Raw genomic sequence first — 144,179 nt, 5'->3', positions numbered from 1 at the left:
AATGCAGAGAAAGCTAGCTATTAGTAGCTAACATACATTAGCGCTGAGAGTTTATGATTAGACATCACATGAATGCAGAGAAAGCTAGCTATTAGTAGCTAACATACATTAGCGCTGAGAGTTTATGATTAGACATCACAAGCAGTGCACAGACGCATCCAGTCTGTTAGTCCCTAAGACCTGCAATAAGCACTGCGCTCGCAGACCCACCACAGCTGACAAGGTGAGGCATCATATGGGCCTAAGGTCTTCTCCTCCTGCCTTACCTTGTAAGCATATCCCCGGGCAAGTTTCTCACCAAGAACGCTTCCACTGCAAAAATGCCGGCGGCTCTAAATGAAGCTACGGTTTAAAGGAACACTTCCTGTGAAGAGCGACCTTAATCAGCGCACGTGCTTGTCTTCTCTGTAAAAGCCTGCACTTTATCGCTCACTGTACTGTATGCTGGCTTTTAGAGAGAGGATAAGGCAGATGTGTTGCCCCTCCAAAATCTTCCTCCCTAGGCACTGGCCTTGTTGGCCTAGGCCATAATACGCCACTGGCATACGTCCATATGGGTAAAGGGGTTAAAGGGATATGAAACCCATTTTTTTTTATGATTCAGATAGAACATACATTTTTTTAACAACTTTCCAATTTACTTCTACTATCATTTTGCTTCATTCTTTTAGTGTCCTTTATTGAAGGATCAGGAATGCACTACTGGGAGCTAGCTGAACACTTTGGTAAGTTGATGACAAGAGGTTTATATGTGCACCCACCAATCAGTAGTTAGCTCCCAGCTCCTGAACCTACCTAGGTATTATTTCAACAAAGTTTACCAAGAGAACTAAACAAATTAGAAAATAGTTCATTGGAAAGTTGTTTAAAATTGTATGCTCTTTCGGAATCATGAAATAAAAATTTGGGGTTTCAACATATCCAAAAACAAAGGAGAAGTCCTAGTCGAAGGAATTAAAAAGCAAACATCTTTATTCCAGTATTGATAAAACAGCAACAGTTCACAGACGTATTTCAAGATATACCATATAAGTCAATATCACCAGACCGACCACCGGCACAAAGAAGGTGGGGGAGGGGCCAAAAAATATAATGTTGAAATATAAATGTATTTATATAGATAAAAACAAAACATTTATTGCTGTATCACCCACCCCACATTTTATCTTAAAAGCAAGTAATTATAGATATAAATGCCTGGGGTAATGATAGACATCATTTTGAATAGAAGAGACTGTTCTTTATAACAGAAGGTTTGAATTGTACATTGACTCTTTTTTTAAATACATTTTTTTATTAATTTTGATAGAGAGGATGGTGTAGTTTTTGTTGGCCAACCCATTTGATTTTTTAGAACTTAGTGTCCAGCTGAGTAAATATTCACCCTTTTTTTAACGACCATAAAATATCCATAGGGTGATGTTTCCCCTATTTTAAAAAAAGAATTATCTTCCTTTTGCTTTCTCTCTCTACTACAATTATTGTGAGCTTAAGAAACCATACCGTCACAACCATTTTCTATTACTTAGTGACCACACGTACTGTAAGTTTCCACTCCTCGGGTGATGCGGAAAAAAAGCAAACCCACTTTGTAACACTTTTTTAATATATACGAATGCACACCAGTATGCTACTCAATATCGGGGAGTGGTAAATCATGGTATAGTTTTTAAAATGTCAAGCGGTGAAAAGTCAGTACAGATATGTCAAATGTGGTCAACACCTTCAGAGAAAAAAAATTACATTAATAGTAAAATTCTAAATATTACATTTACAAGCTCATTATTTGGCTAATGCAGAGCATTCTATTGTCCCTCATTTTGTATGACAATCCTAGTTTGGGAGATCTGTCCCCCTCACAAATCTGCCAATATATGATTAAAAAAATCCAGGGAAACTTTACAGCAGAGAAATGAAATAAACAGGTATTGGCTACACCCACTGACTGTTTCAACAGCTCCACCCCTTCTAAACCAACCAGAAACACACCATGTAAATGACTTTATTATTCAATAGACTGCAAGAGATTCACAGATGTAAGCTCACTAAATTATAGATATTATGTTATGAGTCACTGAGTGACATTTTACCACTCATAAGTCCCTCACCAACTCCTTTCCTTATCTACTGATGGTGAGATAGCTATGAGCTAGATTACGAGTGAATCGCAATTTATTGCTCCCGCTCGAGCAGAAAACTATGCTAGATGGAAGCATTTTGCGCACGTCCGGTTTCCCTCATATTTCGTCGTGCTAAAAAATACGTACTGATCATGTTAACTTATTCTTCCAAAGACTTCAATTGAGCTCAAAAACTGCAAAAAAAAAATAGCAACTAACACCCTTACTCACATGCTAACTGACTTTATTTAAGTGTACTCAACCGGACATGAATTATGAATATTTCATATTCCAATCTACATATCTAGGTTTCCTGCCTGCTATTGCAGAGTTACCTGTCTATTGCATATCTACTTTTCCTGCCTGCTACTGCAGAGTTACCTGTCTACAGCATATCTACGTACCCTGCCTGCTACAACAAAGTTACCTGAATACAGTATATATTCATATCCAGTCTGCTTTTGTACAGTTTCCTGTCTACAGCATAACTACGTATCTTGCCTGCTCTTGCTGTGTCTACAACCTGCCTGTACTGTGCCTATTTCATTTCTGTCAAATTATCTTGTCACTCTGTTCCAGTTTAGTAAACATCCTGCAGATTTTGAACATATCCTGATTGTCTTGGTTCTATCTCCTTTTGTGTAGTACTATGCCTAAAAAGGGTAAATCACAGAAGACCTGAACCTGGTACCTCAGTGCAACAGCTCCCTACTTCATAGCCCACTCACAGGAATATGACAGGAGGCTCCAGAATCTTATTATGGGGGGGGGGCACTCTTGGGTGAAGTCACAGGCTTTCCACAGTTAGGGACAGGGTAAGTTGAGGTGTAGTTAGGGGAGTACCATGGGCAGGGTTAGGTTAGGGAAGTCACAGGTGTTCGGAGGGCAGAGCCAGGTGGTCTGTGGGTGTGGTTAGACAGTTTTGGAACATGAGCTGCATAAAAGGACAGAGACAAGGAAGAAGTAACCTTTTTACCTCCTTCTGCGTTCAATGGGCTGTAAAATAGAAGATTGGGGTTGCTTATTTCCCCCTAGATCATCCTGGCCTTAGTTTTATGAAAGTTAAAAATATCACTTAGTTCACACTTTCAAACAGGTAAAATATGATCATTGAAATTATTTTACGCAATAGAAGTTAGACATGTGAAAGTTTCCAAAATGTAAATTAAAAATGTCCATAAAATGATATAAAAGTGTTTGTTGCATGAAATTGTTATTGTTAGTTAATTTAAAAAACAGTAATCTTCAATACTAAATCAATTAATGGGTATGCAACTGACAAAAGGGGGTTGGTTTAAAGATGCATGGGGAGCATGAATATGTAGCAAGACCTCATGTGGGCATACAGTTTGCATAAGATCTGTTGCCGTAGACCTGGTGTGAGGTTTATCTAGAGTTTGCTTGGAAATTGCTCAGAAAGAAAGCACATAGGGCTGCAAGGACCATGTATCTGGCTTGAGTATATAGCTGGTGATAATGTAGAAAAAAATAGCAGCATAGAAGATAAATAGGTGCAAATCTGTCAGAGACTCCACACTTAGTCCCATGTCAGACTGACATGACTAAGGACTAAGGTCCGAAACGTTTTCTCTCTTTTGTGCACCTTGGTGTCTAATACATTTCTGATTATCCATGAACTTTTTGAAGTGTTGAGTGCTTCTGTCTCCTTGGACTGTGTATATAGCTGGTGATGTAAGAGGTAGTGGCAGTACAAGTAATTAAGTCACTTTCGCTCACTTAGAGTACGGGTATTCTGAGGATAGAGTGGCAGGTGATCCAAAAGTAGAGCCAAAGCTCCTCTTCAGCGCAATAGAGGTGCACCCATATAGACTGGGGTTCGTTTTCACCCCTTTCCTAGAGTTGCCACTGGTAAAAAGCTATTGGAATGATATATAATCACCTTGTCTAGGATTTCACAGGCTAGAGCTGGTATAAAGAGCTATGTGGAGCAAAGGCTGCTGATATTGGTAAATGTTACATATATTGTTTTACTAGCAAGATATTTTATTTCATGCTAAAATGCCACAATTCCTGCCAAATCCGATATTGATTTTTAAATTTGCATTTCCTGTTTCATTTTTCAACTTTGCCTAGTCCTCAAAATCTCTAAATAAGCAGTAGTAGATGTATTTTGTTTCTGGTCTGTCTGGCAAAAGAAGGGTTTCAGAAATAAAACCACAAGACGCCGTATACATTTTCCGAGTATCAAGTGAATTTCCAGCAAAATAGTGTTAATTCACCCAAGAATCAAAACCGAGAAACACCACAAACGCAGAAATCTGGAATAGAAATGCAGAATCTGTGGGCAGATGCAAACTGCATGGTTGATTATATTGCTAATTGTTTGATGTGCTTTAAAAACTCACACTGTATTCAATGTTTACTTATATTATCAAATGTACTTCTAGCGCTTGATCTCTTTTGTAGAAATGTACAGTATCTCCTTCCCATGATGGCATTTCAAGGTAGGATGAGGATTTAGCATATGTCTTGAGCACTACATGTATAACATTATTGCAAACACTGCAACCATACAGATATGAGATAGACACTGCTCCATGGATTAAAATGAAGAGTTAATTGGTGGGAGGGTCGGGTACAAATCTCTGAATTGCTTAGTTTTCAAGTTGTGAGGTTGCAGCATGTTCCACTCCCTTGAAAAATATGTTTAACAAATGGGTTTTATTGATGCAAGGCCATTGCAGAGTTCTCCGGTTATTTGGAAGAAAAGGGGCGTGGTCGCTGTGGCCAGGAATGGGGCCATTTTGCCCAGGGGTGAAGTTATCGCAGGTCATGGGGAGGTCAGGGAGGTGACATGCTCTTAGAATGTGGTTGGAAGATCTAGGGGAATGGGCTGGCACATTTATAAGGGTTTATGTAATTGTTGACAGCACTTTGTGAAACAGAGATATATATTGGTATAAGGTTGCCTTGAATAGTGGAAGGAGCTAATAGTGCAGGAGGTATACTACATGCTAGAAACAAGAGAAAGTTGTATTTTTTATTTAGCAAGAACACTGGAACAAGTAGTCGGGTTTATTCAGCAACACAGGAGACTAGTCAGAGTACACAGCAGAGCTAGGATGATTGAATAGAAGCCTAACGGCAAAGGTGAGGGGATGGGCAAAATGATACCCTAGAAGAAAGTCCCAAGAATCAGCAACAAGTATATCAGGTCAAGATAGGTGACAAAGCAGAGAGGCAGGCAGATAACACAGAGTCTAGGAGGTAGCAGGCCGGGTTCAAAGCAAGAACAGAAACGCCAGGAACATAATCACTGTAGCACATAATCACACATTCAAATGCCTTTTAAAACTTACTGTGCCACTTTTGGCGCTAACAAACAGTGCTAGCCTTAGTTCAGGTCACACAGCCATAATGAATGCCATCATGAACATCTATCTTGCTAACTGCAGCACACCCAGGGGCCGATTTATCAAGCCCCGTATTGGCCCCAATGCAGCTGTAACCGCTGCTCCTTTACTTGTCTGCCACCTCTGAGGCAGCAGACAGCAATTAGCACGATCGGATACTGTCACGGATACCGGGCTGCAAGGGTTAAACCTCTACCCACTACTACCTCACCCCCCTCTTGTTTCTTGATGGGTTTTGGGCTCCTCAGAGCAACCACGATCTCCCCCACCTTTCCTTTCTGGGAGATTTTGTGTGTGAACTTGTCCTTAGAAGAGCTGGTCTCTGACCAATCTATCCCTGTCTGACCGACCGGGCCCCTAGAACTACCAGCCAGCCCCGCATCCAGAACCCACCAGAACACTTTACCTCTGGCCGCTTTGAAGGCCCCTTGCCCAGAGCTCTGCTCTCTTGGGGATTGGAACCCCTTAGGGATGGCAAGAGTTGGGACAGTTACCGAAGGTGAGCTTCAGTGAAAACCAGGGTTTCTGAGCCCTATTCAGCAGACCGCCCTTCGGCTGGCCGGCCCCATGGAACCGCTGGCTGGCCGCATCAGCTCGGATTCCCAGTCTCCTTTTACCCAGGTCGCTCCAATGGTCCTTTGCCCCAGAGCTCCGCTCTTATGGGAATTGGTTCCCCATGGGAAGGGCAAGAGGCCAGGTGATTGACGGAAAGGAGCTCCCTTGGGAACCGGGGGTCCTGGACCCCCTTCAAAACCCCTTTTCCAGTGGCCTTCCCGGTGTACATTTGGTCGCCCCTAACTTTCAAGCTTTTTGGAATGTAACAGCTCAAGACCTAGGGCTTTCCAACGACACCCTGGAAGTGCCACCGCTCCCCCGGGATCACCTCGGATACACCATCCTTGTACCGCTGGACACTGGGGAACAATGGACACAATGAAGGCGTCAGCCTGTCTAGAGGGGCAGGAATGGCAGAAGATGCGAGGGGCTGATAAGGCCCTTATCAAGATCAGTTTCTGTATAAATGTTGTGTTTATTTCCCAATAAAATGTTCTTGTTTGTTCACCTGAATGCTGGTATGTCTAGTTATTTGGGTGGGCTCCTGCTGAGGATCGTTGTGTCCGCTACATAGCGTCTGGTTCCAGTGGTGGGAAGGACATGTTGGCGAAGCTACCCAGTCGGGGTAACCAGAGATTCGTCACAGATACGGTCGGGTTGATTGACACCCCCTGCTAGTGGCCGCAAATCTGCAGGGGGTGGCATTGCACAATAATTTCACAAGAAATACTTGTGCAATGATAAATGCTGACAGCATATGCTGTCGGCATTTATCGATGTCCGCTCGCACATTAATAAATCGGCCCCCAGCCTCCACAGTAGTGCTCACCACAGCCTTCTTTCTAGACACCAGAGAAACAATAGCGCACCCTACAGCATTGACCGCACTAACCGTGCACCACTTTTAAAGGGATATGAAATACCAATAAATTTATTTTGTGTTTCAGACAGAATAAACCATTTAAAAAAAAAAGTTTCCAATTTACTTCTATTATCAAATTTGCTTTGTTCCCATTATATTCTTTGTTGAAGAGATACCTAAGTAGGCATCTGGAGTACTAAATGGCAGGCAATAGTGCTGACATCTAGTGCTCTTGGAAATAGATAACATTCTTACAAAACTGCTGCCATATAGCGCTCCAGAAATGGGCCGGCTCCTAAGCATATGTCCCTGCTTTTCAACAAAAGATACCAAGCAAACAAATAAAAAATGATAAAAGAAGTAGATTAGGAAGTTGTTTAAAATCACATGCCCTATCTGAATGATGGAAACAATATTATGGGTTTCATGTGCCTTTCTGCAAGGCTCGTTGCACGCCAAGGTAAGTTCTTTGGATCCTGAAAACTGGGTAGGAAGAGGGAGAGGAGGGACAGAGCACAAGCACCAGGACTGCCCCAACAAATGTAGTATGGTTGGAACCTCTATAGTTGAAGTGCTCTGTGCTTGTGTAGTGGAGTTTTACCGACTCTCTAGGCAATAAACAGCCGAGGAGCACAGCTCTATAGCAGGAACAGACTCCAGCAATACAGTTTCTGGTGTTTACAGATTACATATCAGGGAACGTAAATGATTCAGTCAATACATCATCATTATTGGTCTAACATCTATAAATAAAGACACAGGAGATAAGAAGCAAGTGGGTGAAAATATGGGGAGAAGATGAGAAACAAGAGATTGAAAAACAGCTTTAAATGTGTTAATAAATGAAGATAGTAGGTGAGTCAGTTATTTTGGAAAGAGTAGGAAGTGTAGATTTGTTAATCATTTCTGCAGCTGTCATTTAATGGCACAAATATGATAACTGTAAATTCAGCTTAAAGGTGCATGAATATAATTTTATGGTTCAGATATAGCATGAACTTATATTATCAAATATACCTTGAGCTTTTGGTATCCTTTTTTGAAAAGCAGGAGCAGCAGTGCACTTCTCTGAGCTAGCTGGTTACTGAGCACATATGCCTCTTGTCATTTGCTAGCAGATGTATTCAGCTAGCTCCCAGTAGAGCATTGCTGCTCTAGAGCTGTGTGTTTAACCCCATTTGCAGTAAACACATAAAATAATCTATCAATTTAGAGTATTTTAATTTTGAACTTTGATTCATTTTTACAAATTATGGGCCAGATAATGAGTGGAGCACTAACAGTTACGCACAAGCAGAAAGAGGTTTACTGCAGGTGTTTGCACGCATCAGGTTTTTTGCTTATATTACAAGCTGAAGAAAACGTGATCGCAATTGAAGTTAACGCTTGTCGGGATATCGCGTCCTCGGAGCTCTGGCTAACTGTTTTGCTAAAAAATATTTTTTAAAAATTGCACAAAAAAGTTGTAAGGGTTAAACGATATGAGGTCTCAGGTGTTAGGGAAAAAAAGGTAGGCAAAGTGCTTTAACATAGAAATAGGTACATATACATGTCTAAATATGTCTATGTATGTATATACATATATTTATCCTATAACATAAAAGGCCAAGTGTGTTTGTCCGAAGCTAACGTTAACAGACAGAGAAAGAGCGCCCTGGACAATAAGGGACCTAGCTAACACTAAAATATCCCCTCCAGGATAAAATGAATGAACAACTACAATAGTAAAAAGAGAAGTGTCAGCGCTAATCAGCTAGGGTGAGATGTGAATAAAAATGTATATATACTAGAGATTTACAATTGAGTGAGTGGTGAATAATCAATGTGGCAAACGCAGCTAATGAAGCAAATAATAAAATGTGTTTCCAAAATGGACTAAGTATATTTAGACAGAACAAATACAGATCACTAACAAAATGTGAGGAATGATAAATCAATACTTGTATAGAAATAGCTATACAGTGATACATATGTAAGACACGGCTATATAATAAACACAGTTTATTACACAAAAATAAAAACAATTATAAAACAGGGGACATCTCCCCAAAATAAGCTAAATGATAATGGCCAATTGTCTAACAGAAAAAATGACTTGAGGAAATGTTTGGAGAATAAATGATCAGAGGAAAATATATCTCAATAGTAGGCAATAAGTTAAAAGTACCTTGTGAGGATAGGAGAATGGCAAAAACAACACTCCTGGGTGTCCCTCGGTTTATTCAAGGGCAAAACTTGCGATGCGGATTTGAGATACTTTCCCTTTGGGAGATGTAAGTAGCGTGATGATAATAACAATGTTGCTTGTCGTTCGCAGTGTGGCTTTAATCAGCCTTTCAAGTGGATTCAGTTATAATTTAGCAGGGATCGACTGGCGTGTAATACTCACAGGAGCAGCTGCCAGCTGCTTTTCCCAGCTGAATCTGACTAACGGCTCTGAGAATCTGCCGTTAAGTGTTTGGAGTATAAAGGACATCAAAGGGTAAAAGTGAAGACGGTAGCAAATACCTCCATTTGAAGGTGTGAGTAAAGATGATTACCACTAGTAGTGGCTCCAAGTGGCTTAAACAAACAAGCCTGATGTCCAGAAACAGAGTTGGATATAATGTCCGTTTTTGTCCTTATACACCTCCCTTCGTTCAATGTTTTAATTTTTTTTGGGCTAGGTATATTTGGGGACAACAAATCAAAAGCAGCAAAGCAGGTAGTGGTCCTGGTCAACGCGTTTCGCCCATGTTAGGGGTTTTATCAAGACTTATAGTTTGTTACTCTTGCTTTGCTCTTTAAAAAGACCTCCTTAATGACGCATTGGTTGAAATTTTCAGCACTTGTTTCCAATTAACTAAAGGTGGATTTTCTTAACCTTTAGTTTGATATGTTATGGTGGTATTACATAGTAAACTAAAAACATCAATTTGTAAAACAAATAATTTAATATGCCTTAATATAAGTTTAGCAATTACTATTATAAATTAAAATAAAATTGAAAAAGAAAAATGTATAAATAATAAAAATACTTTGTCTTATGTTTATTGTGTATTACATAAAAAATAGTTTATAAAAAAGGAGATGTCTATTTCTGAATTTAAACCTGAGGGGTTCAGAGTATCCATTTTGTAAATTAATTCTGCTTCTAGTTTGAGCAATTTTTGCTCTAAATTGCCTCCTCTCCAGTCTGGCTTTGCTTTCATAATTCCCCAATATTGGAAGTGTTGAAGGTTATTGTTATGAACCTCCCTAAAGTGGCTATATAAATAAGTGTCAAAATTGCCTCTATCTATGCAGGAAATATGTTCCCTTATGCGTTCCCTAAGTGTTCTTGTAACAAGCCTTGTAGGGGAGCTCCACTTAGATTTTGCTGATATCCTTTATGTTTATTTTGTGTAAGGTCACTGGGAGCTAGCAGACTTTTAAAATTTTGGGCTTTTTTATATATGAATCTAGGTCGTTCCTTCACTTTGTCGCCGATCAGTGGATCAGTGCGAATAAGGTGCCAATGTTTATTTAAATTGTTTGTGATTATTTTATTATCACAGTTATAATCAGTAATGAAGGGTACATCAATCTGTGTTTGGTCTGTTAGAGGGTTATTAATTACATATTTCTTTTCTTTTTTTCTTTAGTATACTGTATCTATCTCTCTTATTTACTTCCATCTTTGCTTTTTCTGAGTTTGAACACTGCTGATTTGCATTCTCAATTCCTTGGAAATCTTTTTATATCCCTTTCTTGTTTTATACAGTTCAACTACCTTTTCCTGCAGATCCTTTGACAGTTATTTTGCTTTCCCCATGACTCAGAATCCAGAAACATCAGTGCAGCACTGGATGAAAGATGCAAGGGTCTGTCAGGAGTCCAGAAACTCATTGACCTTTTATACACACACACTAATTACAAGAAAACAGATCACAGGTGAGGATGGTTACCTTTAATAGCCATTCAAACCCCTTTGTGTCTTGTGTGCATGTTATCAGGCCAAAATCACCAGGGGACGTAAACTTGTGTGCATGTTATCAGGCCAAAATCACCAGGGGACGTAAACTTGTGTGCATGTTATCAGGCCAAAATCACCAGGGGATGTAAACTTTTGATTAGGGTAATTTGGGTAGTTTCTGTTGTCATTATGATTTAAAAAGAGTAAACATAGTTAATTGATAATAAATGGCATCAGTCAAACACTAACCATGAGTGAAAGAAAAGTTTTTGTGTTATCATTCATATTCTCTGAAAAATGGCCAAGAGATCATAAGTTCTGCCAGGGTATGTAAACTTATGAGCACAACTGTATATGTATATATGTGTTTACAGATGAATTTATGTATTTATATGTGCATATATATATATATATATATATATATATATATATGTATTTAAAGACATACAGTATATACACATATAAACACATAAATACATATGTACACACTTATATACATATAAATAAGTGCATTGGAGCCCTTTGCACTTAAGTAGATAAAAATATTTAAAAGCATATTTATGGAAAAAAAGTGCATTTATTTCTGTACAGCACAAAGGGTCTTGTCTAATCTATATTATAACCCCCAAAAGCAAATATGGCCCCCTATTTCACATGATGCTACCCTAGTCACCTGGCCATTTTTAATATTATTTACTAAAATATATTCAAAAATATATTCTTTTTTTTTCTTGTTGCAGCTATCTCATGTCATGAAATATAAATAAAATAATGGTATATTCTGAATCTGCTGGGCCTGCTGAAAAAACCCAATATATCATTTGTGTAGGTCATGCACTGAAATTTGACTTACAATAGTGTTTAAATGTAAGTAGCAACAAAAGCTCAAAACTGGCTTAGCATTGGGGTGTGAAAATGGCTTAGTAGCGAAAGGGTTAAATCAGACATCATAAATGACCATATTAAAACTGTTAGAAGATGATTTGTTTACCTTCTCTTAATTGTTCATATTCTGTTGGTGTTGTTTATACCTTAGGGAATGTCATGAGATACTGAATCCATCTGCTGTTAATACAAAGAGAAAATGGTCGTCACAAATAAAGAAATTGAAATATAAAATAATCACTAAACCACTATAGTCAATCCTTATTCTGATCTTCAAACAATAAGACTTATGGGGCATAAACTAAGATGGAAGTTACTAATTTAAAGGGACAGTAAAGTCCAAATGAAACTTAAATTGTCTGGAAAGAGTATTAATTTTTAAACAGCTTTTATATTTGCTTCCATTATCAATTTTGCTTAGTTCTCTTAAAATACTTTGTTAAAGAGTAATCCTAGGTGAGACCAGGAGAGGGCAAATGTCTTTATCTGGGAGATGTGTTTGCACCATTGTTACTGTAGAGTTATACAATGTTGCAAATACTGTTGCCATAGAATCCTAACATGTGCAAGCTTCAAAGCTCCTATCAACCTACCTATGATTATGCTTCAACAAAGGATAAGAGAACAAAGCAAATTTAATAATAAAAGTAAATTGGAAAGTTGTTTAAAATGGCATTATCTATTTGAATTATGAATGTTTAATTTTGTCTTTACTGTCCATTTAATATCCTGTAACTTTTAATAGTAACTGACAACACTTTTGTAGTAGGGCTATTCATCTTATCTGCTACTATATTTAAAGGGACAGCCTTATGTAATAATAACACACTCAATTCATTAGAACATTTTATTATTACATAAATGTTCATTACTAGCTATGTATTTAACCCCTGTAAAAATGCATGGTTAATCAACACTCCAGAAGTGAAAACAAAAAGACAAAAGGGTTAACTGCGCAAAAAAGGGAAACTATTAAACCTGTGATGATAAAGAGGAAACTCCCAACCTCAAATAGTAAAGTGATTTAGAAAGAATATGTATGGACTCTGGAAGGAGACCATAAAATTCAAAAACACAGGCGCTAAACAGCTTAAAATAGAAAATGTATATAAAAAAGTGATTTTCGAGCATATAACGTTATCTATATATGCAGATAGTGACACCCAGTGCGGATTGATTCAACAAAAGAAGTGTAAACAATAGAAATATATAAAAAATATATTTAATTACATAAGTGAAAAAATAAAATAAAATGATTTACACACATAAAAAAGCGCTGGTCAGGCGCAAGATTGAAGTGTAGTATACATATTGGCAACAATGTAATACAAAGAATAAAACAATGTGAAAAGTTTAATTAATTTCCAGTTGAGATTCGATGTGATGATATTTCCAAATGGCCCAAATTTCGAAGAAGGATTTAAATCTTCAATAGGAGCTGGAACGAGATGAGGAAGACCAATAAACGACAGAAAAGGCAACAAAATATGGTTTTCACTTTTACTTACACCGGAGATCGGTGGTTGAATCCTGTATGTTCCTTTCAGTGGCGTAAAACTCCAAGCCGTAGTGGGCAGCGAAAATCAATCCAGCAGAGAATATGCAAACACCTTTGCACAGGTAACTGGAAAACTGCACCTACGGAGGCCGGAGAGGGACAAGAGAAGAACAGAAAAGAGCAACGCGTTTCAATCCGTAAACCGGGTCTTTTACGGGTTGAAACGCGTTGCTCTTTTCTGTTCTTCTCTTGTCCCTCTCCGGCCTCCATAGGTGCAGTTTTCCAGTTACCTGTGCAAAGGTGTTTTCATATTCTCTGCTGGATTGATTTTCGCTGCCCACTGCGGCTTGGAGTTTTACGCCACTGAAAGGAACATACAGGATTCAACCACCGATCTCCGGTGTAAGTAAAAGTGAAAAACATATTTTGTTGCCTTTTCTGTCGTTTATTGGTCTTCCTCATCTCGTTCCAGCTCCTATTGAAGATTTAAATCCTTCTTCGAAATTTGGGCCATTTGGAAATATCATCACATCGAATCTCAACTGGAAATTAATTAAACTTTTCACATTGTTTTATTCTTTGTATTACATTGTTGCCAATATGTATACTACACTTCAATCTTGCGCCTGATCAGCGCTTTTTTATGTGTGTAAATCATTTTATTTTATTTTTTCACTTATGTAATTAAATATATTTTTTATATATTTCTATTGTTTACACTTCTTTTGTTGAATCAATCCACACTGGGTGTCACTATCTGCATATATAGATAACGTTATATGCTCGAAAATCACTTTTTTATATACATTTTCTATTTTAAGCTGTTTAGCGCCTGTGTTTTTGAATTTTATGGTCTCCTTCCAGAGTCCATACATATTCTTTCTAAATCACTAATCAACACTCCAGACACACTGTTCTGGTAGTCCAAAGCATGCCAAGGTTAGTGACTTGCAGCTACATGAATATGCCACCCCTGATTGGCTAACAGACATGCCCTGCTTAGCAGCAACATCACATATTAAATTATTATTTAACTCCTATACCCAATATACACATATTATTATTTAACTCTTATACCCAATCTGGTCCTCATTTTTAATACTTATGTTCAACTTTTGGAAGATATATCAGATATCAGAAACATCAATAACATGTCTTAAAGGGACAGTAAGGTTAAACTTTCATAATTCAGACACCACATGAAATTTTAAACAAGTTTCCAAATTACTTCTATTATCTAATTTGCTTCATTCTCTTGATGTCCTTTTATTGGCAAACATACACAGGAGCAGCAAAGCACTACTGGTAGCTAGCTGCTGATTGGTGGCTGCACACATATGCCTCTTGTCATTGGCTCACCTGATATCCACTGCTACCTCCAGCTGGTCCATTGCTGCTCCTTAATGGGACATGAAACACCACATTTTTCTTTCATGATTCAGATAGAGCATTTAATTTTAAACAACTTTCTAATTTACTTCTATTATCAATTTGTCTTTGTTCTGTTTGTATCTTTTGTTGAAAGGCAGGGACTTATGCTAAGGAGCTGGCCCATGTCTGGAGCACTATATGGGCAGCAGTTTTGCAAGAATGTTATCCATTTGCAAGAACACTAGAGGGCAGCACTATTTCCTGCTATGTAGTGCACCACATGCCTACCTAGGTATCTCTTCAACACAGAATATCATGGGAACTAAGCAAATTTGATAACGGAAGTAAATTAGAAACTTTTTGAACATGTTATGCTCTGTCTAAATCACAAAAGACACAGTTTGGGCTTCATACCCCATTAAACAAGAGATATCTATATAATAAAGCACATGTGATTAAAGGGACACTGAACACAAATTATTTCTTTTGTGATTCAGATAGAGCATGCAATTTTTTTCTTTTACTTTCTAATTTACTCCTATTATCAATTTTTATTCGTTCTCTTGCTATCTTTATTTGAAAAAGAAAGCAACTAAGCTTTTTTACTAGTTCAGAACTCTGGACAGCACCTTTTCATTGGTGGATGAATTTATCCACCAATCAGCAAGAACAACCCAGGTTGTTCACCAAAAATGGGCCGGCATCTAAACTTACATTCTTGCATTTCAAATAAAGATACCAAGAGAATGAAGAAAATTTGATAATAGGAGTAAATTAGAAAGTTGCTTAAAATGTCATGCTCTATCTGAATCACAAAAGAAAAAATTTAGGTTCAGTGTCCCTTTAAAGTAAAGTGAGAAGTGATTAAAGTAAAGTGAGAAGTGATTAAAGTAAAGTGAGAAGTGTATCATGAAAGAAAATGTCTTTTAACCAGCATAACCTCTTATAACAGAATCCTTTTAAAAAAAACAAAACATAATACAGCGACTGCCTAATCTCTTATGTCCATTTCTTTTCTATTTAAAACCATCATACTTTGTTATGTTTTGTCCTTGTTAATAGATCAAGGTAACCCTGTATCTACCTCCAGAATACATCAAATTGTGCTGGTCATTAAATCCCCATATCTACTACTTTTTTTTAAAAAAAAATACTTTGCCCTTTTTTTTCTATCTCACAAGTATTGAAATATTGCTAACATTACTCTCTTCTCATAAAAGATTTTTATATCATATAGAGAAAAAACCTCAGACTTACATCTTCCTGCAGAAGAGTGAATGAATGAATACAGGGGGTTGACTGTAGACATTTTATGTTAAATTATACCTTTGAGGATGTGGTGTTGGGGGTAGAGGAGAGAAAATTGCACCTACTTTATTTGTGCCTAGGCAAATGAGCTTGAGAAAAAGGTGGGTGAGTTTAAAAGGAAGACATTTAAGTCTGCAGTATGTGTAATATTTGAGATTAAGCTTTATAAAAATGATACAGATATATTTTTACAAACTGATGTTCAAAAAGAATGACTCTATTATTAGTGAAATTGTATCTCCAAAATCCCCATTAAAGCCCTGGGGATTTTTTTTATTTTTTTTTTTGCATCTCTGGAGATTATATTTGAGAAGCAAAGGGACATGAAACCCAGAATTTTCTTTGATGATTCAGATACCAGGATACAATTTTTACAAACATTCCATTTTACTTGTTCTTATGGTATTATACATTGACAACCATACTTAGGTTGAACACACATGTCTGGATCTGGAGCACTGGTGGGGGGGGGGGTTGCGTTGTGCTTGGCTGTAACTAGGATGGCCCTGAGCAATACATATATATTACATATTTTCTGCCCCCCCGCAATCTTTAGTTGGGGGCCTCCACTCCCAGATCCCCTTTTCTGTAGTGTAGCTGCCCCATCCCTCCCTGTCCCTTTGCTTTTTTATTTTCCGTAGCGTAGGGCCCTCCCACTTGCTTCCGCTTTTCCCACCTCTCCTGCTGGGCTTCCCACCCGCCTCCTGCCCACACCTCCCATCGGCACCAACAGAAGATCGTCACACTGTGAAACATGGACCATTTCTACCATTGAAACTAATGAGCCGAAAACTGTAATTTCTAACTGTACAGACTGGGATTGCAGAAAACTTGTCTGTACAGTGAGAAATTATAAAAGAAAGATAGATCAATATACATCCAAGGCAAGGGTATCAAATGCATTACCACTGTGGCAAAAATATCGCTAGTGTAGGAATACCACTCCAACAATCTGCATCAATAGTACCACCCATGTCAATGTTCTGTGTCAATTTGGAAGAGAAGAAGTTTATACTTTGTGTTCTTCTTAACACCCAAGAGGATAACATTATTTTCCTTCACTGCTGCATATAATATAATTGTGATATATACAAGAAAGGATTACTTAAAGGTGTTATATTGCTACTTTAAAATCAGATCGTCCTCTACCCCAATCCTATAAATAAAACTTAGAAAAAACTATAAAAAGTGCGCTAAAAAAAATCACACCAAACAATATGTTAATATTTAATTTTCTAAAAAATGGACACACTATTTATTAAAACTATACAATACAATAAGTGCAGTCATACAATAATAAAATAATATGATAAAATAGATAACCACCGGTGGTTAAAAAAGGTTGGTCCACAACCTGCTATCTAGCAGTAAACCAAGCTAAAAAATAAAGTCCACAGCTATGCTGTTAAATCAATATGGATGACTGATTCAGTGTGATATTATTATTTAGACCACGCTACCACTCCACCAATATATTTAGAGCCTTTAGATACATTCCACTTTCAGAATCCTTACACGGTTACAGTCACTCTGAGCTCACCCGGTACAACAGTCACTCAAGACTTTGTGCATGTACTTGTTGCGTGTTGTTGTCCTTATGTGACATACAGAAGGCTTAAAGGGACATTATACACTCATTTTTTCTTTACATAAATGTTTTGTAGATCTATTTATATAGCCCATAAAGTTTTTTTTTAAAAATAAATGTATAGTTTTGCTTATTTTTAAATAACATTGCTCTGATTTTCAGACTCCTAACCAAGCCCCAAAGTTTTATGTGAATACCGTCAGCTACCTTCTCCAGCTTGCTGCTGTTTGTGTAAAGGGTCTTTTCATATGCAAAAGAAGGGGGAGGGGGGAGTGTCTTATTTGCCACTTGCAGTGGGCTTTCCAGCTACCTTTTCAACAGAGCCAAACTGACAGCTTATAAGTAAGTTTTTAAACAGTTTTATACTGGATTTTTATATCAGTATCTGTGTATCTTATTCTTTATAGTAGTGTCTATTACATGCAGTTATATGAAAATGAGTGTATACTGTCCCTAAACCCATGCAGCCGCATCAACCGAGGATCTCCTTGCACTTCTCAGATGCGCAAGTGAATTAACAGCATAGCTGTAGACTTTATTTTTTAGCTAGGTTTACTGCTAGATAGCAGGTTGTGGACCAACCTTTTTTAACCACCGGTGGTATCTATTTTATCATATTATTTTATTATTGTATGACTGCACTTATTGTATTGTATAGTTTTAATAAATAGTGTGTCCATTTTTTAATAAATGCGATATTAACATATTGTTTGGTGCGATATTTTGTTTAGCACACTTTTTATAGTTTTTTCTTAGTATTATTGGGATATATACCAATAAGCAGCAGCACTCAAAATTACATGATTAAGGGATAACTCCCTAAACGTTATCTGTTTATTCTATGGAGCTTGAGTAAAAATACAAATATCTGGATAATTTCGAGTGCTGCTGAATATTGGTATATATCCTTGGAGGTACATTGGGCTACCGTGCAGAGCGCTTGGTAGCGTTGCACCCATTATTTGTTTGCTGTTACACAGATGCCGGATATTCATGTTTAATTATAATATTGTGAGCCTGGGGCAGATGTAAAAAATATCATCTGCGACAATGTCATAATGAAAACACTTTTGTGGTGATATTGTAGCCAAATTGTCATTGTAATAGTTTTGCCACTAAGTAAATGTGAGCTAGATACACCTTAAAGGTATGCTTAGTTATTCATAGTTATTTATTTTTAATGTAGCCCCTTCTTAAAATCTTTGGAGAATCAGAGGCCAAAAGCCGACCCTAAATATGTCCAAATATATTTCTTCAGTAGTGATTGTGACTCCTATCTACAAACTGATTGGTTTCTGCAAGCTACAGATATCGACTGAAAGGTCTGGTGACTCAGTCAATGTCAGATGCTATTTATAAAACTATTCAGCTGTAGGTGAATAAAGTAATTAGCTTTTGCAGCTATAGATGAAGTCCGAAACAACCTATGATGTAATCAGTGATAGAACTGATGATGTCATTAAGTCTTAGGACCCGATCATCAACACTTTAACAGATGTGCAAATTGCCAGATGCCTCCCTTAGAAAGTAATGGAACTCACTTGAAAGGAAAACTTCACTGTGTGTGTGTGTGTGTGTGTGTGTGTATGTGTATGTTTATGTGTGTGTGTGTTTATGTGTGTTTATGTGTGTGTGTGTGTGTATGTGCGTGAGTGTGTCTATGTGTGTGTGTGTGTGTGTTTATGTGTGTGTGCGTGTTTATGTGTGTGTGTGTGTGTGTGTATGTGTGTGTGTGTGTGTGTTTATGTGTGTGTGTGTGTGTTTATGTGTGTGTGTATGTGTGTGTGTGTTTATGTGTATGTGTGTATGTGTGTGTGTTTATGTGTGTGTGTATGTGTGTGTGTGTGTTTATGTGTGTGTGCGTGTTTATGTGCGTGTGTGTGTGTGTTTATGTGTGTGTGTATGTGTGTGTGTGTTTATGTGTGTGTGTGTTTATATGTGTGTGTTTATGTGTGTGTGTATGTGTGTGTGTGTTTATGTGTGTGTGTGTTTATGTGTGTGTTTATGTGTGTGTGTGTGGGGGGGGGGGTCAGGGAGCAACAGGGGCACTTTGAAAATGAAAGGGATATGAAACCTATACATTTTCTTTTGTGTTTCAGACAGAGCATATCATTTAAAAAAAGTTTCCAATTTACTTCTATTATCAAATTTGCTTTGTTCCCATGGTATTCTTTGTTAAAGAGCTACCTAGGTAGGCATCTGGAGCACTACATGGGAGGAAAAAGTGCTGTCATTTAGTTGCAAATGGATAACATTTTTGCAAAACTGCTGCCATATAGTGCTCAAGAGACATCCACGCTCTTGAGCTTACATCCCTGTTTTTTATCCAAAGATACCAAGAGCACAAATACAATTTTATAATATAAGTTAATTAGAAAGTTGTTTAAAAGCGCATACTCTATATGAATCATGAAAGAAACATTTTGGGTTCCATGTCCCTTTAAATACTGCAGCCAATACAAATCAGATCACTCTGTTTTCAGTGTATATGCAGTGTAAATTATTCTATATTCACATCTATTGTAGTATACATTGGTAAATTTCTATTAGGGTAATAAGTATTTTTACGAGAAAAAACAACGAGATCTGCAGTAAGAAAATTCAAGACCTGGCAAAGATATTTCATCTACTACCATGGAATATCCCTGCTCAGCCCACTAGCAGAGGAGGGAAAATTAATTTTACAATAAGAAAGACAAAATGCTTTGATTTCCGTATTATAAAGACAAATGTCTCAGAGTGTTTTGCACGTGTATTGTAGATTTATTATGATGTCTACTGTATGTCTTGAATAGTTTTTTCCTACGTAATTTTAAATGAAATGTAATTTTTCCATAAAATACTATTTTTGCACAACAATGTTGTTAAGATTTATAAAGCGAATAAACAATACATTTTTTTACTGTGAATTTTTCCATATTTCAATATTTAATATATTAGTTTAATACAATTTTTATATTGCTATTTTTTGTGAGCCCTAGCACTGTCTAGCTGTAAAAAAACCTTTCAGAATGCACTTAGATAAGAGGCGGCCTTCAAGGGCTTAGCAATTAGGAGCTTTCAACAAATAATACCAAGAGAACAAAGCAAATTCAATGATAAAATTCAATTGGAAAGTTGTTTAAAATTGAATGCCCTATCTGAATCATGAAAGTTTAATTTTGTCTGACTGTTCCTATAAGCATCAGTGTCTTCAAAAAGCATATTTCAAAAATCACTTTATAAGTCCATGATAATTGTATCAAAAATCTGTCCTATTTTGAAATAAATGGTTTTAAAATATTCTGGAAGCTTTTTGTGGTTTTGAAGTGTAGTGAATATGTTTCCTTTAAATAGATCATGTACTGTAACACAGTATAAGCTTTACCACTTAATGCTAAAAACATAACAAGTAATGTCTGCTATGTGCTAACATTAACTTAATCATACATGGTCATGTTTAAATTGGTTCATGGCTATAAAGTAAGATAACTGTGTCAACTCTGTAGTTTAATAAAAATAATATCACAATTTGTGCTCAAAACTAAACAAAAAGGTACAGGAATATAAAGTATAGTGCAGGAAGTAAAAAGGAAATACAACTGAACATTACTTCAGTATTGGACAACCAATATCATGGGAAAAGTCATGTGACTCCGGGATATGATAAAAACCCTTTATTGACCCAGCGCATAAGAGTTAAAAACAACTGTCTATGACCAACACTGTACAAGTTATGCATTCATTGTTTACCTTTGCTTATAATGTAGACAATTAAAATGTAGTCTTGTGTTTCATTCAAATAGAAATAAAGATGATTGTGCCAACAAATACAACACAAACAGTATGTCATATTGCAGTTTAAGTATTAATCTTTATCTATCTATCTATCTATCTATCTATCTATCTATCTAATCTGTCTATCTATCATCTATCTATCTATCTATCTATCTATCTATCTATCTATCTATCAATCTATCTATTTTGTCTATCAATCATCTATCTATCTATCTATCTATCTATCTATCTATCTATCTATCTAATCTGTCTGTCTATCTATCATCTATCTATCTATCTATCTATCTATCTCTATCTATCTATCTATCTATTTATCTATCTATCTATCTAGCTATCTAATCTGTCTATCTATCTATCTATCTATCTATCTATATCTATCTATCTATCTATCTATTTATCTATCTATCTATCTAGCTATCTAATCTGTCTATCTATCTATTATCTATCCATCTATCAATCTATCTATCTAATCTGTCTATCTATCATCTATCTGCCTATCTATCTATCTATCTATCTATCTATCTATATATCTATCTATCTATCATCTATTTATTCCTCTATCTTTCTATCTAATTTGTCTGTCTAACTATCTAATTATCTATCATCTATCTTTTTATCTCTCTATCTTTCTATCTAATATGTCTGTCTATCTATCTATCTATCTATCTATCTATCTATCTATCTATCTATCTATCTATCTATCTATCTATCTATCTATCTATCTATCTATCTATCTATCTATCTATTTATTTTTCTGTCTGTCTGACTATCTGTCTATCCATCCATTTCATCTTTCTTTCTGTCCAGCTATCCATAATCTTCAGATTTAGCTATATATCTTTCTATCTGTCTAGCTAGCAATCTATTGATCTATTTTTCGGTTTCAGTTATCTATCTATCTATCTATCTATCTATCTATCTATCTATCTATCTATCTATCTATCTATCTATCTGTCTGTCTGTCTGTCTGTTCCTCTATCCATCTATTTCATCTTTCATTCTCTCCAACTATCCATTACCTTTAAATCTATCTATACATCTGTCTTTCTAAGTTTCTATCTACCTGTCTGCCTTTATAATACCCCCTATTTTTTATCATTCTTTATATATGCAATTTAATGAACAGATTTTTACATTTTACCGCCACTGTAACGCTTGTTTTGATACTTGTTTAGTAGTACATTTAAAGTCCTCGGCTACAAATACAATAGAGGAATTAATGTTTCATTATTATTTAGACTTACCCATCTCAGACATGCTTCAGTGCAAAGTGGAAAGTCCTGACAGCTGCAAATAAAAAAGGTTCTTTTTGAGATCATTAGTTTACTGACACACAGCAGAAGTGTAAAAGGAGAATTAACTTTACTGGTAGAGTTATCTTTCCAGCATCATACTCGCCCCTCCTCAAACAAATCACTTTCATTTTTACAGGGAAACATATAAATACATTTGACTAAAAATTTAACTAAAACCAATTATCTCAATTTGAGCAAATATAGTGGCCGATCATAGTCTTGTAGATAAACTTATCTAATGGTTTTAACAGAAAATCACCATTAATTAAAGTCCATGGGGATTTTTGTAGATAAATCTGTTGATACGTTTTTCTAAAGAATTATGATCAACCTATATTGTTTTACATTGATAAACCTGAGAGTTATACATTATTATTTATGTGGCACTCAATTCTATAAACATAAAAATGTGCTTCTATCTGTTGATGTTAAAAATACATACAGAAAGAGAAACAATCTGCCAGGAATGAACACCGGCTAAAGTGGCTTGTTCTATGGTCCTGGGAGCAGCTTCTTTTAGCCCAATTGTGCATTTCACAGATGAGAACTTTCCTATAGTATATCAGTCTGATCCTGCCTAACAAGGTCAGTCCAGCCCAAAATACCAGGCAATCAGAGGTGGGATTCTGAAATTTTAAGAACAGGTTCTTTACACTTTCTAAATTGTAGGAACAAGTGCTTAAAGTGAATGTACATTTTGATGCTAAAGTGCCTGTTTTTTAAAAATTCGATTAAAAACAGGGGCACTTTAATTCATCAAAATTTACATTTCACTCCTGTTGTGAAAAAAAAACTTACCTTTTAAACTTGACAGCAGCTCCAGCTTCCTCCGGTCCTTGCAAGCCATTTCTGACATCAGAAATAATGGAATCATTTCCATCCATGTCTGATTCAATGCCGTGATTGGAGGAAGCCGGATTCCTCATTTTAGACCCAGGAAGAGGCTTTGCGATGGGTGGAGGAAGCTGGAGCTGCTGTCAAGTTTAAAAGGTAAGTATTTTTTAACAACAGGAGTGAAATGTAAATTTTGATTAATTAAAGTGCCCCTATTTTTAATTGAAATTTTAAAAACTGGGCACTTTAGCATCAAAATTTACATTCACTTTAAGAACTGCTGAATCCCACCACTGTAGGCACTTCTCCTCCAAACAAAGCAAATGGCAACCTCAGATGATCGTTTCAGCCTCCTTTGAGCCTCATCAGTCAGGTGCAGCCATATCCCTCTAAGCACATTGGGCAAGGAGTCCATGTCTGGTTTTCCCCCTCACACTTAGGGAGACTTTCCCCAGGGTCATAATACAAATACATACAGAAAGAGAAGCAATCTGCCAGGAAGGAATAACAGCTCAGAGGCTTGTTTTATGGCCCGGTTACCACCTGGAAGTAGCTTCTTTTTGCCCATTTGTGCTTTTTACAGAGGAGAACTTTCCTAAAGCTGTAGAACAAGCTACTAAGTTTTTGTTTGTTCCTGAGAGAGCGCTTCTGGGGGAAACCAGACGTGGATGCCTTACCCAATGTGCGTAGAGGAATATGGCTGCATCTCACTGACGAGGCCCAAAATATCATCTGTGAAGTGTTACATTGCAGGATCCACCCCTCAGTCTAGTCACCTTCCTGTTATGGTGCTGTTATTGGGGGGAGCATCACAACCTGATGAAGAGGCACACATAGCTCTGGTTTTTTTTTTTGCAATGGCGGAAGATTTGACCAAGACAAAACTTTCCTAAGATGTTTTTTGTGGATGCTGTACAACAAAAAGATTTTGAATTGTTAAGTGTGCAATCAATGATTATTGAGAAGATGTTGGGGATGCCTCACAAGGAGATATTTTGTATCAAGCTGTTTTCCAACTGTGGTACGTTTGATGTTTCCTTTATGCCTGAAGACTTTGCATCACTATGTTATAAGAATGCTGTGTCCTTGAAGGATCACACTGATTTGAAGGGTTTTCAATTTTCTCATAGTATGGTGAAACTAAAGAGAGTGGCCGTGCTGGTTCATGTGTATAATCCATTTCTTAATGACTCCTTAATAGTGAACCTACAAAGCTTATGGAACATTTACTGGGAAAAGGAGGTTTTATGCTGAGTTATTTTTGGAAAAGGCAGGATATATGAGACAGCATCCTCCTCAAACATTTTCCATCAATGGGGATTGGGGCTAACTTCTGTATCCATCAGTCTGTGGAAGCAGAGGCTCCCAAGGGGGATACTGTAGAAAAATCTACTGACCCTGTGGAGGGTTTGCCCCCTCGAGCAGCATAGATCCTAGCCCATCTTCTATGGAGGATATACAGAGCAGCCTGAAGTCCCTAAAAACTTGCAAGGTGAAGGTGAGATGGAGATTGATCCTACAACTGGTCAGCTAAAGAGACGTCTTGAGGTGGATGAGGTTGAAGATGTGTCTGATGTTTACTCTTTTTCTTCTGATGCCGAGTCGTCACCTGGAACAGCTGTACCTACTTGGATGTGTCTCAGGTTGTCTCCTTCGCTAAAGGTGTGGAGTTTAAGAATGTACCGTTTGCTAAAAAGAAGTTTGGGAAAAAAAGATTCTGCTTCTAAAACTTTAGTACCTCAGAATACGTCTGTTGAAGGACCTGATGGAAAATAGACCTGATTTTGCTCCTAAGTCTGCTGAAGTGTTACAGAAAACCCTAAGAAAGCCATGGATGTGAGGAGACCACCTTAAGTCATTGTTACTTTGTATATAATGTGTTTTTGATTTAATTAATTAACCATATCTATTCGTATAGCCTCTCTTAATGGCAGTAAGATATAGATGGAAGCTAGATGTGCTGCCATTTTTTATGTGCTGTCTAATATTAATGCTGATATCTTCTGTTTGTTGGAATTTAATTTAGACTCTCAATTTAAAGAGGCATTATGGTCACTGAGAGGATCTGTATAGACTTATTCTGCAGAACGTTATGGGGGTATTGGAATTTTGTTTAGGGGTATGATTATAAAGTGTTACGGGTAGAACATATTATTGTGGGAAGGGTTCTTATGGTTTTGTTTCTTTATCATGGGGTTGTTTAGTTTATTGTTTATTTAGTTGAAATAGTTTTTTATTAACTCCTCTCCTCCTTCATAAGTAACAGAAGATACAGAAACAGTTCACCTTATGGTAGCAATATACAGCTCAACATAGGGATCTAACAAAATAAGCGTGCCCACTTCAGTAAAGTTCTCTTTAGTTAAGTCTTTTAACAGTCCATATGTGGTATCACTCCGTTTGTAACATGAAAACTTCAGCAATGGGGTTTATTTTCCCCCTTCAACTCATATCTTGTATTAAGGAACCAGTTTTCTCCGTAATGAAATGAGGAGTAACCTTTTTTCAATAGTGTTTCCCTCCTTTATACTCCATGTCTTGCACAGTTAGGCTAATGTCTGTCTTAGGGAGTAAATTGATGTGGGGGGTAATATCCCAGTACATCTTCAACCTTAATTGTCAACGTAACAATTGTAAACAAATTAAACCAACAAAACCAATAAACAAGAACATCTATTGTTTATTGTTTATTTAAAGGGATATGAAACCCAAATTTTTCTTTCATGATTCAAATAGAGCATGACATTTTAAGCAACTTTCTAATTTACTCCTATTAACAATTATGCTTTGTTCAATGAGCAGCAATGCCCTTCTGGTTGCTGACTGAACACATGCTTGAGCCAATAACAATTGGGATATATATGCATCCACCAATCAGCAACTAGAACCTAGGTTCTTTGCTGCTCCTTGGCTTTCCTAGATAAACCCTTCAGCCAAGGATAACAATAGAAGGAAGCAAATTAAATAATAGACGTAAATTGGAATGTTGTTTAAAATTGTATGCTCTGTCTACATAATGAAAGAAAGAAATTGGGTTTCATGTCCCTTTAATGTATATGCTCCTGCAGATAAAGGGCACATCATATTTTTCTCCCTAAGTTGGGTATGTTTCTGGGTGGGAGCATTTTTACTTTTTTGGTTGGGGATTTTAATTGTGTCTGAAGAGTTGGGGATAGGAAAAGTGTTGTAGAGGGCTTTTTGGGTGATCAAAGATTTATGTGATTAAGTTAGTATTTTTGGTCTGAAGGATGTCTTCAGAGCTACAAACACACCAGGTGAGGGTTTTACTTTTTTTAGTGTAAAGTGTATTCTCCTATTAATTTTTGCTTTTACTTTCAGGAATGTGAATATCAAAAAGTACAGTACAAAAATCCTATCCAAATGTATAAAGCGAGTCCGGATACAAAAGTAGTAAGAGCTCCGAAAATCCACCTCTTTCTTCAATGTGCCTTCCGATGTTCTTCATGCTGTGCGTCACTTCTGCTTGCCCAGTGTCACAATCCTGAAGTCTCTCCAGGAACGTGAATACACCAAAAACCGGTGCAAAAGGGAAAAGAAAGAAGCCTCACCTCCACCTCCCAGTTATCGATACTCCAAAATCACAATAATCCCAGCACATTGTTAATGACGATTTTCACACAGGATACTTAAGTAAGATCAAACATTCTTTATTCCAACAATAAAAACATTAGACAGATGAGGAGTAGTAGCCAAAATGGTCAAACATGTTTCATCAGCAAAAGACGTAACTTCCTCAAGTTACGTCTTTTGCTGCCGAAAAATGTTTGACCATTTTTGCCACTACTCCTCATCTGTCTGATGTTGTAATTGTTGGAATAAAGAACGTTTGATCTTACTTAACTATCCTGTGTGGAAATCATCATTATTGATGTGCTGGGATTATTGTGATTTTGGATTAGCAAATGTATAAACACTGTCCTACAAGATCTGATACATATCAAAGGAGTCCCAGTTGGTCCTCACGAATTTAAGATAGCCCTATATGGCGATGATATACATTTTCCAGTCGTATCCCCTGAAAACCTAGTCCCAGAGATTCTTAGAGAACTCAATACATTCAGTACATTCTCAATTTTTTAATTAATATTCACTTCCTAACATAAAAGACTTCCATTTAGCAGTTACTCTACAAAGAGTTCTTGATTGGCATGGATCAAAAGATACAAAGGCATGGGTATCCATGGACTCTCATTTATTACAAGCGCACAATGTAGGAGCCCTGTGATTGGTCCCAAACAACCTCAGACCTCCCCAATGCTCTCATCTATACATACATAAGCACCTCTTTCACACGTGGGATCAAATAGTGTCCTCTAGGAGCAACATCACATCCAAACGCTAGCTGCTTTACCCCATACCTTTAAACGCAGAGTTGGTGGAAGTATTGGATAAAGGAAATCGCAGACGCTGGGAATGGGATCATACTCTCCCATTAGTCAAGTTTGTAGATGGAGGGAAACTAATAGATAGCATTAGATTCATAGATCTTAGTGGAGGGAAATTCAAGAGCTGGATTAAACACGCCCAACTAACACATTACATCACTACATGTCCACTTAAATTAGATTTACTCTGACCCCCAACCCCCTTCGAGACACTATGCCTAAACAATATAACAGTCAAAAACCCATTATCATTATCTTGATCAGATTATGCCAAAAGATGGCAACATGACCTAAACACTAACATGAGTAAACCAGAATGGGACTGAATATTTTGAAATACCCACAAATCCTCTACCTCACCACAACTATTAGAACTTAACTATAAAGTGCTCCTATGGTGGTACCTGACCCCCACTCGTCTAATCTCTATTTATCCAAGTTCCTCTAAACACTGCTGGAGCGAATGCAGGGAATGCGACTTTCTACTTCATATTTGGTGGCAGTGCACCAAAATAATTCCACTATGGCAGACCATAAAGACCCATTTTCATGTCATACTCACTAATGACCTTGTCCTAACTCCAATAATTAACTTACTTAATTATCTTCACAATTTCCGCTGCAAGTTAAGATTACGCCTGTTACAGATTGGGCTCATTGCAGCCAACTCACTAATAACCCGACGCTGGAAAACGACCTTGACCCCCACTGAGAACATGTGGAGAGATAGAATTCATGAATTCTTATAACTTGAAGAATATTGCATCCTAACATATAACAAAAATACTCCCATCCTGGAAGTAAAGTTCCTTTGGGAAGAGTCCCTCCACTCCTCCAGAAACCAAATTACCACTCAAACAGGCTCCTCATCACATGACCCTTAAACACCCTGACATCTACGTTAAAACATACACCAAAAGGGACGTGGATCACTGGTCTCACCGTCTCCCTCTCCCTCCCCCTCCTCCCCATCTCTCTCTCTCCCCTATATCTTTCACTCAAACCCCTTCCCCTTCATCCTTCTTTTCTATCCCCCTTCACTCCCTCCACTTATCTCCTCCATCCTTTCTACCTTCAGTATAATTCATCTCACCATCATCTGACGACTCAGCATATGAGCCCAGTTAAGGAAGTGGATTGTTGAGTCCTGACCGGGCCCACCTACCACGATATAGAGAGATGAGTGGACTGTCTCAACGGTATTTAAAAAATTATACACCACCTAGTAAATATTATCATAACTGTTATTTTAACTTCCACATTAAGGGGGCAATTTATCAATGTCTGTCCAACATGATACGCTGCAGCCTATCATGTCCTGCCGCCCCCTGCAGATTCCTGGCCAATCGGACGCTAGCAGGGGGTGACAATCAACCCGATCGTACAGGATCGAGCGGATTGATGTCCGCAGCCTCAGAGGCAGCGGACCAGTTAAGGAGCAGTGGTCTTAAGACTGCTGCTTCATAACTGCTGTTTCCGGTGAGCCTGAAGGCTCGCACAGAAACAGGGGCATCAGGGGCCATTTGGCCCATGATAAATTGGCCCCTAAGTCTAAAAAAAAAAAAAGTTCAAAAAAATGGGGAAATTACTGTATTCACAGTTGCTAATGTACATATTAAAAAAAAAAAAGTACAGTACAGAGCAAATGTTTTTCATGAATCATAAATATGTATGTGAAGTGAGTACTAAGGTGAGATTTGAGTATGGAAGGAGTGTGTGGAAGTTAAATATTAGTTTCTTGGACTATGAATGGATAGTTGAGCATTTTGTGAAGAAGTATAAATAGATGCAGAGGAGAAAGTGGGCTTTTGATTGTGAGAGTGATTGATGGGAATGGGTAAAAAGTGACTGTAAGCTTTTCTTTATTAGGAGTGGAAGGATGGAAACTAAAAGGAGGAGAATGGAATATGCAAGATGGCAGAGGCATTTAGAGTATTTGAAAGAATTAAGGAGACTGGATGAGTATGTTAAAGATAATTTAGAGGATGGTAATCGTGTGATTCAGAAATGTATGGATGAAAAAAGTTAAAAGTATTTTGATGAAGTAGAGAATGGAAGTGTGGTAATTCACCAATGTGTCCAAAATCAGCCATCTTTTCAGGAACAGGATAAGAAAGATAAAAATATAGAGAGTGTTTCCCAATTTTATTCTCATTTCAAAGGGGTTTGGCCTAGCACATGCCAGTCAAGGCTAATGGGAGTGTCTTTAATTAAACACCTAGGGCTGGATCCAATATGCAGCGTCGCCCCCAAAAGCCGGCGATTCTGGTTTTTGCGCTGTTTTGGTATCACATATATGGCGTAACATACAAGTTACGCGCGTATATTTCACTCGTCGCACGCAATTTTTAATCCCATAAGCTAACATGGGACCGCGTCGTAAATCAGTATCCAATATCCAGCGCAAGGACTTACGTGGCGAAAATGGAGAAATCTTACTCCATTTTTACCTCGCCATAAAAGGCAGCCATAACAAGCCTTGGGCTGAGTATGGGAGCACCGTAACTCTCGAAAATGCCTGCAAAAATAAACTAACACCTAACGCATGCGCAATGTCTATCTACCTGTCAACCGCAATCCCCCACCGCAATAACTAATAAAGTCTATTAACCCCTATATCCACCATCAAACCCACACCACAAGTAATAACTCAATTAACCCCTAAATCCGCCAACCCCAACATCGCAAACTACCTATTAAAACTATTAACCCTTAATCCGCCATTAACCCACAACGCAATACACCTATTAAAGTATTAACTCCTAAACCGCCATAGCCCACAATGCAATAAACCTATCCAAGTATTAACCCTTAAACCGCCATAGCCCATTTAGATAGGGTGGGCAGCAATAGAGCTGAATGCCATTTTAAGGGCAATGCCCAACAAATGCCCTTTTCAGGGCAATGGGTAGTTTAGGGTTTTTAGTGTTAGGTTTTTTTTGGGGGCGTTTGGTGGGTGCGGGGTTTTTACTGTTAGGGGGGGCTTTGTGTATTTGCTTGACAAAAGAGCTGATTATCTTGGGGCAATGCCCTGCAAAAAGCCCTTTTAAGGGCTACTGGTAGTTTATTAGATTAGGGGGTGTTTTTATTTTGGGGGGGGGGGGTATTTTCATAGGGATTAGGTGTAATTTTTTTTAAATTTTTTTAATTTCCTTTATTATTTTCTGTAATCTTAGATTTTATTATTTTCTGTAATTCTAGCTTAAAGGGACAGTCTACTCCAGATTTTTGATTAGACTGCCCCTTTAATTTATACTTAGTTTATTTTTATTTTTAAAGTAGTGTTAGTTTTTTGTAATTTAAGAGTAACTTTAGTATTTTGTAAATTAGGTAATTTTGGTTAATTTAGGGGGGGTTAGGTTTATTGTGTTGTGGGCTATGGCGGTTTAAGGGTTAATACTTGGATAGGTTTATTCCATTGTGGGCTCTGGTGGTTTAAGGGTTAATACTTGGATAGGTTTATTGCGTTGTGGGCTATGGCGGTTTAAGGGTTAATACTTGGATAGGTTTATTGCGTTGTGGGCTATGGCGGTTTAGGGGTTAATACTTTAATAGGTGTGTTGTGGGTTAATGGTGGATTATGGGCTAATAGTTTTAATAGGTAGTTTGCGATGTTGGGGTTGGTGGATTTAGGGGTTAATAATTGAGTTATTACTTGCGGTGTGGGTTTGATGGCGGATATAGGGGTTAATAGTTTAAATAGGCATATTGCGTTGTGGGGGGTTGTCGGTCTAGGGGTTAATACATTTATTATTAGTAGTGAGAGGGGGGGTTGCGGATATAGGGGTTTTACGTGTCAGGCTTATTTTTGGGAGGCGTGTTAGACTTTTACGGGAGATTTGTTATTTTCTTTACTTTTCTTAGGCGCCGGCAGTTTCTAAAGCTCCGTAAGTCACTGGCGACTCCAGAAATTTCTATTTACGCTCATTTATGGACATCGCTAGTGTATCCGACTTACAGCACTTAGGAAATGCCGGCGCCGTATATGTAATACCCTTATGTGCAAGGTGAAATTACGGGCGGCGCGGGTTTCTGCACTTACACTGAAACCTGCGCCGTATATTGGATCGGGCTCCTGGTTCAGAGAGAAAGGTGTATCTGGGTGGAAGGGATTTCAATAACAGCTAGGTCAGTAAGCTATGTCACCACAGGAAGTATGCAAGAAAGATGAAAAATGTACAAGATTTTTGTTTAAGAAAGTGTTTAGTGGTAAGGAAGGTATGGTTAGTGTGTTATATGAATCTGGGCTTCAGAAAGAAAGGAAGGATGAGATTATAAGTGAAGTGTTTTTATTATATGAGAATTTGTATGGATATAAGGATTTGGGTGACCGTTTGTGTAATAAGATTTTGAATGATGCAAAAGTGAAAATTGAGAATGAGGATTTTTATTGAAAGACAAGTTTGGAGGAATTAGATGGTATTGTGAGAGGTATGAAAAAGTGTAAGATGCCTGGAAGTGAGCGGTTGCAGTGGATTTTTGAGTCTGTGTTGGATATTTGTAAGTGGGTTTTAAGTGAGAATAATTTTACTAAATTAGTGAAAGAAAGTGTAATACTTTCATTACTGTATATATAAAAAAAGATGAAAATAATTTTAAAAATTGAAGACCTATTTCATTGTTGAATGTTGATTACAAAATTGTTGCAAAGTTGTTGGCTGAAAGGTTAAAGTGTGTGGTTGGAAAGATTGTGGGTGAGGAAAAAGTTTGTGCAGTGCCTGGTAATCAGATTGCTGAGAGTTTGGTGGGTTTGCATGATTATATGGTATTGTAACGAATGTAAACATCCAGTGGAGGTTGTGAAGTTAGATTTTAAGAAAGATTATGACAGAGTTTCATATAAATTTATGGTTAAAGGAACAGTCTAGTCAAAATTAAACTTTCATGATTCTGATAGAGCATGCAATTTTAAGCAACTTTCTAATTTATTCCTATTATCAATTTTCTTTCTTCTCTTGGTATCTTTATTTGAATGTAAACTTAGGAGCCGGTCCATTTTTGGTTAAGCACCTGGGTAGCGCTTGCCGATTGGTGGCTACATTTAGGGGTCGATTTATGAAGCAGCGGACGCTGCTTCCGACCCACTCCACTTCAGTTCCGCCTGAATCATAAGTTAAGAAGCAGCGGTTCTAAGACCGCTGCTTCTTAACTCGTCCGCCACCTTTGAGGTGGCGGACAACAATCAGTCCGATCGAATACGATCGGGTTGATTGACAACCCCTGCTATTGGCCGCGAATCTGCAGGGGGCGGTATTGCGCCAGCAGTTCACAAGAACTGCTGGTGCAATGATAAATGCCGACAGAACTGCTGGTGCAATGATAAATGCAGACAGCACGCCTTTAGGATTATTGGCTGGTGCTTGAAACAGATGTAAATCTCAGGTTAGTTTGAGAAGGGCAAGACTGCGTGTGGATTGTTTTTGTAGAGTAAAGTAGACTTGTGCAGCTTCGAAAAATTCGGTTCGGATCGATTAGGTGTAATTAGTTTAAAATACTTTTAATATTTTTTTATTTTCTGTAATTTAGTGTTTGTTTGTTTTTGTAATTTAGTTTAGTTTATTTAATTGTATTTAATTGTAGGTATTGGCTAGTAATTTATTTAATTAATTTAATGATAGTGTAGTGTTAGGTTTGATTGTAACTTAGGTTAGCATTTATTTTACAGGTAATTTTGTATTTCTTTTAGCTAGGTAGTTATTAAATAGTTAATAACTATTTAATAACTATTGTACCTAGTTAAAATAAATACAAAGTTACCTGTAAAATAAATATAAATCCTAAAAAAGCTACAATGTAATTATTAAGAGTAATATTTAATTAGATTTATTTAATTAATATTTAAGTTAGGGGGGGTGTTAGGGTTAGTGTTAGACTTAGGTTTAGGGGTTAATAATTTGATTATAGGTTGCGGCGGTATAGGGGGGCAGGATAGGGGTTAATAAATTTATTATAGGTGGCGACGGTGTAGGGGGGGCAGATTAGGGGTTAATAAGTTTAATATAGGTGGTGGCGTGGTCCAGGAGCAGCAGTTTAGGGGTTAAACTATTTATTTAGTTGCGGCGGGATAGGGATCCGCAGGATAGGGGTTAATAAATTTATTATAGGTGGTGGCGGTATAGGGGGGGCAGGATAGGGGTTAATAGGTATTATGTAGGTGGTGGCGGGGTCCGGGAGCGGCGGTTTAGGGGTTAATAAATTTATTAGAGTGGCGTTGGGCTCAGGGAGCGGCAGATTAGGGGTTAATAAGTTTATTAGAGTGGTGGTGGGCTCCGGGAGCAGCGGTTTCGGGGTTAATAAGTTTATTAGAGTGGCGGTGTGCTCCGGGAGCGGTGGTTTAGGGGTTAACATGTTTAATATAGGTGGCGGCGGTGTAGGGGGGCAGATTAGGGGTGTTTAGACTGGGGGTACATGTTAGGGTGTTAGGTGCAGACATCTCCCATAGGAATCAATGGGATGTCGGGCAGCAGTAAACATGAACTTTCGCTATGGTCAGACTCCCATTGATTCCTATGGGATCCGCCGCCTCCAGGGCGGCGGATTGAAAACCAGGTACGCTGGGCCGGAAAAGTGAAGAGCGTACCTGCTAGTCATTTGATAACTAGCAAAAGTAGTCAGATTGTGCCGAACTTGCGTTCGGAACATCTGGAATGACGTAAGAATCGATCTGTGTCGGACTGAGTCCGGCGGATCTTAGCTTACGTCACAAAATTCTACTTTTGCCGGTGTGTAGGGCTTGATAACTAAGGCGAATCAGCCTCGCCACAAATACGCTGCGGAATTCCAGCGTATTTAAGTTTGACGGCTTGATAACTAGAGGCCTTTATCTTTAGAGGGTAAGGTGTTAGTTATTAAGGCAGTGATTGTTCCTATTTAAAAGTATATAAGTTATGTGTTTCCAGTGCCTTATCAATGTTTGAGAAAAATTGTGTGCACTGTGATTTTTTTTAATGTTTAAAAAGATAGATAACACCTTTACTACACATTACCCAGCTTTACACAACCAACATTGTTATATGAATATTCTTTATAACCTCTAAATCTCTGCCTGTTTTTATGCCTCTGCAGGCTGCGTCTTGTCTCAGTGCATTTTATCAGCTTTTCACAGCTAGAAAGTGTTAATTCATGTGTGCCATATAGATACCATTGTGCTGAATCACATGGAGTTTTTATTAAGCAGCACTGATTGGCTAAAATACATGTTTGTAAATAGAACTGAGATAAGGGGGCAGTCTGCAGAGGATTAGATACAAGGTAATCAAAGAGGTAAAAAAAGTATATTTATATAACAGCGTTGGTTCTGCAAAACTGGGGAATGGGTAATAAAGAGATTATCTATCTTTTTATACAAAAAGAAACAAAAAGAGGAAATATGAATGCAGGTAACAACTTATACCATGCAAACTGTCCATTTTACTTTCTGCTTTAAAACCTTAAATGTAATTCTTCTTTTGATTAAATACAGCGCAGCCAGACTTATGTCCATGCAGTGGATGTTTGCATTTAATTGCTCTTATAATTACAAATAATTCTGTGAAGAGTTTAATATCAGTCATCTATCTACCCTTTGAATAAAATAGAATCTTCAGTATGGCACTAGCGCCCTGATGATCGAAAGAGCTGCGATGTGGCAATATATTCAAAAGGGATCCAATGCAATGTCAAGAAAGCTGGTGAAATATTCAAAAGTACCAACATTACTGTTTAAAGGCAACATCGCTGAGGGGCGTTTTACTATACATCGCAAAGGATGGCGATGTTGGTGAAATATTCCAAGCAGCATTGGCACCGACATTGGCGATGTAAAGTAAATAATCCCTTTTAAATATATAGCAGCAAGCCTAATAAATATACCTATGTATCCCTAAACCAACATAACTCACTAACTAACCCTACACTACTTAATCCCTAAAGCGCCAATAGCCCACTGCAATAAACTTCCTAACCTATTAAACCCTAAAGCACCAATAGCCCACTGCAATAAACTTCCTAACCTATTAACCCCTAAAGCGCCAATAGCCCACTCCAATAAACTTCCTAACCTATTAACCCCTAAAGCGCCAATAGCCCACTGAAATAAACTTTCTAACCTGTTAACCCCAAAACCACCAATAACTCATTACAATAAATAAGTTATTAACCCCTAAACTGACACAACCCCACAACACAAGAACCCCCCTAACCCAGTGGTTCCTAAACTTTTTAATGTCACTGCCCCATAGATTCTATAAACACACCATTGGAGCCCACCTAATATAACCCATAAAAATAATATTCAGACCAGTAGTGAACAACCCCTAATAAGGATAATGACACAATGCAATCTAAAGGAGTAACAGGTAAACATATTCAAATTTTATTAAAACTGTATTATCTGTATCTTCTGATACCAGCTTTTTAAAGTTGATAGTCACTGTGCAAGGGTCTGATAAACCACATTGAGTAATTACCTCACTGTTCAAAACTGTTAATTTGATGGATGGAATAGATGAAGCAATACCAATTTCCCAATCACTGGTTTCACGTCACTTTACTTGGAAAGAAAAACCTATTTTAAAACCAAAAAACCAAAGCAAACCCCCACCTCCCAAATAAAAAGCCTATCTAAAAAACTAAACTAAAAATTGCCCTGATAAGAACATTTGGTAGGGTGTTGTGTGATCTCTCATTTACATTTAAAAATAAAAATCTATTCTAAAAAAAAAACTACCCTAAAAAATCCCTATCCTACAAAAAAAGATTGCCCTGATAAATGCATTTGGCAGGGCAGTGCCCTAAAGGGATTATAGCTCTTTTGCCCTGAAAAGAAAAAAGCCCTAGGAACCTATCTATCAAGCTCTGAAAGGAGCTTGACGGCCCGTGTTTCTGGTGAGTCTTCAGACTCGCCAGAAACAGCAGTTATGAAGCAGCGGCCACAAAGACCGCTGCTCCATTACCTGTCCACCTGCTCTGAGCAGGAGGACAGACATCGCCAGAAATCAACCCGATCGAGTACGATCGGGTTGATTGACACCTCCCTGCTGGCGTCCCATTGGCCACGAGTCTGCAGGGGGCGGCATTGCACCAGCAGCTCTTGTGAGCTGCTGGTGCAATGCTGAATACGGAGACCGTATTGCTCTCCGCATTCAGCGAGGTCTGGCGGACCTGATCCGCACTGTCGGATCAGGTCCACCAGACCTTAATAAATAGAGGCCCTATTCTAAAATAAAAGGTGTCCTAAAAAAAAAAACCTATCTTAAAAAAAAAGTTTCCCTAAAAAGTGCATTTGGTAGGGCTCTTTTGTTATATAAAAAACAAACAAACAAACCCTAAAAAAACCCTAACCTAAAAATAGGTAAGGGAAAAAACTCAATCCAAAATAAAAAATATTGCCCTAAGAGGTTATTGCAGCTCCTTTTCCCTGAACAAAAACCCTATTCTAAGAAATAGTTGCCCTGAGATAGGCATTTGGTAGGGCATTGCCCTAAAGTGATTATAGCCCTTTTTTTAATAAAAAAAATATACTTTCTAAAAAAATTAAACCTAAGTACAAAAAAACAAACTCTATCCTAAAAAAGCACCCACTACAAAGAAAAAACTAAACCCTAAAGATTGTACTCACTCAACTTAAAGGGATATGGAACCCAATTTTTTTCTTTCATGATTCTGATAGCGCATGCAATTTTAAGCAGCTTTCTAATTTACTCCTATTATCAATTTCTCTTTGTTCTCTTTAAATCTTTATTTAAAAAGTAGGAATTTAAGCTTAGGAGTCGGACCCTTTTTAGTTCAGCACCTGGGTAGTGCTTGCTAATTGGAGGCTAAATGTAGCCACTAGTCAGCAAGCGCTACCCAGTGTACTGAACCAAAAATTGTCTGGCTCCTAAGCTTGCATTCCTGTTTCTCAAAGATAACAGTCTTTACAGTCCCTTTAATAGGCTTAATGTTAATAATAGTTTTATAAAAGATTCAGGTATCAGAACTGATCACAAACTAATCAGCACATATTCATCTAAGGAAGAGCCTTATGCACATTTGACCTTCTGGGAAGCACATGCATAATTGGAGCTCAGCTCACTGACAAACATAAAAATGAAATCGCAGTTCCTAGTATCACCTTTGGACTAGATAGTGCAATTATGCAATATAGGGCTTTTCTAGTTCTTGATTAAAGGGATAGTAAGCTCCGAAATTTACGCTTCAATTTTACATTAGCAGGATGTATTCAATATAAATTTAATTCAGCAAATTTAATTTTTTTCGCTATTAATTTGTTCTCAAATATTAGCCCCCTTGTATATTAACTGGCCGCCTACCGCTCCACTGCTTTTTTTTTTTTTTTCTATTTCAAAGTCATAGCAATCTATCTATTGTAAAAATATCTGTCACTCTATGGACAACATTTGTGAATGCGCGTCCGATGACATCAGAAATTCTTGGCTTAGCCTTTTAACAGGTTTGCGCATGCGTATCTGACTTTCCCGTGAAGCGATCAATGCCGATCTGAAGAGACATGAGCGCGAGCGAGCTTTAGTGGGAGGAAATGTAGGCTTGCAAATATTTGCATGTGGGAAGAACAAAATGCTCTATACCACCCATATAAGATATGTCATCGTGGGGTTGGAGAAGGAACGGCCATTAACGGTTCAAGTCAAAAAAGTAAGATTAAATTAAACATATAAATATGATTATTTTTACATAATAAAATATGCGGTTAAAATGTAATGATAAAAATTAACTTGGACGGAGATTTTGATAACTGTAAATGTACTGACCCTTTTAAACTCGTACCTTTATGCAATGCATACTATTATATAGGTCTGCTGCTTTTATGTTGTTAATTCTCTGTATTTGTGTCTTACTAGAGTTTTTATTTTTAATTCCTTTTTTTGCATGAGGTTTAGATAAAGATTGGAAAGTTTTGGACTGAACAAATGCAGAATCCCTTTGTACTAACTATTTCAAGTTCTCTTTTTTTCTATTCTACCATATAAACACATCAATGGCAAATGGAAAGGACTAAAAGTGGGAAATCATGAGTTTCACTTTTTTTTATACGACCATAAATAGTTTGACATTTTAGAAAAAGGAACAAAAGTATTCTATTATGTAAAAACATTGTTTTGATTTTTTTTGTATTTTTTTTTATGCAACTGGGGTTGTTGTCTCAGTAATATACACAGATAAGCTCCAGTTTGTGTTCATCCATTTGTCCCTTGAAAAGTTAGGTTAAAGGGATTTTAAACCACATTCCAATTAATTTTTATTATCAAATTTGCCTAATTCTCTTGGTATCCTTTGTTGAAAAGCATACCTAGGTAGGCTCAGGAGCAGCAATGCGTTCATGTGCCTCTTGTCATTGGCTCACCCAATGTGTTCAGATAGCTCTCTGTAGAGCACTGCTGTTCCTTCAACAAAGGATACCAAGAGAATGTAGCAAATTTGATAATAAAAATTTATTGGAATGTGGTTTAAAGGGACACTGTACCCGATTTTTTTATTTTGTAATTCAGAAAGAGCATGCAATTTTAAGCAACTTTCTAATTTACTCCTATTATCAATTTTTCTTCGTTCTCTTGCTATCTTAATTTGAAAAAGAAGGCATCTAAGCTTTTTTTGTTTCAGTACTCTGGACAGCACTTTTTTATTGGTGGATGAATTTATCCACCAATCAGCAAAGACAACCCAGGTTGTTCACCAAAAATGGGCCGGCATCTAAACTTACATTCTTGCATTTCAAATAAAGATACCAAGAGAATGAAGAAAATTTGATAATAGGAGTAAATTAGAAAGTTGCCTAAAATTTCATGCTCAATCTGAATTACAAAAGAAAATGTTTGGGTACAGTGTCCCTTTAAAAGTACATGCTGTTTCTGATTCATAGCAGAAAAAAATGGGTTTCATGTCCCTTTAATGTATGTGTTTGCAGATGATTGTTTATAAACTCAGGCAATATTCAGACTCTTTAAAGGGTCACTGAACCCAAATTTTTTCTTTTGTGATTCAGATAGAGCATGAAATTTTAAGCAACAAATTTCTAATTTTGAAAATTTTCTTTATTTGAAATGCAAGAATGTGAGTTTAGATGCCGGACCATTTTTGGTGAACAACCCAGGTTGTTCTTGCTGATTGGTGGATAAATTAATCCACCAATAAAAAAGTGCTGTCCAGAGTCTGAACTAATAAAAAAGCTTAGATGCCTTCTTTTTCAAATAAAGATAGCAAGAGAACGAAGAAAAATTGATAATTGGAGTAAATTATAAAGTTACTTAAAATTGCATGCTCTATCTGAATCAAGAAAGAAAAAATTTGGGTTCAGTGTCCCTTTAAATAAAAAATATTTTGGTATCAATAAAAAAAATGTATTCTATGTTAATTCTGATTTTCAATTGCCTAGAGGTTTTGATTGGATACACAACTTTGGCTGCAGTTTGTCACAGTAGAAGACCTTTCAACCACCTGAATCTTGTGTGTTGTTATCGGTTGTGAGGCCAGGCCTACTTCCCACCCACGGCTTCTCGAGTAAACTCGATCGATGTTGAAAATATACTTGAAAAATCACTAATTTTAAATGTTACTTTCATTAATCAATTACTTTGAAATATACTAATTAAACTTTGTTGCCTATATTTGCTCTATATTTTTGATACCGTTTCTCCACCTAGCGCTGATGTCCTCTTTTCATTATGTTTATTCAAGTAGCCATTTGAGTTGCAGGCCAGTAGGCACCCAGCTCCAAAGAGCAAACACCCTTTCATGCATTGCGCACGTACTTATTTTTGTGTGCATTCATGGTGAACGCTTGCGCAGAAGGAACATCAAGGAATACCGGGTGACATCAGTGACTTACCAGACAGAAGCACAGGCTTAAATTGCTCGTTTGGCCAAGGTAGATCATGACCGCATCAAAAGAGTACTGCTACAAAGCTCTCTTCTCCAGCAGTAAACAATTAATCTCATGATTCATTGTTATACCAGAGCAGATAGCGGTGAATTAAGCATGCGCACCATTGGGGTTCTCGGGCGCACATCTGCATGTCTACGTAGAGAGCGGGTGGGACCGATCTCTACATCACTGGAGGTCTGCCAGGGTTTTTCCCTGCTTTGTTTGCCATGTGCTGCTGGCAGCCATTTTGCTTACCTTTTCTTGCTGAATCTGGTGCAGAGTGTGTGATGCTGCTCATTTCCTGCACGCCCTCTTATGGCCAGACTGTTGTACATCATCTGTGTGAGACAGGTTTCAGTCTCAGAATTGTGATGTCATCACTTATTATTTAAAGGGTCTCTGTTCAGTATGCTTTGCCCTTGCGTTGTCTCAGACCTGTTTGTGAGTTCCTGTTCCTGTGTATTACCTGGCTGTCTGATGTCTATCCTGATTCCTGACTCGGCTCCTCTGACTACTTGCTTTGGCTCCTGACTCGGCTCGTCTGACTACCAGCTCTGGCTTTGACTCCTGGCTTGTTATTTGAATTGTGGACTTTTTATTATTTTTTGTTTTTAATAAAGGTGTGATTATTTTTGCACTTCTCGTCTCTGTCTGATTCCTGGCACCCTGACACTGTCTGAAGCTGAAACTGGAGGGGATGGAGGAAGGAGTGGTAGGGAATGATATATAACATCTAATTTTATATTTATGAATACAATTCTTTAGTATATGTAACTATTGTAATCCAACTACCTATTCCTGAGAGCCCAACTTTACCTTCACTTGAAGTATTTGTTAAAATTATAACATCACCATTTCAGCCAAACTTCAGCTGCTCATCCAACGCGTTTCCTGCCTATTAGGCACTTCATCAGCAATACACAGCTGTGTCCCAAAGCTCTTTAAATAGACAATTTACCATTATTACACTTCGTTCTATTAACAATTTCTATTTCATGTATAAATGTTGCAGGTAAAGTAAGAAATTGGGTATTCCTAGCATTACCCGGGTAAACCTGACATTACCCAAGCGGCTGTGGGTAAAGCCCAATGTAACATGATAAATCTTCTCAGAGTGCATTGAGTCACTGCATCAAACATATATACGATGCACTGTAATTCCCCCATCTTCACTATCTTTTTTGCCTCCGCCTGGGAGGTTCAAGGTGGTGGATGCCAGAGGATCAGGGGGGCGCCGTCATTAAACCCCCCAGGCAGAGGCAAAAAAAAAATAGTGTAGATGGGGGAATTACATTACATCGGGCTTTATCCACACCCGATTGGATAATGTCAGGTTTACACGGGTAATCCTAGGATTATACGGATTTCTGACTTTACCCGTAACATATACATTACATTTATAAAGAAAGAAATTATATTAAAAACAACAACGGTGTATATATAAAATAAAACACTTTGTTCCAATGATTGTTTACCTTATCTGTATATTTGTTAAGCAATATATATATATATATATATATATATATTTATGTAGTCACTATGACACTATGGTGGCTGCACATAGATTCCTCGTGTGATTGGATCACCCATGTGCATTGCTTTTTTTTCAACAAAGGATCTCTAAAAAATAAAGAAAATTAGATAATGGACGTAAATTGGAAAGTTGTTTAAAGGGACACTCAATCAAAATTAAACTTTCATTATTCAGATAGAGCATGCCACTTTTAAACAACTTTCCAATTTACTTCAATTAACAAAATGTGCACAGTCTTTTTATATTTAAACTTTTTGAGTCACCAGCTCCTACTGAGCATGTGCAAGAATAAGTGTGTATGCATTTGTGAATGGCTGATGGCTGTCACATGGTAAGTGTATGCATTTGTGATTGGCTGATGGCTGTCACATGGTACAGGGGGAGTGGAAAAAGACATAACTTTTAAAATTGTCAGAAAAAAAATCTACTAATAATTTGAAGTTCAGACTAAGTGCTATTGCATTGTCTTGTTATCTTGCATTTGTTGATTATGCAAATCTACTGTGTTGAATGGTCCTTTAAAATTGTATTCTCTATCTGAATCATGAAATAAAAATCGTGGGTTTAGTGTCCCTTTAATTAGACAGCATATTTTCTATTACAGGTCACATGATTCTTTATTTAAATAGTTAAACTTTTAATACTGTAGAAATAAATTTGTTGCTAACTTTTACATGCTGTCAGCTTTTACAGGGACATCCCCCACACATAAAACATCCTGATTATTTGGATAACCAATTAGATTTAATTTCTTGTTTCTCAGAGAAATCCCTTTTTAGAATGTTACCAATGGTTTTTGTTCTTCTAGACACAAATCTAACTCCTCATTTTTTAGTATTAAATAATTTTGGGTCTTTCTCTAGTAGGGGAAGATATTTCCTGATAATATCACATATCTTATCAAATTGTCTAATATATTGAGTGGAAAAAGTTAAAACCTCTCCTTGATTAGATTTACATTTCCCTTTCTTATCGTTCAACAGATCTTCTCTTTTCATAGTTGATACCTCTAGTAATATTTTTTATAATGTTACTTCCCTCTATGCAACAATCTATTTTTTCGTTTTTCTGTATGTGCTAAATATTGTTCCCTACAAAATTCTAATTAACTGCCCTTTAGGTATGGCATTTTTTAGATATCTAGGGTGACAAGAATCAGACCTCAGAACGTTATTGCCTGATATTTCTTTTCAATAGACTTCTGTTTTAAACTTCCTCAAATCACTATCTCCCGATATCTTTAGGTCTAAATAGGTGACATCTTTATTGGAACATGTATATGTATATTTTTAAATTACCCAAATTATCATTCAGATAATTCACAAATTAATCTATACTTGGTTAATCCCCTTTCCAAACAATAAGGATGTCATCTATAAAACGTGTAAAAAACATTATATTTTCCCTAAATGGATTATGTGAATTGAATACCTTTTCAATTTAAAAATAACCCAAATATAAATTAGCATACAAGGGGGCAAATTTTGCCCCCATCGCAGTACCCTGTTTCTGAAGGAAAAAGCTGCCCTAAAAAAAAAAATTATGGGTAAACAGAAATCTCACTGTATCCATCAAATATTCAATAAATGAATCATACAAAGTGTGTATTTTTTTTACATTTCTCTAAGGACTGTTAAACCATTAGTATGTGGTATACATGAGTAAAGGGAGACCACATCTATTGTTAAAAGTTGGTATCCCTCCCTTCACTCAATTTTTTCAAGCATTTTTAATGCGTTTAGTATCTTTTAGATACTCTGGAATATTTTTAACTATTGACTGTAAATGGCTATCTACCCATTCTCCTACTTTTTCTCCTAGCTCACCTTTTGATGAAATTATTGGCCTTCCAGGAGGTGAAGTTTTATTCTTACGCATTTTTGGTAGATGCTTAAAAGTTGGTATTTTTAACTAACAAATATTCCAGGGTATCACGAACAATGAGTCTTAACGCTACCCCTTCCTTTAGCAACTTCCCAAATTCAGAAACATATTTAGTTGTTGAGTTCAATGTTAAAGGGACGCTAAATCCAATTATTTTTTTCTTTAATGATACAGATAGATCATGCAATTTTAAGCAACTTTCTAATTTACTCCTTTTATCAATGTTTCTTCATTCTCTTGCTATCTTTATTTAAAAAGCAGGAATGTAAAGCTTAAGAGCTGGGCCATTTTTGTTAAAAATACAATTAAAAATACAATTAAATGAAATACAATTAAATGAAATAAACTAAAGTACGAAAAAAACCCCCACTTAATTACAAAAAATAAAAAAATATTACAAGAAGTTTAATCTAATTACACCTAATCTAATCCCCCTAATAAAATAAAAAAGCCCCCCAAAATAAAAAAATTCCCTACCCTATACTAAATTACAAATAGCCCTTAAAAGGGCCTTTTGCGGGGCATTGCCCCAAAGTAATCAGCTCTATTACCTGTAAAAAAAAAAAATTCCCCCCCAACATTAAAACCCACCACCCACACACCCAACCCTACTCTAAAACCCACCCAATCCCCCCTTAAAAAAAACTAACACTACCCCCTTGAAGATCACCCTACCTTGAGACGTCTTCACCCAGCCGGGCACAAGTGGACCTCCAGAGGGGCAGAAGTCTTCATCCGATCCAGGCAGAAGAGGTCCTCCAAGTGGCAGAAGTATTCATCCAGGCGGCATCTTCTACCTTCATCCATCCGGAGCGGGTCCATCTTCAATCCAGCCAACGCGGAGCATCCTCTTCAAACGAAGTCCAAGCGAAGAATGAAGGTTCCTTTAAATGACGTCATCCAAGATGGCGTCTCGTGAATTCCGATTGGCTGATAGGATTCTATCAGCCAATCGGAATTAAGGTAGGAAAAATCCTATTGGCTGATCCAATCAGCCAATAGGATTGAGCTTGCATTCTACTGGCTGTTCCAATCAGCCAATAGAATGCGATCTCAATAGGATTTTTCCTACCTTAATTCCGATTGGCTGATAGAATCCTATCAGCCAATCAGAATTCAAGGGATGCCATCTTGGATGACGTCATTTAAAGGAACCTTCATTCATCGCTTGGACTTCTTTTGAAGAGGATGCTCCGCGTTGGCTGGATTGAAGATGGACCCGCTCCGCTCCGGATGGATGAAGATAGAAGATGCCGCCTGGATGAAGACTTCTGCCGCTTGGAGGACCTCTTCTGCCTGGATCGGATGAAGACTTCTGCCCCTCTGGAGGTCCACTTGTGCCCGGCTGGGTGAAGACGTCTCAAGGTAGGGTGATCTTCAAGGGGGTAGTGTTAGTTTTTTTTAAGGGGGGATTGGGTGGGTTTTAGAGTAGGGTTGGGTGTGTGGGTGGTGGGTGGGTTTTAATGTTGGGGGGGTATTGTTTTTTTTTTTACAGGTAATAGAGCTGATTACTTTGGGGCAATGCCCCGCAAAAGGCCATTTTAAGGGCTATTTGTAATTTAGTATAGGGTAAGGAATTTTTTTATTTTGGGGGGCTTTTTTATTTTATTTGGGGGATTAGAGTAGGTGTAATTAGTTTTAAAAAATTGTAATTATTTTTTTATTTTCTGTAATTTAGTGTTTGTTGTTTTTCATAATTTAGTTTATTTAATTTAATTGTAGTTAATTGTAGTTAGTTTATGTAATTAATTTAATGATAGTGTAGTGTTAGGTGTAATTGTAATTTAGGATAGGATTTATTTTACAGGTAAATTTGTACTTATTTTAACTAGGTAGCTATTAAATAGTTAATAACTATTTAATAACTATTGTACCTAGTTAAAATAAATACAAACTTGCCTGTAAAATAAATATAAACAATAAGATAGATACAAATGTAACTATTAGTTATATTGTAGCTATCTTATGGCTTATTTTATAGGTAAGTATTTAGTTTTAAATAGGATTAATTTATTTAATTGTAGTTATTTTATTTCATTTTATTTAAATTATATTTAAGTTAGGGGGGATTTAGACTTAGGGTTAGACTTAGGTTTAGGGGTTAATAAATTTAATATAGTAGCGGCGATGTTGGGGGTGGCAGATTATGGGTTAATAAATGTAGATAGGTGTCGGCGATGTTAGGGATGGCAGATTAGGAGTTAATAAAATGTAACTAGTGTTTGTGAGGCGGGAGTGCGGCGGTTTAGGGGTAAATATATTTATTAAAGTGGCGGTGATATCTGGTCGGCAGATTAGGGGTTAACAATGTTATTAAAGTGTTTCCGATGTGGGGGGGAGCCTCGGTTTAGGGATTAATAGGTAGTTTAGGGGTGTTAGCGTACTTTTTTGCACTTTAGTTAAGAGTTTTATGTTACGGCGTTAGCCCATAAAACACTTAACTACTGACTTTTAAATGCGGTATCAGTCTTGACAGGAGAGGCTGTACCGCTCACTTCTTCCAAGACTCGTAATACCGGTGTTAGGCAAATCCCATTAAAAAGATAGGATACGCAATTGACGTAAGGGGATTTGCGGTAAGCTCGAGTCGCGGAAGAAAAGTGAGCGGTACACCTGTACCTGCCAGGCTCGTAATACCAGCGGGCGTTAAAAATCAGCGTTGGGACCTCTCAGCGATGCTTTTTAAGGCTAACGCAAGACTCGTAATCTAGCCGTGAGTTAACTATCGATTGGAAAGGTGTTTTGAATATCTCTAACGACACCATACACCACTTTCCCTTAAACCCGCATAGTGGGGGGTCTTATTGTCAAGCTACATTGTCAAGTTACAACATCATACCTGCTATAAGGGAATCGTTACAATTGTTTTAAAGGCAAATCTCTGAAGTTTTTAACACAGTTTCTAAAGACGCTGTAATTGTGTATTACGGACACCAGAGTGATACCTAACTTCGGAACCTAACACAACCAATTAATGTAATATCTGCTCTAGTCTTTTGGATATAACTATACAATACAATTATATTTGATGGTATTGTTTTTATCCTACTTTATTCAAGATTATCCAAGTGTTTAGTCTTGCAATTGTATTTGTAGTAGTCTTTTTTTATAGCCATTTTAGAAGATTGTATTTTGTAATAATAATTTAGTATAGAGTGACCGGTCACATTAAGACTATATAGATTGTATATATAATCTATTTAGTAACGAGTATATGGCATCTTGTTTTAAAAGGAATTTTAACATTATATGTTTATTTTTAGCCATTAAATTTATATATATAATTACTGTAACAGTGGTTGTAGTTATTTTTAAGCTTTTTTAGCGCTGTTCCTACTGCCTTTTTGTCATAGGTTAATTAATAGTTTAGAATTTGTTTATTTTAATTCTACAGGTAAGTTTTAATTTATTATAAGATAGGAATGTTGTAATTTTAATGTAAAGTTAGCGGGTTGTTAGGTTTAGGGGTTAATAGCTTAATTTAGTTTATGGCGATGTGGGGGGCTGGTGGTTTAGGGGTTAATAGGTTTAGTTAATGGTAGTGATGTGGGAGGCAAGAGGTTTAGGGGTTAAACATTTTAGTATAGTGGCGGCGTTTAGTGACAGGGTATAAATAAAGTTGGTAAAAAGCCGAATAGCAACAAGATTGATGACTGTTAGTTAACAACAGTCCGATGCTCATCGCCCCGTACTAGGTGCGCAGCTTTTTGACAGCTTTTTTTATAAATATGGAGATCGTATTCAGGTCCACGGCCGTGATGTTAGGCGAAGTTAGGCGAGCGTATTGTTGCCGGCGAATGCAGCATAGTTGAGGCTTTGATAAGTATCCCCTATAGTCTTCACTGAAAATAACATACTGTAGAAAAACACGAATATTATGTTCTCAATTAATGTAAACATTCATAGACATACTGCAATGATCATTAGTTCATTACATATACATATTATATTGGAACAAAATCTTTATCCCTACTTTATAACCATATAGCCTTCACTGTTACAAGAGCAACACGTGAAAAGAGGCTTGGAGAAGGCAGCGTGATAGTGCGCTTATTCTCTCTATAGAAGCTAGCGCTACAGCTTTCCATTGGCTGTAGCGCTCTGCTTCTGTAAAGGATGAAAAAGCAATGGACGAGTGGGGAGGAACAAAAATAAAGTAAGTAATTAATAAGGTTAAATTATGTTTGATTATATTACCTTTTGAGGTAACTATTTTTTTTCTTGTAGCCTTTAAAAGACAAATATATATTTGAAATGAGTTGTTGTTTCTTTTGGGACCAGTTTTGTGTCTTTTAGTTGCGTCATATTACCAGTAATATTATGTACTACAACCACAGTAAAATTGCATTGTAAGGCTATGTTTCTCTGTTTTGCCTTGCATTTAAAAGAATAAAACAATGCAGATTTGTGGATTTCAGGAAGCCAAATTTTTGTAATTTGTGGCAGTTGTGGTAAGCACTACCAAGAACTCTAAAAATCATGCAAGTTATAGACCACATACATATTCAGGTGAGAGATTATGTTTCCTGTTTTTAAATATATTTTACTTGTCTCCTAAATATCTGCACACCCAGTGGCAGCTGTCAGGACAAATGAATGAATCAGCAAAATATGTATGTGATTCTAAAGGCCCTGCCAAACACAGGGGGACGTCATGGTAGGGAAATTCTACCCATTAGTACTCTGTAGTTGGGGAATAAATTGGGAAAGTGTCTAACCAGCCTCTAAGTAATTGTCATAACAAAGACAAATAGCTCACATCATGATTCATTGGTTCCATTTTGGGGGTAATGTGTGTTAATAGTGATAAAACGGGATATGGTATTGGATTAGGAAGGGCTCAAAGGTGTATTCATATGTGTGTATGTATATGGCAGTGTATGTATATATGTATGTACGTATGCATGTGTGCACATACATACCCATGTGTGTGTGTGTGTGTGTATATATATATATACATATATACATACACATTAAGCCCTTCCCAGTCCCAAACAAATATTTTACTTTTAATGTATAAATATGAGTGAAATACTTTATTTAACATGTCTAATGTGTTTTTAAATACTTTCATTTCAGCCCTAACACTTTACTTCAGGTCTACAGTCACAGTAACGTTATGTGTTCTGCTTGTAATTTGAGCGCTATTTAGCAAAGCTGTGTTATCCATTGAAAGTATAGCTTTGTTTACATTAGTTATTTGTTTTTAGTTATTTGTTTACATTAGTTATTTGTTATTAGTTATTTGTTTACATTAGTTATTTGTTTTTAGTTATTTGTTATTCTTTTAATAAAAAAAACACTATTTAAACCTACACAGCCCCACGCTATTAACCCCTAAATCACAATAACCCTGTGCCCTATATTAACCCCTAAACTGCCAAAGTCCCATCACAATAAACCCCCTACACTGTCACTAATTAACCCTTAAACCCACACAACCCCCTTTTCAATAGAGTGGCTAGACTATTAACCCCTAAACTGCCACAACCCCATCACAATAAACCCCCTATACTACTTAACCCCGTCCCCTAAACAGCCACAACCCCCATTGCAATAAACCTTCTACACTACTTAACCCCTAAACCGCGATAACCCCATCGTAATAAACTCCCTACACTAGTGACCCCTAAAGCGCCACAAGCCCCATCGCAATAAACCCCCTACTCTATTAACCATGGGGATTGTGGCAGGTTTGGGGGTTAAGTAGTGTAGGGGGTTTATTGTGATGGGGTTGTGGTGATTTAGGGGTTAAGTAGTGTAGGGGGTTTATTGTGTAAGTTGTCAGAAAACAAATTATTGTCTAGCATTTCTTTTTAACTCACGTGCAAGCTGCAGGGTCCTGCACCCTTCAAAACATGTCCAAATGTATAAAAACAGCAGCACTGTGAAATATATTCAAAATATTCTTTTATTACAGCATGAGGACAAAAATACAGACCACGTTTCGGGCCATTCGCCCCTTAGTCATGATAACATGACTAAGGGGTGACAGGCCCGAAACGTGGTCTGTATTTTTGTCCTCTATGCTGGAATAAAATAATTTTTGGAAGATATTTCACAGTGTTGCTGTCTTTATACATTAGGGATTAAGTAGTGTAGGGGGTTTATTGCAATGGGGGTTGTGGCATATACTAAGGATTGCTACCCCAGATGCTTTCTGGGGAGAATACGTGGTTCTTTTTGCCACACCATTACTACAGCAAATGTTGCTTTGTTTAATATTAAAACCCTTGTCACATTTGATGACTGCAGTACAAGCTTATTTCACACATCAATCAAAATAAATCAGCACATCAAATATCTATGACGGATAACACAAATTTTCAACATAGTGTGTGAGTTTAAATAGCGTTGGGAAACCTATGAGTTATTGTACGAGTACATATTGCTGATTTGTGGCTGGGTCTTACAGTAACAAGGCATAAGTCCTCAAAATAAGGTAAGTGTGTGTGTGGGTGGGGCGAGGGGTTCTGTCAATTACAAAAAACAATTGCAGCAAAGTTTTTTAAAATGGACATGAAGCCCAACATTGTATTTATGATTCAGATAGAATATATGATTTTAAACAACTTTCCAATTTACTTCTATTATTTAATTTGCTTAATTTTCTTGGTATCCTTAGTTGAAAAGCATACCTAGGCTCAGAAACAGCAATGCATTACTGGGACCTAGCTGCTGATTGGTGGTTGTACATGAATACCTATTTTTATTGGTTCACCAGATATGTTCTGCTTGCTTCCAGTAGTGCATCCCTGCTCCTTCAACAAAGGATACCAAGAGAATGAAGGGAAGTTGATAATAGAAATAAATTGGAAAGTTGTTTTAAATATCACATGCTTTTTATCTGAATCATGACAAATATTCGGCTAGATTACGAGTTTTGCATTATGAGCGGCTCGGTGCTAACTTGCAAGTTATTGTCACCGCTCACCTCCCTATAGCGCTGCTATTACAGTTTGCAAAAACCCAGCGTTAGCAGGCAATATGTTAGCGTTGAGCAAAATTGAGCTCCATACCGCACTCCAATACCAGCGCTGCTTTGAGCAGGTTTTACGTGCTCGTGCGCGATTTCCTCATAGACATCAATGGGGAGAGCTGGCTAAGAAAAAGCCTAACACCTGCAATAAAGGAGCGTAAAGCTCCGTAACGCAGCCCCATTGATTCCTATGGGGAAAGAAAAGTTATGTTTACACCTAACACCCTAACATAAACCCCCAGTCTAAACACCCCTAATCTGCTGTCGCCGACATCGCCGACACCTACATTACACCTATTAACCCCTGACATCGCAGACACCTACATTATACTTGTTAACTCCTAATCTGCCGCCCCCAACATCGCCAACGCCTACATTATACTTATTAACCCCTAATCTGCCGCCCCCAATGTCGCCGCCACCTACCTACACTTATTAACCTCTAATCTGCTGCCCCAATGTCGTAGCTACCTACCTACACTTATTAACCCCTAATCTGCTGCCCCCAACGTCGGCGCCACTATACTAAAGTTATTGACCCCTAATAACCCTAAATCTAACCCTAACCCTAACACCCACTAACTTTAATATAATTAAAATAAATCTAAATAAAAATTACTATCATTAACTAAATTATTCCTATTTAAAACTAAATACTTACCTATAAAATAAACCCTAAGCTAGCTACAATATAACTAATAGTTACATTGTATCTATCTTAGGTTTTATTTTTATTTCACAGCTAAGTTTGTATTTATTTTAACTAGGTAGCTAGGTTATTAACTATTTACTAGCTACCTAGTTAAAATAAATACAAATTTACCTGTAAAATAAAACCTAACCTGTCTTGCACTAACACCTAACCTTACACTACAATTAAATACATGACATTAATTAAATACAATTAACTAAATTACAAAAACAAACAAACACTAAATTACACAAAATAAAAAAGAAATTATCAAATATTTAAACTTATTACACCTAATCTAATAGCCCTATCAAAATAAAAAAGCCCCCCCAAAATAAAAAAAACCCTAGCCTAAACTTAACTACCAATAGCCCTTAAAAGGGCCTTTTGCGGTGCATTGCCCCAAAGAAATCAGCTCTTTTACCTGTAAAAAAAAATGCAAACAACCCCCCAACAGTAAAACCCACCACCCACACAACCAACCCCCCCAAATAAAAACCTATCTAAAAAACCTAAGCTCCCCATTGCCCTGAAAAGGGCATTTGGATGGGCATTGTCCTTAAAAGGGCATTTAGCTCTTTTTCAGCCCAAACCCTAAGCTAAAAATAAAACCCACCCAATAAGCCCTTAAAAAAACCTAACACTAACCCCCGAAGATCCACTTACAGTTTTTGAAGACCCGACATCCATCCTTAACGAAGCAGCAGAATTCCTCAGCAGAAGTCTTCATCCAAGCGGGCCGAAGTCTTCATCCAAGCCGGCAGAAGTCTTCATCCAGATGACATCTTCTATCTTCATCCATCCTGCGCGGAGTGGCTCCATCTTCAAGACATCCGTCGCGGAGCATCCTCTTCTTCCGACGGCTAATGAAGAATGAAGGTTCCTTTAAGGGACCAATCAGCCAATAGAATGCAAGCTCAATCCTATTGGCTGATTGGATCAGCCAATAGGATTGAAGCTCAATCCCATAGGATTTTTTCACCTGTAATTCTGATTGGCTGATAGAATTCTATCAGCCAATCGGAATTCAAGGGACGCCATCTTGTATGACATCCCTTAAAGAAACCTTCATTCTTCGTTAGCCGTGGAAAGAAGAGGATGCTCCGCGCCGGATGTCTTGAAGATGGAGCCGCTCCGCGATGGATGGATAAAGATAGAAGATACTGTCTGGATGAAGACTTCTGCCGGCTTGGATGAGGACTACGGCCCGCTTGGATGAAGACTTCTGCCGCTTCGTTGAGGATGGATGTCCGGTCTTCAAAAACTGTAAGTGGATCTTCGGGGGTTAGTGTTAGTTTTTTTTAAGGGTTTATTGGGTGGGTTTTATTTTTAGATTAGGGTTTGGGCAGAAAAAGAGCTAAATGCCCTTTTAAGGGCAATGCCCATCCAAATGCCCTTTTCATGGCAAAGGGGAGCTTAGGTTTTTTTAGATAGGATTTTATTTAGGGGGTTGGTTGTGTGGGTGGTGGGTTTTATTGTTGGGGGTTGTTTGTATTTTTTTTTACAGGTAAAACAGCTGATTTCTTTCGGGCAATGCCTGCAAAAGGCCCTTTTAAGGGCCATTGGTAGTTTATTGTAGGCTAGGGTTTTTTTTATTTTGGGGGGGCTTTTTTATTTTGATAGGGCTATTAGATTAGGTGTAATAAGTTTAAATATTTGATAATTTCTTTTTTATTTTGTGTAATTTAGTGTTTGTTTTTTTTGTAATTTAGTTAATTGTATTTAATTAAAGGGACACTGAACCCAATTTTCTAATTTACTACTATTATCAATTTTTCTTCGTTCTCTTGTTATCTTTATTTGAAAAAGAAGGAATCTAAGCTAAGGAGCCAGCAAATTTTTGGTTCAGACCCATGGCCAGCACTTGTTTATTGGTGTTGTCCAATCAGCAAGGACAACCCAGTTTGTTCACCAAAAATGGGCCGACATCTAAACTTACATTCTTGCTTTTCAAATAAACATACCAAGAGAATGAAGTAAATTTGATAATAGGAGTAAATTAGAAAGTTGCCTAAAATTGTATGCTCTATCTGAATCACGAAAGAAAAAATCTGGGTTCAGTGTCCCTTTAATGTAATTTATTTAATTGTAGTATAAGGTTAGGTGTTAGTGTAACTCAGGTTAGGTTTTATTTTACAGGTAAATTTGTATTTATTTTAGCTAGGTAACTAGTAAATAGTTAATAACTATTTACTAACTAGTCTACCTAGTTAAAATAAATACAAACTTAGCTGTGAAATAAAAATAAAACCTAAGATAGATACAATGTAACTATTAGTTATATTGTAGCTATCTTAGGGTTTCTTTTATAGGTATTTAGATTTAAATAGGAATTATTTAGTTAATGATATGAATTTTTAATTAGATTTATTTTAATTATATTAAAGTTAGGGGTGTTAGGGTTAGACTTAGGGGCTATTTATTAAAGGTCTTGCGGACCTAATCCGACAGTGCGGATCAGGTCCGCAAGACCTCGCTGAATGCGGAGAGCAATACGCTCTCCGCATTTAACATTGCACCAGCAGCTCACAAGAGCTGCTGGTGCAACGCCGCCCCCTGCTGACTCGCGGCCAATCGGCCGCCAGCAGGGTGGTGTCAATCAACCCGATCGTACTTGATCGGGTTGATTTCCGGCGATTCCTGTCCGCCTCATCAGAGCAGGTGGACAGGTTATGGAGCAGCGGTCTTTAGACCGCTGCTTCATAACTGCTGTTTCTGGCGAGTCTGAAGACTCACCAGAAACACGGGCCCACAAGCTCCGTTCGGAGCTTGATAAATGGGCCCTTTAGGGTTAGGTTTAGGGGTTAATAACTTTAGTATAGTGGCAGCGACATTGGGGGCGGCAGATTAGGGGTTAATAAATGTAGATAGGTGGCGGCGACATTGGGGGTGGCAGATTAGGGGTTAATAAAAGTAGGTGGGTGGCAGCAACATTGGGGCGGCAGATTAGGGGTTAATAAATATAGGTAGGTAGCGACAACATTGGGGGCGGCAGATTAGGGGTTAATAAGTGTAGGTGGGTGGCGGCGACATTGGGGGCGGCAGATTAGAGGTTAATAACTGTAATGTAGGTGTCGGCGACATTGGGGTGGCAGATTTGGGGTTAATAAGTGTAGGTAGGTAGCGACGACATTGGGGGCAGCAGATTAGGGGTTAATAAGTGTAGGTGGGTGGCGGCGACATTGGGGGCAGCAGATTAGAGGTTAATAACTGTAATGTAGGTGGCGGCGACAATGGGGATGGCAGATTAGGGGTTAATAAGTGTAATGTAGGTAGCAACGACATTGGGGCAGCAGATTAGGGGTTAATAAGTGTAATATAGGTGTCAGCGATGTCGGGGGCAGCAGATTAGGGGTGTTTAGACTCTGGGTTTATGTTAGGGTGTTAGGTGTAAACATAACTTTTCTTTCCCCATATTAATCAATGGGGCTGCGTTACGGAGCTTTACGCTCCTTTATTGCTGGTGATAGGCTTTTTTTTAGCCGGTTCTCCCCATTGATGTCTTTTTCGGGAAATCGTGTACGAGCACGTAAAACCAGCTCAAAGCAGCGCTGGTATTGGAGTGCGGTATGGAGCTTAATTTTGCTCAATGCTCACTTATTGCCTGCTAACGCCGGGTTTTTGCAAACCTGTAATAGCAGCGCTATAGGGAGGTGAGCGGTGGAAATAACTTGCAAGTTAGCACCAAGCAGCTCTTACCGCAAAACTCGTAATCTAGCCGATAGATAATTCCTTTATTATCTATTCCCCAGTTTCGCATAGCCAACACAGTTATATTAATATATTTTTTACCTCCCTTGAATCTAAGCCTCTGCAGACTGCCCCCTTATCTCAGTTCTTTTGACAGATTTGCATTTTAGCCAATCAGTGCTGACTCCTAGGTAACTCCAAGAGAATAAAGCAAATTTGATGATAAAAGTAAATTGGAAAGTTGCTTAAAATAGCATGCCCTATTTGAATCATAAAAGTTTAATTTTGACTCGACTGTCCCTTTAATGATCAGCAAGCGCAACAAAGGCCTGCACATAAAAAAATAAAAGTAATAAAAGCATGTCACCAAGGAAATAGGCATTGGTAGATTCAGCATAAATTATAAAATAACAAACTGCAAATTAGTTGCAGATATGTGGGACGTTTAGGTTTGTGACAACTGCCATATAATTTTTCAGTTCTCAGGACTGGAATATTAGGACTTAAAGGGACACTGCACCCAAATTTTTTCTTTCATGATTCAGATAGATTAGCAATTTTAAGCAACTTTCTAATTTACTCCTATTATCAATTTTTCTTCATTCTCTTGCTATCTTTATTTGAAAAAGAAGGCATCTAAGCTATTTTTTTATTCCGTACTCTGGACAGCACTTGTTTATTGGTCGGTTAAATTAATCCACTAATCAGCAAGAACAACCCAGGTTGTTCACTAAAAATGGGCCGGCATCTAATCTTACATTCTTGCTTTTCAAATAAAGATTCCAAAAGAATGAAGAAAATTTGATAGTAGGAGTAAATTAGAAATTTGCTTAAAATTGCATGCTCTATCTGAATCACGAAAGAAAAAAATCTGGGTTCAGTGTCTCTTTAAAGGGACACTAAACCCACATTTTTTATTTCATGATTCAGATAGAGCATGCAATTTTAAGCAACTTTGTAATTTACTCCTATTATCATTTTTTCTTCGTTCTCTTGCTATCTGAAAGAGGCAAATATCACAACCAGGGACCCTTCTCTGCAGATATGTCTAATAACCCTTCCTCTGGACTCTGACAAAAATAAAATAAAATATATATATATATATATATATATATATGCAGCCACCAATCAGCCGCTAGAACCTAGCGGCTAGATTACAAGTTTTGCGTTATGAGGGGTGCGTTGCTAACTTGCACGTTATTGTCACCGTTCACTTATCTACAGCACTGGTATTACAGGTTTTGCTAAAGCTGAAAAAAAGCCTAACACCTGCAATAAAGCAGCGTAAAGCTCCGTAATGCAGCCCCATTGATTCCTATGGGGAAACAAAATTTATGTTTACACCTAATACCCTAACATGAACCACGAGTCTAAACACCCCTAATCTTACACTTATTAACCCTTAATCTGCCGCCCCCGACATTGCCAACACCTACATTATACTTATTAACCCCTACTCTGCCGCTCCGGACATCGCTGCCACCTACATTATATGTATTAACCCCTAATCTGCTGCCCCCAACATCGCCGTCACCTACATTATATTTATTAACCCCTAATCTCCCTCCCTTAATGTCGCCGCAAGCTACCTACATTTATTAACCCCTAATCTGCCGCTCCTAACGTCGCTGCCACTATAAAAAACATATTAACCCCTAAACCGCCAGACTCCCGCATCGCAAACATTAGTTACATATGATTAACCCCTAATCTGCCACCCCTAACATCACCGCCACCTACCTACAATTATTAACCCCTAATCTGCCACCCCCAACGTCGCCGCCACTATATTATATTTATTAACTTCTAAACCTAACCCTAACACCCCCTAACTTAAATATAATTAAAATAAAACTAATTAAAATCTACAATTAATAACTAAATAATTCCTATTTAAAACTAAATACTTACCTGTAAAATAAACCCTTATCTAGCTACAATATAACTAATAGTTACATTGTATCTAGCTTAGGGTTTATTTTTATTTTACAGGCAAGTTTGTATTTTAACTAGGTAGAATAGTTACTAAATAGTGGGTGGTGGGTTTTACTGTTGGGGTATTGTTTGAATTTTTTTTGCAGGTAAAAGAGCTGATTTCTTTGGGGCAATGCCCCGTAAAAGGCCCTTTTAAGGGCTATTGGTAGTTTAGTTTAGGCTAGGTTTTTTTTATTTTGGGGGGGCTTTTTTATTTTGATAGGGCTATTAGATTAGGTGTAATTAGTTTAAATATCTTGTAATTTGTTTTTTATTTTGGGTAATTTAGTGTTTGTTTGTTTTTGTAATTTAGGTAATTGTATTTAATTTATTTAATTGTATTTTATTTAGGTAATTTATTTAATTGTAGTGTAGTGTTAGGTGTTAGTGTAACTTAGGTTAGGTTTTATTTTACAGTTAAATTTGTATTTATTTTAGCTAGGTAGTTAGTAAATAGTTAATAACTATTTAGTAACTATTCTACCTAGTTAAAATAAATACAAACTTGCCTGTAAAATAAAAATAAACCCTAAGATAGATACAATGTAACTATTAGTTATATTGTAGCTAGCTTAGGGTTTATTTTACATGTAAGTATTTAGTTTTAAATAGGAATTATTTTGTTATTAATTGTAGGTTTTAATTAGATTAATTTTAATTATATTTAAGTTAGGGGTTGTTAGGGTTAGGGTTAGACTTAGGTTTAGGGGTTAATAAATATAATATAGTGGCTGCGACGTTGGGGGCGGCAGATTAGGGGTTAATAAATGTAGATAGGTGGCGGCGACAATTGGGGGCGGCAGATTAGGGGTTAATAAAAGTAGGTAGGTAGCGACGACATTATTTATTTAGTTTTAAATAGGAATTATTTAGTTATTAATTGTAGGTTTTAATTAGATTAATTTTAATTATATTTAAGTTAGGGGTTGTTAGGGTTAGGGTTAGACTTAGGTTTAGGGGTTAATAAATATAATATAGTGGCTGCGACGTTGGGGGCGGCAGATTAGGGGTTAATAATTGTAGGTAGGTGGCGGCGATGTTAGGGGCGGCAGATTAGGGTTTAATAATATTTAACTAGTGTTTGCGAGGCGGGAGTGCGGCGGTTTAGGGGTTAATATGTTTATTATAGTGGCAGCAACTTTGGGGGCGGCAGATTAGGGGTTAATAAATGTAGGTAGGTTGCGGCAATGTTAGGGACTGCAGATTAGGGGTTAATAATATTTAACTAGTGTTTGCGAGGCGGGAGTGCAGCGGTTTAGGGGTTAATATGTTTATTCTAGCGGCAGATTAGGGGTTAATAATTTTATTTTAGTGTTTGCGATGCGGGTGGGCCTCGGTTTAGGGGTTAATAGGTAGTTTTTGGGGGTTAGTGTACTTTTTAGCACTTTAGTTATGAGTTTTATGCTACGGCTTTGTAGTGTAAAACTCATAACTACTGACTTTAGAATGCGTTACGAATCTTGCGGGATAGGCTGTACCGCTCACTTTTTGGCCTAAAAAAAAAAAGCTTGTAATACCGGTGCAATTGAAGTCCCATTGAAAAAAGACTATATGCAAATTGCGTAAGTTGATTTGCGGTAAGGCAAAAAAAGTGTGCGGGACAGCTGTACCTACAAGACTCGTAATAGCAGCGGTAGTGAAAAAGCAGCGTTATGAGCCTTAACACTGCTTTTTTACTCATAACGCAAAATTCGTAATCTAGTTGTAGCTTCTTTGCTACTCCTGAGCTTTCATAGATAAACCTTTCGACAAAGGATAACGAGAATAAGAAGCAAATTAAATTATATAAGTAAACTGGAAAGTTGTTTAAAATAGTATGCTCTGTCTAAATCTTGAATGTCTAATTATGACTTTACTGTCCCTTTAATCAGCATTTCCTGATATCTTTAAGTCTAATTGGTAGATTTATTGCTGACAGGACAACAGGGGAGATTGAAATCCTAAAATCCATTCATGATGTATAGTTCACAAGGACAAGTATAGTAGTTACAGAGTTCATGATCAACAGAGAGTCACACAGAACATTTTAGTATTCAGCTATATACAATAATGATACATTTGTAGTTATACTATATTAAATGAAGTGATACATATAAAGATATATATATATATATATATATATATATATATATATATATATATATATAAAAGAAAGTATAGTATAATATAATATTCTTACAGTATCTTTATTTGAAAAAGCAGAAATGTAAGCAGAGGAGCCGACCCATATTTGGTTCAGCCCTCTGGATAGGGCTTGGTAATTTGGTGGCTACATTTAGCTACCAATCAGCAAGTGCTACCCAGGTTCTGAACCAAAGATGGGCTTCCATACAAAGATGATGTCATCAAGTGGGCTATGCTAAGAATCAGATCCGTAGAGAAGCCATCTTGTGACAGTTTTGTGATGCAGTTATGAAGTACAAGTAATAAGGACTGAACCTCAGGCTCAGACAAATGCTGCTAATAAGAAGTGTAATGTCAGCTACAGATCACTGCAGCAGGATACAGCATCAGCCAGTCAGGAAGAGTAAAACTGTCAGTTACACATTACAGTTATACGTTATATTACAGTTATACAGTTAATAATAAGTGTAATGTCAGCTACAGATCACTGCAGCAGGAAACAGCATCAGCCAGTGAGGAAGAGTAAGAACTGTCAGTTACACATTATAAGTTATATAGCAGTTATAAAGTTATAAAATACCCTGGATTACTATCTACAGAACAGACTTTATACAGCTGGTCAGGTAGTTCCCTTGTCATCTTGCATACTACCTGATACTGAGATTACTATAGTGCTGCGTATACAGTGTACAGGACTGCTAATATAAGGACTGCAGCAGCCATTCATTATAAAGGACTATGTGTATCTATCTATATTACTGTGTGCAAATCTATAGGAGCCACCTTGTTATGTAATCCAGTAAATAAAGTGCCAGTTTACATTCAGAAGTTGCAAGTGCATCATTCATATAAAGAGTTAATGTTTGCATTACATCTGACGACGAGTATACTACCACAAACTCACGCTATAATGGCTGTATTTGGAGCATTGAAAGAATTTGACCCTGCCACAGATAACTGGGTTTCCTGGACTGAAAGGCTACAGCAGTATTTACTTGTCAATGACATTGGAGATACTAAGTTTGTTGCTGTCTGTCTGACAACTATTGGTGCTAAAACATATGAGATTCTAAAAGACCTGCTACACCCAGAAAAGCCAGCCACCAAGTCTTTGTCTGAAATAATACAGATCTTAACACAACATTTCCAACCACGGCCATTAGAGATTGCTGTGTGGTTCAAGTTTTATAGCAGGCGCCAAGGGGTACAAGAGACTGTATCTACATTTGCAATCAGTTTAAATAAATTGGCTAGCCCCTGTGCTTTTGGGGATTACCTGAATATGGCCCTTAGAGATCAGTTTGTTATGGGTATCAGTACAGAATCTATTCAAAGGCGACTTTTGACAGAGGAGAGCCTGACCTTCCATAAAGCACTTATGCTTCTGTTTTGGAACAGGTCACACGAGACACTAGTTTACTGCAGACACATTCTGAAACTAAGGAAGAACAGGTATTTTTCTCCAATGTAAAGAAATAGGGGCATATTTATCAAGCTCCGAACGGAGCTTGATGCCCCGTGTTTCTGGCGAGCCTGCAGGCTCACCAGAAACAGCAGTTATGAAGCAGCAGTCACAAAGACCGCTGCTCCATAACCTGTCCGCCTGCTCTGAGCAGGCGGACAGACATCGCCGGAAATCAACCCGATCGAGTACGATCGGGTTGATTGACACCCCCTGCTGGCGGCCTATTGGCCGCGAATCTGCAGGGGGCGGCGTTGCACCGGCAGCTCTTGTGAGCTGCTGGTGCAATGCTGAATACGGCGAGCGTATTGCTCGCCATATTCAGCGAGGTCTGTCGGACCTGATCCGCACTGTCGGATCAGGTCCGACAGACCTTGATAACTTGGGGCCACAGACTAAACCAGCCAGTAAATATTCAGCAAAAGCAACATCACCTATTAACTGTTACATATGTGGAGAACAGAATCATGTAGCTTCTGAATGCAGATTTAAAAATGCTCATTGTCATGGCTGTGGTAAAAAAGGACACTTAAAGAAGGCTTGCAGAGGATCTCAGCAGAGTGTCTCAAGCAAAACACATAAGAAGGGAAATTACCACATGGCTTATAGTGGAGCCATATCAGATTCAGAAGAGGAAATGAGTGTTCAGAATATGACTGTATACACCATGGCAGCAGGGTCTGAGCCTTTGACCGTTCATGTTAATATTGAAGGAAAAGATTTAACCATGGACTTAGATACTGGGGCTGCAGTTTCAGTTATGATGATTAAAGATTGGAAAAAGTTAAAAACTCCAGTATTGCTGCAGCCCACTACCCTGAAGCTACAGACTCCAGAAAAGTCTTGACGCCACTGGGATGTGTATCTGTATGTACAAACAGTAAAACTGCCAATCTTACACTATATATACTAAAATCAGGGGGCCCACCTCTTTATGGAAGGGACTAAATATGGGCCCTTGGCATGCCTTAGAGCCTCAAAAACAGTGAAGTTCATCATATTGGAGTTGATCGTGCCCAGTAGATTCAGAACATTAAAACCAAATATGCCACAGTGTTTGAAAATGTTCTGGGAAAAGTTAAGAATAAAATGGTACGGTTACAGTTAAAACGTGGAGCTAGGCCAATGTTTTTCAAAGTACGAACTATGCCATTTGCTTTAAGGGCAGGAGTTGATGCTGAACTGAGGAGGTTAGAAGAGTTAAAGATTATAACCCCAGTGCATCATAGTGAGTGAGCTTCTCCTATTGTACCGGTAAGGAAGAAAGATGGACAGATTTGAATATGTGCAGACTTTAGGATGGTGTTGAATGAACAGTTAGCAGTGGATAAGTATCCATTACCTAGGACAGAAGAGATTTTTGCTAACTTAGCTGGAGTACAACATTTCACAAAGATTAATTTAAAAGATGCTTACCTTTAACTTGAAGTACATCCAGATGCCCGCAAGTTACTCACAATCAATACTCACTGTGGTTTATTTCAATATAATCGTATGGTCTTTGGCATTGCTCCTGCACCAGCCACCATGGAAGAACTGTAAAATGGACTACCCCATGTCCAACACCTTTTAGACAAGATGTTAATCATGGGCAGGATGGAGGAAGAACATTGACACAATGTAGAGAGGGTACTGCAGCGGCTAATGACCTACGTGTTGAAGGTCAACTTGGAGAAGTGTGCTTTCATGCGTGACAAATTAGAATTTTGTGGCCATGTTATAAAGTGTCATGGTCTACACACTGCTGATGACAAAGTCAAGGCCTTGCAAGAAGCTCCTATACCACAGAATGCATCACAACTACGATCATACCTTGGTCTCCTTAACTATTACCACCGTTTTCTTCCACAGTTAGACCATACGTTACACCCACTACATCAGACATACAGACAAATCGTCCCTGGTTGTGGATCAGTGAAAGCAATCAAAGCCTTCCAGGAATCCAAGAACCTACTTCTATGTTCCCGCATATTAATGCACTATGATCTTCAGAAACCACTCAAGATAGCATGTGATGCTTCACCTTATGGTTTAGGGGCTGTCTTGTCCCACATGATGCCAGATGGGTCAGACCAACCAGTAACCTTTGCTTCTCATTCTCTATCAACAGCAGAGAAGAACTATTCTCAATTAGGCAATGAAGCATTGACCATTGTATGGGCTGTGAAGAAGTTCCATAACTATATTTATGGTAGAAAATGTACTCTTTTAACTGACCATAAGCCAATGCTGACCATTTTTAATCCAAGGAAGGGAATTTCAAACACTACAGCAGCTAGATTGCAAAGGTACGCTCTAACTTTGGGAGCATATCATTACTCCATTAAATACCAGGCCCATGATTCCCATGGCAATGCTGATGCCATGTCCAGGCTTCCACTAATGAATTCCTCACCAGTTGTTCAAGAAAGCCTTCCAAGTGTGTGTTTTACGGGTATAGTACATGCCAAACAAATTGCAAAGGAGACAGCTTGTTATACTGAATTACAACTTCTGGCAAAGTATTTAAGAGATGGCTAGCCAAGAACCGGCTGTGATGTGCAGCAAGCATACATACTACGAGTGAAAGAACTCACACTCAGAAATGGATGTATTTTATGGGATGAGAGAGTTCTGGTTCCTAACGGCCTATGGCATGTTACGTTAAAACTCCTTCATGAAGGACACCAAGGCATTGTCAGTATGAAACAGAAGGCTAGGGGTCATGTTTGGTGGCCGGCCATTGATAAGGACATTGAGAACTATGTTATGGCATTCAAAGGGTGTGTTGAAGCTCAAGGACGACTTCCACAAGGAGCTGTGCAACCATGGGACTGGCCTACTACATCTTGGGATAGACTACATTTGGACTTTGCCGGTCCTATTGATGGAATCTCATAATTAATCATAATTGATGCACACTCTAAGTGGCCAGAAGTAATTCCAATGACAAGGACTACAACTACTGAAGTCATATCAGCATTAGAAAGACTGTTTTCAGTATTTGGGTTGCCAAGAAAACTGGTCACAGACAATGCTCCCCAGTTTGTATAACAAGACTTCCAGGGTCTGGTGGGAGGAGCTAGCTACATGTTGAGCTAGCGAGGTGCTCATGAAGAGCGCGTTGTTCGAACGCCTCATCAACCGACAAAATTCCTTGGCCCGGAAATCTGAGCAGTCGTTCAGACTGCACGAGTGAAGTTGGTGCCAGAACCAATTCGGCTAAGCCACAGGATACTCCTGAGCTCTGCAATAGTAACACAAACAGAGCTACTTGATCAGAACTCTCGCTGGGGAGCTGACGTTGCTATAGGCAAGGCGGAGGTCGGGTGAACCCGGGAATCTACAGGGGAAGGCTGAGTCGAGGTATAAAGACCTATCTACCTTACTAGAGGAGCAAGAAAGGCCATATTTGTCCCCAGAAGACACTTGAGCATCAGAGGAGGCCACTGTACAGGCCATCAATCCTTGAATAGGAACCCGATACATACAGAGCTGGGAAGCACAAAGGATCACGGATTGCGGTGAAGACGCCTTGGCTAGAGCTGCACCCACGGGCTGGGATGCGGCTGGCTATGAGTCCGCACTAAGCGCAAGTATCACAGCTTTTTGTTTATTACTTAACCAACTAACTGAGCCATAACGACTAAACTCTAAACTATGCTAGTATGCTTTACAACGCTAACTAGATAAATCTAACGGGCCTCAGTGTACTGCACTAAGTATTCCAGTGGGATACAATAGGTCTATTCTTGCTAGCTTTTGCTCTATTGCATTCTATTGCACTCCTGTCTCTATCCCCCTGACTTTCGACAAAGTATTGCTTCCTCCTGCAGACAAAGGGCTAAAACTATGTTGGCTGGGAGGTTAACCTGACCCTTTTAGCACCACAAGACTGGGACTCTCTACAGGCTATTACAGCCCTGCAGGTAAAATAACTTAAAAGAAGCTTTATCAATTGTATATGCTGAGTATATGTTTGAGAGTTCATATGTATTGTTGCTTGTACTTTTTTTCTATAGTCCTCTAGGCCAGCAATGTCTTTGAGCCATCTCTGAGTTTTGATGAGCAACATTCTAACAGTTATAGATATTTTGGGTCTAAAATAAACTACCGGAGCACAAATAGCTGGGTCTTTTACCAGAAGTCGAGTTGAAGGGCAATACCCTTAAACATGGAAGAGGAAAAACTGTCTCCCAGCTAATATTTCTTTCAGCAACCTGTAGCTATTTATTTTTGTAAAAATAGTAGGAATCAAGGTCTATGGTATAATCAAAACTGCATTTTTGATTGAGTTTTTTATGGATACATCTTAAAGTATTGGCAAATTCTTCTATTATGTGTCTTTGCTTTAAGCTAGTGGTTTCATGAGGGCTGTTGCTATTGACCTTGCAATAGAGGCTTAACTGCACCTTTCACAGACTGGGGCTTCTCCCCACCCCCCTCCTTTTTTTCTTTCTTTTTTTTCTGTTTTTTTGCACTAATTTATTGTATTACTATATGTACTTATGCTGTGTTTTTCTTTTGTAAAGAGTGTTTCACTTTTTAAACAATATATATTAATAATAAGGATCACTGTTATATTGTGTCCTTAAATGGACAAATTTGTCTCACACACTAAACTTAATACACCGGCAATGGCTCCAAAATCGAGAGAAAAAAAAAACTAACACTAGCAGAATTACAGATACAAGCTTAGTAATGACTGATGAAATGCAGGTAAATAATCTGGATAATCAACATTTATTATAGCAAATTGCGAACTTAATGACCCCACAATTAGAAGGGATCAGAAAGGAAATTTCCTCTCTGACCTGAGAAATTTGAATTTTTTTCATCTAGCTAACAGAAGCAGAGACTAGAATTTCTAGCCTGGAAGATCAAATATTCACTATGAATAATGATCTATTGATTCAAGGAAAAGAGGTGGCTGCCCTGCGTGCAAGAATAGAGGACATTGAGGATAGATCTAGAAGGAACAATATTAAAGTAATAGGCCTGCCAGAGAGTGCAGACTTTAGAGATCTTCTGTCTTTTGCATCAGTGCAGTTACCCCAAATCCTAGGTTTAGAGGGATGCGCTACCTCTAGTTGTAGAAAGAGCGCATCGGATGGGCCCACCAAGGAAAGACAATACAAGCCGTCCTATCATGATAAAATATCTTAACTTCCAGGACAAAGTTAATGTGTTTAGAAGCTATCGCAAATTGAGTGAGTGCAGAATTGACCAAATCAAGATCCTACTTTTTCAGGATAACTCAACCGAGACTGCTTCCAAAAGGAAGGAAATTGCACCATTCTGCACTCGCCTAATTAACGCAAATTTTAATGCTAGACTTTTATACCCGGCAAGAATCTCGCTCTCCATAAATGGTGTGATGAAAACTGCAAATAATACTGAGGAGGCACTTTTACTATTTAAAGAGCTGAAATTGGAATAGGAGATGGAAAGGATGAAATAAACTAGATAGAGAAATCTGATAAAACATATTTAAATGAAGCTCAGGAGTAAACTACATGTTTTTAAATTCAGTGTTTTTCTCCCCTTCCCCCTTTTTTTTCTCTCCTTTCCCTCTTTCCCCTCTCTCCCCCGCTCCCGCCCTCTTGTCTTGGTGCCCATTGGCGGGGTTATGGGTGAATTTATAACTCTCCAATACTTTTTATATAATTATTGAAGATGTTATGGGAATTAAAGACTTAAATATACTATCATGGAATGTGGGGGGATTACATCTCCAATAAAACGAAAAAGGATACTAAAACATTTAAATAAATTTAACCCTAATATAGCACTAATACAGGAGACATCATATCTACCCCTTACTGCGGTCGGAAAAAAGGGGTATGTATCTTTTTTCATAAAAAGCTGACCTACAACATTATAACGCAAGACATAGATCCCCATGCTAGATTTATAATAATAGAAATTGAGATTCATGGCCAAATTTTAGTACTCTGCAATGTGTATGCTCCCAATAAAAAAGACCAGGCATTTTGGGGGAGGATAATAACAAAACTCATGTGCTTTAACCCTTTGAGTGCTAAGCACTTTCCTACCTGGGGGCTAAGCTGATTTAAGTTTTTTTTGTTTTTTTCAGATTCCCAAGACTTACATAGTTGGAAAGCGTAGATGATTGCCTTTCAAATGGTGGGTCTTGGGGGTCTGTAGCTGCTTAGATGCCTGAGATACAGGCTTCTAAGCAGCTTGCCCCCTTTCCCTATACTTATTGTTATTTTTAAACAAAGTTGTGCGGTGACATCATTATATCATTGCGCGTGACGTCACCACACAAAACATGAAGCCCCGTTGATGCCTGTCACTATACAGGTCCGATCACCGGGGTAGGAGCCGGTGGGAGCCCCCATATCTCCCTCAAGGTGGGAGAGTGCTAGCGACGGCTCTGAGCCGTTGTTAGCACCTGAGTGGAAAACTCTGTGACGGTTCAGAGCCATCGTTAGCACTGAAAGGGATAATGGGGAAAAAATCATAGTGGCAGATGATTTTAATATGACTCCAATCACAAGTATAGACAGATTTTCAGTAGCACAAACTATCCCTAGCCGTAGAAGGATCAATACTTTTAAATATCTCACCCAAGATTTAAAATTACAGGATATTTGGCGCTTAAAAAATACAGAAAAAAGAGTTTATACATGTGAATCAAAGTCACATGGATCTTTTTCCCGGATAGACCTCTTCTTGATATCTGAAAATCTTATGGGAATTACGATAAAAGCAGATATCAAAGAATTTCTTATCTCAGACCACGCAGTAATTTCTCAACAAATACAAAATAACACCCCTGCATCCCTTGGTTTCACGTCTTTCTTTTTTTCCAGACATCTGTCTGATAATTTCTATTTTAATAATTGGCTTAAAGAAAAATGGAAAGAATTCTCTTAAAACAACAGAGAGGCCCGACCTAAACCAGAATTTTTTTGGGAGACCTTCAAGGCCTATATTAGAGGACAAATTCTGGCATTTCTCTGTAAATGGAAAACAAAATATAAACAGCGGGACATACAGCTGGCAAACCAAGTTAAAAATAGCTACAAACGCTATATTAGAGCACCAACAAAAGACTCCTGGGAAAAATATTCTCTAAGTAGACAGGAGTGAGAACTATTCTTAAAACAAAGAGATATACAAGAGGACAGTAAGTGGAAATTTAGGTACAGGAACAGCTTTGGAAGCCAAATTTCTTTCTATTCTTATTAAAAATAATACTGAACATAATTCTATCTTAACACTCAAAGAAAATGGACATAGAATCCATGACCAAAAAAAGATAACAGAGGCTTTTCTTAAGTATTATCAAGGAATATATGCAAATAGAGAGATAAATGCTCAGAATAAAGAGAGATTTTGGTCCAGATGTATTACTCCCAGAAATGATCAACAAGAACTATTAGAATTAAACTCCCCCATCACTATAGAGGAGGTTTTACAGCATATCCATTCAGCTAAGATAGGCAAATCTCCAGGACCCGACTTTATACCGGCGGAATTATATAAATCTTTAAAAGAGGAAATCGCCCCTACACTAGTTAACCTGTTTAATCAATATTTTATTGAAAACAAAATGTACTCTAAATATTTTACAGCCTCTTCGATTACATTAATACTTAAAAAAATAAAGACCCTGAAAATATAAGCTCTTATAGACCCATAGCCATCCTTAACAATGATTATAAAATTCTTATGTCTATTTTAGGACACCAACTTAAAAAATATCTGGGTTCTCTGATTCATGAAGACCAAGTGGAATTCATGAAGGGCAGAAACATGTCTAAAACAATACGCAGGTTTCTGACAATTACGAAATATTTTTGGAAGGAGAGTGAAAATAGAAAAAATAAGAGACCAGACCTAGCAATACTCTCGGTTGATGCCGAAAAGGCCTTTGATCTAATTAGCTGGGACCATCTTAGGACGGCCCTGAATAGTTTTGGGTTCCAGGGGAATTTTTCAAATCTTATACAATTGTTTTATAAACAGCCTATGTCTAATTTAAAAATCAATAAGTGTTATTCCGATAATTTCATCTTGGAGAGAGGGACAAGGCAGGGATGCCCACTCTCCCCATTATTATTTAATATATTGCTTGAACCCCTGGCCATTCTCCTTAGGCAGGACATGACGGAGATTATGGTTGGTCAATATAAATCTGTTCTAACACTCTTTGCAGATGATCTGCTTTTATTTTTAAGCATTGCAGAACCCACCATTAAACAGTTTATAGCTCTGACAGATCTATTCGGATCAATCTCCGGATATAAGATCAAAATGGAAAAATCAGAACTTCTATGGATCATCCCTCCTTATTCAAGCAACTTTCACTGCCCATTTAAAATAGTAGATTTAATAAATTATTTGGGAGTTAAAATTTGTAGAGATCCAAATAAGTGGTACAACCTCAATTATGTACCTCTATTCTTAAAACTAGAGGAAAGTTTAAAAAGGTGATCTCAACTACCAATTTCACTATCAGCTAGAATCTCTCTAATTAAAACTATCTTTTTCCCTCAGCTTTTGTTTTTACTACAAAATATTCCCCTCATTATACATAATAAAGATATTTTAAACTTTAATAGAGTTACAGCAAGATTTATTTGGCAATATAAAAAAATTAGAATCTCTGCTAATAAATTATCCCTACATAAGTATGCAGGAGGTCTAGCTCTTTCAAATCTAAAATTCTACAATTTGTCAACTTTAGTAAAGGTGGTATTAGATTGGATCACAGGTAAGGAGTATGTGACTAACTCTAGTTTAGAATCTATAATAACGAAGCCACTCTCCCTGAAAGCCATCATACACTGCCCTATCACAAGTATTCCTGAGCAGTTACTTAAAATGCATATACTTAGAGGACCAATATTAGCTTGGCAGAAATATACACAAGAAATTCAAGTTAATTACAAACTATCTAAACATCTCCCGATAAGAGGGAACCTGGAATTCCCACCGGGAATCAATTCTGCTGTATTCAAAGAATGGGAGGAGAAAGGTATCAGAAATTTGATACATGTAAAGGAAATAAGCTCCGTCTGTATTAAAACATTCGAGACATTAAAACAAGAATTTAATCTCAATAAACATAGCTTTTTTGCATACCTCCAACTAAGGCATTTCAACTATCAACATTATAGGGGAAAAGGGGGAGAAAGGACAAAAAGTGGGAATTTATAGCACTCACGACTGCTAATTATGTATCTTACTGTTTATAAACAGTTAATAGGTTGTGTTAGTTTAGGTATAAAATTCTTAAACTTTAATATATATACATTAAAAGTGATCAACATCACTTATCTCCTGTTAGAGGAGATATCACTAAAGATAGATTCAAGATAAAATCATAATTCTCAAATGCTCATATGGTTGTACAGAAGCTCTGGGGTAAAAACCTCCCGGTATTCCTGGCCGTAGCTGGATACACGGCTTCAGGTGACAGAGGCGCACCCCCCAGTACTTCTAATGTACACTTACCAATGCGAGCAAAGTTAAAGCAAAGTCAAAGTTAAAGTTAAAAGCAAAGTAAAAAACTTTTTTTTGACAGTTTCATTAACTGAGACACATTGACAAAGGCCGGTCCTGAGGCCGAAATGCATTTGTGCCGTTATTTACTTTGCTTTTAACTTTAACCAATAGAATTGACTTCAGCCAATATAATTGACCTTGCATTCTATTGGCTGATCTAATCAGCCAATCGGATTGAACTTCAATCCGATTGGCTGATTAAATCAACCAATCGGATTTTTCCTACCTTAATTCCGATTGGCTGATAGAATCCTATCAGCCAATCGGAATTCGAGGGATGCCATCTTGGATGACGTCATTTAAAGGAACCGTCATTCTTCAGGGAAGTCATCGGCCGAGGAGGATGTTCCGCGCCGGAGGTCTTCAAGATGGAGCCGCTCATCGCCGGAAGGATGAAGATAGAAGATGCCGCTTGAATGAAGACTTCTGCTGGATGGAGGACCACTTGTGCCCAAATCGGATGAAGACTTCTGCCCGGCTGGAGGACCACTTGTGCCCGAATCGGATGAAGAGTTCGGCCGGCTGGGTGAACACGGCTCAAGGTAGGGTGATCTTCAATGGGGTAGTGTTAGGTTTATTTAAGGGGGGGTCGGGTGGGTTTTAGAGTAGGGGTGTGTGGGTGGTGGGTTGTAATGTTGGGGGGGTATTGTATTGCTTTTTTTTTTACGGGTAAAAGAGCTGATTACTTTGGGGCAATGCCCCGAAAAAGCCCTTTTAAGGGCTGGTAAAAGAGCTGATTACTTTGGGGCAATGCCCCGCAAAAGGCCCTTTAAGGGCTATTTGTAATTTAGTTTAGGGTAGTGAAATTTTATTATTTTGGGGGGCTTTTTTATTTTATTAGGGGGCTTAGATTAGGTGTAATTAGATTAAACTTCTTGTAATATTTTTTAATTTTTGTAATTTAGTGTTTGTTTTTTTTTGTAATATAGTTTAGTTTATTTCATTGTATTTTATATTAGATAATTGTAGTTAATTTATTTAATTAATTTATTGATAGTGTAGTGTTAGGTGTATTTTTAACTTAGGTTAGGTTTTATTTTACAGGTAAATTTATCTTTATTTTAACTAGGTAGCTATTAAATAGTTATTAACTATTTAATAGCTATTGTACCTAGTTAAAATAAATACAAAGTTACCTGTAAAATAAATATAAATCCTAAAATAGCTACAATGTAATTATTAATTATATTGTAGCTATCTTAGGGTTTATTTTATAGGTAAGTATTTCGTTTTAAATAGGAATAATTTAGTTAATAATATTAATATTATTTAGATTTATTTAAATAATAATTAAGTTAGGGGGTGTTAGGGTTAGACTTAGGTTTAGGGGGTAATACATTTAATATAGGTGGCGGCGGTGTAGGGGGGTCCGATTAGGGGGTAATATATTTAATGTAGGTGGCGGCGGTGTAGGGGGGTCAGATTAGGGGGTAATATATTTAATGTAGGTGGCGGCAGTGTAGGGGGCTCAGATTAGGGGTTAATAAATTTAATGTAGGTGGCGGCGGGGTCCGGGAGCGGCGGTTTAGGGGTTAAACACTTTATTTAGTGGTGGCGGGGTCCAGGAGCAGCGGTTTAGGGGTTAAACACTTTATTAGGTATTGCGGTGGGGGATTGCGGTTGACAGGTAGATAGACATTGCGCATGCGTTAGGTGTTAGGTTTTTTTTGTAGGCATTTTAGGGAGTTACGGTGCTCCCATACTCAGCACAACGCCTGCTATGGCTGCTTTTTATGGCGAGGTGAAAATGGAGTAAGTTTTCTCCATTTTCGCCACGTAAGGCCTTACGCTGGATATTGGATACCAAATTGCGCTGGTTTTATTTATTTTTTTAAACTTTTATTTATAACCAATATGGGGTGCAAAGTTACAAGATGCCCCTCCAGCCCACCTCGCAGGGTGAGTCAAGAAGGTAGGTAAGACAATACAAGCAGCTGCGATTTCATACAATAACATACATATAACTTCGAGAATTTTCAGCAGTTAACCACTGTTCTAATAGATATGGATCTGCACCACCACATTGGGGTTTTTAGCATTATTAACAAACAAACAGATATGGAACAGGGGGGGGGGGCAGAGGGGGAGGGGTGAACTGGGGAGAGGGACAGGTAGAATGGAAAGGGGTGGGGGAGTAAACAGACATATAACATAAAACGGGGGAGGTAAGGGGAGGCGAAGGAGGGGAAGCCGGGGAAGAGGGAGGGATAGAGAGGTGAGGGTTGGGGGGGACACAACAAGTGTATACATACCTATACATACCATTTCTGCCTATTCCCCAGAATAATCTATGAGTTAGTGCGGCATGAGTACAATACAATATGCAGCTAGTAATATCGTTGGATCACTTATATTAATAAAGATTTGTCAAATTTCAATAAGAGAGACTTGGATCAACCTTTCTGAGATACTTATATACATTGCTGGGACTGAACTAGACATGACAGTAAACTACACTAAACTAAACACACCATCGTCCCAGAGATTCGAGAGTGAGAGTGAGTGCCTTGGCACTGTGGCGGAATAGGATCATAGCTGTGCAATTCGTAATCGGGTATAAGTGGTATGGTCAAGAGAATATATAAGGTATAAGGTTGGACTCTATATGCTGTCAGAGGCATGCTGCTTAATCGGGTCTATCTGATAGGGCAATAGAGAGTAGGGAAGACATCTCAGTAACCACTAAGTTATGTAGCTCAAGAGTTCAAACCTGGCTCCCCTGATAAGAGAGTGTGTGCAGTCACCCAGTCGCTGACAAAAAGCATGTATGGTGTATGCGAGTGTCCAGATCTTACAGGCTGACGTGGCATGTACAGACAAGCAAAGAGGCAACAGTTTGCAGGGACATTCTAAGAGTTGGCAGATGTAGTTTAAAGGCTTTTCCTCACAAAATCATAATGATCATAATGCTATCTGCTAAATATTTTTCTTAAAGGTTTAACCCAGTAGAGTAATAGTTTATAAAACATGATATCTATAGGTATAAGTAGAGCTGACTCTGAACCCACTACGCTGAGTTAACTGGCAGTGAGAACTCTTTATCTGTATGCCTTTGAGTGTGTGGCTATACTTGCATGAGAATGTTTATGTTTATGGCAAGCCTGAGGATAGTAGGCTTAGTAGGATCTTTCAGGGGGCAGTCTCAGTGAACATTATAGAGAACAGAACAAAAACAAGCATGATATGTAGCTGCTCTAATTTTGGTGTGAATATATAAAAAGAATTTGATCCATATGTAGCCTGGCAAGGGATAACAAGTAAGTGGATACTGAATGTGCATTTCTGGGAGTTTTTTAATCAGCTTTGTGAGGTTAGGCAAAATAAATAGTGCAGGTAGTATTGGAAAAGTGATTTGTAGAGTATGCAAAATTTGTGAGTTTACAAGAGATCCTCGATATTGCAGGCTAAAGTTACATAGCTTTCTAATCTTCTTTCTTTTTCCACAAACTACAACGTTAAACTGTGTCAAGGTGATTCGACAATATGCTTGGGAAAACCTTTTGCAAGGCATGTACTGTAGACCCCCCATGCTTTATTAGACAGGGTTACACTTTATCCCCCTCTCTTGACTAAACTCATAGTAAAGTATTATGTTGAGCAAATTAAAGGCTGTGTCCGAAAGTAGTAGTGACCAAAATGTATGGAAAATAAAAAAAAATTGTAGTATAACATATGTCTAGGCAATGACAGTATAAATTCCACATAGAGGGCAATCATGAGGGTAAATTTGTGCCTGTTCAGTTATCAGTGGGAATTGATAGATTACAATTGTAACGTATGTGCTTTATTCCTGGATCCTCCTTCGTGGGTTTTTTGGCAAAAATGACTGCAAATCAAACATATTAAATAAGCAACACCCCAGCTAAGTCACAAAGAGAAAAGAGGAACAGATCTATCTGTATTCATTCCAAAGCAAAGTTAGCGTTACAAGAAAGCTTTACTGGGTCTCAGCAAAAATATAACCTGATGAGCAGCGCCTTGGTTAACTCAGCACTGGTGCCGTAGGTCACTCAAAAAGCGCATTAGTTCAGGCAGCATGAGAGCCGGCTTGAGTGTGGTCTGTCCGCTCTTAGCCTATGCCCTCCCTGGTTAACGCTGCTTCATAAATCAAGACCGGCAGCCGCTTTAACTGATGTACAGGGTGGTCTGAGAGGGACAACTCGCCAGTCAGAGGCAACTGTGGGCACCAGAAAAAACACAGTGTGGTGTCTCCAATAGATACAGGGGGCTCCGATGCTGTTGCAGTGAGGAATTGCCGCTCGGTGAACACTAAGTGTAGCGGTGCAATAGGACGGCAGGTGAGTTCTAGGGCTATATCCGGAACCTGCATGGCGACAAGATCTTGTGACAGATCAGCTGCAGGTAAGATCCCGGCGCCTCTCCTCTCCCCATCCAGGATGAGCCTCGTGTTAGCCGGATGAGTGACTGAGAAAGCAACTAGGCTGGACTCACTAGGGCTGCTACTGTGGACATCAGCCGTTGGTATCGGCAGCAAGTCCTCCTTCATGCGGTAGTGCCAAAGATTCTCTGCAGAAACTGAAAGAGGAGCCGCCGGGTCTCCAGCCGCAGCGATCCCATGCTGGTCCGTGGCGGCCGAGTTTTGCAGGCCCAGTAGTGGGGAGTAGGATGGTGTAGCAACATAGCTCCGTTTAGGAAGGCCGAGCCTCCCATTTGCCCGTACCTCTGTCTGTAGTTCTCCCAGGCTTAGAATTAAGCGATCAAATGCAGGCAGAAAGAGTTTGTGTATCTGTGCAATAACCTCGCTTCCCGCTGCCATTGCTCTAAGTCCAATACATAGAAAACCCCTCGTGGGTACTGCTTCTGTCAAATGCCTTCCGGGGAAGAAGAGAGTAGAATACTTCTATCTGCCTAGAGTTCCCGGACAGCTTATCTGTCAAGGGAGATGCAGATGGCATAGAAAGATGGCTGTATAACATAGATTAGAGAGTAGTTTCTTGAGAGCAACACAAGCTCGCAGCCATCTTCTAGAACCGCCCACCGGAAGAGAAATTGCGCTGGTTTTATATGTTAGTCTATGGGGGAAAAAACTATGTCCGCCGGGTGAAATATACGTGCCGCATTTATATGCGGCGCTGTATATAGGATACCAAACCCCTGCATATCGGATGGGGCCCCCTGTATTTAGTTTATAAAGAAGTGTTTATATGGTATCAGGTGTAATACATAGTGTTATTCTTTATATATCTCTTTATAACACTCTTGAAGGGAGTAAATCCGTAAGTGGTGTCTGGCTTGTGAATTTTTGCATTGCCAGCTTGAGGAAAGGATGACAAAATAAAGATCTTTATGACTACATGTGAAAATTGCTACAAGAAAGGTAAAAAAATTACTTCTCTAAGAAAAAAAATAATAATATAGTGTATAGCCCAAATTACCTTGGAAATTTCCCCTAACCCACAGCAAATGCACATAAACACAATAGCAGGTTCTATAAATTAATTTTGCTCGAGTTTACAACTATGGCTAAACTTTTCCAACAGCAGCATATTGCTTAATAATTCCTATTAATTCACTAAAAACGGCTAAAGTGATTTCCTCAGGTTAGTGAGTTACAGCGGGTTATATTCTGTTCTGGTATAAACTAAAATGCCAGTGAAATTCTCTTAGTCATTCGCACGGGTACAAGAATATTACAATTAGTCAAAAACGGAGCTCCAGGTTTTTCTAGTAATCAGGCGCCACCTAGTGGTCATTCCATAATAGTATTCGAACACAAATTAAACGGCACTTTGAAACGCCTTAGAGGCTGGTTCTGTCCTAGTGCGCATGCTCTGTAGTTTATTTGGTCTTGTTCCTGCTTTATGCGCGACCCCTGTTCCTGTTTGCGTAGCAGCAGTTTATTGGTTACTCTTGTCACTGGCGCTGCTAATTGGTTATCTGTCGTCTTCTCCAGCCTTTCCCGCCTACTCTCGGTGCTATCGTTTGTGCTTCAGATATTGAATTCAGGAGGCCGTTCGGTGTAGTGATATCACAATGTGCGTCATTTATTCTTTTTTAAAAGTTCTTATTTCTTTTCTTCAGTGAATCGTTACCGACATGCTTTGTTTTAAAAGTGTAGTTTTATCTTCTCCATGTTTTTGTTTTCCTGTGGACCGTAAGTTTAAAATACAGAGGTTGTGGCTAATGAATCCTCGTCACAGTTTTAGGGTTATGTATTGTGTTAACGTGTGGGGCAAAAGCTAGAGATATACATCTAACCCCCTCTGTATTTTTTCTCTATTGGTGTCTGGAGTATATACTCTAGTATATTGCTGGCAGTTATAATTAAAGGGTCACTGAAGAGAGCGTGCAATTTTAATTAACTTTTCATTTATCTAATTGGCATTGTTCTCTTGGTGGGTGTCATTTGTTGAATAGCATACCCAGGTAGCCTCAGGAGAAGCAATGTACTGCTGGGAGCTTGCTGCAAATTATGGTGCTTCTTCAACAAAGGATACCAATTTAATTTAAGGGACATTAAACACTATGAGAAAATAATATAAATTGATAGTGTGTATATATATATATATATATATATATATATGCACTCTGCAAAAGATGTTTATTTTGTCCCCCTTTTTTTTTAATGCCATTTCTAAATTGTGCGCTTTTCAGTTCCTTAGAAATGGAAGTGCAGAACACTGTTATATTGCACAAAGCCATTGGCTGCACACTCTAGGGACCTATTTATGACTGTCTCTAATTGGCCACAGCAGAGAAGGTAACCTAAGTTACAACATGGCAGTTACCATTGTTTTATAGGCATTAAAACCTTTCTCTTATTTTGTCAATATTTTTAAACAGATAATAAAACTGAAAAATACACTGTTATTCTCAGACTATTTTCTTTGAATGAATCATTCTATCTAGCATTTATTTAGTGTTTAATGTCCCTTTAAGCAAATTTGCGAATAAAAGAATTGGAAAGTTGTTTAACCCCTTTGAGGTGCAATTCTTGTGTTGATGTAAAAATGAAATCATGCAATCATGTGATTTCAAGGCCAGGATCGGATCATGGGGGACTTATTAAGCTGTTTTAAAGGGACACTCAAGTCAAAAATAACTTTATGATTCAGATAGAGCAGCAATTTTAAACAACTTTCCAATTTACTCCCATTAACAAAATATGCACAGTCTTTTTATATTTACACTTTTTGAGTCACCAACTCCTACTGAGCATGTGCAAGAATTCACAGACTATACGTATATGCATTTGTGATTGGCTGATGGCTGTCACATGATACAGGGGGAGTGGAAATAGACATAACTTTGCAATTTATTTAAAGGGACAGTATACTGTAAAATAGTTTTCCCCTTTATGTGTTTACAATTGCTTTCCTTACCAACTGCAGAGTAAAAAATGTATGAAAATTAGCTTTTTAAGGCTTATTTGTGTATATTAAAGCTCTGATTTTGTGTTTTGAAGCCACAACCTAATAAAATGGGTTGAGCTTGTAGGTATAATAAGATCTCATTACTGTATCACATTGTGTAAATATACCTGCTTCTCTTATATCTGTCCTTAAAACAATCACCAGTACTTTGAGAGAACAATGGAAAATCAACATTTTATTACCTTATCTCTGCTTTATCACACTGGGAGTGTAATTTCTTCTGCTGGCTGTGTTTACAAAGCTTATCTATAGCTGGTACGCGCGGCCACAAACTTTCAGAATAGGTGGGGATACCACATGCTAAATCAACAATTTCAAATGCCAATATAAGGGTAAAGGAGCTACTTGTAAACAATTTAATACACTCCAGCAGGTAAAGTGGATCATTGGGAACAAATTAAAGGGGAGAACATTTTTGAGTAAACTGTCCCTTTAACAAAAATCTACTACTCATTTGAAGTTCAGACTAAGTGCTATTGCATTGTCTTCTTATCATGCATTTGTTAATTATGCGAATGTATAATGTTGACTGGTCCTTTAAGCATGCCCCCCAGACCAGTTCTTGCCTACGTCAAAGGGGAAGCTGCAGGACATATGGTAGGACGTTCCATGCCGTCCTAACGGCATTAAAGCCCAGGGCTGTTAGGATGGCATGTAATGTCCTAATTGCATAAAAGGGTTAATATTGTATGTTTTGAAATGTGAAAAACTGTTTGGGTGTCATCCCCTTAACCCCTTCCTGCTGGGATTTATTTGTCTACAAGTTCCGTTGTAAACAAATAGGTAAACATTGAAATCACGCGATTGTTCATGCGACCGCGTTGTTTCAATGATGGGATTGGGTCAGGGGAGTGCTTATGACGCTAGGCACACCCTACAGCCCGCAATCACATTTAGCAAGTGGTTATGGCTTCAGGATAGCCAAATGGCAAGGACGTTCCATGCCATCTTAATGACGCTAAAGTCCAGCACATTTAGGACGGCATGGAACATCCTAATGGCGGGAATAGGGTAAAGTTTTGTCCATTTTTAAACTAAAAGTATGACAGGACATTTTATGAGGCGGTTGTTTCATAAGTTCTAACATTTCAAGTTTCCAAGGATACTTCTCTTCAGAACTGCAGTTACTTATGTAATGTGTTCTCTCCACTAAACATTCATTATTTTAGTGACACATGCAAATTAGTCATATTTTATATATGCTTCATATATAACTGCTTTGGGAACGATCGCATACAATATACTCTAAACCAGGCCTCGACAAACCCAGGAGCCTGGGAGCCACTGGCTCCTAGAATTTTACTCCTAACTTTTTGGGTTATTCTCCAGATATCTATATACAAATCCAACTGTCTGGCTCCTAAATATTCTTACTGGCTCCTAATTTTTGAACATATTTGTCATGCACTGCCTAAACATTTAAGAATTTACTTTCTAAGTAAAAAGTTTTGCTTTTATAGAGCAGTCTTAGAATACTACAGTATGCCTGTCCTCCTTGTTGTGACCTCTGGGAGGAGTAGAATCCTAACACAAACTACCGAAAGCTAACCGAATAATTAATCCTACTCATGTTCTTAAAAACGCATGCACCAAGGCAGTGAAATGTTAAAGCTTTGTGAGTTAGATTTGCTATTAAAGGGCCATTGCAATAAATTAAATGACATCCATCCAAGCAGTAGTGCTCAAGCTTGGCATTCAAGAAGTTTTGGAACTAGATTTTCCCATGATGCTTAGCCAGCTTAAAGTGTCTGAACATCATGGTAAATGTAGTGTCAAGGTTGAGCAGCACTGCTGTAGCATGTTATTTACTACTATTGACCCTAGACTACTGTTTAACCTTTAAGGGGTTAAACTCAGTAGAAATACTGCTCGGGACTTGCAGGGTACTGCTGGTCTTGAGTGGAAAAAATTGCTGATCCAATCAGCAGCACTAGTCTCACAACTCCCAATGTGGAACTGGTGCTGCTGATTAAATCAGCAACGTTTTCCTCAAGAGACTCACAGAACACTGCTGGTCCTGACTGGAAAGTATTGTTTATACTGTGTGTTTAACCCTTTGAGTGCTAAGCACATTCCCACCTGGGTGCTAAGGTGATTGAGTTTTTTTTTTTACACCATTGGAAAGGTTAGGCGATTACTTTTCCAACGGTGGGTCTTGGGGTCTGTAGCTGCATAGATGCCTGAGATATAGGCTTCTAAGCAGCATGTCCCCTTTCCCTATACTTTGTATTGTCAATTGTTAATAAAGTTGCACGGTGACGTCACCAAGCAAAACGTGAAGCCCCGGCGATGCCTGTCACTATGCAGGCCCGATCGCCGGGGTGGGAGCCCCCAGATCTCCCTCAAGGTGGCAGAGTGCTAGTGACGGCTCAGAGCCGTCATTAGCACCCAAGGGGTTAAACCATTTGCAGGGGTTAAACAAGCGTAGTTTAGGGCTGATAATCTTAAAATACATGCTCTAACACAGGGGTCAGCAACCTTGGGCCCCCAGATGTTTTGAAACTACATTTCCCATGATGCTCAGACAACCTAAAAGAGTGTCTCAGCATCATGGGAAATGTAGTTCCAAAACATCTGGGGGCCCAAGGTTGCTCACCCCTGCTCTAACAGATTAGAACATGTCAATTTTTGCTATAATGGCCCTTTAAGAGGGCCAGTTTGGGGTATGCTTGTTCATAAATGCAGATTTTTGCATTGCAGGTAAATGGTTAAGACTGTAAGAAGTAATCAAGAGCAAATATTTTGTATCTTATTGGACCTGTTCCTAAAAGAGTTGTTCAGAAGAAAATTATAAACATCCCCCATATTTAGTAACTAAATAGCCCTTTTAGCCTTGGGGAAATTAGTTTAAAAGGACACTGAACCCAAATTTTTTCTTTCGTGATTCAGATAGAGCATGCAATTTTAAGCAACTTTCTAATTTACTCCTATTATCAATTTTTTTCTCCGGTGATGATGTGTTGAGATTAGGGCTGCAACTAACGATTATTTTCATAATCGATTAATCGGCCGATTATTTTTTCGACTAATCGACTAATCGGATAACGAGAATCAATAATAGTTTTCTATGTTTTAAATAAAATCCACATAATGAGTGTTACAAATATAAACTTCAGACTAAAACTTTACATTAACACAAATGTTTATTCAATTTTTATGCAGCAGAGCACAGTTTTATAATTAAACAAAACAAAACCACAAACAGTTTGAAAAGTGGTAGAACTAGAAAGAGTTAGACTATCACTGTTAATAACATTCGGTTATTCACTCTTTCAGAAACTTTGCATTGAAATGCAAAAATCTCAACATGTCCACATGCTTCTGGCTAAGGCTGGTTCTCTGTTTGCAGCTATATTTCCTGCAGCAGAGAAAAGGCTGTTGAGGTGTATAAGTAGGGTTTTGCCAATTTCACCAAAGTGGGATATTTATCTTTGTTAGCTCTTCGCCAATGCTAAGTGTTTTCTACCTTGGCAAGGGGCCTCTCAATAAAGTAACCCTTGAGTTCATTCTAACATAAAAATATCTTGAATATCTTTATGCAATGGTAAATAACCAGCTATAATGTTAGGGGGAAATATCTAGTCCGCTCTAAAAATAACGAATATATACTTATAAAGGTTGGATCTGGTACATATCACAATTTATTAAAAATATAAAAAAACAATAAAAAACTAAATCAAAAGCGCTAAGGACTGTATATCAATAACAGGACAAAGCCTTACACATTTATTTATACAGTACATGTAATCAGCAATAGCAAGCAATACGCTAATAATTGTGCAAACAGATAATAGTGCACATCAATTTAAATAACTCCCATCAATCTAGGGGCAAGGTGTAAACAATAAGCTTGGCACTATATCATGAAAAGCATAGTTCCAAATCACCAAATAACAATCCAAATGATGACTATTATATCTGGGTTGCACATAAGCCAGGGGTAGTTGTAAACGTATACTGTCTTGAAAAAGTGAAAAGTAGACGTCTGTAAACCAGTGACGTGCAGTGAGGTCAGAAGCTGGTGAGGCACTAGATATGATACGCCGGAGAAACACATGTACAGAGGGCCGCAAGTACCCCCAACAGGGCAGGTTTAAATGATAGCTGAACCAGTGCACAGGTGACATAATCAGGTGATGGGTGAGAGCAAGTTAGTAACCACTGAGTTACTGATCAGCTGATTACTTCACCTGTGCACTGATTCAGCTATAATGAAAACCTGGCCTATTGGGGGTACTTGAGGACCATTTTTGAGAAACACTGCACTAAAGCACCAGCTCATCGGAAATGTATTGATTACCTGCAGAATAAAGCACACATACTCTGCTCACTGACACCCCCACACACACAATTATGTGGCACAGTGCCAGTTACTAAGCAATTGGAATGATACACAATCTCTTCTCTACTCACTACTGTATTGTAAAAATATAAATAATTTACCATACAAGTTTTACACAAAGTTATCAATACTGCCAACACAGCTGCTGCAATATAGTGTTCATATGCACGTGCACATCCCACTTAGGTATGCTCTTCAACAAAGGACACCAAAGGATACCAAAAGAATGAAGTACATAATAATAAAAGTAAAATAGAAAGTTTATTTATTTATTTTTTGTGTGCAATTTCTATCTGAATGATGGAAATGTAATTATGACTTTCATGTTCCTTTCAAAAACTAATTTGATTTGCTGACATGGGGCCAGTAACAGTTTATGCTAATTCTCAAAATAGAAATAACTAGAAAAGTCTATTAAAATAGCATGCTCTACCTCAATCATGAAAGTTTAATTTTAAATGTCTCCCTTTGAATATGTGTTTAACCAGTTACTTTACAGTGGCATTATTTCTAAAAACATTTAACTGCAATAATTACATATATTTTTTAAATGACTCATCTCCTTTTTATTAATAATTATTATTATTATTATTATTATTCTTTATTTATAAAGCGCCAACATATTCCGCAGCGCTGTTCATAGGTAACAAAGATAAAAAGACAGTACGATATGAGACACCAGACAAAATTTAACAAACAAATACAGGAGGAATTGGGAGCCCTGTTCCTGTGGGAACTTACAATCTAAATGGGTAGGAGGGTGAGAAACAGGAGGTGGGGACTGCAAAGGTGGGAATGATGTTAGTGTTAATGTAAACTTGTATAAAAGCAGCACATATTAAAAACACAATGCAACAGCTTTCAATTGATTTGTGAATTACAAGTTAACAGCAGTCTTTAAATAAATGGAGACACAGAGAAAAGTAAAAATAGATCCTGCATCCTCTGACTGAACAGACATAACATATATGGAGTTAATTAAATCAAATAACCATGAAAAAGGGAGGCTTAGCAATATTCAATGTCAAAAACTTTAATTTAAATAATGTGGACACTGCACACATAGCTTCAAACTCTGGGTTTTAAATTATGGATTTAAATTTGAATTGACCCTTTGACTTCCTGTCAGTATTGGGTTATGCTCACTTACTGCCCCCCCCTGTTAATGAGCTGTATCTGAACACAATTCAACAAAAACACTAAACCACATTCATTAAATTATCATTTTCACTAAAAGAATCCATTTCAGTAAAATCTACAGCTGCAGCACTTACTACAATGAAATGTGAATGAAACAGTGCTCTCTCTCCCTTTCCTGCTCTGTAAGGATTCAGGAAGTGACAGTGGAACATTCCACTGCACTTAGAGGGGAAGAACAGAACTCTCTTTTTCACTTTAGCAAAGCTGTCAGCTTCACAGGACAGCAACAAAATAAATGAAAGTTGTTTTTTTCCCGTTTTTGTTTTGTTTTATATGATTTAACATCCAGCCCCAACCCTAAATTCCACTTACTAATGCCTCTCACTGGATTGGGTCAGCCCAAATGGGACTGCCTCAAATAAGCAGATAATGGGCCATGCAATGATCTTAACCACTTTCATCCAGTAGATGGCGCAGCATGTTGTGTAATGGTGGGCAGACCTGCTTGTGCCTCTCCATTGCACAACATGTAGCTGTGAAAAAAAAATGCTGGGGAAAAAAAATAGCAATTTTTTTTATTTTTTTAAAGCCAATAAAAAATATATATTTATTTTTGCCCATATGAGAGGTGAAGCACTGCCTCACCTGCCTCTAGTGACTGCACATCACTGCTGTAAACGTCCTTAAGGCCAAGGACATAACCATAAAACACAATATCATGTGCAGGAGCTCATTGGAGTGAAGCAGCTGGTGTTGTGCACAGACCAACTAATTGCAAACCAACTAATCGATTATGAGATTCGTTGACAACTATTTTCATAATCGATTATTATCGATTAGGACGATTAGTTGTTGCAGCTCTAGTTGAGATACCTAGGTCGGCATCTGGTGTACTACATGGTAGGAAATAGTGCTGCCATTTTGCAAAACTGCTGCCCATATAGTGCTCCAGACATGGGCAGTCTCCTAAGCATATATCCCTTCTTTTCAGTAAAAGATACCAAGAGAACAAAGAAAAAATAATAGAAGTAAATTAGAAAGTTGTTTAAAATCACATGCGCTATCTGAATCGCAACATAAAAATGTTTCAGATCCCTTTTAATGTTTTTGTAACTTTGACTTAGGAATCCACTCTAGTGATCCTCTGTGAAGCTTGGAGATGCATCTCACTAACCCTGATGTATTTGCAGAGCCTTATAAATGCAAATTAAACTTGACATAGTTTATTAAAAACAGTTTGTCGCTAATACAAAGATCTAAGGGTCATTAACAGGATAACTAGCCTTGTAAAGAAATATACTTTTATAATGATGCCTTGGAACAAAAAAAAAGAATGGAAGATTCAAGATATATGGTGTTTAAAGTGAATGTAAATTTTGATGCTAAAGTGCCCGGTTTTTAAAACTTTGATTAAAAACAGGGGCACTTTAATTCATAAAAATTTTCATTTCACTCCTGTTGTGAAAAAAAACCTTACATTTTAATCTTCACAGCAGCTCCAGCTTCCTCCACCTGTTTCAAAGACTCTTCCTGGGTCTAAAATGAGGCATCGGCTTCCTCCAATCACAGCAGTGAATCAGACACTGAATCCCCCGTGGGGGAAGCTGTGATTGGAGAATGACCTATCAATCATTTCTGACATCAGAAATGGCTTGTGAGACCGGAGAAAGCTGGAGCTGCTGTGAAGTTTAAAAAGTAAGTTTTTTTTTTGTCACAACAGGAGTGAAATGTAAATTTGTATGAATTAAAGTGCCCCTGTTTTTAATCAGTTTTAAAAACCGGGCACTTTAGCATCAAAATTTACATTCACTTTAATATCAGAATGGTTTGTGCAGCCTAAAGACTTTACTGGACTACCTTACAGGTAAATTGTGTGCCTGTGCAAAAGTTATGCTAACTGAATAAATTCAGGACTTTCTTTAACTTAGAATGCATTGGTCATAAAAGCTGGTGGTTGATTTCTCCTACCCATACACTCCCCCCCCCCCCCCCAACCCAGAGAGGCTGATTTAGGAACCTGAGCTGTTTTTCCCTTGTATATAGTTGGGAATATTACTCAAATTGTCATTTGCTGGAGAGCATTTTTCTGCTGAAAGTGCGTGAGTGACCAAGAATCCCTTTTGCTTTTATAACTATTGCAACCACATACTTTTTGTATACATTTCTTATTATAGTTTTTGATTATTTAATCTTAACATTTGAATTCACGTTACCGAAAAGACTGGCAATAGCTGTACTGTGTTTTTTTTTTATTTTAAATTGCTTTTTCCCAAATTGTGTTTTGGGATTTTTAAATCTGTTCTGGGTTTTTCCTTAGGATTTCCCATATAATAATCATAAGGTGGTGGCAACGTTTAGTTAGTGGGTGGTAATAAAAGGTATTTTTGTACTTTCTAGAGCTAGAATAGCTTAGAAAGTGTTTTATTGGCCCTTTCATCCTTGCATCTCAGTCACAGCCTCACCTGCACAGTCTGATCAGTAGAGTTAGTTGTGACAAGTGGGTTCAGTAAAGACTAGTCATGCCTTTTGGGTTGCTTATTTCTTCCTTTTGAGAGAAGAATTCACTTGCATATAAAGCCTTACTTGTCGCTTACGTGTAGGGAGTTGTAAAGGGCAATTTATAGTGGAAAAAAATGACATGCTGTGAATAGAGCATACAATTTTAACACTTGCAACCCAGCAATGTTATAGCTTTAATCCCTGCAAAGTGCCTTTCTGACCCAGCAGTGCTCTGGAGACAAAACTGCAGGTCACCCAATCAGCAGTGGTAGTGACTAGTGCTGCTGATTGAGTCAGTGGCCGTGTGTCCCCTCTGTGTTTCCATGGTGGTACTTTAACTATGTGTTTAACCATATTGCGGGGGATAAACACGACATTGTTACTGTTAAAATTACATGCTCTAGCACGTTCAAGCTTATAACTTTTCTACTATAATAGTTTTTAACTACCCTGCGTAGGTTTTTCCTCATTGATACAATCACTTTAAAGACTTGTATGTAAAGTTTTTAATCAATTAAAGCCCAGTATCTAAAAATACTCTTAGAATAGGGGCACTTTAATTCATTAAACTTTACACACACGCTTTTAAAAAAACCAAAAACCTTTTTATTACGTTAAACATACCGCTGAATCTCTGCCCGCATCTTCTGTATTTTGCAGATCAATGACGAATCCTGCTTCCTCCGATGCGTGCCCCCATTGGCGTCCAGCTCATGGGACAGGCAACGATTGGAGGAAGCTGGATTCGTCATCAATATGCAAAATACAGTCAGAGATGCTGGCAGCGGATCGGCGGTATGTTTACCGTAACGAAAAGGTAAGTATTTTTCTAAAAGCGTGTGTAAAGTTTAATGAATTAAAGTGCCCTTGTTTTTAAGAGTATTTTTAGACACTAGGCTTTAATTCCTGAAACTTTACAATCACTTTAATAATGTCATTGTAACTTCACTATTAGTAAAAATGAAATCATGTGATCGGCGATGCGATCGTAAGGCTGGGAATGGATCATGGATTACTGCCTATGCTGATTTCGTCAAAAGGGGAAGTCGCTGGACGCCATGTATGGTAAGGACGTTCCATGCGATCCTAACGGCGTTAAAGCCCAGTGTTATTAGGACGGCATGAAATGTCCTAACGGTGTGAATGGTTTAAAGGGACGTTTCCCTTATGCTAAAAGACTTGAAAGTGGTAAATTATTTCTGTAAAAAGCTAACTAGAAAATATCACATGAACATCTCTGTAAAAAAGGAAGATATTTTACCTCAAAAAATTTTCAACTCACCAGTGTAAGTGCTTTTTGAGCAGTTATTCTTCAGCTACTGTTTTTTACTTTCATTTGTATGATGAAGAAAAAACAGCTAACAGCATTATGTGTTGAGTTCACACTTTTGTTTTACTGTAATCTCATGGGATTTCACCATCAATTTGCAAGATTTCATAGTAAACTTCCTTAAAAGGAGGAATGACATAAAGTGACTGAACTTATTGGGTGCTTAAAGGGACAGTCAAGTCCAAAAAAACCTTTAAAGGGACACTGAAACCACATTTTTTTTCTTTCATGATTCAGATAGAGCATGCAATTTTAAGCAACTTTCTAATTTACTTCTCTTTCTATCTTTATTTGAAAAAGAAGGCATCTAAGCTAAGGACTCAGCAAATTGTTGGTTCAGAACCATGGACAGCACTTTTATTGGTGCTGTCCAATCAGCAAGGACAACCCAGGTTGTTCACCAAAAATGGGCCGGCATCTTAACTTACATTCATGATTTTCAAATAAACATATCAAGAGAATGAAGAAAACTTGATAATAAGAGCAAATTAAAAAATTGCTTAAAATTGCATGCTCTATCTGAATCACAAAAGAAAAAATTGGGGTTCAGTGTCCCTTTAATGATTCATATAGGGCATGTAATTTTAAACAACTTCCCAATTTACTTTTATCACCAATTTTGCTTAGTTCTCTTGGTATTCTTAGTTAAAAGCTAAACCTAGGAGGTTCATATGCTAATTTCTTAGACCTTGAAGACGGTCTCTAATCTGAATGCATTTTGACCACTAGAGGGCATTAGTTCATGTGTTTCATATAGATAACATTGTGCTCATGCATGTGAAGTTACCTAGGAGCCAACACTGATTGGCTAAAATGCATGTCTGCCAAAAGAACTGAAATAAGGGGGCAGTCTGCAGAGGCTTAAATACAAGGTAATCACAGAGGTAAAAAGTGTATAAATATAACTGTGTTGGTTATGCAAAACTGGGGAATGTGTAATAAAGGGATTATCTATCTTTTTAAACAACAAAAATTATGGTGACGACTGTCCCTTTAAAGTTCCTTTACAATAGAATGCGGCTAATGAGCAAAGTTTGAGGGAACATGTTTGTTTAACCTCTTCAGATGCAAAAATAAAAAATGTTAACTCCTTTCTCTCTCTTTCCCCTTTTCTAGCTTTCCTTATCCTTGAGTGTCCTATTGTAGTCATTCAAATGAAACACATGTAACAATTAAATATAGTTCTTATTTTCATTTTGTTTTTAATAAGTGAACCATGGCAGAGAAAATGAATGAGAGTCATCAACGTTTTTTACAAGTTCTAATGTCCCATGGAATAATGGAGGGCTCTGCAGCAAGGGCATTGCACAAACATTGCTGTGAAGTACATAAAGGTTAGTAGGTATTTCATATAAACGCCAGTTCTATCTAAGCCGTCTAGACCGTAGCAAATGTTATGTAGTTTTGGACAATGATTTCTAGGTAATAGGATGGGGCTTGGAAAATTGTTAGGTATCAGGAAGCCATGATTTATAAAGAGGTGTCCCGGGCTTATACCTTTTTATTCTAGATATGTGTTTAATTCGCATAGCGTGCAGTAGGGCACAGATTCTGTTAACCAGGGAGCCCAGATTCCTAAAATTATAGATATATCACCCAGACTTTGCATCAGGTTGAAAGAACAAGATTGTTATGTTAAATGGCACCATAGCTCCTCAGTACCTGTTGCATGGTTTTGCAAGCTCTGCTGAGTCCTATTTTCCTAACAAACATACTGTCAATCTGGCATCTTGCTTTAAATTGAGCACGTGCTATGGGTATTTTTGCTTCCTTGTAGTTTATGGTTTCTTGTCATTCAACTACTAGAGCATAAGGAGGAGTATCAATATAGATGAGGTTTGGAAGGTGACCTTCACATGCAAGAGGGAAAGTAGTACGAGTAATTCACTAAACTCAAATGGTTAATTTTTCACATCCGCTCAGCTACTGAGAACAGTATGTGATTAATAATATTTTCAATCTATGAGTAAATTTGGTTTCCTAAAAGTCGTCTATTCCCTTTCCTTTATAAGTTACGTGAGGATGGAATTGAATACATTTACTGTTTAAATTGGTAATTCTATTAGTAAATTTTTAAACCTAGTGATAAGTTGAATCAATTTTAAATACTTTTTGCATCTATATCCCCTCGTTACTAGAACCGCTAAGATTTTTTTTATTTCAAATCCTATTTTCGGTCATTTACATTTAAAAAAAAAATACCGTATGTCTGCTCCCTACATTTCCTGATTCTGTTATTCAGTGATGTAACGAGCGGTCCCACCCTCTACATAGACAGCAATGTGAGCCTTTTTTTTTTCTCTCTTTCCATTGCCGTACGGAACGCAATTGGATTGAATGAATAACTTTCATTGAGCGCAATAAACCTAATATTGCTAACTTAAACGTATATTAAAATATTGCCAGTTTTTTGCTTTCTATTGTGGGAATGTTTACCCTCACTTCTACCCCTTAATGAACACAACGTATCATTTACAAGGTATGTCGCTGTTCCTTAAGGGGTTAATAAAAATGACACCAGTTTCTTAGTCTTATGTGAGTTCTTTATATTACATCTGTATATTATTTATAGATTAATTTTTTCCATCTGTTAATATTGACCGAATTAAACTGAAATGTGAAGACATTTACTACTGGTTTAATTAAATGTGTCTGTCTATCTTTAAAGAATAATCACTCATTCCCTTTTTCTCTCTCTAAAATATTGTACTCTAATTTGTTGAAACAATATATTTACATGAAATGTGAATATAAAGCATTGACAGGTATACAATACCAAGTAAAAATGTGAGTAATTTGATATGTTAGTATACATTTCTTGTCTTATTTTATTGTATATTAACTCAAACGTATTAAATTATCCTATTTTTTTTTTTTTTTTTTTAGTGCATTACATGCATGATAAATTAGATGACTTTATTGGTGTCATAAACAAACATCTACAGCCTATCTTTATGCAGATACGGAAAGGAATGTCTGAAGAGGATGGACAAAGTTATTATGCCTTGGTATGTGGACAAATATCAAACATAAGTATTCTTAGGGCCCAGTGAGCTGAAGCTCTTCTCTCAGGCGAGATGATCTAGAAACCTTTTTGGTATGGCGAAGTATGTCAAATAATTTTAGAAACACAAATTTTAAATTGAGTTGTTTACCTCAATACACAGGCTTCTGTATGTGAAGCACAGACTTCTATATTAAAATAAAAGGTCTAAAAAAAAAAAATTAAAAAAAAAAATTGTTTTTGATAATCGGGCACCTAGTGAGCAAAAAGCGATCACTGCACCAGCCAGTTTACAGAATTACACAGGACACATACAAAATATCAAAATTACATACAAAATAGAAATAAAAAAAAAAAAAAAAAAAAAAAGGAATGCCTTACATGGAGAAAAAAAAAATCTAATGTCTAATAACAAGACAACGGTAATTTTAACTGCCCAAAATATCTCCTTAAGTAGACTAGGTTGATCTAAAAAGTACCACCACACTTCATAAATGACAACTTTGGGGATTTTTCAACTTTTTTTTTTTTTTCCTCCTCCTGGCCATAGGTGAACCTCGCTGAAAATGAAATTACCCGAATGGCTTCAGATTATGCAGAAAATGAACTGGAATTGTTTCGGAAAACTGCAAGTACTATTATTTCAGCATTTGTTACCATTTTTGTCTCTTCTGAAAGGGACATTACACTCAAAATATAATTTCCCATAAATACATTTAAAGTGATGTAAACTTTTTGGTAATTTGCAATGAAGCATCGCTATAACGATCAAAATGTAGCCTAACTTTTATTCATTAATTATCGCCTTTTAATACAGTTTTTAGCACTCTGCAGCGTCCATCTATTGCCCCCTTCCTCTGCCCTTTGCCGATGCTCAGTTTTTAAAAAAAAAATATTTTCAATGAGAAACTGTTTGGAGCCCATCCCTAACTCCAATATGCCCCTTTTACTAACTGCGCATGCACTTATTTGTTGGGACATAAAGGAAAACTCGCACAAGCATTTTCGCACATGCGCTTTGCAAAATGGGAACCCACCGAGTGCCGAGACTCAATAGTGAGCAGCAGGTCATCTAAATAGTGCAGTGCTTGTCTAGGGTAATCGCGTTCACTGTATGTAAACATATATTCAGGTGATCAAAGCTCCAATCCGACAAGTAAACAATGAATCTCATGATTCATTGTTTACATCAGAGCGGATAGAGAGCTATTGCGCATGCATGGTTTGCTCTGACACTGGAGAGTGCATTCCTCCCTACATAGAGAGCTGGTGGGACTTCTCTCTACATCACACTGTGTCTAAACCAGGATGTATGAGGGGGCAGAGTAACAAACTGAGCGAAGTTAAAAATTCAAATAAAAAAAAAACTAATGGGAAATTGTTGTGGTTTTATTTGTAATATCAAGCTGTTATCAAATGTGTTCTAAAATGGTTACATTTACCATCACTTTAATCAATGGAAATGAAACATTGTAATACTGTATACATACATTCAATATTTATTTTGCATAGTTTTGTTTTAAACATTGCTAGAGAGACTGTTACATCTGTAACTCAATTAATTTTATCAAGCTACATACTACACAGTAATGGCTTAGAGCAGTGCACACACTAAAAGGGAGATAAGATAAACCTACCTGCTCATTGGGGTTTTCAAGTAGTTTATTGTATGCGCATTTTTACTAATCATTTAAGGGTTATAATGTTGCAATAGAATGCAGGGGTCGACAATTTTATTAGCCAGTAAGAATAATTTAGGAGCCAGATATACTTTATAGGCCACATATATATTTGTTTATAGATATATGGAGAATAACTCAAAAAGTTTGGAGCCTGGTGGCTCCTGGGTTTAAAGGGACATTATACACTCAAAAAAATATGGGGTATTCAAATAAAGAATTAAAAAAAAATAGTTTGTAATCGACATGCTTTAGCAATTTTTCTGCTAAAGTTTATAAAATTGATGATAAAGTGTCACTACATAAGAATACGTTCGTAGGACACACTAGCTACAAAGCAAGGAGTTTTTCCTCGCTCCCTAGCTAGTGTCCTTATAGCCAGCCCCCATGCTGGAGCTGCTAATACATGTCAATTACAATCCCCTCCCTGACTGTTCAACTGTGCAGGGGAATAGGGAATCTCACTCACTGGGCCCCGTGCCAAGCACCCTGTTCCTCCTAATTGGTTGCTTGCCTGCCAGCTGTCCCCCCTCCGTTTTTTAGACTGAGCCCCGTCAGTGATCGCATTGTCAAATTCCAGAAGCGCTATCATTTCAAGCCATTCCGTGTTATTACTTTGTAGCAATGTATGGTTATTATGTGTTGCAGCATTGTGGGCTGTGCGTGAGTAGGATCATGCTTTCTAACATAACTGTAATGCCCATATTCAATGCTCATACTCACGCACAGCCCACAATGCTGCAACACATAACAGCCTGTACATTGCTACATAGTAATAACACGGAATGGCTTGTAATGATAGCGCTTCTGGAAATAGCACATCCTGAAGCAGTGGCTGCTGTGTGAGTTTACCTATCGGTCATATATATTTATTATAATGCGTGTGGTGTAGATTCTATGCGGTGGCATGAATAAAAGGACTTTATGATTGTTTTGAAGATAAATATCTTGGATAAAACATATATTCATAGGGCACATAAGAAAAATGTGATCACTTATTATGCTCTAATTTAAACCTCATACATTTTATACAAATTTTAAAAAGTAATAAAGTTCAGCTATTTTTATTCATTTTTCTTTTTTTTTAATTTACCTTCCTGATGGTGCAACAGGAGAATACTGTACTAAAGCACCCAGACCGATAGCCTGTCTAAGCACAGCAAGTGACATAGTTTAACAAGATGGCATGTCACAGTGATGGGCAAACACATACAGTATTTCTCAAACACACACACACTAGTTGAATTAGATACGTATAGGCTGCATGTCACACACACACACAACTGTTTGTCACTGAAATGGATACGTCCTTACACACTGTAGCTGAATTAGATACGTATAGGCTGCATGTCACACACACAACTGTTTGTCACTGAGATGGATTATTTTAATTATTTTAATTATCTATTTAGCACTGTTTTAACATAAGAGATTTTATTAGCATGAAAAAAATATCTAAGCTCTCTAGTAAGAAATAGAAAGAAATTATTTTTAAGGGTTGTTTGCCAGCTAGGTTGATTTTAATATTGTGCTTGCTTTATTGTATTATTATGGTCTTAAAGGGTGAGTCTAGTCAAAATTAAACTTTCATGATTCAGATAGAACATGCAATTTTAAGGAACTTTCTAATTTACTCCTATTATCAATTTTTCTTTGTTTTCTTGCTATCTGAAAAAGCAAGAATGTAAGTATTGGAGCCGGCCCATTTTTGGTTCAGCACCTGGCTAACGCTTGCTGATTGGATGGCTTCATTTAGACACCACTCGGCAAGCGCTACCCAGGTTCTGAACCAAAAAATGGGTCTGGCTTCTAAGCTAACTTTTTTGACTTTTAATTATAGAGCCAAAAATGAATATTTGTAAGTTCTAGCTGTCATGTTCTGTTACCAATTAAATGTATTCTTTTGTAGGTGGAATTAATAATTTTATCAGACAATGGATTTGCTTCATCCACAAGTATTTTGAATCTTTCTGATCAACTTCAGACCAAGAAAATTAGGAAAAAGGACACTGAACAACTGTTGCAGAGTTTTGTGCAGGAAAAGTGGCTTATTGAGGTATTAGTTGTTCTTTCATTTGAGTGTGTGGTTTTGTTTAAAGGGACATTATTACAATAATAAATCTATCATGCATATGAAAGCACACTAGTTAACCTTTTCATGCAAATATTTTAAACCTGTTTAGTGAAAGTGGATCCTGACTGTTTTTTATTTTACTTTAATTTATAAAATAATGTTATAGATCCTGATCTATTACGATTATTATCCACCTTGTGTCTACGCTCTGCAAAACTAATTTTCTTTTGTAAGATTAGCAGAGTCCATAGGTGTCCATAACATGTGGTATATATTTCCGACCACTAGGAGGTCAATGTCCCCAAAAGTTTATCACCAACCACAAGAGTGGAGGTGAGGTTACCTATCAACATCCTAGAACTTTGTGCAACTCTTTGGGCCCCTTAATCTTAGCCCCTTCTCAAACAGGAAAAATGAATTTGATTCCAGTCAGACATCACTGCTGTTACGTAAATCAATCGTCAGGGAGAGAATCGAAGTCCCTTAGCTATGCTATCTCACATTCTGTCTTGGGCAGAGGAAAACAACCCCCACCGTATCAGCCATTCCCATTTTGGGAGTAAACAATTGGAAAGCAGTCCATCCATCCAGGGAAATGGTCTCTTCATCAGGAGGTGTTTGATCAGTTAGTCCTGAGGTGGGGTTTATTGCGCCAGATCAAGAGAGCCAAGGGCTCACATGATAAATGCTCTAGTCTGCCTTTGGAACTTTAGTGTGGCCTATCTATTTCCTCAGTTTGTTCTTCTTTCAAGAGTCATTGCAAGAATCCTACTGGAATTGGCTTCTGTCATTCTCATAGCTCTGGCATGGCCATGCAGAACTTGGTATGCAGACCTAATACCGATGTCATCTCTTCCTCCATGGGCTTACCCCTAAGGAAAGATCTGCTATCTCAAGGATCCCTGTATCAGCCGGATCTCAAATCTCTGAATTTGATGGCGTGGAGGTTGAACAACACGTTTTTAAAAATGTAGGTTACTCAGATTCTGTTATCTCTACTTTACTGCAAGCCAGAAAGCCTGTCACTCAGAAAATGTATCATAAGATTTGGAAAGCTTACTACTTTGGTGGTGTTCTAGAGGTTTCTCTTGGAAATGTTTTAGAATCCCTAGAATTCTTCAGTTCCTTCAAGATGGACTAGATAAGGGATTATTGGCTAGTTCTTTAAAAGGTCAGATTTTGACATGATCAGTTTTGTTTCACAAAAAAATGGCCACATTACCTGATGTTCAAACTTTTGTCCAAGCCTTGGTGAGAATTCACTGTTATTTCTCTCCCTGCAAGGTCCCCCTTTTGAATCTATGCACTATTTAGATCTACAGTTATTGTCATGAATGGTTCTCTATCTTCTAGCCATTTCTTCTGCTAGAAGAGTTTCTGAATTATCTGCCCTGTCTTCTGATTACCCCTTTTTGATTTTTCATCAAGATAAAGTGGGATTTTTACAGAAGGTAGTGTTTTCAGAAAATATTAATCAGGAAATTGTTGTTTCTTCTCTGTTCCTTCTAACCCTAAGGAACACCTACTTCACAATTTGGATATAGTCAGAGCCTTAAAATCTTATCTTTAGGCTACTAAAGACTTTAGACAGACTTCTAGTTTGGTTGTCCTCTTTTCATGTCCTAGAAAGGCTCAAAAGTCTACAGCGGTGGCCTTGGCGTTGTTTCTAAATCAGACTATTTGTAAAGCTTACTTGGTTGCAGGAGAACCTCCTCCAAAATGAATAACTGCTCATTCTACTAGGTCTGTATCTACAACTTGGCCCTTCCGGAAATGTTGCTCCCTTGGTCTTCTCCATACCTTTTTTCCAAATCTATTATTTTTATATTTATGCTTCTTCCGAAACTGCTTTTGGCACGAAAGTCCTACAGGCGGCAGTGTCTGGCAAATAGGAACTGCCATCATTTTGCCCTACCCACTCTCAGCTTGCGTATTGTATCCCACATGCTATGGACTCTTTTGGACTCTACATCTTACAAAAAGAAAAAAATTATGCTTACCAATAAATTTCTTTCAGGATGAGGAGAGACCATAGGACCCTCCCGCATTTTTACTAGGTGGGCAATAGTTCTTATTTGCACCTCTTAACCCCCGCTTTCTGTTTTTCCTACCTTTTTCCATCGCCTCTGCTTGGCTATATGTAAAATTAATGGGGAGAGTAGGTGGGAGGGATTAAAGCTCTTGTGAGGGTTCTTGACCTCCTCCTAGTGGCAGGAAATATATCCCACATGGAGTCTCCTCACCCTGAAAGAGAGATATTTATCGGTAAGTATAAATTCAGAGGTTTGTTTTGCTTTGTTTTTTTTTTTCTATCTGTGACGTTTTGATCCCTTATCCAATCTGCTGCCTTGCCATATGCGAACGAGCATGAACAGCTCTAAAACGCCTGTTTTATTTTTTCTATTGCAGAGCTTTATGGCAAGACAGCAGATTGGATAAGGGATTGAAATGTCACAGATAGAAATTTTATTGGCAAGTATCATTTTTTTTAAAAATTTTTTTCTCTATCTGTGACTTTTTTGATCCCTTATCCAATCTCCTGTCTTGCCACACAGCTCTGCAATAGAAAAAATAAAACAGATGTTGTAGAGTTGTTCATGCTTGTTGCAGTATGGCAACACAGCGGATTGGCTAAGGGATCAAAACGTCATAGACAGAATACGTTTTGCAGGGCACGGAGGGGGGATAAAAATGGTAATAGATGCTCCAATTTATATTATTGATCATGATCATACATTTTTACTTTACTGTCTCTTTAAAGGAATAGTCTAGCCAAAAACTTTCACTATTCAGATAGAGCATGCAATTTTAAGCAACTTTTTAATTTATTCCTCCTCTTATTATTTTTTTTGTTCTCTTGGTATCTTTATTTGAATGTAAGGTTAGGAGCCAGCCCATTTTTGGTTTAGCATCTGGGTAGTGCATGTTAATTGGTGGCTACATTTAGACACCAATCAGAAAGTGCTACCCAGGTACTGAACCAAAAATGGGCCAGCTCCTATGCCTACTTTTTTTATTTTAAATAGATACCAAGAGAGCGAAGAAAAATTGATAATACATTAGAGTATATTAGAAAGTTGCTTAAAATTGCTGCTCTATTTGAATCATTAAAGTTTAATTATGACTAGACTATTTAAACACATTTATATGAGCTGCTTCAATTATACTTGTATTCATTATGGTATGTCTAAGTAAATATGTAATGCTCATTCTTTTGAACAGAGAGATGGAGAATATACTCTTCATACTCGCTGCATTATGGAGATGGAACATTATTTACAAAGCACGTACCAAGACTTGGTCAAGGTTTGCAATATCTGCCATAGCATCGCAATTCAGGTAACACATTATTTATATTGTAATTAGTCTTCTGAATGATTTTGTTGTTGGACATTTCCAGTCTAGGTTTTATTGCATTTTTACTCAGTATGTAACATAAATTATTACATTTTCCTAATATGAATTATCAGTAAGAAGAATCTGTTTCATCCTAATGTCTATTTAATGAAATTTCAGATCTGTATATTCCACTACACATTTTTGACTTGATATACTTGAAAGAAAGTTTTCCCTATCCAACATAAGTCACTCCATTAGGTTGGTTACCGCCATGTTTATGGCAACCACCTACCAATGACAGGGATGTGAGGCCATGATTGGTAATATGAAGCTCCCATTTATCCAAAAAGGGGTCTCTTGCCCTTGTTTTTGAAGGGTATGATAATTGTCCTGTGTTTTATCTCTCGGCAGCATTCTACTTCATTCCTGGTTCAGTAATTTAAGAGGTTATTACATTGCTTAACCCTTTCGCTACCGGGAATTTCAGAGAAGAAATTGCCCAAAATACTGGAGAATATTTAGCATTTTTGCTATCGCTCCATTTAAACAGATTTTTTTAAAATTTTATTTACCTTTCAAAACTTTAAATATTTTATTAAAGGGACATTAAAGTCAAGATTAAATTTTTATGATTCAGATAGAGTGTGCAATTTTAAACAACTTTTCAATTTACTTCTCTTAGTATCTTTTATCGAAGAGTAAAACTATGTAGGCTCATAAGAGCTCAGGAGCGTGCATGTGTTAAGTACTCTATGGCAGCAGTGTTTTGCAACATTGTATCACAAAACTACAAATTTTGCAAAACACTGCTGCCATAGAGTACTAAAAACGCATGCACACTCCTGAGCTCTTATTAGCCTACCTAGTTTTACTCTTCAATAAAAGATACCAAGAGAACAAAGCAAAATTTGATGTGAAGTAAATTGGAAATTTATTTAAAATTGCATGTTGTATCTAAAGCATGAAAGTTTAATTTTGACTTTACTGTCCCTTTAAGTAGGCCCATTTTGGTATATTTCATGCTACAATTTCACAACCAAATGCAATCATATAAAAAAAAATAGTTAACTTTTTTTTTTTTCTCAAACTTTGGGTTTCTCACTGAAATTATTTGCATACCGCTTGTGCAATCATGACACATGATTGTAAAAGCTTCTCTGGGATCCCCTTTGTTTAGAAATACATACATGGCTTTGACAGAAGGCCGCTAATTGCAGCTGTGCACCACACTTAATCGGGTAGCTTGAAAGGTTAATTTTAGCTTTAGTGTAGAGATTACCCCCCCACCCTCTGGACCCTACCTGATCCCTCTCAAACAGCTCTCTTCCCTCACTCACCAACATCTTAGGTGCTGGAAGACAGTTGTACAGTATGCAGTTTAGTTTTTTTCTTATTATATTTTTGTTTCTACAGTGTAGTGATCTTCCTCAACCGTCCCCGTCCCCCAATAGCTCTCTAACCCTCTCACTAATTACGGCCATCTTTAGTACTGGCAGCTGTACCTATAAATAAAATATATATATATATATATATATATATATATATATTCTGTAGTGTAGTGGTCCCCCATCCCCACTTTTGTTTTCTTCTAGTGTAGGACCAATCCCATTTCCTCCTCATCCTTTGCTGCTGGACCGCCCACCCTCCTCCCAGTTTCCCTGCCGGCACCAGCAGATGATCGTTAGATGGTGACACACACAGTGTCACCGTCTGTAATGATCAGGCAACTGCCTTCATATGGAACTGTAGCATCGATTGTGCTCCGGTTCCATATGCAGGCAGATGCCTTGAATTTATGAACTACAGAGCTGGAGCTTCCTGCAGCTCGGACGTATATGTGTCATGCGGTATGATGAGCTTCGTACTGCAAGACGTGTGTGTATGTATGTATGTATGTATGTATGTATGTATGTATGTATATATATATATATATATATATATATATATATATATATATATATATATATATATATATATATATATATATATATATATATATATATATTTTATATATATATTTTATATATATATATATTTTATATATATATATATATATATATATATTTTATATATATATATTTTATATATATATATATTTTATATATATATATATTTTATATATATATATATATTTTATATATATATATATTTTATATATATATATATATATTTTATATATATATATATATATATTTTATATATATATATATATATATATTTTATATATATATATATATATTATATATATATATATATTTTATATATTATATATATATATATATTTTATATATATATATATATATATTTTATATATATATATATATATATATATTTTATATATATATATATATATATATATATATATTTTATATATATATATATATATATATATATATATATATATATATCCAATTGGGTTAAGGGGTTAAATATACCTTATTAGGTACAAATAAGCAAACAAAGTTTTCTTGGTTGATCAGTGAAAATATAGCTCCTTTTATATAGAGAACGTTTGTACTGTGAACTACTTAAATTAAAGTTTTTGTCCATCTTGTAATATGTCTGACTAAACAATAAGAAAGCAGTTTGAAAATTCATTAAAATAATGTTTTTAATACCGAAGTGTGACAGCTTAACCTGCATCAAATAGTTGTGCATTGTGAAATTGATTTGTATTTATACAGTTGCTTTAAATAAAAGTTTTTTTATAAAATAATTTCTGTTTTCAGAGTCAGATGTGTGACACATGTGGGATCCCAATGCATTTGCCTTGTGTTGGGAGATACTTTAAAGGTCAAAAAGATCCACACTGTCCTCGTTGTAATGACGTCTGGCACCATGACATTCCAAGTGAGTATCTTGTTAATTTAAATTATACCAATGAATTATACCATAATTTCTTACTTCATCCACTAAGCCAGGGGAATCTGAGGTTTCTTTCAGATTTAAGCTTGAGCACCTTCATTTTCTACTCAAGGAGGTAATGTAGACCTTGGAGGTACCAGAACCTAAGCCTTCTGACAAACCCAAGATCCCTAAACTAGATAGGGTTTATGATGTCTCTCCCAGGACTCTGGAGGTTTTTCCGGTCCCAGCTCGCATGGCGGACATCATGGCTTTTTTACATCTGAGGCACTTTTCTGTTGCTCTGAATGCATGGGTTCAGACTGTAAAAGCCTCACACCATTTTTAGAGGGCCTCTAAAATGGTTTGAGGTTTCTACAGTCTGAACCCATGCAAGAAAAGTGCTTCAGATGTAAAACATTGTATATAATCACACAGGGTCATATCTGACTTATGCATCCTGCCTTGATTTTAAGCCACATTAATATAAGTTACAGATGACCCTGTGTGATTTATATAAAATGTGGATTTGGCAGAGGGGTGGTGTGTGCAGGCTGGTGGGCAGTTGGGGCCCCAGAGTGTGTGTGCAATTTAATCCAGTGTGTCGGTTAACTATGGTTAACTATGTCGGTTAACTATGTCAATTTGTGGCATGAAGTATTTATTGCAAACTAGTACCTACCTACTTGGGAGTCGATGTTGCAGAGTAGTTTCTTGCCTTGTATTGCGGACACACTGGATGTATGCTGACTAATTTCCTGAATAATCCAGATTTCCAACTTTCCTTACTACTACAGCTAGTAACTAATTAGACGCGCCACCACACCAGTATGCTGCCGCCTCTGATTATGGCTGCACTGACTGTGCAGTCAAAATTAAATCCTGCCTGGTTGGGTTGCGCTGGAGGTGGTGAATATGTGGACCGGAGTCATCCACACCCGGTCCACAGAAGATGGGCTGTGTTATCTGCATGTTGGCAATATATTAGCTTCATATTTGTTGTGGATCAGTGAGCCAGGCCAGAACTTACACTTGACACATCGGCAACAGAGCGCTCTGACACCCAAGCCCTCCATCGCATACATTTTGAGCGCTCACACCCCAGCCCTCCACAGCACACTTGAGTGCATACATTTTTTTTTAAATACATTTTTTAAAATACATTATTTTTTTGCAGCATTACAGATTCGACTGTGATCTACCAGCTGCGCCTTTGCGATTTATTGTTAGATCGTGATCGACCTATTGGGCACCTCTGATCTAAAGGATGCATATTTTTACATTCACAGAGATCACTATCAATTTCTTCGGTTTGCCTTCTTGGAAAATCACTATCAGTTCATAGCTCTACCTTTTAGTTTAGCTACAGCTCCAAGAATCTTTACAAAGAACCTGGGAGCTCTTCTTGCTGTAGTCAGACTACAAGGGATTGCTTCAGCTCTTTACTTGGACGACATATTGGTTCAATCTCGATCTCACATGGAGAAACTACTTTTGGTACTTTAAAGGGACATTAAACATTTTATTATTCAGATAGAAAATAAAAATTTTCAAAAGTTTCCAATTTACTGCTATTATCAAAAATGTTCCATTCTCATGTTGTTCTTTGTTAAAGAGATACCTAGGTAGGTAGCGTGCACATGCCTGAAGCACTACAGGACAGGAAATATTGCTGCCATCTAGTGTTACTGCTAATGTTTAACATTGTTGCAAAACTGCTGCTATATAGTGCTGCAGACACGTGCACACTCTTGAGCTTACATTTCTGCTTTTCTTTTTAAAGGCGCAACGAGTCCACGGATCATCTTCATTACTTATGGGATATTCACCTCCTGGTCCGCAGGAGGAGGCAAAGAGCACCACAGCAGAGCTGTTAAATAGCTCCTCCCTTCCCTCCCACTCCAGTCATTCTCTTTGCCTACGTTAGTGCTAGGAAGAGGTAAAGTTAGGTGTTAGAATAGATTCTTCAATCAAGAGTTTATTATTTTTAAAGTAGTGCAAGATTGTGCTGCTTTGTTCTAGGGTGTAGCCGTAGTCCATATCAGTCTCTTCAGTAGAACTTTTGGTTACTTTAGAGCAATAGGAACTGGTGGGACATAATTTTTACTGCGCCTCCTATACATTTATGCTGCCCTTCTCCTGATAGCCTAAGCACACTTAACTCAGGGCTATAGGGGGGGGGGGGACCTCCTAAACCAGCTGAGCTGCCCTGCTGTCGGGCAGAATACAAAGGTAAGTACTAACATTTTTTTTATTCTGGAATCAGTGATCTCAGAGGAAAGTGGGCACTTTAAATTATTGCACATCCAGATCGTTCAAGCTCTAAGAGACCAGGGAGTGAGTCTGTTTGGCAGGTAGGTTGTAGGGCTGTCCGAATTTTGTTGCTGAGGTGTAGGGCTGTACGAATTTTGTTCTGTTTAGCTACTGGGACACGTTTTTTCACTATTACAGTAAAAAAGGTTATCTTTTAAAGTTTAAAGGGACTGCTGAGCGGGTCTGTTATATAGTCACAGCCCGGCCCGACCGCGCCATAAGACTAAGTGCAGCTCGCTCCTGCTCAGTCTGAAGAGAATCAGGATATGCCGCCAAATTCTCCCCAAGTGTCACAACCTTTAACGCCCACCCAAGCTACGCCGAGTTCCTCAACCGCGTCTAATTTACTTTTCAGGATATGGCTGCAGTTATGTCAACTACCCTTACTGAGGTATTATCTATGTTACCAGTGTTACAGGGCAAACGCAGTAGGACAGGAATCAATGTGAATACTGAGTCCTCTGATGCTTTTTTGGCTATTTCCGATGTACCCTCACAGGGATCTGAGTTGAGGGTCAGGGAACTTTTGTCTGAAGGAGAACTTTCGGAAACGGGAAGTGTTACCTCAGACAAATTCGAACATTATGCCCTTTAAATTTAAGCTTGAACACCTCCGCCTGTTACTTCGGGAGGTTTTAGCGACTCTGGATGACTATGACCCTATTATGGTACCACCAGAGAAATTGTGTAAAATGGACAAATACTTAGAGGTACCTGCTTACACTGATGTTTTTCCGGTTCCTAAGAGGATTTAGAAGATTATAAAGAGGGAATGGGACAGACCGGGTATACCGTTCTCTCCTCCTCCTAATTTTAAGAAAATGTATTCCATATCTGACACCGTTCGGGACTCTTGGCAGACAGTCCCTAAGGTGGAGGGACCTATATCTACCCTGGTGTACAACTATTCCTATTGAGGACAGCTGTGCTTTCAAAGACCCTATGGATAAGAAATTGGAGGGTCTTCTAAAAAAGTTATTTATTCATCAGGGTTTCCTTTTACAACCGACAGCCTGCATTGTACCAGTTACTACTGCGGCGGCTTTCTGGTTTGATGCCTTAGAAGAGTCTCTTAAGACTGAGACTCCTTTAAAGGATATTTTAGATAGAATTAAGGCTCTCAAGCTGGCTAATTCTTTTATCACAGATGCCGCCTTTCAAATTGCTAAGTTGGCGGCTAAAAATGCAGGGACAGGGGTTTTACTCAAATCTTTTCGTGGTTCCCAAAAAAGAGGGAACGTTCAGACCCATTTTAGATCTCAAATGTCTAAACAAGTTTCTCAGAGTCCCATCCTTCAAGATGGAGACTATTCGAACAATTTTACCAATGATCCAGGAGGGTCAATACATGACTTCCGTGGGCTTGAAGGATGCATACCTTCATATTCCTATCCACAAGGATCATCATCAGTTCCTAAGGTTTGCCTTCCTGGACAAACATTTTCAGTTCGTGTCTCTTCCCTTCGGGTTGGCCACAGCACCCAGGATCTTCACAAAGGTCCTAGGGTCCCTTCTGGCAGTTCTCAGGCCGCGGGGCATTGCAGTAGCGCCTTATCTGGACGATATTCTGATCCAGGCGTCGACTTATCATCGGACAAGATCTCATACAGACACGGTGTTGTCCTTTCTGAGAACTCACGGATGGAAAGTGAATCTAGAAAAATGTTCACTAATTCCACAAACACGGGTTCCCTTCTTGGGAACTCTGATAGATTTTATTTCCATGAAGATTTTTCTGATGGAAGTCAGAATGTCAAAGATTTTCAATACTTGCCGAGCCCTTCAGTCCAATCCTCGGCCATCAGTGGCTCAGTGCATGGAGGTAATTGGATTGATGGTAGCGGCAATGGACATCATTCCGTTTGCTCGATTTCATCTCAGACCACTGCAACTGTGCATGCTAGGACAGTGGAATGGAGATTATGCAAATTTATCCCATCAGATAGATCTGGTCCAGGAGACCAGAGACTCTCTTCTTTGGCGGTTGTCTCAGGATCATCTGTCCCCAAGGGACATGCTTTCACAGACCCTAATGGGTGATAGTGACGTCGGACGCCAGCCTTCTAGGTTGGGGTGCAGTCTGGAATTCCCTCAGGTTGTGTGGACTCAGTCGGAGTCACTTCTTCCAATCAATATTCTGGAATTGAGAGCAATATTCAATGCGCTTCAGGCGTGGCCTCAGTTGGCTTCGGCCAAATTCATTCGCTTTCAGTTGGACAACATCACGACTGTGGCCTACATCAATCATCAGGGAGGAACAAGGAGTTCCTTGGCGATGACAGAAGTATCCAAGATAATTCGGTGGGCGGAGGCCCACTCTTGTTATCTGTCAGCAATCTACATCCCAGGAGTGGACAACTGGGTAGCGGACTTTTTAAGCAGACAGACGTTTCATCCGGTGGAGTGGGAGCTCTGATCCTCAGGTGGGGCAGACCAGAGTTGGATCTGATGGCATCTTGTCAGAATGCCAAGCTTCCCAAATACGGATCCAGGTCAAGGGATCCTCAGGCCGAACTGATAGATGCCTTGGCAGTGCCTTGGTCGTTCAACCTAGCTTATGTGTTTCCACCGTTTGCTCTCCTGCCTCGGGTGATTGCTCGGATCAATCAGGAGAGGGCTTTACTAATTCTAATTGCGCCTGAGTGGCCTCGCAGGACTTGGTATGCCGATCTAGTGGACATGTCCTCTCTGCCGCCATGGAAGCTTCCATTGAGGCAGGACCTTCTCATTCAGGGACCCTTCCAACACCCAAATCTAGTTTCTCTGCAACTGACTGCTTGGAGATTGAACGCTTGATTTTATCTAAGCAGGGGTTCTCTGATTCGGTCATTGATACTTTGATTCAGGCACGTAAGCCTGTCACTAGAAAGATCTATCATAAGATATGGCGTAAATATTTTTTTGGTGTGAATCCAAGGGATACTCATGGAGTAGAGTTGGGATTCCCAAGATTCTGTCTTTTCTCCAAGAAGGATTGGAGAAAGGGTTATCAGCAAGTTCCTTAAAGGGACACATTTCTGCTTTATCAATTTTGCTACACAAACGTTTGGCAAATGTTCCAGACGTTCAGTCTTTTTGTCCGGCTCTAACCAGAATTAAGCATGTGTTTAGACCAATTGCTCCACCCTGGAGTTTGAATGTAGTTCTTAATGTTCTTCAAGAGGTTCCGTTTGAACCCATGCATTCCATAGATATAAGTTGTTATCTTGGAAAGTTTTGTTTTTGGTTGCTATTTCTTCTGCTCGTAGAGTCTCGGAGCTTTCAGCGTTACAATGTGATTCGCCTTATCTTATCTTCCATTCTGATAAGGGGGTTTTACGTACCAAACCTGGTTTCCTTACTAAGGTTGTTTCTAATAACAATATTAATCAGGAAAGTGTTGTTCCTTCATTATGTCCTAACCCTTCTAAGAAGGAGCGTATGTTGCATAACTTGGATGTGGTCTGTGCCCTGAAGTTTTACTTGTAGGCGACTAAGGATTTCCGTCAATCATCTTCTTTATTCATTGTTTTTTTCTGGAAAGCGTAGGGGTCAGAAAGCTACGGCTACCTCTCTCTTTCTTTTTGGCTGAAGAGTATCATCCGTCTGGCGTATGAGACTGCTGGACAGCAGCCTCCTGAAAGAATTACGGCTCATTCTACAAGGGCTGTGGCTTCCTCATGGGCATTTAAAAATGATGCTTCTGTTTAACAGATTTGCAAGGCTGCAACTTGGTCGTCTCTTCACACTTTTTACAAATTTGATACTTTTGCTTCTTTTGAGGCTGGTTTCGGGAGAAAGGTTCTTAAAGCAGTGGTGCCTTCCGTTTAGGTCCCTGTCTTGTCCCTCCCTTTTCATCCGTGTCCTGTAGCTTTGGAATTGTATCCCACAAGTAAGGATGAAATCCGTGGACTCGTCATATCTTGTAGAAGAAAAGGAAATTTATGCTTACCTGATAAATTTATTTCTTCTACGATATGACGAATCCACGGCCCACCCTGTTATTTTTAAGACAAGTTTAGATTATATTTTTTATACTTCAGTCACCTCTGCACCTTTTGGCTTTTCCTTTCTCTTCCTAACTTCGGTCGAATGACTGGAGGTGGAGGGAAGGGAGGAGCTATATATAAAGCTCTGCTGTGGTGCTCTTTGCCACTTCCTCTTAGCAGGAGGATAAATCCCACAAGTATGGATTAAATCCGTGGACTCGTCATATCGTAGAAGAAATAAATTTATCAGGTAAGCATAAATTTCCTTTTTATTCACAGGCCAACGGGAGAAGCTTCAGGCTGCCTCTCGTCTTCAATCTACTCTGTGCCCCTCAGAGGCTCAGTGTATGGAGGTAGTAGGCCTGGTGACGGCTCTGTATACTATTTCGCTTGCTCAATTTACATCTGAGACCGTTGTGTTTGCTAGGTCAGTGGAAAAGGAACCACACAGACCTGTCTCAAGTAATCCGACTGGACAAGAGAGTCTCTCTCCTGGTGGCTATCTCAGAATCCTGTTTCTCAGGGTGTGTGCTTCCTAAGATGACCTTTGGAGATTCTAATGACAGATGCAAGTTTAACAGTCTGGGGTGCCGTATGGGGTTCTCTGAGGGCTCAGGGGACCTGGTGACCAGAGGAAGCACATCTTTCTATAAAAAGTTTGGAGCTGAGGGACATTTTCAATGCTCTATTGGTGTGGCCTCCGTTACATTTCGTCCATTTTATCTGTTTCCAATTGAACTTGCATTACCATGGTAGCTTATTTCAATCAACAGGGCGGAACTCGCTGTTCTCTGCCAACTGAAGAATTCGAGACACTTCTTTCATCGCCAGAGAATTACAATTGACAAATATCAGCTATCCTTATCTCAGGAGTGGACAATTGGGGAGCAGACTTTTTAAGCAGACAGACATTTTGGGGAATGGTCTCTAAATCAGGAAGTGTTTTTACGAGATCACCCGCAGATGGGGGTATCCAGAGAGAGACCTTTATGGCTTCCGTCTCAGTGCCAAACTGCCTTAGCAGTTCTGTGTAACTTCAATCTAGTATTTCTTTTCCTGAAAAGTTAAGTCAAAGATGGTAAATTAATCAATGAAATGTAGTTTATAATTTTGGTGGAAATCCAGACCTCCGCTACCTTACAGCATATAACTCACTGGTAATGATAGGACACTTCGGTCTGAGGGTAAACGTTTCTGCTGATTACCTTGCAATCTGGCCGTTTGTTTGGCAGTTATACCGCTACAGCATACTTTCACCTGGGAATCCACCTAAGTCTTCTGTAGGCAGCAGTCACGTGTTACCTCTTCTCCAATGTGCACTCTCCGTTATTGCTTTTTCCTTTAGCGGGTTATTTTCAAACCAATGTTAGTAGTCTATTTTGAATACAGGACGCTCTGTTTCCATAGACTCAAGTTAGAACCTTTCAACAGGTTATCACATCCACGTCTACACGTTTCAGCTGATCTGGGCTTTTATCAAGATGTATATGTTTTACCATCTCTGCTCTCTTTATAGTCCCTATGTTCACTTGATCATCCAATTATTTCTTTTGTACCATTTAAAGTGAAAGAGTACTTCCTTTCCAATATTCGATTCATAGAATTCTTCTATATATACTTGTAAAATCTTTTAACAAACACGATTTTGTATTTAGAGTTTTTCAGCAGGCTCCGTTTGAGCCTATGCTTTCTCTTGATATTAAACTTTTGTCCTGGAAAGTTGTATTTTTGTTAGCGGTCTCTTCTGTTCGTAGAGTTTGAGGTATCTGCCTTTCAGTGTGGTCCGCCCTATCTGATCTTTCATGCAGAGAAGGCGGTTTTACGAACTAAGATGGGTTTTTTACCTAAGGTTGTTTCTGCTCTTAACATTTATCAGGAAATTTTTGTTCCATCCCTTTTTCCCAATCCTCCTTTCTCTAAGGAGAGGTTGTTACATAATGTGGAAATAAAGCTTTAAAGTTCTGCCTTCATGCTACCAAGGAGTTTTGTCAATCATCTTCCTTATTAGTCCTGCATTCTGGTAAGCCCAGGGGTCACAAAGCCACTGCTGCTACATTGTCCTTCTGGCTCAGAAGCTCGATTCGCATGGCATACGTTGATGCAGGACAACAGCCCCTATCCCGGATTATGGCACATTCTACTTGTGTGGTGCCTTTTTTCTGGGTCTTAAAGAAAGCGGCTTTGGTTGAACAAATATGTAAGGCTGCTACTTAGTCCTCGCATACTTTCATAACATTTTACAGGTGTTTTTGCCTCAGCTGAGGCATCCTTTGGGAGAGAGATTCTTCAAGCTGTGGTGCCTAGTTCTTATGACTGCCTTCCCTTCTTTCCATCTGTATTTGTGTCCTCCATAGCTTGGGTATCAGTTTCTCATAGTTTATGAATTAATTTGTAGACTTATTTATGCTTAACTGATATAAATTATTTTCTTTCTTGGAAGAGTCCACAATCTCGCCCTGTAATTTTGTAGTGGCGGCAGTTTTTTAGCACCTCTGTTCCCTTTGTATATCTCTACTTTTTTGGGGTTAATGTCGGGCAGCAGTAGTGAGGTGCTCTTCCGACTACTATGTGGCCTATACAGGAGACGCAGTTTCATAGGAATGCACACAGAGTTTTGGCACCGTTACTATGACGGTTGTGGACGTGTCTGAAGAACGGAGGGCTAAGCTAACATCGTGGACTGTTTTCACACTCTTTTCTAGCCTTGTCTCTTTTTACTTGACTCGCCCAACATGACGCTCCTCTCTTCCACGGCTCGGCACAACTCAGTGACAAGTGTGAAGGAGCACTGGTCTAAGGAGGTGGTAAGGCATCCCAAACAAAGCATCTTGTAAGGGGCTGCAGTGGGAAAGTTTGGAGCAACTATATTGGGGTATGATGGAGAAATCCACCTCTGATCTTAGTCAGGAGGGTATCTGCCTACTCCATTATTTGATGCAAATAAATGTATGCTCTATAAAATAAAGACAGTGTGCATCACCTATTAAATGCAATGGTTTTCCTCACGGGGATCTATTTCATAGGTTCTCTGTTATCGGTCGTAGAGATTCATCTCCTACCTCCGTTTTCAGATCAACGATATACTGTCATATTCCATTACCTCTATTGATAACCGTTTCAGTACTGGTTTGGCTATCTGCTATATGTGGATGGGTGTCTTCAGGTAAGTATGTTTTCATTACTTAAAGGGACATTAAGCCCACATTTTCTTCTTTCATGACTCAGATGTAGAATACCATTTTAAACAACTTTCTAATTTACTTCTATTATCTATTTTGCTTCATTCTCTTGATATTCTTTCCTGAAAAGCATATCTAGATAGGCTCAGTAGCTTCTGATTGGTGGCTGCACTTAGATGCCTCATGTGATTGGCTCACCTATGTGTATTGCTATTTCTTTAACAAAAGATATCTAAAGAATGAAGCAAATTAGATAATAGAAGTAAATAGGAATGTTGTTTAAAATTGTATTTTCTATCTGAATCATGAAAGAAAATGTTGTGGTTTAATGTCCCTTTAAGACACTCTCAGCTATGGTTTGGCACTTTATGTATTTATATAAAGTTTTAAATATATGTATTGTACTTATATTTGCCATGATTCAGGTTTTGCAGACTGTCAGTTTCATATCTGGGAAATGCATTTTTTAGAAATGTATTTCTTACTTGGGGTGTAGTCTTTTTTTCAATTGACTGTCATTTTTCAAATTCGCGGGCAGAATTAGGCTCGCGAGGGCGCAAAACACTAAAGTTTATTGCGTAATTTTTGACACAAGTTTTTTTTGGCGTGAAGTTACGTCCGTGGACGCAAATTCGTCATTTCCGGCGTCTAAGTTGACGCCGGGTCCTTTCACAAGGTTGCGTCATCTATGACGCAAGTGTGTCATTTCCCGACGTTTTTGGCGCCAAAAAATATTTTTCTGTTTGTTGTGCGTCATTCTTGGCGCCAAATATTTTCATTATTTTAGACCCCATTCCTATTTGCCTCTTGCCTTTTTTTTATGTCAGAGGGCTATTCTGTTTGCATTTTTTCCCATTCCTGAAACTGCCATATAAGGAAATTGATAATTTTGCTTTATATGTTTTTTTTTCTCTTATATTTGCAAGATGTCTCAATCTGATCATGTCTCAGAATTCACTGTTGGATCCCTGCTGCCTGATAACAGTTCTACCAAAGCTAAGTGCATTTGTTGTAAACGTGTGGAGATTATACCTCCAGCTGTGGTTTGTAATAGTTGTTATGATAAACTTTTACATGCAGAAAATGTATCCATCAGTAGTAGTTCATTACCTGTTGCTGTTCCCTCAACATCTAATGCACAAGATATACCTGTAAATTTAAAATAATTTAATTCTGATTCTATACAGAAGGCTTTGTCTGCCATTCCGCCTTCTAACAAACGTAAAAGGTCTTTTTAAAACTTCTCATAAAGATGATGAATTTTCAAATGACCGAAAACATACTGTATTATCCTTCTCTATGAGGATCTATCTGATTCAGAAGATCCTGCCTCAGATATTGACACTGATAAATCCTCTTATTTATTTAAATTGGAGTATATTCGTTCTTTGTTAAAAGAAGTGTTGATTACATTGGATATGGAGGAAACTAGTCCTCTTGATATTAAAACTAGTAAACATTTAAATTCTGTTTATAAACCTCCTGTGGTTATTCCAGAGGTTTTTCCAGTTCCTGATGCTAGTTCTGATATGATTTCTAAGGAATGGAATAAGCCTGGTGGTACTTTTATTCCTTCTTCAAGGTTTAAAAAATTGTATCCTTTGCCAGAAGTTAGATTGGAGTTTTGGGAAAAGATCCCCAAAGTTAATGGGGCTATCTCTACTCTTGCTAAACGTATTACTATTCCTACAGAGGATAGTACTTCTTTTAAAGATCCTTTAGATAGGAAACTTGAATCTTATCTAAGGAAAGCTTATTTATATTCAGGTCATCTTCTTAGGCCTGCAATTTCTTTGGCTGATGTTGCAGCTGCTTCAACTTTTTGGTTGGATACTTTAGCGCAACAAGTATTGGATCATGATTTGTCTAGCATTAAGTTGATTCAACATGCTTATAGTTTCATGTGTGATGCCATTTTTGATGATATCAAAATTGATGTTAAATCCTATGTCTTTAGCTATTTTAGCTAGAAGAGCTTTGTGGCTCAAATCTTGGAATGCTGATATGACCTCTAAGTCCAGATTGCTATTTCTTTCTTTCCAAGGTAATAAATTATTTGGTTCTCAGTTGGATTCAATAATTTCAACTGTTACTGGGGGGAAGGGAGTTTTTTTGCCTCAGGATAAAAAACCTAAGGGCAAATCTAAAGCTTGTAAACCGTTTTCCTTCCTTTTGACAAAAAAAAGGAACAGAAACCTAATCCTTCCCCCAAGGAATCTGCTTCCAATTGGAAGCCTTCTTCAAATTGGAATAAATCCAAACCATTTAAGAGATCAAAACCAGCCCCCAAGTACGCATGAAGGTGCGGCCCTCATTCCAGCTCAGCTGGTAGGGGGCAGATTAAAATTTTTCAAAGATGTTTGGATCAATTCGGTCCAAAATCATTGGATTCAGAGTATTGTCTCTCAGGGGTACAGAATAGGATTCAGAGTAAGACCGCCTGTGTGAAACATTTTTCTCACACGCATTCCGGTAAACCCAGTAAAGGCTCAGTCTTTTCTGAAGTGTGTTTCAGACCTGGAGTTATCAGGGGTAATCATGCCAGTTCCGTTTCAGGAACAGGGTCTGAGGTTTTATTCAAATCTATTCATTGTACCAAAGAAAGAAAATTCATTCAGACCAGTTTTGGATCTAAAGATTTTGAATCGATATGTAAGAGTACCAACTTTCAAAATGGTGGCTATAAGGACTATTCTGCCTTTTGTTCAGCAAGGGCATTATATGTCCACAATAGACTTACAGGATGCATATCCTCATATTCCGATTCATCCAGATCACTATCAGTTCCTGAGATTCTCTTTTCTAGACAAGCATTACCAATTTGTTGCTCTTCCTTTTGGCCTAGCGACAGCTCCAAGAATCTTTTCAAAGGTTCTAGGTGCCCTACTCTCTGTAATCAGAGAGCGAGGTATTGTGGTATTTCCTTATTTGGACGATATCTTGGTACTCGCTCAGTCTTTACGTTCTGCAGAATCTCACACAAATCAACTAGTGTTGTTTCTTCGAAGACATGCTTGGAGGATCAATTTACCAAAAAGTTCTTTGATTCCTCAGACAAGGGTAACCTTTTTAGGTTTCCAGATAGATTCAGTGTTCATGACTTTGTCTCTAACAGACAAGAGACGTTTGAAATTTGTTGCAGCCTGTCGGAACCTTCAGTCTGTCATTCCCTTCAGTAGCTATGTGCATGGAAGTTTTAGGTCTCATGACTGTAGCATCAGGCGTGATCCCCTTTGCTTGTTTCCATTTGAGACCTCTCCAGCTTTGTATGCTGAACCAATAGTGCAGGGATTATACAAGGATGTCACAATTAATATCCTTAAATCCCAATGTTTGACTTTCTCTGACTTGGTGGTCAGATCACCATCGTATAATTTTAGGGGCCACTTTCGTTCATCCAACCTGGACTGTGATCACAACAGATGCAAGTCTTTCAGGTTGGGGAGCTGTTTGGGGATCTCTGACAGCACAAGGAGTTTGGAAATCTCAAGAGGCGAGATTACCAATCAATATTTTGGAACTCCGTGCGATTCTCAGGGCTCTTCAATTTTGGCTTTTGTTGAAGAGAGAACCGTTCATTTGTTTTCAGACAGACAATGTCACAACTGTGGCATATGTCAGTCATTAGGGTGGGACTCACAGTCCTCAAGCTATGAAAGATGTATCTCGGATACTTGTTTGGGCGGAATCCAGCTCCTGTCTAATTTCTGCGGTTCATATCCCAGGTATAGACAATTGGGAAGTGCATTACCTCAGTCATCAGACTTTACATCCGGGAGAATGGTCTCTCCACTCAGATGTGTTTTCTCAAATTGTTCAGATGTGGGGGCTTCCAGAAATAGATCTGATGGCATCTCATCTAAACAAAAAACTTCCCAGGTACCTGTCCAGGGATCCTCAGGCGGAAGCTGTGGATGCATTGACACTTCCTTGGTGTTATCAACCTGCTTATATTTTCCCGCCTCTAGTTCTTCTTCCAAGAGTGATCTCTAAGATCATCATAGAGCAATCGTTTGTGCTGGTGGTAGCTCCAGCATGGCCTCATAGGTTTTGGTATGCAGATCCTGTTCGGATGTCCAGTTACCACTTCCACTAAGGCCACACCTTCTATTTCAAGGTCCATTTTTCCATCAGGATCTCAAATCATTAAATTTGAAGGTGTGAACGCTTAGTCATAGAGGTTTCTCTGACTCAGTGATTAATACTATGTTTCAGGCTCGTAAATCTGTTTCTAGAAAGATTTATTATCGAGTTTGGAAGACTTACATTTCATGTTGTTCTTTTCATAAATTCTCTTGGCATTCTTTTAGAATTCCTAGAATTTTACAGTTTCTTTTGGATGGTTTGGATAAAGGTTTGTCTTCAAGTTCCTTGAAAGGACAAATCTCTGCTCTTTCTGTTTTATTTCACAGAAAGATTGCTCAACTTCCTGATATTCATTGTTTTGTCCAGGCTTTGCTTCGTATCAAGCCTGTCATTAAATCAATCTCTCCTCCTTTGAGTCTTAATTTAGTTTTGAAGGCTTTACAGGCTCCTCCGTTTGAGCCTATGCATTCTTTGGACATTAAACTACTTTCTTCTACTTTTCTAGAAGAGTTTCTGAATTATCCGCTCTCTCTTGTGAATCTCCTTTTCTGATTTTTCATCAGGATAAGGCGGTTTTGCTGACTTCATTTAAATTCTTACCTAAGGTTGTGAATTCTAACAACCTTAATAGAGAAATTGTTGTCCCTTCCTTTTTGTCTTAATCCTAAGAATTCTTTGGAGAGATCCTTACATTCTTTGGATGTGGTAAGAGCTTTGAAATATTATGTTGAAGCTACTAAAGTTTTCAGGAAGACTTCTAGTCTATTTGTTATATTTTCTGGTTCTAGGAAAGGTCAGAAGGCTTCTGCTGTTTCCTTGGTTTTGTGGTTAAAGTTTTTGATTCTTCAAGCTTATTTGGAGTCGGGTCAAGCCCCGCCTCAGAGAATTACAGCTCATTCTACTAGGTCAGTCTCTACTTCGTGGGCTTTTAAGAATGAAGCTTCAGTTGACCAGATTTGCAAAGCAGCAACTTGGTCTTCTTTGTATACATTTACTAAATTCTACCGTTTTGATGTATTTGCTTCTTCGGAAGCAGTTTTTGGTAGAAAAGTTCTTCAGGCAGCTATTTCAGTTTGATTCTTCTGCTTATGATTTAAGTTTTTTTCCTTTCATTTATGAGAATAAACTTATATTTTGGGTTGTGGATTAATTTTTTCAGCGGAAAATGGCTGTTTTTATTTTTATCCCTCTCTAGTTACTCTTGCGTGGAGTTCCACATCTTGGGTATTGCTATCCCATACGTCACTAGCTCATGGACTCTTGCCAATTACATGAAAGAAAACATAATTTATGTAAGAACTTACCTGATAAATTTATTTCTTTCATATTGGCAAGAGTCCATAAGGCCCATCCTTTTTATGGTGGTTATGATTTTTTTGTATAAAGCACAATTATTTCCAAATTCCTTTGATGCTTTTTACTCCTTTCTTTATCACCCCACTACTTGGCTATTCGTGAAACTGAATTGTGGGTGTGGTGAGGGGTGTATTTATAGGCATTTTGAGGTTTGGGAAACTTTGCCCCTCCTGGTAGGATTGTATATCCCATATGTCACTAGCTCATGGACTCTTGCCAATATGAAATAAATAAATTTATCAGGTAAGTTCTTACATAAATTTATGTTTTTGCAGTCTGATTCTTTGGGCCCTGGTACCCAGACTCCTGCACTATCTCCACCAGTTCAGGGTAATTCTGGATGCTCTGTGGCCTCACAGATATTAAGTTTGTCCTGATATGCCAGTATTACAACCCCAGACTGTCATACCGATTACCTCACATTATGTAACCTGTGATACAATACCTTAAATTACCTCAGGGGTTAATGTTTTTTCCTTGTAATTTTACTGCCCAATTACAGTTACAGGGGAAAAAAAGAGGAAGATCAAGCAGGGCTCCTTTTGAATCTAGGACCAGCAGCTCTATGGGAACTGCAGTGTTAAGCCATATGCAACTTTCTGATGCATACAATTCCTCAGCTAGTTCTGAAGGGGAACTTTCAACCTCTAATTCCTCCGGTTAGTCGATACAGGACTGAGATATTTACTTAAGGGGGTATTATACACTCTCTGGGTGTACCCGAGTCTAAACTATCTGAGGAAAAACAGATGCACAAATTGGATATGGTATTTAAACCGAAGTTGAAGATCACTGAAGTGTTCCCAGTACCTTCATTGGTGGCAGATATATTCAAGGAGGGGTAAAAACCTGGTGTCCCTTTTCTCTCCTTCTCCAAGTTGTAAAGAGATGGCAAAGTCCAAATTAAACTTTCATGATTCATATAGGGCATGTCATTTTAAACAACTTTCTTAATTTACTTTTATCATCAAATTTGCTTTGTTCTCTTGTTATTCTTAGTTGAAAGCTAAACCTAGGTAGGCTCATATGCTAATTTTTAAGCCCTTGAAGACCACCTCTCATCTGAATGCATTTTACAGTTTTTCACAGCTAGAGGGTATTAGTTCATGTGTTTCATATAGATAACACTGTGCTCACACACGTGAAGTTATTTAAGAGTCTGCACTAATTGCCTGAAATGCAAGTCTGTCAAAAGATCTGAGATTAGGAGCCAGTCAGCAGAAGCTTAGATAGAAGGTAATTACAGATGTAAAAAGTATATTTCTATAACAGTGTTGGTTATGCAAAACTGGGGAATTGTAAATAAAGGGTTTATCTATCTTTTTAAACAATAGCATTTTTTGGTGTTTACTATCCCTTTTAAGAAGACGTTTCCAATGCCAGATTACAGTTTGGAAGTATGGAATACAGTCCCTAAAGTAGATAATGCCATTTCCACTTTGGCTAAATGCACTACTATACCTTTAGAGGATAGTACATCTTTCAAAGATCCTATGGATTGGATTGGAAATTAGAGGCTCAATGCATGGAGGTGGTAGGTCTTATGGTGGCAGCTTCGGATGCTATTCATTTTGCTCGCTTTCATCTGAGACCTCTGGCGTTGCAGGAGGTGTCTCGTATCTTTCAGTGGGCAGAGAAATATCAATGCCAAATATCGACTATCCACATTCCAGGCGTGGACAATTGGGAAGCAGATTTTCTGAGCAGACAGACTCTTCACTCCGGGGAATGGTCACTAAACCACGAGATCACACGCAGGTGGGGGTGCCCGGAGATAGATCTGATGGCTTCCCGTCTCAATGCTAAACTGCCAAGATACAGATCAAGATCAAGAGAACCTCAGGCGGCGTTGGTGAACGCTTTAGCAGTTCTGTGGAACTTCAATCTAGTTTGTTTTTCCTCCAATTGTCCTACGCCCTCAAGTAATAGCTTGAATCAAACAGGAGGGCGTTCCAGCAATACAGTTGGCTCCTGTGTGGCCACACTGGACTTGGTATGCAGATCTAGTGAGAATGTCATCTGCTTCTCCATGGCAGTTTCATTAGAGGCCGAGCCTTCTCTGAGGTTGACTGCATGGATATTTAACACAGTCTGGTCCCAGGTGAGAATTCTTTGAGCTGGTTATTGATAATTTGGTTCAGGCTAGAAAGCCTATTACCAGTCGTCTTTACAACACCGAACGTATCCTTCACTTTCTTTAGGATGGTTTAGAATAGGGCCTGTCGGTCAGTCTTAAAGGTCAGATTTCTGCTTTCTCTGTTTTGTTACATAAAAAGTTGGTTCATTTGCCAGATGTTCAAGCTCTTGCTAGAATTAGACCTGTTTTCAAGACAGTTGCTCTTCCATGGAGCCTTACTCCTAACTTGGAAAGTTTTTATTTCTGTTAACAATTGCTCGTAGAGTTTTTGAATTGTCTGCTATTCAATGTGATCTGTCTTATCTGGCGTTTCATGCAGATAAGGGCGATCTGCGGACAGAGAGGATTTTTACCTAAGGTTTTTTCAACTCATAATATTAATCAATACATTCTACCCGTGCAGTGTCTTCTTCCTGGGCCTTCAATAATAAGCATTCAGTTGAACAGATATGCAAGGCTTCTAATTGGTCCTCAATGCATACTTACACAAAATTTTACAGATTTGATGTTTATCCTCTGCAGATGAGTCTTTTGGGAAAAGGATTCTTAAGTGGTAGGGAAGGCAGTCCTAAATACTAAGCACTACCTTTTACCTCCCTAAGGTTTTGTGGACTCCACAGCTTGGGTATTCGTTTTCCATAGTTTATTAATGAATTTGTGGACTCTCACTGCTATTAGAAAAAAACCTAATTTATGCTTACCTAATAATATATTATTTTATTTCTTGGCAGTGAGTCCACCTTCCTGAAATAATGTTGTGGCGGCAGCCTTATGGCACCTCTGTACCCCTTATATCCCTCTACTTTTCCTAATCCTCGGCTTGAACTACTGAGAGGGTAGGGGAAGTGGGAGGGATGTTGAATGCTTTGTTTGGGGTGTCTCTGCCTCCTGGTGGCCATGTGAAGTAATTCCCATAGGTTATGAATGAATTTGTGGACTCCCAAGAAAGAAAAGAATTTATCAGGTAAACATAAATTATGTTTCTTTCCCACTGGCATGAAGAGTCCACAAACCCATTCTAATAACTAGTGGGAAAATTAACTCCAGGTGGAGGCAAAGAACACCCAGCAGAGCTGTTAAGTGTCACTCCCATTGCCATAATCCCCAGTCATTCTTTGCCTCGATCATCGGGTGGATGTGTGAAGATGTGTCTGAAGATATTTAATCCTTTTTTGGGTAGTTTCCCTGCAAGCAAGGATTGGGGCTATGCTGTGTCCATGTCAATCTCTTTAGTAAGAGCAATGGTGGCTTTTAGCAGTTAGAAGACGGCGAGGTAGTCCTTGCTTACCTTTCAAAATCTATGCTGCCCCTATTTAGAAAACCAGGGTTGGTTACTTTTTTTTTTTTCTTGTTTCTTCAGGACCCTTCCAGCGATCAGATGAGGCTGGCACTCCTGGAGCTGCTGTTACTGCTCCACAGCAGAAGACCTTGGAGGGTAAGTCTTTTCAATTATATTCCACAGAGAAAGGACAGGAAGATCTGGAACACAGTGGGACCTGCTACCTCCTGAAGGGGTTAATAGCGCAATTCCTGACAGTAACAGCCGAAATAGAAGGCAGCTGTTTCAGGTAAAGCCTAGTGTAACAGCCGGCAAGAGAGGGGATATTTGTTTCTGGCCCCAGAAATGATTCTGTGGGAGGTAATCATGGTTATTTCATGTGGCCGTTCCCCTTGTCAAGAGTGTTTTTCCTACAGTAGATACATAACTAATCTTATATTTTCATGTCTGGCTGGCTGGTGTGTAGGATAATGTCCTACAGTGAAAGAATGCCGGTATTTAGTTAGGAGTCATTTCATCTAGCTGAAGCTCCATTCTGCAGAATTTTTATCTGTCTGTCTGATAATTTCCATAACGGTGGAAACTATATAGCCATGTATTCTGTAGTTGGAAATTATATATATTCACTATCAGTTATTCCTTGGGTTTTGGCTCCATCTTGTGAGGTTTTGAGGTCATTACATTTATTTATTTATTTATTTTAATACCTCAAGCTTGGAATCTCACAGATTTGTATTTATAACTCTCTTTCTGAGTTTCGTATTTGTTACCCTATGTAAGCCATCATAACCATTTTCTAACAAGGAGGATAAGGAATAAAAATTATTTTGTTTCCAATCAGGAATATGTCTCTGCAGTTTTATGTTTTAGGATATTTTTTCTCCTGAAAATCCTGTGTTTCACTAATATTTGCTGATATCTGATGGCAGTTCTAGGCAAATGCTCATTTTATTTTATACATATTTAATTGAGGTTCCTGCTATTATCAATTCACATTTTTATATTTATGCAGATTTTCTTTTTTTCCAATCTCTCACATAGGAGATTGCTTCGTTGTTATAGTATGCTACACTGTTATGGTAGCATCTTTTTAGGATGTATTTATTGTATTGGATCCCTGTGTTTTATTGAGTGGATTTTATCCTTTTATCTGTGACTAGTATGTATGGTTTTTAATGTATCATACTTCACTTCTTAGTGTTTTTATGACACTGATATGTTTATTTCTTTATTTTTCTCATATTGAGATGAGTTCCTTATGTAGGTGACATGTTTTCATGTCTCATACTCTTGGGTAATGTTTCTAGGACTCATATTTTTTTTATATAAATATTTTTTTTATCTTTCTCTTTGAGGGGATATTTATCTGTTATGTATGATTTGATGCATCATACTCCAATCTTAGTGTTTTTAGGACACCTAGTATATTTATCCATGTTTGGTTTAAAGGATACAATATTTTTATCATTATCATATTGAGGTGATATCTCTAATGTCTGTAACATTCCTTGTCCCTTGTGTCAGCCTACCGCCACTCTGCTCTGAAAGCACCTGATCCTGTCTGATCTCGGAAGTTAAGCAGGGCCAGGACTAGTCTGTACCTCGATGGGAGTCCACCTGGGAACACCGATGCGATATGCTTATAACATTTCAGGTGACTTTTTAATTGTCTGTTATATATATTTGGAAATTGTGATAAGCATTGTGTTTGCTTATCGTTTAAATTCTTTAAAACCTTTAAATTAAAAGGTTAGTTTTTAGGATTTTAAACATTTACCTGTTTTTATTCTCCCTTCTATATTAAAGGATGTATAGATCAGGGACAGAAAGCTATGGCTACTTCTTTCTTTTTGGCTGAAGAGTATCTCATGCTTGACATATGAGATTGCTGGGCAGCAACCTCCTGAGAGGGTTATGGCTCATTCCACAAGGGCTGTTGCTTCCTCATGGGCATTCAGAAATGAAGCTTCTGTGGAACAGATTTGCAAGGCTGCAACTTGGTCTTCTCTTCACACTTTTTCAAAATTTTACAAAGTTGACACTTTTGCCTCGGCTGAGGCCACTTTTGGGAGAAAGGTTCTTCAAGCAGTGGTGCCTTCCGTTTAGGTTCCCTGTCTTGTCCCTCCCGTATCATCTGTGTACTCTAGCTTGGGTATTGAATCCCATTAGTAAGTAAGATGATCCGTGGACTCATCGTGTCATAAAAAAGAAATGAAAATTTATGCTTACCTGATAAATGTATTTCTTTTTTGACATGAGTCCACAGCCCACCCTGTTCTTGTAAGACAGGTTGTGGGTTATTGTAAACTTCAGGCACCTCTGCACCTTGGCTTTTCCTTTCTTTTCTTAACTTTGGTCGAATGACTGGAGTGGGAGGGAAGGGAGGAGCTATTTAACAGCTCTGCTGTGGTGCTCTTTGCCTCCTTCTGCTGACCAGGAGGTGAATATCCCATTTGTAATTAGATGATCCGTGGACTCATCGTGTCAAAAAATAAGTAAATTTATGAGGTAAGCATAAATTTAGGGTTTTTTTTCTTCTCAATCTGAATTGGAAATTTGTGTTCAATTGGCAATTGTATCTAAAATAAGCATTTAAAAACAAAATTTGATTTACAGTGAACTGACTTATAGTGCATCTATAATATATAATATGAAAACATTGAATATAACTTTCTGACCTTTTTGACTTTCGTCTGAAGACAGTAACTTGCAATATTTTGCTTTTCCTTACAGATTTAAATCAAAACAGTTCCCAAGCTCCACCTTCTGAGAAAGTGACACCAAGGACTCAAGAGGCCAGAGGAGCGAACACATCGATGTCTTCAAGGAGAAGTCGATAAATCTTGGTCTCCAAATGTTGTATAAATTTCCTTGGGTTATCAAGATTGTTTTCGTAGACATTACTTACTTAACCACCTTCTTTCAGTGTGTGTGTGTATATATTTATATATATTCAACAAGTATTTTCAAGCATTTAATATATGGCAGATAATAACCATTTACCTTTTTATTCTTATAAATTAGAAAGGCTGTTCTTGACATTTCTCTTTGCTTCTAGTCACTTCATTGTTAAAAAAAATAAAAAAATGTATACATTTGAATATCCTTGTTCTTTGGTTATGTTGTGATTTAGAAGTTATCAGAAATAGGATTTACACAATGTGGAAAAAGAGCTAGTGGTGAATAAAATCTTTAAAAAAAACAAAAAATTGAAGCAGTCTAAAATGTCTTTCTTAAATGCAACATATTGAATATGGATGCCTTTTACGTTATGATTTAATATTTGTCTTCATTTTTGTTTAAAACAGAATTTAGATAGTATATTAAATACCTTTTCATATATTATAAAATTCTATGTTGCATAACCTTGTAATAAACCTTATGATATTGAGATATAGAGAGAGAGCGCGCAAATTGGTGTGTATGTGTTATATATATATATATATCTCAATAGTATAAGGATTATTACAAGGTTATGCAGCATAGTACTTGTATTGTATTAGCAATTAAGGCATGTTCATAAGTAGTCTATGACTGTTAAAGTGAAAGTCAATCCTAGCGTTGTACAAACGCTAGGATGGACTACTGAAATAAATAAGGGGACTTTCATTCATGAAGCATAAGATACTTCATGTAGAAAGCTTCTTTATTTGTTTCAATTGATAGCCGTATTTACCTGGTGCAGCAGCCCACGGCTAAAAATGTTTTTGGCTAAGAGGTGACGTAGTAAATCCAGCTCCCATGGGCGCCAAGCCGGATTTACCGCATGGCTATTGGCTAAGAGGTGAAAATGTCATCTCTAAGGATGATGCTGTTCAGGCAATGCCACAGCTTTCTCCTCTCATGTATCAAACCTCAATGGCATCACATACAGTGCCCTGCAGTTCCTCTCAGCCTCCTGGAGGAGTTTATTTGCCTGCAGATTTTGCTGCTCAGGTATCCTCCCCGTTATCTGCGGCGTTATCTGCTTTTCCTTTGTTGGAGAAACGCAAGAGGAAAACTAAACATTTTTCAGATAATAAGGTGTCTGTCCCTTCTGCTGCTGTGCAAGTTACCCTCCCTCATAACTCTGAGAAGGAGGTTACCTCTAGCTTCTGAGTGTGAAATATCATATTCTGACAGTACAAATCCTTTGATGCTGAAGAAGTAAACTTCAGGTTTAAGCTTGAACACCTTTTGTGTACTGTTAAAGGAGGTATTGGCTACTTTGGACGACTCCAACTCTTTTGTCATGGTCAACCCTAGAAAATCTAGTAAGCTTAACATATACTATGATGTTCCTTCCTCTGTGGAAGTTTTTCCTGTTTCATACCATGTGACTGAAATTATTTCACAGCAATGGGAGAAGCCAGGGATACCTTTCTCCCTGTCTCCCATCTTTAAAAAGATGTTTCCTGTTGCTGACTCCATTTAAAGATTCATGGAGCACGGTGCCTAAAGTAGAAGGGGCTTTCTTTTACAAGATATGACGAGTCCACGGATTTCATCCTTACTTATGTGATTACGCCTCCTGTTTAGCAGGAAGTGGCAAAGAGCACCACAGCAGAGCTGTATATATAGCTCCTCCCTTCCCTCCCCCTCCAGTCATTCTCTTTGCCTGTGTTAGTGATAGGAAGAGGTAAAGTTAGGTGTTAGTTTAGATTCTTCAATCAAGAAGTTGTTTTTTTTTTTAAATGGTGCCAGTGAGTACTATTTTCCTCAGGGAGAAATCGTCAGTCTATAACTTCCCAAGAGGAGTGGAGACATTTTATTTTTCTGCCCTGATGTTGATGATCTTGGCAAATGTTATCTAAGATCCATGCTGGTTCCCACAGAGCAGTTGAAGGTAGTGTAAAGAAAGATCTTCAGTGTGGAGAACCGTGTCATGCTACAAGCAGCATTGAGATATGTTCAGTCATTTGTTTCTGGGGAGACTTGATGCATCAGAACAGGCTGACATTATTCCCTATCTGAGGAGGGGTAATCAGTATGCACTATATGTATGGTAATGGTGTACCTGGAATTCCCATTATGTTGACTTCTAAATATGTCTAATATCATTTGGGTATATTCAGTTTGGGCTAAACGCTGGGAGATGCAGTTGCTGGCTAAGGACTGTCATTGTCATACATTAAACTGACCTAAGGGAGAGCAGTTTTTTTCATGCAGTTACGCTTGGTATTGGTTGGGGCTATATTTGCGCGCTCAGACGCGCAGTATCATCCGGATCAGATAGACAGCAAGGTCCTGGGCTCCGATGGGGCCTAAGTTGTTTTGCCAAACGAAGTGTCTTAAAAGCTTCTCAAGCAGCAAATAGAAATCCAAAATTGCAGGGCATCACAGTGAGCAAGTGTGGAAGCCCCACACGAAACATGTCTGCTCTTTTTTTGTCTCCACTGAAAACCCTTTTCTAACATTATGAGCTGCGAGCTCTGCTTTGTTTTTAAACTGTCTCACGAATAAAGGTAATATTTCTCTTACATGGTGTATCCAGTTCACGGATTCATCCTTACTTGTGGGATATTCTCAATCCCTACAGGAAGTGGCAAAGAGAGCACACAGCAGAGCTGTCCATATAGCTCCCCTCAGGCTCCGCCCCCCCCCAGTCATTCTCTTTGCCGCTCTAACAAGTATCATCTCCACGGGAGGGTAAAGAGTATGTGGTGTTAAATTTGTAGTTTTTATTTCTTCAATCAAGAGTTTGTTATTTTAAAATAGTGCCGGTTTGTACTATTTACTCTGAGGCAGAAAGTGATGAAGATTTCTGCTGAGAGGAAAAAGATTTTAGCATGTTGTAACTAAAATCCATTGATGTTCGCATACAGGACTGTTGAGTACCGGAGAACTTCAGTTGGGGGGAACAGTTTGCAGGCTTAACTGCTTAAGGTATGCTCAGTCACTTTTTTTCTAACAAGACTTGGTAATGCTAGAAGACTGACAGAAATCCCTATGTGGGAAGGTAAGCCATATTCTCAGACTCAGTATAGAAGGATGGCTTAGTTAAAAGGGCTTAAATCACTGGTGGACACTGTTATGGGGAAAATCGATTATTTTTTAATATAATCTGATGTTTGCACAAGTGTTTATCATGTTTGGAACACTTTATAGGGGTTTTTTACGCCTGGCATAATTTTAGACACCTAAATTGACTCAGGAAGGCCCCACAACTCCGGAGTGAAGAGGGAGGGGGCCTAATTTTCGCGCCTCAGTTGCGCAGTTGTTTTGCAAGTCAGCTTCATGCAGCTTCACATGTAGAGTCCAGAGATTGCAGAAGGACTTCAGGGAGGCTTGTTTTCGTTCCAAAACTAATCCCCAAGGAAGGTAGGGCCACAGCAGAGACTGTGGCATCGTGCTGTAGTGTGTTAAACCGGTGGCAGCTTCAATTTGCTCCGGTTTGGGCAATAAGGGGTTAATTGGCTTGAAACTTGGTGTGCAATGTTTTTAAAGCATTAGGATCATATGGTGTAAATTTCATAAAGATCGGATATTTTTTTGAGATTTGGTAAAAAAGTGGGTGCTCTTTATTATTTAAAGGCACAGTAACGTTTTTTCAAAAAGTGTATTTTTTTGTATTTAAGTGCTATCTAAGTCTGTCTAACATGTCTGAGCCTACAGATAGACCTTGTTCTATGTGTTTGAAAGCCATGGCGGTACCCCCATTGCATTTGTGTTTAAAGTGTGCTAAGGTATCTAAACCTTTTTTTTTTTTTTTTTTTTTTTTTTTTAAATACTTTATTTTTGTATATGCTTTTTCCATCACAACACGGAAAGATATATGCAAAAACAATACATAAGGTACATAAGATGCGACCTTCTCTCAAGCCGCTTGTGCGAGAGAGCATCACCAGAATTCTTTTAGTGTCCATGTCATCATAGAGTTCAGCATTATTTTCTATTTTTTAAACAAATAAAACTAAAAAAACATTAACATAATATAACAAATCTCAAAACATGGAGCAGGAGACATCCTCTTGTTGAGCCCTCCACTCCAGGGAAGGGGTAACAGGCGGGGGGGGGGAGACCCACACCCCGGCACAGGCAACAGATGAGAGGTGTGGAAGTTTTGCAAGGTCTGCGTAGGATCAGATTACTGGGCTAGAAGTGGGGTGGAGGTGATACGGTCATACAGTAGGCATGGAAGGGGCTGGACACCAGTTACCACAAAGATTTTCTTCCATCATAAATAGGAAGTTACGGAAAGGATACAGAATCCTATCTCTGACTTGTGGAGATAAATAAAGAAGGTAGGGTTCCCATTTACGAATAAAAGCTTTGATTCTCCTCTCCAGATCTCCCTGCACATCTGCCTGTTCTAAGAGTACCTGTCTATGTATAGTGTGTAATAATTTCTGAAAGGGAGGAGCTCTATCGGACACCCAATATTGCAGAATTAACCTCCTGGCAAGGAGTATCACAGAATAAAGGAATTTCTGGCGCCCTGGTGCAACCTCAAAATCATGCAGAAAAATAATGTTGGATGGAGTTAAGTCAACCCTCTCAGTCAACACCTTCTGGAGCCAAAACTTTAGTTTGCCCCACAATTTAGTGAGTTTGGGGCAATCCCAGGTGAGGTGTGTAAGGTCTGGGGAGTCAAGGGAGCATTTAGAGCATTTATCTACTGCCTGCGGGACCATTTTAGCTCTTAGTTTTGGAAGAATGTATGCCTGAGTAGTTTGGTGTGGGCTTCTCTCGAGTATGCAGAGAGAGTGGCCATACGAACTTTTGAAAAACTTTCTGTCAAGTCTGGTAGGGTAATTGAGATGTTTCTTGTCTCCTGCCATTTGTTATATATTGCCTGTAGGGTCGGTTGCTCTAGGTGTGCTGCTAATTCATTATAAATGTTGGTGATGGAGTGTTAGCCCTGTTGTGCAGAACGGAACAGTTTATCTATGACGGAGTTTGTGTTTGTGAGTTGGTTAGATGTGATGAGAGATTGAACATAGTGTCTGCATTGAAAATAGGCAAACATAGTGTTAGGTGGGATACCGTAGGTTTCCTTTAAACTTTGAAACGAGTGGACCTGGAGTGTGAAATTGTTCAGCACTTGTGCAATGGAAGTCAGTCCCAAGGTTTGCCAAACGTGGAAGGCACTGGTAGTGTAACCCGGGATAAACTCAGGGTTTCCTTGCAAAGGTAAATATTTAGACACCCCCTGGTTTATTTTCCAAAATCTACACATCTTGTTCCATGCCCTTAATGGGTCGCGAAACAGTATGCTTTGAGAGATGTGAGAGGGAACGGACGCCAGCTTAGCGTGTGGCAAGTAAGCCACATTGAGAGGTGCGATAATGTCAAATTCTACAGCAGGGGTGAAGTAATCAGATCTGGTGAGCCACCCCATAACCAACTTGGCTAGCGTTGCCCAGTTATACCACAGGATGTTCGGGAATTTGAGGCCTCCCGCATCTAGTGACATTGACAGTTTAGTTTTGCTAATCCTATGTTTCTTCTGGTTCCAAACAAAGGAAGCAAAAGCAGAAGAGATGGTTTGTGTGTCCCTGTTATGGAGTAATAGAGGAAGCATCTGCAATGGATATAACATTTTTGGCAGAATAATCATTTTGAGTAGGTGGATTCTACCGTGGAGGGAGAGAGGGAGCCCCCTCCAACTTCTAATAAGATCTTGTGATTTAGCTATGGCTTTGGGGATGTTAAGGTGGTATATACGTGTGGGATCTACATGCAAGTGTATGCCTAAATATTTAAACGAGCCAGACGTGATATGTAGGTTTGTGTCTTTAAGCAAGGTGTTTTTGCTATTTTGAAGCCATGTCACCTCTGATTTATCGACGTTTATCTTGTAGCCGGTGAATCTGCCGAATTGTGACATAATTTCTAGCACTTTAGGTATATTAAGGGCTGGGTTACCTATATAGAGCAACAAGTCATCGGCAAAGAAAGCTAAATGTAGAAGTTGTGTGTGGACCTGTAGGCCAGGACAGTGCTGCCTTATATAGCAAGCTAAAGGTTCGATGGCTAGGTCGAAGAGGAGTGGGGACAGCGGGCAGCCTTGTCTAGTTCCTCTTCTTAGTTGGAAGGGGATAGATTGTTGTTTACTATAATGGACGCCGATGGCGCATTATATAGTTTTTGTATTATCTCAAAAAACTGACCCTGAACACCAAATTTCGTCAGAGCGGTGTATAGGTGATCCCATTCTACTCTGTCAACCGCTTTCTCAGCGTCTACCGTGAGAAAGCAAGCATCCGGCAACGGGGTACCAGCTGGGAACCTCTGGACACGGTGGTAGTGGTCAATAACTGCAAGGGTTTTTCTCAAGTTGACTATTGAGGAGCGATGTTTAACAAACCCCGTTTGATCCGGGTGGACCAGGTGGGGTAAGACCTCTGCCAATCGATCAGCCAATATCTTGGTCAGCAATTTATAGTCTCCATTTAATAAGGAGATCGGCCTGTAGGATGAGGGTATAGTAGGGTCCCTATCGGGCTTGGGGATAACGCAAATATTTGCATCTGAGAACCTGGAGTCAGGGATTGATGCCCCTGAGATATAGTCAGAGAATAGTGTTGCCAACGTAGGGGTTATCTCAGGAGATAGAATTTTGTAGTATTCCACGGGGAGACCGTCAGGTCCCGCCGCTTTACCAAGTTTAATGCGTTTAATAGTGTTCGTTATTTCCTGTTGCTGGATGGGGGCATTTAGGGAGGACAGCTGGTCGGGCGTTAGGGTAGGAACAGTTATATTGCTCCAAAACGAGCGTTTATCTGGCTTTGAGATCTCCTGCCTATTATATAGGTTGGTGTAGAAGGAGACAAACTCCTGCATGATTGCAGGTGTGTCCGTACAAAGCCCCCCCCCTCTGTAGCCAACGCTGGGATATAGGATTTGGGTGTAGCCACTTTGACCATATTGGCCATGGTTTTACCGGCCTTATTCCCATACCTATAGAATTTTCCCTGCCTGTGTACCGCAAATGTGTTGTCCACCATCTGGATGTGCGTGTCTCTCTCCTGTTTGAGATCATAATAGTGCTGTCTAGTGAGGCGCGTGGGGTGAGACAGGTAAGAGTTGTACGCTTCTGTGAGATTTGTTAGCATCTGATCAGTCATCTTTTTGGCCTTAAGTCTGTGGTGTGACGTATAGGCCGTAATTCTCCCTCTCAAGACAGCTTTTGATGTATGCCAAAAGAGGTCTGGGTTATTTTGGTGTTGCGCATTATCTGTACTATAGTCTATCCAATAAGAGCGCAGTTGCTGACGGAAATCGGCGTTATTGTAAAGGTAGGAAGGAAATCTCCATGTCTTCCGTGAGCTATGTGGGGGGGCAAAGTCAAGTAGCAGCCTAATGGGTGCGTGATCTGAGATAGTGACAGGGTATATTGTAGTATGGGAAATATGTGGTGTGAGAGCAGGATTTGTCAGGAAGTAGTCAATCCTAGACATTGTATGATGCGTTTTAGATATGCAAGTATAATCTTTTTCTGTAGGGTTACGTAGCCTCCATAAGTCCACCAGTCCTAAGTCTTCCCTAAGCCTCCTAGTGATTTTTGCTTCAGCTTTTTGTCTGCGAGATGTAGTACGTAGAATCGGGAGGGCTGGGGGTTCTACAAATCTGTCAATCGGTATGAGTTGTGTCATGTTAAAATCCCCCCCCCATGATAATTGGAAGCCCACTCCTCTTTGCTAGCTTAAGTTTTAGCTGGTGCCAGAACTGGGGTGAAAGTGCATTTGGGCCATAGACATTACAAAGAAGGTACGTCTTGTTTGCTATACACAGGTTAGTAAGTATGTAGCGGCCTTTGTTGTCTAGGTATGTGTCATTGAAAGTTAAACTAAGTCCCTTCCTGACCAAGATAGCCACCCCTCTCTTCCTACCTTCCGTGGGTGTGTTTATGACCTGTCCCACCCATCTAATCTTGAGTTTAGCATGCTCTTCCTGGGTTAATCGAGTCTCTTGCAAAAGAGCTATATCAGTATGTATTGAGTTTAAGAAATGTATTATTTTGCTGCGTTTAGCGGGAGAGGTGATACCTCCAACATTCCATGAAACTATGTTACACCGTAACGCCATAAAATAGGTAAGGAAAGATAAATTTGCCTGGCCATGTTTTGGTTTCCTAAAAAGGGGACTACTGGTTTGGGAACATGTATAGTTTGTTCTGTATAATGGGGGGTCAATTTAGCAAAATTCATAGTAGCCTGTGCCAAGGTGCGGTACTCAGAGTTAGGAGCAGGAGGAAGAGGCCCAAGGTTCAGTCTACATAGCCGCCAAATCTCAGGCTGTCGCTGGGGTAGAGGTTCCCTGGAGTGGAGGCGTAGTTGCTGCTGAGGGTATAAAAACACTGGCATTAGCAGAGCATATAGTAACATCTTCAAAACCCCCCCACACAAACGGGACATTCCAATGGTGCCCATCGGCATAATGCTCCTATGGGAGTGGTAAACTTGTAGTAAGTATGTTTTGAGGCACTTAGTTGTAGCGGTGTAGAGATGTATGGCTATCAAGTGCAACCAGGTATTTAGTGGTATATGTGGTGATGGGGGTAGTCTGGGACATAAAGGTTTGAGCGTGTGTGTCAAGATAGTCGGATAACTTCTGTTGTTCCCTGGTGGGTATGTGTGATATACCTTTAAGGTATATCCCGCCTTTAACAGGTAACTCCCTATTTATAGCACATTTGGGTCAGGCATTCCTTGTCTGGAAATTGCTGTTACTAGAGTGATTTTGTTTTCTCTAGTTAATATTGCTACTTGACTTTTTCTCTCGTAATATATTCTCATTATTGGACTGTTACTTTCCCCTTGGTTTTCGTTATCACTTATCATTAGTTGTAACGAACTTTTCAACTTTCACAACCTGTCTGTTCTTACGGACTTAACTTGCTTTTTGGATTACGAAGCCGCCGGAACTACTTACCGCAATCCGGAAGCCGCACTCACACTGAAGACGTCGACCGGACCGGTCGTCAGGCACAAGTTCTCTCTGTTCAAAAACGCTGCATATAATTTTATTCTAATTCTATGTTACTTACCTCAGGAATCTAAAATCATCATCTCAAAGTTTGCCTAAATACCTGACGAAAGGATATGTGAATGGACTTGTATATATTTTAAGGTTGTATGTGTGAGTGCGTGAAGAGGATACATATTTAACAGAAGTTATATCTCGTCTGAAGTTAACTCATTAATCACCTGTGTGATCATATCTCATCTGATCTGTTCTTTATCATTACTTGTCTTATTAATTATTGATGCACTTATATTATCTAATCTGGAAAGACAATTCAGATTAAGACTCTGCGCTTAAATCTATAACAGTAACTCTCACTACTGACTAGTCAGGTTATCAAGACCATATTGCTTGACTATATTCAGGAAAGAGATACAAACTTAATATTTTCACTGCAACAATATCTGCTACAGCAGATCATCACAGTATGAGTTACTTAAGGGGGGCAGTTTAAGGCTTCCTAAGGGTAACCCATGAAGGTGGAGAATAGTAAAGGTAAGAAGTAGTAGGCGTGTTCGGTCAGGTGAGTCAAACCCCAAATGCCTATGGGAATGTGTCCCACCCTCTTCAGTGCCTTGAGTAACCTCCCGGTAATGTGGATATAGAAGAAGTCGTGCATCTATTGTCCCTATAGTCAGGCATGTGGAAAAGTAGAGCACCTCAACGTCAGGGGAATGCAGGCAGAGAGGGGATAGCATTGCGTGGTATGTGGCCCCAGCGGTCAAGTCAAGATCTAGAAGGATCTGTACAGATGTAATGGACAATACATGTGTGCTTAGCTGTACCAGTGTGTGTCCACTATTGCAGGCGTACAGAGGGAAGTCTTTTCCTGGCGTAGGTGCCATTGAGCGAAAAGACAAGTGCGGTCCTTTCCCTGAACCCAAAACAATAACATATATTTGTAAAGACAGCAAAATATAGAGAACAGTAATTCTTGCCATACCACACAGTGACATAGCACAACATTCAATATAATAGGCTGCAACAATAAAGGGCAAAAGAAAAAACTTTCCATAACTTATAACTTTGGTCACCCAGCACAAAAGACTAAAGATGACAAGAGTCCTCTTCCGCTCCATTGCTAGATGGGATAAACAGTAGGTCAGGGACCAATGGAGCCGGTCAGCTTTCAAGGGGTCTGTATCCATTGTTTCTCCAGGACAGACAAGTTCCCCATATCTCTGTCTCTCCATGAGGAGACCAAAGAAGAAGGGGGAAAAGGAAAGAAAGCATAGTGTTCAAATCTCTGTCCTCAGCGTGGTGCATCTTGACTATCTTTGTCTAGATATAGTTGTAGTTCCTGCGGAGTACGAAAATATTTAGGCCCAGCAGGTGTCTGCAACCTCAGCCTTGCCGGGTATAGCAACATGGCTTCTTTTCCTTCTTTATGCAAGCGGGAGCAGAGTGGAGCAAAGTCCCTGCGCAACTTAGTCACCTCAGCAGAAAAGTCCTGGAAAATTAGCAACCGTTTCCCTTCAAAAACTAGATCCCCAGAGTGGGCTCGGTATGATCTCAGCAGGGCAAGTTTTTCTTGGTAATTAAGGCATTTGAAAATTACTTGCCTCGGATGAGAGTTGAGGGTATCCAGGCCTTTATCTGGGCCTAGACGGTGCGCCCGTTCAATATCTAGGGGCAAGTGGTCTGCATTCATCTTTAGCAGTTTAGGGAGAGTTAAAGCAGTGAATTCCAATAGATCTTTGTTCTTTATTGTTTCCGGGACCCCCACCACCCTAAGGTTGTTTCTTCGGCTGCGGTTTTCAAGGTCATCAACCTTCTGAAGTGCCTGGTTTTGGCGTTGAAGTTGTCTTACTGCGGTAGAAGTGGACGTCTGTCTTCCACATCCGATATGCGTTGTTCAGCATGAGTGAGTCTGGTGGAAAATTGGCGCACTTCACTAGTGAGAGTATCGACCCCCGCCTGGAGGGATTCCATTTAAGGTAGGAAGAATGATTTAAGCTCTTGAAGTAGGGCAGCCGAATCTGTGGTGATCCCTTGAGAGGACCTAGGGGAAGGTGGGGGTTCCATGGGTTGATCTGTTGCCTGTTTTTTCTTTTCTGAATACTTGCCCCTAGAGGCCATTTTCCCTGTCGACGAGTGAGGAACAGGTGTAAAGTATTGGTCAATCTTCATACAAAATCTTCACTAGTCGCTTGCAGTGTTGTTGGTGGTTATTTGTTGCGACAGTGAGTGTCCCCCAGACTGCAGAGTAGGACTTAAAGTGGTTTTACAGCTATTTGTGTCGCCTGGATGACAGTGTCAATGGGCAGAAGAGTAGAGCCAGATATCTAAAGATGTAAGACTTCTAGTGTGCAGGACCTCTTGTTTTCCCTTTTTTTCTGCTTGTGTTCCCTGCCTTTCCCTCTGAGAGTGTGCAGTTAATAAATCAGTGTCCTAACTGAATAGTAAAGATGAGCCAGATGTTGTAACCCTTAGTGTCCCTTAGGTTGCAGTATAGGACAAGGTTTCAAGAGTTGTAAGAACAGCACCAAACACACAAAGTTTTCACCATGCATTGTGCAATCCCTTTCTTTCTAGAGATATTTCAATAAATGAATGTCCAGTTTAAACAAGGAGGGCTTTTGCACTTTGTATATAAGTGGCTTTGCTGGATCTTCGCTCCCTAGTGCAAGTAACATGCAAGGCTTCAAAGGAAATTGATAACAATCAGTCTCTGTGTGTGTTTGACCGGAGTTAATTAATAAGCTTCAGTTGCCCAGGTTTTATAGTGCGGGTCTCTCTGGTTTGTATTATGAAGAGGGGGGGGAGGGGGAGAGAAAGGCCACATGAAAGTTAATTGAAGAGGGTCTTCTGTGTAGTGGCTGTCTGGCGTTGCAATACGTTAGTAAGCCTTTTAAAACAGCTTCCACTCTCTTGTCAGATATTAGCTGGGGAACCTGCAGCTCAAAACAGTTCAAAACAGACCCTTTGCAGATTTTAAAAGGTGCTTAGGAGGATACTGTATCTAGGACAGAGCGCAGTGTTGGCGCGCTCTTTCTGTGTCCAGGGAGTTATGCTATCCTGCCTTGGCCCCCTTCACCCCCTTGTCACCACCTCTCCCTTATTGAAAAGTAAAGTATTAGGCACCGGTCCAGGACCTTAGCCTTCTCACCAGCTCCGGTCTCTTGTTGCGTGCGTGTAGCTCTCCCGTTGTGTGTGCCGGAGAGAGGAGGCCGCGGTCCAAGATGGCGCTCGCCCCTTGCGCTCCACAGCGCCGTGCGCACTTTGTCCCTCTGGGGGCAAGGGCGATGTAGGAGCCCTTCACACTTCTTAGTCCGTTGGGGTTTAGGTGTACAGTCACCTCCAACAAGGTCGATGCGTGTGGGGAACGTGCTGGCAGCAAATATAGGCTTTTTTTAGGAGCTTAGTATGCGGAGCTCTCTGTGTGTGCTCAGGTATCTAAACATTTTAATGACCATGCAGTGACACTTAAAAATGTAGCCCAAGATGGTTCTTTAACGGAAGGTAATGAGGATAGTCCTCCTTCCTCTCCCCATGTGTCTACACCAGTTACACCCGCGCAAGCGTTGCCTAGTACCTCTAGCGCATTGTGCCCTATTACATTACAACAATTAGCAGCAGTCATGGATAATTCCCTTGCGGCATTTCTATCCAAACTGCCATTTTTTACAAAAAAGCGTGATAGCTCAGTTTTAAGAACGGAGGATGAGCAATCAGAAGCTTTGGATGATTTATCTGTAGTACCCTCACAACACTCTGAAGTGGCAGTGAGGGATGGTCTGTCCGAGGGAGAAATTTCTGACGCAGGAAAAATTTCTAAGCGGGCAGAGTCAGATTCATTAGCGTTTAAATTTAAGCTGGAACACCTCCGCGTCCTGCTTAAGGAGGTTTTAGCTGCGCTAGATGATTGTGACCCCATGGTGGTCCCAGAAAAATTGTGTAAAATGGACAGATTTTTAGAGGTCCCTGTATACACTGATGCGTTTCCGATCCCAAAGAGGGTGGCGGATATTGTGACTAAGGAGTAGGAGAGACCAGGTGTACCTTTTGTTCCTCCCCCCCTATCTTTAAGAAAATGTTCCCCATAAATGACCCCAGGCGGGACGTGTGGCAGACGGTCCCTAAGGTGGAGGGAGCAGTTTCAACACTTGCTAAGCGTACAACTATACCAATAGAAGACAGTTGTGCTTTTAAAGACCCTATGGATAAAAAATTGGAAGGTTTGCTGAAGAAAATGTTTGTTCAGCAAGGTTTCCTTCTCCAACCAATTGCCTGCATTATTCCTGTAACTACTGCAGCAGATTTTTGGTTTGAGGCGCTGGAGGAGTCGCTCCAGAGGGAGACTTCATATGACAAAGTCATGGATAGAATTCACGCTTTAAAGCTGGCTAATTCTTTTATCACTGATGCCGCTTTCCAATTAGCTAAGTTAGTGGCGAAAAATTCAGGTTTTGCCATTATGGCGCGAAGAGCGCTTTGGCTCAAATCATGGTCGGCTGACGTGTCGTCCAAAACAAAATTACTAAACATTCCTTTCAAGGGAAAGACCCTTTTTGGTCCCGAGTTGAAAGAAATTATCGCAGATATCACTGGGGGAAGGGTCATGCCCTCCCGCAGGATAGACCGTTTAAGGCCAAAAACAAGGCCAAAAACAAGGCTAATTTTCACTCCTTTCGCAAATTCAGGAGCGGACCTGCTTCAACCTCTGCTGCCGCTAAGCAAGAGGGTAACGCTTCCCAGCCTAAAGCAACCTGGAAACCCTTGCAGGGCTGGAATAAGGGTAAACAGGCCAAGAAGCCTGCGCCTGCTGCCAAGACAGCATGAAGTTGTAGCCCCCGATCCGGGACCGGATCTAGTAGGGGGCAGACTTTCTCTCTTTGCTCAGGCTTGGGCAAGAGACGTTCCAGATCCCTGGGCATTAGAAATTGTTGCTCAGGGGTATCTTCTAGAATTCAAGGACTCTCCCCCAAGGGGAAGGTTCCACATTTCTTGTTTGTCTTCAGACCAGACAAAGAAACAGGCGTTCTTACTCTGTGTCGAAGATCTTCTAAAGATGGGAGTGATACACCCAGTTCCAATTGCAGAACAAGGACTGGGATTTTACTCAAACCTGTTTGTAGTTCCCAAAAAGGAAGGAACTTTCAGGCCAATCCTGGATCTAAAAATTCAAAAAAAATTCCTCAGAGTTCCATCTTTCAAAATGGAAACCATTCTGACAATCTTGCCGATGATCCAGGAAGGTCAATATATAACTACCGTGGATCTAAAGGATGCGTACCTACATATTCCTATACACAAAGATCATCATCAGTTCCTAAGGTTCGCCTTTCTGGACACGCATTACCAGTTCGTGGCCCTTCCTTTCGGGTTGGCCACCGCTCCCAGAATTTTCACAAAGGTGCTAGGGTCCCTTCTAGCGGTACTAAGACCGCGGGGCATTGCAGTAGCACCTTACCTAGACGACATCTTAATACAGGCGTCGTCTTTTCACAGAGCCAAGGCTCATACGGACATTGTTCTGGACTTTCTAAGGTCTCACGGGTGGAAGGTGAACGTCGAAAAAAGTTCTCTGCCCCCGCTCACAAGGGTTCCCTTCCTGGGAACACTAATAGACTCGGTAGAAATGAAAATCTTTCTGACAGAGGTCAGGAAGTCGAAGCTTTTGAATACTTGCCGAGTTCTTCATTCCATTCCTCGGCCTTCTGTGGCTCAGTGCATGGAGGTAATTGGTTTGATGGTTGCGGCAATGGACGTAGACCCTTTTGCCTGAATTCATCTAAGACCACTGCAACTGTGCATGCTCAAACAGTGGAATGGGGATTATGCAGATTTGTCTCCTTAAATACAAATGGACCAGAAAACCAGAGACTCTCTTCTCTGGTGGTTGTCTCAGGATCACCTGTCTCAGGGACCGGAGTGGATCATTGTCACGACCGATGTCAGTCTGTTAGGCTGGGGTGCGGTCTGGGACTCCCTGAAAGCTCAGGGTCTATGGTCTCGGGAAGAATCTCTTCTCCCGATAAACATTTTGGAACTGAGAGCGATATTCAATACGCTCCAGGCGTGGCCTCAACTAGCGGAGGCCAAATTCATCAGATTTCAGTCGGACAACATCACGACTGTAGCGTACATCAATCATCAGGGGGGAACAAAGAGTTCCCTAGCGATGAAGGAAGTAATCAAGATCATCAAATGGGCGGAGGATCACTCCTGCCATCTATCTGCAATTCACATCCCAGGAGTAGACAACTGGGAGGCGGATTTTCTGAGTCGTCAGACTTTCCATCCGGGGGTATGGGAACTCCACCCAGAGGTTTTTGCTCAGCTGATCCAGCTATGGGGCATTCCAGAATTGGATCTGATGGCGTCCCGTCAGAACACCAAACTTCCCCTTTACGGATCCAGATCCAGGGATCCCAAGGCGGCATTGATAGATGCTTTAGTAGCGCCTTGGTCATTCAGTCTAGCTTATATCTTTCCACCGTTTCCTCTTCTCCCTCGGCTAGTAGCCAGATTCTAACAGGAGAAGGCTTCGGTAATTCTGATAGCGCCTGCGTGGCCACGCAGGACTTGGTATGCAGACCTAGTGGACATGTCATCGGCTCCACCATGGAAACTGCCATTGAGGCAGGATCTTCTAATTCAAGGTCCATTCAAGCATCCAAATCTAGTTTCTCTGCAACTGACTGCTTGGAGATTGAACGCTTAATTCTAGCTAAGCGTGTGTTCTCTGAATCAGTGATAGATACTCTGATCCAGGCCAGAAAGCCTGTCACCAGGAAAATTTACCATAAGATATGGCGGAAATATCTTTGTTGGTGTGAATCCAAGGGTTACTCATGGAGTAAGGTTAGGATTCCAAGGATATTGTCTTTTCTCCAAAAAGGATTGGAGAAAGGTTTGTCAGCTAGTTCCTTAAAGGGAGAGATATCTGCTCTGTCTATCCTGTTACACAAGCGTCTGGCAGCTGTACCAGACGTTCAGGCGTTTGCACAGGCCTTAGTTAGAATCAAGCCTGTTTACAAACCTGTGGCTCCTCCATGGAGTCTAAACTTAGTTCTTTCAGTTCTTCAAGGGGTTCCGTTTGAACCTTTACATTCCATAGATATTAAGTTATTATCTTTGAAAGTTTTGTTTTTGGTAGCTATTTCTTCTGCTCGAAGAGTTTCTGAATTGTCTGCTTTGCAGTGTAATTCACCCTATCTGGTGTTCCATGCAGATAAGGTTGTTTTGCGTACCAAACCTGGTTTCCTTCCAAAAGTGGTTTCCAATAAGAATATTAACCAGGAAATTATTGTTCCTTCTCTGTGTCCTAATCCAGTTTCTAAGAAGGAACGACTGTTACACATTCTTGATGTGGTTAGTGCCTTAAAATTCTATTTAAAGGCAACTAAAGATTTCAGACAAACATCATCTTTGTTTGTTGTCTATTCTGGTAAGAGGAGAGGTCAAAAAGCGACTGCTACCTCTCTTTCCTTCTGGCTGAAAAGCATCATCCGATTGGCTTATGAGACTGCTGGGCAGCAGCCTCCTGAACGAATTACAGCTCATTCCACTAGGGCTGTGGCTTCCACATGGGCTTTCAAGAATGAGGCTTCTGTTGAACAGATTTGTAAGGCAGCGACTTGGTCTTCACTGCATACATTTGCCAAATTTTACAAATTCGATACTTTTGCTTCTTCGGAGGCTATTTTTGGGAGAAAGGTTTTGCAAGCAGTGGGGCCTTCCATTTAGGTTACCTGACTTGTTCCCTCCCTTCATCCGTGTCCTAAAGCTTTGGTATTGGTATCCAACAAGTAAGAATGAATCCGTGGACTGGATACACCATGTAAGAGAAAACAGAATTTATGCTTACCTGATAAATTACTTTCTCTTACGGTGTATCCAGTCCACGGCCCGCCCTGGCAATTAAGTCAGGTTCAAATTTATTTTTGTAAAACTACAGTCACCACTGCACCCTATAGTTTCTCCTTTTTCTCCTAACCTTCGGTCGAATGACTGGGGGGGCGGAGCCTGAGGGGAGCTATATGGACAGCTCTGCTGTGTGCTCTCTTTGCCACTTCCTGTAGGGATTGAGAATATCCCACAAGTAAGGATGAATCAGTGGACTGGATACACCGTAATTGAAAGTAATTTATCAGGTAAGCATAAATTCTGTTTTTTACGGATTTCCCCCTGTATCCTCCTTTTTTACCTACCTCCTTGTGATGCCCGGCAATTTTGGATTTCTATTTGCTATATTGACGCCGTGACAAAGGCGTCTGCACGCTTGAGGCTCCCTGGAAGTGAGGAGTTTGAAGAGGAGAGAGACCAGTGTTCCGCCGAAGACACGCTGCCCTAAATCACAGGTCCCCAGAGGCTGGTAAGCGCCACTGTACATATTGTTGTTTGCTTCTCAAGCAGCAGCAGTGTGTTCCGGGGGCAGGTAGGCGCCGCAGCAGAGCTTTGGCGAGGTGCAGTGGCCTGAATCTATAAAAAGTTTGTTATAACTGATAAATTCGATATATATTGATTTTTACCATATCTAAGCAAACTGGTGCAAATACTGTTAGACTATTTTGGGCACATTAGAACAGTTTTTATTATTGCAAACGTTGTTTTGGAGATAACAGAAAAATTGTTGCGCTTTTATTATTTAAAGGCGCAGTACACTTTTTAGTGTAAAAATGTTGTCTATGTAATTTGACTTCAGAGCTCAATATTTCAAGTAAAGAACGACTATTATTGCTAGTCTGTTTAACATGTCTGAACTTGAGGTAACTACTTGTTCTATGTGTTTAGATGCCATTGTGGAACCCCCCTCTTACTTTTTTCCCTCATGTACTGAAAGGGCCTTACAATGTAAAGAGTGAATTTTCTTTAAGGAAAATGTCTAAAGATGCTTCTCAGTCTGATGAGAATCAGGGTATGCCGTTACTTTCTCCCCAAGTGTCACAACCTTTAGCGCCCACCCAAGCGACGCCGGGTTCTTCAACCACGTCTACTTCATTTACTCTGCAGGATATGGCTGCAGTTATGTAATCTACCCTTACAGAGGTTTTATCTAAGTTGCCAGTGTTACAGGGCAAACACAGCAGGACAGAAGTCAATTTGAATACTGCGACCTCTGATGCCTTGTTGTCGATTTCCGATGTACCCTCACAGGGATCTGATTTCGGGGTCAGGGAACTTCTGTCTGAGAGGGAACTTTCTGATTCGGGAAGTGTGTTACCTCAGACGGACTCGGACATCATGTCCTTTAGATTTAAGCTTGAACACCTCCGCCTGTTGCTTCGGGAGGTTTTAGCGACTCTGGATGACTGTGACTCTATTGTGGTACCACCAGAGAAATTGTGTAAGATGGACAAGTACTTAGAGCAGAGCTTTCCAAACTTTTCATGTTGGGGACACACTTTTTAGACCTACATCATTTTACGACACAGTAATTCAGTTGTACTGGCAAACAGGAGGTTGAACTAACTTGTTTTAAGAGATACGGACACATACATAAATTATATAATAACAAAATGCATTTACAAGTAACAGTAAGTATGTGCAAGAATTAAAAAAAAAAGTTTAATAACACCAATAGCTACTTACTATTTTAATGGGATGTATGAGGGTGATGGGATGAACACAATTTCTGAATATTTGGTGGAATATTAGATAAAGACACTTGCATTTCATCATCAAGCATTTTTAAGCTTCACCTTCCTATCCATATATCAAGAGCAGGAGCAGCAATGCACTACTGGGAGCTAGTTGCAAAAAAAACCCCACTGACTTCAGCTCAGCATTTAAGTTGCCGCCCTCAGAGCTCGGTGAGTCGGATTGACTACTGCCCACGCTGCAAACACACTGCTGTCCCACTCACTGACTACACATGTAGTCACGAGCCAATTAAGGAGACTACACGTGCAGTCAGGAGCCAATGTGCCGCCAAAGCCGTCAATGGGAATAGTTTCAGTTCCCACTGAGCTGCGCAAATAGGTTAAGATGATCTGTGACCCCCTAGGTATCAATCACGTGTCAACCACGTGATATGCATAGCAGGCAGGCGGAAAGTCAAACCAAAAAAAAAAGTTTATAAAATTTAAATTTAAAAAAATTAGTGCTGAAGCAGGGACACACCTACACACTGCTGCTGACACACTAATGTGTCCCGACACACAGTTTGGAAAGCACTGACTTAGAGGTACCTGCTTACTCTGATGTTTTTCCGGTTTGTAAGAGAATCTCGGAAATTATTACACGGGAATGGGAAAGACTGGGTATCCCGTTCTCACCTCCTAATTTTAAGAAAATGTATCCCATATCTGACACTGTTCGGGACTCTTGGCAAACAGTCCCTAAGGTGGAGGGACCTATATCTACCCTGGCTAAGCGTACAACTATTCCTATTGAGGACAGTTGTGCTTTCAAAGACCCTATGGATAAGAAACTGGAGGGTCTTCTAAAAAAGTTATTTATTCATCAGGGTTTCCTTTTACAACCGACAGCCTGCATTGTACCAGTTACCACTGCGGTGGCTTTCTGGTTTGATGCCAAGTTGGCGGCTAAGAATGCCGGATTTGCCATTTTAGCACGTAGAGCGTTATGGTTAAAGTCTTGGTCTGCTGATGTGTCATCTAAGTCAAAGCTTTTGGCTATTCCTTTCAAAGGAAAAACCCTATTCGGGCCTGACTTGAAAGAAATCATCTCTGACATTACGGGAGGTAAGGGTCATCTCGTACCTCAGGATAAAGCAGCTAAACTAACGGGTAAACAAAATAATTTTCGTTCCTTTCGGAACTTCAAAGGAGTCCCCGCTTCTTCTTCCGCTAAACAGGAAGGGAATTTTGCACAAGCCTAGGCTGTCTGGAGACCCAACCAGGCTTGGAACAAAGGTAAACAACCCAAGAAGCCCACTGCTGCTCCCAAGACAGCATGAAGGGGTGGCCCCCGATTCGGGACCGGATCTAGTAGGGGGCAGACTTTCTCTCTTTGCCCAGGCTTGGGTAAGAGATGTTCAGGACCCCTGGACACTGGAAATCGTGTCCCAAGGGTATCAACTGGAATTCAAAAATTCTCTCCCAAGGGGGAGGTTTCTTCTTTCACGATTGTCTGTAGACCAGATAAAAAGGAAGGCGTTCTTAAATTGTGTAAAAGACCTCTCTACTATGGGAGTAATTCGTCCTGTTCCAATACTGGAACAGGGGCAGGGGTTTTACTCTAATCTTTTTGTGGTTCCCAAAAAAGAGGGAACGTTCAGACCCATTTTAGATCTCAAGAGTCTAAACAAGTTTCTCAGAGTCCCATCCTTCAAGATGGAGACTATTCGAACAATTCTACCATTGATCCAGGAGGGTCAATATATGACTACCTTGGACTTGAAAGATGCATACCTTCATATTCTTATCCACAAGGATCATCATCAGTTCCTAAGGTTTGCCTTCCTGGACAAACATTTTCAGTTTGTGGCTCTTCCCTTCGGGTTGGCCACAGCACCCAGGATCTTCACAAAGGTTTCTCAGGCTGCAGGGTATTGCAGTGGCGCCTTATCTGGACGAAATTCTGATCCACGCGTCGTCTTACCATCTGACAAAATCTCATACAGACATGGTTCTGTCCTTTCTGAGGACTCACTGGTGGAAGGTGAATCTAGAAAAGAGTTAATTAATTCCACAGACCAGGGTTCCCTTCCTGGGAACTCTAATAGATTCCATATCCATGAAAATTTTCTTGACAGAGGTCAGAAAGTTAAAGATTCTGAATACATGCCGAGCCCTTCAGTCCAATCCTCTGCCATCAGTGGCTCAGTGCATAGAGGTAATTGGATTGATAGTGGCGGCAATGGACATCATTCTGTTTGCTCGTTTTCATCTCAGACCGCTGCAACTGTGCATACTCAGGCAGTGGAATGGAGATTATGCAAATTTGTCTCCTCAGATAGATCTGGATCAGGAGACAAGAGACTCTCTTCTTTGGTGGTTGTCGCCAGATCATCTGTCCCAAGGGACGTGCTTCCGCAGACCCTCATGGGTGATAGTGACAACGGACGCCAGCCTACTAGGTTGTGTGGACTCGTTCAGAGTCTCTTCTTCCAATCAATATTCTGGAATTGAGAGCAATATTCTATGCGCTTCAGGCTTGGCCTCAGTTGGCTTCGGCCAGATTCATCCGTTTTCAGTCGGACAACATCAGGTCTGTGGCTTACATCAATCATCAGGAAGGAACAAGATGTTCCTTAGCGATGACAGAAGTATCCAAGATAATTCAGTGGGCGGAGGCTCACTCTTTATCTGTCAGCAATCTACATCCCAGGAGTGGACAACTGGGAAGCGGACTTTTTAAGCAGACAAACGTTTCATCCGAGGGAGTGGGAACTCCATCCGGAGGTCTTTGCCACCCTGATTCTCAAATGGGGCAGACCGGAATTGGATCTGATGGAAACTCGTCAGAATGCCAAGCTCCCGAGATACGGATCCAGGTCAAGGGATCCTCAGGCCGAACTGATAGATACGTTGGCAGTGCTTTGGTCGTTCAACCTAGCTTATGTGTTTCCACCGTTTGCTCTCCTTCCCCGGGTGATTGCTCGGATCAAACAGGAGAAGGCTTCAGTAGTGCTAATCGCACCTGCGTTGCCTTGCAGGACTTGGTATGCCGATCTAGTGGACATGTCCTCTCTGCCCCTGTGTAAGCTTCCATTTAAGCAGGACCTTCTCATTCAGGTACCCTTCCAACACCCAAATCTAGTTTCTCTGCAACTGACTGCTTGGAGATTGAACGCTTGATTTTATCTAAGCGGAGGTTCTCTGATTCGGTCATTGATACTTTGATTCAGGCACGTAAGCCTGTTACTAGAAAGATATTCCATAAGATATGGCGTAAATATCTTTATTGGTGTGAATCCAAGGGTTACTCATGGAGTACAGTTAGGATTCCCAGGATTCTGGCTTTTCTCCAAGAAGGATTGGAGAAAGGGTTATCGGCGAGTTCCTTAAAGGGACAAATCTCTGCTTTGTCAATTTTGCTACAAAAACGTTTGGCAGATGTTCCAGACGTTCAGTCTTTTTGTCAGGCTCTAACCAGAATCAAGCCTGTGTTTAGACCAATTGCTCCACCCTGGAGTTTGAATTTAGTTCTTAATGTTCTTCATGGGGTTTCGTTTGAACCCATGCATTCAATAGATATTAAGTTGTTATCTTGGAAGGTTTTATTTTTGGTTGCTATTTCTTCTGCTCGTAGAGTTTCTGAGCTTTCAGCGTTACAATGTGACTCGCCTTATCTTATCTTCCATTCTGATAAGGTGGTTTTACGTATCAAACCTGGTTTCCTTCCTAAGGTTGTTTCAAATAAGAATATTAAGCAGGAAATTGTTGTTCCTTCTTTATGTCCTAATCCTTCTTCTAAGAAGGAGCGTCTGTTGCATAACTTGGACGTGGTCCGTGCCCTGAAGTTTTACATGCAGGCGACTAAAGATTTTCGTCAATCATCTTCATTATTTGTTGTTTTCTCTGGAAGGCGTAGGGGCTAGAAAGCTACGGCTACCTTTTTCTTTTTGGCTGAAGAGTATAATCCGTCTGACATATGAGACTGCTGGACAGCAGCCTCCTGAAAGAATTACGGCTCATTCTACTAGGGCTGTGGCTTCCTCATGGGCATTTAAAAACGATGCTTCTGTTGAACAGATTTGCAAGGCTGCAACTTGGTTGTCTCTTCACACTTTTTACAAATTTGATACTTTTGCTTCTTCTGAGGCTGGTTTTGGGAGAAAGGTTCTTCGAGCAGTGGTGCCTTCCGTTTAGGTTCCTGTCTTGTTCCT

General features: G+C 38.9%; 2 protein-coding genes and 1 pseudogene across 4 annotated transcripts in view; 2 read left to right on the top strand and 1 right to left on the bottom strand.

The window, feature by feature from the left end:
• IL21R (interleukin 21 receptor) overlaps window positions 1-22,597 on the bottom strand; it is a 74,586-nt gene extending 51,989 nt beyond the window's left edge. The window contains exons 1-2 of the mRNA XM_053694246.1: window positions 22,517-22,597; window positions 11,837-11,910 (exon numbers count right to left, since the gene is read on the bottom strand). The gene's annotated coding sequence lies outside the window, so the exon portion shown is untranslated. The remainder of the gene's footprint in view (window positions 1-11,836; window positions 11,911-22,516) is intronic.
• Window positions 22,598-38,306: 15,709 nt separating this feature from the next.
• Window positions 38,307-121,590, top strand: NSMCE1 (NSE1 homolog, SMC5-SMC6 complex component). 3 transcript variants are annotated; one of them, XM_053694426.1, is made up of 8 exons: window positions 38,307-38,442; window positions 88,442-88,565; window positions 90,118-90,239; window positions 90,786-90,863; window positions 93,824-93,970; window positions 97,211-97,327; window positions 100,057-100,177; window positions 121,223-121,590. In XM_053694426.1, the coding sequence occupies exons 2-8, from the start codon at window positions 88,448-88,450 to the stop codon at window positions 121,327-121,329; spliced, it is 810 nt and encodes a 269-aa protein (XP_053550401.1). In that variant the 5' UTR covers window positions 38,307-38,442; window positions 88,442-88,447; the 3' UTR covers window positions 121,330-121,590. The 3 variants fall into 3 exon arrangements, with proteins under 3 accessions (XP_053550401.1, XP_053550400.1, XP_053550402.1); XM_053694425.1 differs by lacking the exon at window positions 38,307-38,442 and adding an exon at window positions 76,400-76,522; XM_053694427.1 differs by lacking the exon at window positions 38,307-38,442 and adding an exon at window positions 76,439-76,522 and having other exon boundaries at window positions 88,414-88,565.
• On the top strand, window positions 120,013-120,130 carry LOC128642552 (uncharacterized; annotated as a pseudogene).
• Window positions 121,591-144,179: the final 22,589 nt, after the last annotated feature.

This window comes from Bombina bombina, chromosome 11 (assembly GCF_027579735.1).
Source record: "Bombina bombina isolate aBomBom1 chromosome 11, aBomBom1.pri, whole genome shotgun sequence".
Classification (NCBI taxonomy): domain Eukaryota; kingdom Metazoa; phylum Chordata; class Amphibia; order Anura; family Bombinatoridae; genus Bombina; species Bombina bombina.
The sequence above is the reverse complement of the archived record's forward strand: the minus strand, read 5'-3'. Positions and strand labels throughout refer to the sequence as shown.

Excerpts from the sequence above, each read along its gene's own strand:
- NSMCE1 (XM_053694426.1), top strand. The coding sequence starts at position 88,448 with ATGGCAGAGAAAATGAATGAGAGTCATCAACGTTTTTTACAAGTTCTA. Across the intron at positions 88,566-90,117 it reads TTGCTGTGAAGTACATAAAG|TGCATTACATGCATGATAAA; the intron begins GTTAGTAGGTAT and ends TTTTTTTTTTAG. Across the intron at positions 90,240-90,785 it reads GACAAAGTTATTATGCCTTG|GTGAACCTCGCTGAAAATGA; the intron begins GTATGTGGACAA and ends TCCTGGCCATAG.